Raw genomic sequence first — 139,430 nt, forward strand, 5'->3', positions numbered from 1 at the left:
CTGCACTGGAGGGTGAGGCGTCCCATTTGGGCACCGGTTCTAGTCCCAGCTGCTCCTCTTCCAATCCAGCTCTCTTCTATGGCCTGGGAAAGCAGTAGGAGGTGGCCCAAGTCCTTGGGCCCCTGCACCCGTGTGGGAGACCCAGAAGAAACTCCTGGCTCCTGACTTCAGATCAGCTCAGCTCCAGCCGTTGCAGCCATTTGGGGAGCAAACCAGTGGATGGAAGACCTCTCTCTCTGTCTTTCAAATAAATAAATCTTAAAAAAAAGAAAAAAGAAACTGCACTGGTGGCCTTGAAGACAGAGAAAGGGGCTGTATTTGGCTTCTAGAGGTTGGAAAAGGCAGAAGGAGCCTATGGAATCTAGCCCTGCTGAGACAAGTTTAGCCCAGGGACATCGATTTTGGACTTTGGTTTCTAAACTACAGGATAAATACATTTGTGTTGTTTTAAGCTACTAGATTTATTAAACCAGTACAGGAAATGAATCCAGGCAATGACACGGGGCTAGGTGCAGTCTGCTGTCACCTCTAGGCCTGAAGGACCACCCAGAAGGGTGTGAGTGGTACTGCAAGAAGGAGAGCATGTAGAGTTGGCCCCTTATTAAGAGGATCATGACCTTAAGCCCATATAGACCAAGGCAACCATGTCAAGGAGGCATGAGGACAGTAAATGGCCTGGCCACTAGTTTCCTGGGCTTCCCCAAGTGGCTGAACCCAGAGGAACCTGGAAGGACAGGAAACTGTTACCAAAACCTCACAGCTCAGCAGCTGGAAGACAGAGAGTAGAAACAGAGGGACACACTGAGTATACAGCTAATGGGATTGTGTGCTGCGATGGGTGAGGCGCTCTTGCTGAATCTGAGGAAGACACACGGCTCTACCAGGTCTAGGGTTGACATCACAGTGCAGTAGTTCCCCAACTTTGCTATGCATCAGAATCATGAATGGAACTCAGAGAAGAGCCCCAGCTAAGAGCAACTGACCATAGACTCCCAGAGAAGGACCTCAGGAAGTGAGTGGTCACTGTCACGCTTCCTGCTTGCATTGTTGTTTTTTTTTTTCCAGGCATGGCAGCTTCATGTCTTTATCTTGTATCTTGAGACAGAAGTGCTCTTGAGTCTGAGTCAAAGAGATGGACCATTTGTCTGTAATCCACAAAACAGTGCATCATGTGGACTTGGCATCAGAGTGGGCTCTTGCGACAGGATGATCCCATATAGTCTCTTTAGACTCCACTGTATTTTGAAGTGACCCTAGTTTAACCCAGGCATTCTCAGCAATATTTTTCTGTCACATGTCATTCAGATCCAGCTTTCTGAAAGCAAATGTGGCTTGTAATTGGTTGTCTAATATGTAGAATCATCTTACCCAAAAGCATGATGTCCCTGCAGTGGTCAAGTTCATAAAACTAGAGTTTCTTTGACTCTCCATGGCTTTAGATTTAACTTGTCTATATTGCTCGTGGACTTATTATTATGATTATCATTTTAATGTTGCAGGTCTGAAAAAGTTTGAGCAAAGGCAAAGCATCATTATGTGACAATATAATGTATTGTCCTTTTTGGAGAAATTTTAAAACTGCATAGGGGAACTATGCAAGGACAGGAGTGCCCTGCAGGCTCTGGCTTCATGGGTGATTTGCTCAGGCCTTTGGTTCAAGGGTCCTCTCTGCCTGCTGCGTGGAGTGGATGGGATGGGGCAGGAGTGAATAGGGAGCCCAGGGAGAGGGGCAAATAGAGTTGTGTGTGCTCCAGGGAAGGTCGCGTTGGTTTGCACAGCAAGGGTGGTAGTGGAGAGGGGCAGAAAAGAACACAGGGATTCAGCTGGTAGAATGTGGGAGCAGGAGGGCAGTGGCTGTCTGGGCGGAGTGTCTGATGGACAAGGGGCTACTGACTGACAAGGAAGATTCAGAAGGTAGAACGTCATCCATGGCTGGCTTCCCCAGAGGTCACCTCAAGTCTGTGGATCCTTGTGCTCAAGGTCTCCAAGCAATTCCCTGGAATCATGAAGTTTGCTAAGCATTGTAGATAACTCCTACCTGTCCTTAAGTCTTCAGCTCAGGGCCACCTCCTTCAGGCAGCCCTCCCTAACCAAGCCATCCCACCCTAGCACTCTGCGGAGACAGGGAGAGAGGTGAGCATATCATCAGCACTGTGTACTCAACACATTCATGACTGCTTGTAGGTCATGATTCTTTCTCCATGGCTGGCTATGAGGTTTGAGGCTAACCTTATTCTTCTTGATTTTCCCAACTGGTAGCAAGGTATCTGCTGAACACAGCTTGTAGTTGCCTCAGGTGGGAATCCTGGAGCCCTTCCCGTAACTGCCCTTGGGTTCCTGTACCTGCCCTTGGCTTCCCGTACCTGCCCTTGGCTTCCCGTACGTGCCCTTGGGTTCCCCACTGTGGGAGCACCTGTGGCATGAGAGCACCTGGTCATCAGGACCTTCAGGTATTGTAAGATAAACCTTGCGCCGCACACCGTCTGTACAAAAGCAGACTTAGAAAGATCTAACACATCTACAACTTGCTGACTTTTCCCATGGTTTCCTGCAGAGAATTTAAAGTATTGCCTGAAATACGTAGGATTATGAGAATACATTCTTCATTCCTCCTCCCTTCTCCATCTCCTCGATGACCCCCACAGGGCCTGCCCCAGTGCAGACCCTGTAAGGACCCTCACTGGGGCTGCACCCTCATCCCATGTTGTATTCCTTCCAAGACACCTAAATCTTTGTAAATACACTTTGCACCATGCCCCCACCCACAGCTTGTTACCCCTCACCACAAAATTAGCACTCCTGCCTTGTGTTTCTACTGTACTACAGAGCATGTCTGCCACAAGCCTGGCTCACTGACACCACCCTCCTGAGCCTGCCTCTTGGCTCCAAGTGCTCAGGGCTTTACATGACCTTTTCTTTGTGTACAGAATATTCTCCCCCCTCCCTCTTAGGCAGCCTCTTTCTTATCTTTAGAATTCAGTTTTTGCCATTCACCTCCTCAGGGTTGTCCTGTCACTCCCTTACCCAGTTGTAATGGTCTGCAGTGTACATGTTACCCTTTATATATTGAGTCCTATTGTCTGACCGGCTCCTTGTTGGAGTGCAGGCTCTGCTTCCGATCCAGCTCTCTGTTATGGTCTGGGAAAGCAGTAGAAGATGGCCCAAGTCCTTGGGCCCCTGAACCCATGTGGGAGACCTGGAGGAAGCTCCTGGATCCTGGCTTTGGATCGGCACAGCTCCGGTCATTGCAGGCATTTGAGGAGTGAACCAGTGGATGGAGGATCTCTCTCTGTCTCTCTCTCTCCCTCCCTCTGTCTGTAACTCTGCCTCTCAAATAAATAAATATATCTTTAAAAAAAATCCCAAAAGAATTGTTCATGCACCTCAAGGAAAAAAAATAGAGGCCCTATGGAATAGCAGATACGCCACTGCTTGCAAAACCCATATCCTATATCCTCTTGCCATTTGAATCTCAGCCACTTCACTTCCAATCCAGCTCCATGCTGATGTACCTGGGAGGCAGTGGATGATGGTAAATGAACTTGAGACCCTGTCACCCACATGGGAGACCCGGATGGAGCTCCTGGCCCAGCCCTGGACATTGTGGACATTTGGGGAGTGAACCAGCAAGTGAAAGATTCATGCCCCACCTCCCCCTCTTCAAATAAATAAATTTTAAGAAAGAAAAAGAAATGGATGAGACAAGAGGAGACATGTAAGGATGAAACATTCAATAAATGGATAACATTAAATTATTTAGCTTATCATTGTGGCAGAAAATTCAAAAGTTAATGGAACAAAAACCACAGCTTAAAATCAGGCCCTAATACATATAAAACTTAGAATGTATTTTAAAAATTGCAGATTGGAAGTTAAGAAAGAAAGACTCAGTAAATAACTCTAAAACATTAGGATAATATTTTGAGGGAAAAAAAATCTGGAAGAAAAGCAAGTGAGAGCCTCACATCCCAGCACAGGGTTAATACAGCAGTTAAGACATGGAGTCTGGGTTCAGATCTCTGCTCTGTGGTTTCCTCGCAGGGTTCCCTCCAAGCTTCAGAAGAGGTTAGCAATTCCTAGTGTCACTGTAAAGACTCAGAGACACAATGTCTGAAACAGATCACATGTGCCCGGCTCTTAGGATATGGTAACTATACCTAATTTATAGTTTAAAAAAAAAAAAGACACAAGGCTGGCGCTGTGGCCTAGCGGGTGGAGCCGCCACCTGCAGCTCCAGCATCCCATATGGGCGCCGGTTTGAGTCCTGGCTGCTCCACTTCCTACCCAGCTCCCTGCTAATGTACCTAGGAAAGCAGTAGAAGATGGCCTGAGTCTTTGGGCCTCTGTACCCACCTGGGAGTCCTGGAAGAAGCTCCTGGCTCCTAGCTCGGGATTGACCCAGCTCTGGTCGTTGCAGTCATTTGCAGAGTGAACCAGCAGATGGAAGACCTCTCTCTCTCTCTCTCTCTCTTTCTCTCTCTGCCTCTCTGTAACTCTGCCTTTTAAATAAATAAATAAATCTTTAAAAATAAATAACACTATATACAATCTGGGAGAAATGTACAACTTAATATCAAGAAAAGCAAAAACTTAATCTCCATAAAAAGCCTTGCCCAAAAATGTATATATAGCAGGTTTATTCATACTAACCCTAACTAGAAACAATCCAAATGTCCATCAACTTCTGTATGAATAGCTAGATTGCAGTATGATACAGCCATTCAATATAGTATCTAGTCTCAGAAAATTATCTACTTTATTTGTGTGATTAGATTGAACACAACCAGCTAATTCAGTATTGTCTCCCTAATTTTGTTACTTAAAAAAATTTTTTTTATTTGAAAGAGGGCTAGAGAGACAGGCAGCTCCCATCTGCTGGTTCCTTCTGCAAATGCTCAGAATGGAGGCTGAGCCAAGCCAAACCTGGGAGCTGGGAAGTCAATCCAAGTCTTCTATGTGGGTGACAAGGACCTAAATACTTGATCCATCACCTGGTACCTCTCAGCGTCTGTATTAGCAGCAAGCTGGAGCCAGGACCAGGACTTGAACCAGGCACTCCAATGTGGGATGCAGACTTCTTAACCAGGGCCTTCACTCCATCTCCCTGCTTTAAAGTCTGCAGTCATAATTACCTGTGCAAAGTCTCTTTTGCCATGTCATACACTGTATCCATGGGTTCCCAGGACTAGGGTGTGGTCATCTTTGAAAAGAGAACATTATTCAGCTTGTCACATGCATTGTGTATTAAATTAGAGACTAGTCATGTTCACTGCACAGCCTTGTTGGAGGTGTCTACTTAGTTGAACTGGAATGTGGTTTTTTTTTTGAGTGAAAAACACAGATTTACTCTTAGAGTAATGCATTATGCTAAAGCCTTCACTCTTTTGACCTACAAAAGTAGGTCACGTCTGTGCAGACATGATTTCCCTTGTTTTTCTTATCCTTTCAGACAGCTCCAGTTCAAGGATACCTGCTTGTACTCCACAGGGATCCTCTAAATGATCAGTTACCTGCTATAATCTATTCATTTCCTTGGAAAGATGGTGGTTAAATGCCAAGTGAGTTTATTTTTAAATAGGTACAGAGGATGTCTCACCCAGCCAGGGAAATAGATGCTGCTATTTGTAATTTACCTTGCAGAAGATTAATATACAGAGACCATTTACAAAATGTGCATGTAGGAACTGCAATGCTACACAGCAGTGCACAACAGACAGAAGCATGCCTCTTCTACCTCCAGACATGTCCACACGCCAGTCCTCCGAACCCACAAGTACTTTGCCTTCCATATGGAAAAGTGGGCTTTACAGAAGCTACTCAATTAAGGATTGTGAGATGGGGGGGATTCCCTAGGCTAGTCAGGTGGGCTCATCGCAATCACAAGGGTCCTAACAAGGGAGGCAGGAAGGTCAGAGATGTGATAGCAGAAGCAGGGATCAGAGGGGCCAGAAGATGCTGCTCTGATGGCCTGCAGGGTGGAGGAAGGGCCCACCACCCAGGGACGCAGTTGCCCTGGGAAAACTGCAAGAGGCAGACGGAGTGTCTAGGAGCCAGTCCCACTGAAACTTGACTTCAGCCCAGTGAGACTGATTTTGGACTTTCATCCTCCAGAACTGTAATATAACTTTGTGTTGTGTTAAGCTATCAAGTTTGTGGGATCTGTTACAGGAGCAATAAGGAATGAGTAACTTGCATTAACTTGGGGCTAGTGACAGTACAGCCATTACCACAGTCAGATTTCAAGGGCCCCAGGAAGGGTGTGCTGGTGAAAACCCAAGGAAGGGAGCCGTGGAAAGTCATCGTGAATAGAAGCATGGTCTTAAACCAACACACAGAGCCAGCTCAAGGCAACCTTGTCAGGAAGGAGCCAGGAAATCAACTGCCCTGGCTTCCCCTGTGTCCCGGTGTCCAGTCTACTGGGCTAAGCCAGAGAGTGCTGGAAGGATAGGAACCTGTTTGTGACCAAAATTCTGCAGCTCAGCGAAAGAGAGCAGGGTGGAGGACAGAGAGTAAAATGGAACGACACATGCTATCATAAACCATGGGGTCATGAGACTCTGAGTCAGAGCAAGCCACACGACTCTTCCCTGACGTGTGACATCCAAGTGTGGTGGTTCCCCAGCTTTGCTGGCATCAGAATCATGAGGAACTTGAAAACAGACAGATGTCCAGGCCCCACCCCACAGCAACTGACCAGAAACTTCCAGGGAGGGGAGTCGCCCTCTCAGAAAGTGAACAGTCACCATCACACTGTCCTCCTGCTTTCATTGTCTTTCTAGAAGTTCTTTATCTGGCCTGGCAGCTTCATATTTGTATAAGACACCACAGGTTTAGACTGGGCTCCTGCACTAGACCTAACAGACCTAATCAAGGTGAAGACACTCACGCTGAAGTCCCATGCCACCAAGCCAACTTGTTTATCTGAATTTCCAAGAAGTCAGGAGAGAGATAATGGTCCAGTTTTCGTTGGCATGACAAGCAAGTCCTCTCTGCTTTAACCTCTACAAGGAAAGTACATTTGAAATGACTAGTCTGCTTTATGTTCTGTTTCTGCCTTCCTCTGCCATTTCTTTCTTTCTTTCTTTCTTTCTTTTTTCTTTTTTGACAGGCAGAGTGGATAGTGAGAGAGAGAGAGACAGAGAGAAAGGTCTTCCTTTACCATTGGTTCACCCTCCAATGGCCGCCGCAGACCGTGCACCGCGCTGATCCGAAGCCAGGAGCCAGGTACTTCCTTCCGGTCACCCATGCAGGTGCAGGGCCCAAGACCTTGGGCCATCCTCCACTGCCTTCCCGGGCCACAGCAGAGTCTGGAAGAGGAGCAACTGGGACAGAACCCGGTGTGCCGGCACCGCAGGCAGAGGATTAGCCTAGTGAGCCGCGGCGCTGGCCCCTCTGCCTTTTCTGCTCAGCTTATGGGGACCCACTCATTCTCTTGGATAGCATGTTGTGTTTCCATATTCTAGAACCACAGACAGAAGCCAGTTAAGATCTTGAGATCTGCTTTTTATTTTTCCTTTTGACTGTATCTTCCAGCAGACAAAAGGACCCAAAGGACACTGCTGATGACTCCGCAGGTCCCTTGTGGAACGCAGGGGTGGTGCTGCCGAGCACCTCTGAGGAGCACTCGTGGAGCCCCAGGGTTCCAAGTTCTCTCCGTTCAAATCTTTTGCTTCTTGCACGGAGTCTCCTATCTTTTCTTGTTTTCAAATCCAGAGCTAGCTTGTGCTGTAACTTTTTGGGTTTTGTAGTCACCAGTGAATCACTGGCCAGAGCAGAAGTCACAGCAGAAGCAGAACCAGGCCCTGAAGGGAAGCTTCAGGTATGTGGCCAGGTCAGAGAGTGCAGCAGATGGGCTTTCTGGCTTTGGGGGATTTGCAGGGATTTTGTGTTCCATGCCTTCCTTTCTTTTCTTGAGTGCTCAGGGAAAGGGAACTCACTGGCCTGGTTGTCCAAGGGATCTCAAAGCCAAACCTGATGACTGATAGCATGGGTTGGACACTTAAGAGCTGTTAGACTGCTTGCCACCAAAAATAAGACTCAGGTGTTAGGACAGCTGGTCATGGAAATGGGTTAGTTGACATCAGCTCACCCTCCAGCCGCAGGGAAAACATGTATGCAGTGGGGTACATGGTGAAAGCATTATGTGACCCAACATTATGACATTTCCCTCTGGGGCTTTTATCTCAGCTCCCAGATAACCAAGATTCAACATCAAAATGGGCTCCTTAATTTCTAAAGAATTAAACACTTCACCTTCAGGCTATTCCTAGCAAATACTCAGAAATGGTGAAATCTTTCCACAGATAATCTAGAATTACTATGGTCATTATGTGGACCATTCCCAGTGAACAGCACTGCACACTAAGAAGTGCATTTAAAAATGAGGACTCCCAAACTATCTAAAATGATTTTTAAAAAAAATTTCATTGTCTATTTTTAAAAGATTCAACAGAAGGCAAATGCAAACCTTAATGAATTTTTTAAAATGTTTTGTCTCTACCAGCCTTTGCATTTAGTGACTATCCTGCCTGAAGGTGAGAAGAATACTAGAAAAAGTGGTTTTGGCCCTCAGGTAGAGCAGATTGGCTTCTTTTCTGGAGCTGTCCAAGCACAGAAAATGCTTTATTTGCTCTATTCATTAACGGGCTCCAACTTGAACTCAGTGACCTTGCTAAGAAGGAGAAGCTAAGCTGAGGGGCCGGCGCTGTGGCTCACTTGGTTAATCCTCCACCTGCGGTGCCGGCATCCCATATGGGCACCGGGTTCTAGTCCCAGTTGCTCCTCTTCCAGTCCAGCTCTCTGCTGTGGCCCGGGAGGGCGGTGGAGGATGGCCCAGGTGCTTGGACCCCTGCACCTGCATGGGAGACCAGGAGGAAGCACCTGGCTCCTGGCTTCGGAGCAGCCATTTGTGGGGTGAACCAACAGAAGGAAGACCTTTCTTTCTGTCTCTCTCTCTCTTTCACTGCCTAACTCTATCTATCTATCAAATAAATTAAAAAATTAATTAGAAAAAATAAGCTAAGTTGGAAAGACTAAGTCCATCTGCACAAGTACACATTTCTGACATTTAGTTTGCTATTTTGGAATTTATTAATTACACCCACAAAGGAAAATCACTGGAAAAAATTTTTTAAGATTTTTTATTTGAGAGGCAGAATTACACAGAGAAGGAAAGGCACACAGAGAAAGAGGTCCTCCATCCACTAGTTTACTCCTCAAATGGCTGCAACAGCTGGAGCTGGGCAAATCTGAAGCCAGGAGCCAGGAACTTTTTCCAGGTCTCTCATGTGGGTGCAGGTCCCAAACATTTGGGCCATCTTCCACTGCTTTCCCAGGCCATAGTAGAGAGCTGGATGGGAAGAGGAGCAGCTGGGACTCAAACCGGCATCCATATGGGATGCTGGCACCACAGGTGGAGGCTTACCCTACTACTCCACAGCACCAGGCCCTGGAAATTCAAGCCTCACCTTTGACCATTTTGTCTTAACTGGGCTTCCTCATCCACACTGTGCTTTGTCCAGGCATATAATGGTATTTAGGCCTGAAGTCTAAGTTGTCTACCTTTGAGATGTCAATTTTCTACCTGTTTTTAAGATTGAGCTATTCTTTTAGGAATGCAAATTTAAGGTGGAAAAACTTTAGATGTTAAGGCGCTGTGGCATAGCAGGTAAAGCCACCACCTGCAGTGCTGGCATCCCAGATGGGCACCAGTTCAAGACCTGGCTGCTCCACCTCCAATCCAGCTCTCTGCTATGGCCTGGAAAAACAGTGGAAGATGGGCCAAGTCCTTGGGCCCCTGCATCCACGTGGGAGACCTGGAAGAAGCTCCTGGCTCCTGGCTTCAGATCAGTGCAGCTCCGGATATTGCAGCCACCTGGGGAGTAAACCAGCGGATGGAAGACCTCTCTCTCTGCCTCTCCTTCTCTCTCTATGTAACTCTTGACTTTTAAATAAATAAATAAAATCTTTAAAAAAATAAAATAAAATGCACAGTGATGGGGTTCAAACAAATGTTGACTCCAGCAAAGATTAGTTGGACTAGAGAGATCCCCATCATTCCCACGCCCCACCCTTGCTGGTCCCCAGCATTACAGGGCCCCAAGCCTGTCCACTGTATTTAACCTGTTGGAAGAAATCTAAACAGGCAGGAACTGCAGTGACCAACCTTACTAACAGTTGCCTGAGGCACTCAGGCAAATCAGTCAAGACAGAGATAAGGCAAGAGCTTCCACCAGTGTTCTGTCATAAGAATTCTAGTGATTTTTGTTTATAAATTATTTAGTGAATTTTTAAAAAAATGTTTTAATGAAAGGTTTACAGTAGCAAGCTAAATGCCAGAAAAGTGTATTTTGGAGACTAATTTAGTATTGATAGATGATCTTTTCAACTCAGCTTCTGTTTCAATAAGAAAAGGGCCAGAGTCCCTGGTTTCAACCCTCTTCCCAGTAGAAAGAACATAATGGTAGGGGGGTGAAGAAGAGAGAGACATTCTCTGTCTGGGGTGAATCAGCTCTTACAGAAATACATGATGGCACAAAGTAGGCAAAGCCTCTGCCTAGCGCCGGCATCCCATACAGGTGCCAGTTCTAGTCCTGGCTGCTCCTCTTCCGATCCAGCTCTCTGCTGTGGCCTGGGAAAGCAGTAGGAGGTGGCCCAAGTCCTTGGGCCCCTGCACCCACTTGGGAGACCCAGAAGAAGCTCCTGGCTCCTGACTTCGTCCTGACCCTGCTGCAGCTGTTGCAGCTACTTGGGGAGTGAACTAGTGGATAAAAGATTCTCTCTCTCCCTCTCTCTCCGTACCTCTGACTCTCAAATAAATAAATAAAATCTTTTTAAAAAAAGTGAAAGAAAGAAAAAAAATACATGATGGCTTGTGCTACGGGCTGTCTGAGTGTGGTGAAGTCTCCTGCGATGAAGACTCATCCTTTTGGACTCGGGAACTCCCTCGAAGGGGATTGGTGCCAATTGAGTTCCTTTGGTGGATCTGTCTTTAGCAGATAAGGGGAAGCCAGAAGCCCTCACTCTGCAGTTTACTATTTCTTGAGTGCTTTTAGCCCAAAGTCATTAGTATATCTCAGTCACATATTTTGGGGTGGCATTTCCTGAACTACTTCTAATGGCTAGTTTTATGAAAGGAGCAAGTCAAGAATCATTGTTAAGAACCAGTAAATTAGGAAGGCAGTGGAAGATGGCCCAACTACTGGGGCCTTGCCATACAATAAAAGACCCCAATGGAGTTCAGGGCTTCTGGCTTCGGCATGGCACAGCCCTGGCAGTTTTGGCCAGTTGGGGAATGAACCAAGAGATAGAAGACTTTCTTTCTCTCTCTCTCTCTCTCTCTCTGCCTTAATAAAATAAACAAAATTTTTTAAAAAAGAACCAGTAAATTGGGTGAATACAAATGGGATACAAGTTTCTAAATGAACTTATCATACTTTCAGAAATTTTTTTCAGTAACTTAGAATTTTAAAGTCACATTTAGGGGACCAGCACTATGGCATGGTGGGTTAAACCACTGTCTGCAGTGTCAGCACCCCACACAGACAGCTCTGCTTCCAATCCAGCTCCCTGCTAATGTGCCTGGAAAAGCATCAGAAGATGGCCCAAGTGCTTGGGCCCCTGCATGCATGTGGGAGACCCAGAAGAAGCTCCTGCCTCCTGGCTTTGTCGTGGCCCAGCCCTGGCTGTTGCGGCCATTTGGAGTGAACCAACAAGTGGAAGATCTCTTTCTCCATCTCTCCCTCTCTCTCTGTGTAATCTTTCAAATGAATAAGTAAACAAATAAATCTTTTTTTGAAAAAGTCTTGTTAAAATAAATAATAGAGATTCATAAAAATCTGAGGAATCTCTAAGTAGGTTAAAATACTGACATTAGTTGCTGAATATAAATTTAAAGTGTACGTATGTTGACTCCTTGTTTTAAGATGATATAGTGATGTTAAATATATTTGTGTCTGCTAATAAACATTAAAATTGTGCTTTATGGAAACATTTCTAAAAATTATGAAATGGTGCTCATCTACAAATGCTGATAGAAAACAGTTCAAAACTGCTTACTCCCTAGATTTCCTCTAAAACTTAAGACTGCTAATAGATAAAAATTATAATTAATATAATTAAAACTAGAAATGACAGGGGAAACAACTCCATATGTGGGTAAAGTGAGATGTGTTTTTGCTAAGAGATGCTAACATGAGAAAAGTATTGGAGCAGGCACTGGAGCACACCACTTGGGATGCCTGGGATGCCTGCATTCCATATTGGGGTTCCAGTTCAAGCCCAGCCACTCGGCTTCCTATCCAGCTTCCTTCTGATGCACATCCTGGAAGACAGGAGGTGATGGCCCAAGTACCTGAGCCTTTGCCGCCCATGTGGGAGACCCAGATAGAATTCTGGGCTCTTGGCTTTAGCCTGGCCTAGCCCTGGCTGTTGTGGTCATTTGGGGAGTGAACCAGCAGCTGGAAGATGGATGGCTCTCTTTCTTTGTGCCTTCCAGGTAGATAAATAAATAGAGGTGTTGTTTTTTTTGTTTTTTTTTTTTTTAAGAAAAGCATGTTCTTGTTAAGGGGAAAAAGTATTTTAAGTGGAATGATTGGTGGATAAGCAATGCTAGAGATATAGGAAGGTTGCAGAAGGTTTGCAGAAGATGGATCTTGTATGTTTTGCCTTGTGATTCTTGTGAATTGAAGCAAATATATATATAAAGATTTCATCTATTTATTTGAGAGGCAGAGCCACGGACATAGACAGAGAGAAAGGTCTTCCATACAATCCACTGATTCACTCCCCAAATGGCCACAATGGCTGGGGCTAGGCCAATTGAAGCCAGGAGTCAGGAGCTTCTTCTGGGTCTCCCATGTGGGTGCAGGGGCCCAAGGACTTGGGCCGTTCTCTGCTGCTTTCTCAGACCACAGGCAAAGAGCTGGATCAGAAGAAGAGCAGCCAGGACATGAACTGATGCCCATAAGGAATTCTAACACCGTAGGCAGAGGCTTAGCCTACTATACCACAGCACCAGCCCCTCAAAGCAAATATTTTAATTATGATTATATGACTGTGGTTTGATCGCCCTTCCTCTATTCCAAGCTTTTCTTGTAACACCAAGAAATCACTGAGCCAAGTGGTTGGCTAATGGTAAGGGGCCAACTTTGCACCGGCTGACTGACAGCCCTGTTGGCAACTGTGTGCTGACGTGCAGCTGAGTGAGTTTGGGTCTGAGACTTTTTTCTCCCAGGTTGACATCCAAAAGCTAGGATAATATACCATCTGAGGCAGTAAAGACTTGTGCCTTCAGACTGCTTCCTGAGACACATCTCACTGTGACTCCATTCCTGATGAGAATTCACTCTGAAACGGCATCAGCTACCCCAAAAAGGTCTTTGCCTCATTGCTGATGGCTTCATAGCATGAAGGGAGGTGTTTTCCTGGACCATTTGGAAAATTTCCTCCATGTAAGCGCCATGTTTGGTTCTTTATTAGCATTCTGTACCTGAGTAATCTTATCTGTTTTTACTGTCTTTCCAAATATTCCTTTTGCTTATTTTTGTTTATTTCACTTTTGTGTGGATTTTAATAAACCGATTAACTCAGGAACTATCTTTGTCTTACTTGGCTAGTCATTTGTTTAACTGTAAAAGACCTGCTTCTTTTGGGAAACTTGTAGTCCTTGAGGTTGCCATTGTCATTAGGTTTTGGGGAAACCAGGCTACCCGACTGGTCCAGTGTGTCAAATTGCTGCAGTGAGGGGGTTCCTTTTACTTAATTTTTTTTTTAAGATTTATTCATCTATTTGAAAGAGTTACACAGAGAGGAGAGACAGAGTGGTCTTCCATCTGCTGGTTCACTCCACAGATCACCACAATGGCTAGAGCAGAGCCAAGCCAAAACCAAGAGCCAGAGCTCTATCCAAGTCTCCCAAATGGGTGGCAGGGGCCCAAGAACTTGGGCTACCTTCCACTGCCCTTCCCAGGCCATTAATAGGGAGCTGGATCGGAAGGAGCAGCCAGGACACAAACTGGTGCCCACAAGGGATTTTGGCATTGCAAGTGGCAGTTTAACCTGCTATACCATAACACTGACCCCTACTTAAATTTTTTTAATAAAATTTTTAAAAGATTTATTTACTTGAAAGCAGAATGACAGAGAGAGAAGGATGACAGAGATCTTCCTTCTACTGGTTCACTCCCCAAATGTCTGCAATGGCCAGGGCAGAGCCATGTAAAGCCAAGAGCCAAGAACTCCATCCTGGTCTCCCATATGAATGGTAGGAACCCAAGTTCTTGGGCCATCATCTTCCTCCCATGTGCACTAGCAGGATGCTCGATCAGAAGCAGAGGTGGGACTCAACTCCAGGCACTCCAGTATGAAGGCACCCCAAGCCACGGCTTACCCCACTGCACTTTAAGTTTTATTTGACTAAGCAGAATCCTGTACTCTGTGATCAGACAGTTCTGAGTCTCCTGCATGTATTGTCTATCCTCGGGTAAAGCAGCTGGTGGCAGCAGCTCATCCAGGACTTGAAACCAAGCCCCTGGTCCTAGTACCTTGATGTAGGCTTTTTCAGGCCCAGTCTCTTCTGGCGCTTGCAGTTCCTCTATCTTTACTACGGTGATTACCAGACAACTCCTTACTAAAGACTGACTCACTAAACTAAGGGAGCAGTCCAAGGGTCAGGCAGGGCCTGCAGGACTCTCTCTGCAAGACTCAGAATTATCATCTCTGTGACTAACATCCTACCACTAGACTCTGTTTTGACATGTTTCTCAGGAACCTCAAGCCCTGATCAAGCAGTCTGCTGGCAGCCCCCAGACGGGCTTAGACCCATTTTGTCATCACAGCGTCTTCAGAAGAACACACTAGCCTCCTGTTGCTGATCAATCCAAGAGTGGCCACGAACACTGTAGACCACCCAGAGGCCTGCACATAAGCTGTACCCTAGTGGAACAAGGTATGTCCCAAAGTGCCCAAAATGCAAACTTATCTGCTCTTCTGCTGGCTGTGAGGCATTCTTTGTAAGAAGGCCAAAATCAAATTCATATGTTTGCAGACCCTTGAGCAGTTGCCAGTGGTATAACCATATAGTCAAATAAATGATCCAAATAAACAGAAGATTAAAGGAAAGGACTTATAGTCTAGAACTAGTAACATGAATTACTTGAGGCCTCCAAGCATATGGAAATTGTTGTTTCTCATATTGCCTCTCATCAAGGGGACAACAATATGTCTATTTTTAAGTAATGCAATCAACATCCTTACTAGATCAGCTAAAGTTCCTAAGATAGTCAAGTTCCTAAGATAGATAACGTTTTTTAAAAAAGATTTATTTACTTGTTTGAAAGGCAAAGTGGGGTGGGGAGAAAGAAAAGAAAAAGAAAAAAAGAGATCTTCCACCCATTGGTTCACCTCCCAATGCCCATAACAGCCAAAGCTGGACCAGGCCAAAGCCAGGAGCCAGGAGCCAGGAACTTCATCTGGTCTTTTTTTTTTTTTTTGACAGGCAGAGTGGACAGTGAGAGAGACAGAGAGAAAGGTCTTCCTTTTACTGCTGGTTCACCCTCCAATGGCCACCGTGGCCGGTGCACTGCGGCTGGCACATTGTGCTGATCCGAAGCCAGGAGCCAGGTGCTTCTCCTGGTCTCCCATGGGGTGCAGAGCCCAAGCACTTGGGCCATCCTCCACTGCACTCCCGGGCCACAGCAGGGAGCTGGACTGGAAGAGGGGCAACCGGGACAGAATCCGGCGCCCCGACCGGGACTAGAACCCAGTGTGCCAGTGCCGCAAGGCAGAAGATTAGCCTATTGAGCCACAGTGCCGGCCTTCATCTGGTCTTCTACTTGAGTGGCAGTGGCCCGAGTACCTGGGCCATCTTCCACTGCCTTCCTGATCACATTAGCAAGAAACTAGATTGGAATAGGAGCAGCCAGGATTGCAATTGACACTCCAACTATGGGGTGCTGGTATTGCACTACAGCACAGGCCCCAAACTAACATTTTGAGAAAATTACTAAAGAAATCCACATCCAGACAGAACACAGAGGTATTTGTTGTATATAATTGCCTTAAAGGAATATCACATTATAGGAAATTAAACAGACTATGTCATTGTAAAACTTGCTTGAACATCTATATGAACAAAAAGAATTAACTGATAATGAATGTTCCCTGAGATCTAATCAGATCATTCAGATATGTGATAATAACAAAATTTTATTGCTGCACTATAGTTGATGGCTATTCAGGTTTGGAAATCCCATTTCAAGTTAAGCAATATATCTCTATAAAAGCTGTGGAGTCAAGGGTACGTCATTTTGACATTTCTGCCGTCACTGATTCTGATCAGGGAACACACTTCCTGGCCAAAGCAGGTCAGCAATGGGCCTGATCACAGGACATATCTTGGAGCTTCCATTTCCCTTGTAATATGGTTGCCTCAGCCTCCATTACATGTTTTAGTGGATTAAGTAAGCAACAGGTAACACTGATAGGGACCTGAAAACATGGCATAAGGACCTATGGAAAGCTACCTATTTAACTAAACATAATGGAGACATTTTCAGTTAAAAACATCTATTAGTTTAGATATACTAAGTGACTCCAGCCTTTTCCTCACTGGTAAGCCTTGTAGACAAAAACTTTATACTAAAACCCGTAAGCAGGGTAGGAATGATGACAAAGGAGATATTTTTAACCCAAGCTTTAAGGAATACTCTTTGGGCTGCCATGCAGAAAGAGAAAATAGAAATGATTTAAGAGCTCTGATGCCCTTTTTCTTTTTTTTTTTTTTTTTCTTTTTTTTTTTTTGACAGGCAGAGTTAGACAGAGACAGAGAGAAAGGTCTTCCCTCTGTTGGCTCACCCCCCAAATGGCCGCCACGGCTGGCGCACTGTGCCAATCTGAAGCCAGGAGCCAGGTGCCTCCCCTTGGTCTCCCATGGAGGTGCATGGCCCAAGCACCCGGGCCATCCTCCACCGCCCTCCCGGGCCACAGCAGAGAGCTGGACTGGAAGAGGAGCAACCGGAACAGAATCCAGTGCCCCAACTGGGACTAGAACCCGGGGCGCTGGCACCGCAGGCAGAGGACTAGCCCAGTGAGTCACGGCGCTGGCCTGATGCCCTTTTTCTATAGGATACAATGTATCTGCCTTATGTTCACATCTTATTTAATTACTACAATTCTGACTTCATTCTGTGTGTCCTTACCAATGGTCTGTGTGTCCTTAGCATCAGCTGTTGGTTCACCTCTGCTTGCCCTGACTCCAGCTACCTACACTATCTGCTCACTGTTGCATATTTACAGTTTTACCACCCACACAGCATCACATCTGTGAAATGTTGCCCTATGATATGAACTCTTGTTTTTAGCTTCAGTGAACTCCCTGGTAGGAAAAATAATCAAGAAAGCATGTATAAATGTTTTGCTTGCTTTTCTTTTCGCTTGCACTATATACAATTGCTTTACTCTCTTGGTAATTTTACTGTCTATTTGGCATATCTAGTGATGGAAATTCCAGTCTTCTTCAATAATTCTCTCTAGTGGCACTGAAGCTTCCATATTACATGATCCAGTAGTGCAGGCAGTATCTTCAGTAGCATCATCTAAACCACCACCATTACCAGTGAAGCCATCACCATCTGCATCACCATCTCCACCATCATCATCACTCCAAGGTGTTTCTGATCAAAACTGAGATGACATGATGCTCCCCAGTGGCTCTTCCATCACTTCCTGCCTGGGCTGATTGACTGACTGCTCCAGGAGAAGCACCTGAAGGACAGAGGCAATGACCTGGGACTCTTTTTACAGGTATTTCCTCCATCAAAGAAGATTATTCTTCTTATCTGAGTGGGGAATTCTAGAAAAAAAATCCTGTTTGAATCCCCAGTTCCTACCAGCATTCCAGTTAGCATTGTGCTCCTATGCCTGGACCTTCTCCAATACTTTCTGTTAGAAATGTGGTGCTACTTGGGAGACCAGGAGGAGGCACCTGGCTCCTGGCTTCAGATCGGCATAGCTCCGGCCGTTGCAGCCATTTATTGGCTCCATTTATTATTTATTGCAGCCATTTATTCCATCCGTTGAACCATCGGATGGAAGACCTTTCTCTCTGTCTCTCTCTTTCTCTCCATCTAACTCTACCTGTCAAATAAATAAATAAATAATCTTAAAAAAATAAATAAAGAAAAGAAACGTGATGCTACTAACTCTCTTCTCCTGATTTTCCCCCTTCTAACTTGTTAGAATTTTGGCCTGGTTGTCCCAAGGAAGGTTGTTGGCTTATTCAGAGTATAAATGATGTAGCACGATCTGCTTTTGAGGACCCTTATTTAGAATCTGAGGTAGCTTTCTCTGCCTACAAGGCTTAATCATTTGGCATTGCAACAGAATCTCTATTATACCATGGGCTTTGTTCTTATGGAAAAGGCTCATGACCTAATCACAGGAAAACAAGAAGCTAAACCATACCAAATATGCCAACCAGTAATAAACCAGTTCACTCGTCAGATGCTCTAATGAAATCCATTCCCGGCCGGCGCCGTGGCTCACTAGGCTAATCCTCCGCCTTGCGGCGCCGACACACCAGGTTCTAGTCGCGGTCGGGGCGCCAGATTCTGTCCCAGTTGCCCCTCTTCCAGGCCAGCTCTCTGCTGTGGCCAGGGAGTGCAGTGGAGGATGGCCCAAGTCCTTGGGCCCTGCACCCCATGGGAGACCAGGAGAAGCACCTGGCTCCTGCCTTTGGACCAGTGTGGTACGCCGGCCGCAGCGCGCTGGCCGTGGCGGCCATTGGAGGGTGAACCAACGGCAAAGGAAGACCTTTCTCTCTGTCTCTCTCTCTCTCTGTCCACTTTGCCTGTCAAAAAAAAAAAAAAAAAAAAAAAAAAAGAAAGAAATCCCTTCCCATTCATCCATTCAGATAAATTAAATGTACACTTTATGCAATTTTCTATTTTCTTCCTGCTTTTTCTCTTGATGTTGTGGTGTCAGATGTAACGTTAGGATTGGATGTTGACTGAAAGAAAATTACAGACCAATATCCCTGATGAACATAGACGCAAAAATCCTCAATAAAATTCTGGCCAATAGAATACAACAACACATCAGGAAAATCATCCACCCAGACCAAGTGGGATTCATCCCTGGTATGCAGGGATGGTTCAACATTCGCAAATCAATCAATGTGATTCACCACATTAACAGACTGCAGAAGAAAAACCATATGATTATCTCAATTGATGCAGAGAAAGCATTTGATAAAATTCAACACCCTTTCATGATGAAAACTCTAAGCAAATTGGGTATAGAAGGAACATTCCTCAATATAATCAAAGCAATTTATAAAAAACCCACAGCCAGCATCCTATTGAATGGGGAAAAGTTGGAAGCATTTCCACTGAAATCTGGCACCAGGCAGGGATGCCCACTCTCACCACTGCTATTTAACATAGTTCTGGAAGTTTTAGCCAGAGCCATCAGACAAGAAAAAGAAATCAAAGGAATACAAATCAAGAAGGAAGAAGTCAAACTATCCCTCTTTGCAGACGATATGATTCTGTACTTAGAGGATCCAAAGAACTCTACTAAGAGACTATTGGAACTCATAGAGGAGTTTGGCAAAGTGGCAGGATATAAAATCAATGCACAAAAATCAACAGCCTTTGTATACACAAGCAATGCCATGACTGAGAAAGAGCTGCTAAGATCAATCCCATTCACAATAGCTACAAAAACAATCAAATACCTTGGAATAAACTTAACCAAGGACGTTAAAGATCTCTACGATGAAAATTACAAAACCTTAAAGAAAGAAATAGAAGAGGATACCAAAAAATGGAAAAATCTTCCATGCTCATGGATTGGAAGAATCAACATCATCAAAATGTCCATTCTCCCAAAAGCAATTTATAGATTCAATGCAATCCCAATCAAGATACCAAAGACATTCTTCGCAGATCTAGAAAAAATGATGCTGAAATTCATATGGAGGCACAAGAGACCTCGAATAGCTAAAGCAATCTTGTACAACAAAAACAAAGCCGGAGGCATCACAATACCAGACTTCAGGACATACTACAGGGCAGTTGTAATCAAAACAGCATGGTACTGGTACAGAAACAGATGGATAGACCAATGGAACAGAATTGAAACACCAGAAATCAACCCAAACATCTACAGCCAACTTATATTTGATCAAGGATCTAAAACTAATTCCTGGAGCAAGGACAGTCTATTCAATAAATGGTGCTGGGAAAACTGGATTTCCACGTGCAGAAGCATGAAGCAAGACCCCTACCTTACACCTTACACAAAAATCCACTCAACATGGATTAAAGACCTAAATCTACGACCTGACACCATCAAGTTACTAGAGAACATTGGAGAAACCCTTCAAGATATTGGCACAGGCAAAGAATTTCTGGAAAAGACCCGGGAGGCACAGACAGTCAAAGCCAAAATCAACTATTGGGATTGCATCAAATTGAGAAGTTTCTGTACTGCAAAAGAAACAGTCAGGAGAGTGAAGAGACAACCGACAGAATGGGAAAAAATATTTGCAAACTATGCAACAGATAAAGGGTTAATAACCAGAATCTACAAAGAGATCAAGAAACTCCACAAAAACAAAACCAACAACCCACTTAAGAGATGGGCCAAGGACTTCAATAGACATTTTTCAAAAGAGGAAATCCAAATGGCCAACAGGCACATGAAAAAATGTTCAAGGTCACTAGCAATCAGGGAAATGCAAATCAAAACCACAATGAGGTTTCACCTCACCCCGGTTAGAATGGCTCACATACAGAAATCTACCATCAACAGATGCTGGCGAGGATGTGGGGAAAAAGGGACACTAACCCACTGTTGGTGGGAATGCAAACTGGTCAAGCCACTATGGAAATCAGTCTGGAGATTCCTCAGAAACCTGAAGATAACCCTACCATTCGACCCAGCCATCCCACTCCTTGGAATTTACCCAAAGGAGTTTAAATTGATAAACAAAAAAGCGGTCTGCACCCTAATGTTTATTGCAGCACAATTCACAATAGCCAAGACCTGAAACCAACCTAAATGCCCATCAACGGTAGTCTGGATAAAGAAATTATGGGATATGTATTCTTTAGAGTACTATACCGCAGTAAGAAACAACGAAATCCAGTCATTTGCAACAAAATGGAGGAATCTGGAACACATCATGCTGAGTGAAGTAAGCCAGTCCCAAAGGGACAAATACCATATGTTCTCCCTGATCGGTGACAACTGACTGAACACCAAAAAGGAAACCTCCTGAAGTGAAATGGACACTATGAGAAATGGTGACTTGATCAGCATAGCCCTGACTGCTAATGGACAACTTAATACATTATCCCTCATAGTATTTTTTTTTTGTCTGTTCTACTTAATATGACTGGTTTAATTCTGTAATTATCACACAGTTATTCTTAAGTGTTGAAAATTAACTGAAATGTGATCCCTGTTAAACATAAGAGTGGGAATAAGAGAGGGAAGAGATGTATAATTTGGGGCATGCTCGGGCTGACTTACCCCAATTGGTAGAGTTGGAAACATACCAGGGGATTCCAATTCAATCCCATCAAGGTGGCATGTGCCAATGCCATCTCACTACTCCAAGTGATCAATTTCAGTTCACAATTGATCATAATGAAAGGACTAAGAGTCAAAGGGAGCACAGAAACAAGTCCAGTATCCGCTAACACCAACCGATAGAATAAATAAAGGGGAGAGTGATCCAACATGGGAAGTGAGATACTCAGCAGACTCATAGAATGGCGGATGTCCTAAATAGCACTCTGGCCTCAGAATCAGCCCTAAAGGCACTCGGATCTGGCTGAAAAGCCCATGAGAGTATTTCAGGCATGGAAAGCCAAGACACTCTGGCAAAAAGATCTCTGTGAGTGAGATCCCAGTGGAAAGAACAGGTCTTCAAAGAGGGAGGTGCCTTTCTCTGAAGGGAGGAGAGAACCTCCACTTTGACTATGACCGTGTCTAAACAAGATAAGAGTCGGAGAACTCAAGGGGCTTCCATAGCCTTGGAAACTCATAACTGGTGCATGGGGAGATTACTGATGCCATAAACAGGAGTGTCAATTTGTAAAGTCAACAGCAGGAGTCACTGTGCACTTACTCCTCATGTAGGATCTCTGTCCTTAACGTGCTGTACACTGGGGCTTGATGCTATAACGAGTACTCAAACAGTATATTTCACTTTGTGTTTCTATGGGGGTGCAAACGACTGAAATCTTTACTTAATGTACACTAAACTGATCTTCTGTAAAAAAAAAAAAAAAGAAAGAAATTATCAATTCCCAACTTGACTCTCACTGGGATTAAACACGACAATAGGTCTGATCTGATTTCATCATCATTTAAAAAAAATCATCTATTATTTTTCACTTTATGTTTCTGTGTGGGAGCAAACTGTTGAAATACTTACTTAAGGTATACTAAGCTGATCTTCTGTATATTAAGATAATCGAAAATGAATCTTGATGTGAATGGAAGGGGAGAGGGAGTGGGAAGGGGGAGGGTTGTGGGTGGGAGGGACGGTATGGGGGGGGAGCCATTGTAACACATGAGTCGTACTTTGGAAATTTATATTCATTAAATAAAAGATAAAAAAAAAATAAAAAAAATAAATAAATACACAATAAAAAAAAAAGATTCTCTCTATCATAAATAATCCTGTGATAAACTTCTATGTTCATAAATAATTGTGTAATTATCTAAATATTTTCTAAGGTTATGATCCTACAAATAAAATTCCTGCAATACTAAAAAAAAAAAAAAAGGATTGGATGTTGAAATTTCTGGTTCTGATGTTGCCTCTGACTTAAGGGCATCTCCTAGTGTGGAGAATGATGATACCCCCTAATGCTAAGCCCACACAACCAAATTATTAGATACAGGGGAACTTAGGGCAACTTCATATTGGATTCAAGCACTGGGATGAGAAGTCAGACTAGTTTTCTAATTCCTATGTAAATCAGTGCCTATATTTCTCCTTTTCCCAACTTTTATACTCTTATTTCACCACTATCAGCATCTATCCCTTCTTACCAGAAATGCTCTAAATCTTCTGTACATAAATTTCATTATAAAACTCTTTTAACATCTCATATATGGGGCCAGCGCTGTGGCGCAGTGGGTTAACGCCCTGGCTTGAAGCGCCAGCATCCCATATGGACGCTGGTTCGAGACCTGGCTGTTCCACTTCTGATCCAGCTCTCTGCTATGGCCTGGGAAAGCAGTGGAAGATGGCCCAAGTCCTTGGGCCCCTGCACCCATGTGGGAGACCCAGAAGAAGCTCCGGGCTCCTGGCTTCAGATCAGCGCAGTTCCAGCCATTGTGGCCAATTGGGGAGTGAACCATCAGATGGAAGACCTCTCTCTCTCTCTCTCTGCCTCTTCTCTCTCTGTGTAACTCTGACTTAAAAAAAATCATATAAATTTTCACTGGGTGACATTTCTTGCTTTACAACTAATTAGCCTACTTATGTCACCCCCAATCAGTTTTCTCCAAACAGGCTTTATAATGCTGGAAGACACCGGAACCAAGGAGAAACATCACTTATTTATTTATTTATTTATTTATTTTTGACATGCAGACTGGGCAGTGAGAAAGAGACAGAGAGAAAGGTCTTGCTTTTTTTTCCATTGGTTCACCCCACAATGGCCGCTGTGGCCAGCACGCTGTCCAGATCCGAAGCCAGGAGCCAGGTGCTTCTCCTGGTCTCCCATGCGGGTGCAGGGCCCAAGCACTTGGGCCATTCTCCACTGCCCTCCTGGGCCTCAGCAGAGAGCTGGACTGGAAAAGGAGCAACTGGGACAGAATCCGGCGCCCCCACCGGGACTAGAACCCGGGATGTCAGCACCACATGTGGAGGATTAGCCTATTGAGCTGTGGCGCCGGCCTTTTTTATATATTTATTTTATCTTTATTGGAAAGAGTTACAGAAAGAGGTACACACACACACACACACACACACACACAGAAAGAGATGTCTTCCGTCTGCTGGTTCACTCCCCAAATTGCCCCAACGGCTGGAGCTGAGCCAATCCAAAGCCAGGAGCCAGGAGCCAGGAGCTTCAACCTGGTCTCCCACATGGGTGCAGAGGCCCAAGGACCTTGGCCATCCTCCACTGCTCGCCCAGGCGCATTAGCAGAGAGCTGGATTGGAAGTAGAGCAGCCGGGACTCAAACCGGCACCCATATGGGATGCCGGCACTGCAGGCCAGGCTTTAACCCTCTGTGCCACAGCACTGGCCCCAACAGAAGCATCACTCTGATACCCTGTTAGGACTAAATTGATTTGCCATGTTGCGAGGCATTGCATGGCCTAAATCTCTAGATAGCAGTGTTCTCTAGGTTACTTAGCTTCTGGAGAGCATTGTGACTTCTCAAGTTCTGATGAAGGTTTCTGATGACAGCAATTCAGATGATGATGAGGATGGCAAGGATGTCTGGATGTCGATCTTTATACACTACCTTTCCTAATGTCTCTGCTTCAGGGGTTCCACCTTACCTTTCACCCATGGATATTCTTGGGGAGTTCCTTGTGATGACAGACTCGCCACTTCCATCACCAGTACTTCTCAGTGTTCTCCATTCAGTCTAACACCTACCTGTGCTAGAACTGAATCAGGGGCTTGCGCCATGGTATGGTGGATAAAGCCACCGCCTGCAGTGCTGGCGTCTCATATGGGCACCAGTTCGAGTCCCAGCTGCTCCTCCACTTCCAATCCAGCTCTCTGCTATGACCCGTGAAAGCAGTAAAATTATGGCGCAGGTCCTTGGGCCCCTGCACCCGTGTAGGTATCCTGGAAGAAGCTCGTGGCTCTTGGCTTTGGATCAGCACAGCTCCAGCCATTGAGGCCATCTGGGGAGTGAACCAGCAGATGGAAGACCTCTCTCTAGCTCTCTGCCTCTACCTCTCTGTAACTCTGCTTTTCAAATAAATAAATAAATCTTTAAAAAAAAAAAACATAAGAAAGAACTGAATCAATCCCTCAGGCTACAGGATTCCTTACAATGTTTCATTTTAGCAACTTCATAATTCATGACCATTATTGGTACACCCACGACAAGTCTTTAACACCCACCTATTCTGGAGGTTTGCTGATAAAGGAAAATAATCTACTAAGGCTGAACCTTCTGTGCACCTTTCTCTGTCAGGGCTTGGGAGGCAGAATAGGATTTTTCCTTTATTGATGACTCAGGCTTACATGCCTCCCCAGAGGGATTACCATTATGATGCTTTGGATTCCCCTTGCTCTGCCATCGAGTCTTATGTTTGTACAGCTGTTGTTATTACAGACTTCTATGTTATGTGTCCCTCTAATATCTCTCTTCACACTGCTTAGGTGGTACCTTGTTCCTCTCTCTAAAGAGATGGCAAGATCTCAGGTAGATGTTTACAGCAAGGTGGTCCTGCTAATACTAAAAGATTTCTCTTCCAGGAAAGAGATAATCAACAATTAAACCTTATATGCTTGATACTATCTTTAAAAAAAATAAAAAAATAAAAAACAAAGATTTATTTTACTTATTTGAAAGGCAGCGTTATAGACAGAGAGGGGGAGAGAGAGAGAAAGAGATCTTGTATCTACCGGTTTACTCCCCAAATAGTCACAATCGCACCATGCTGATACCAGGAGCCTGAAACTCCATCTGAGTCTTCCATATGGATGGCAGGGGCCTAGGTAATCCTACATGGGTGGCTTTCCAGGCCTTTTCTGTGAACATTTTTAGTGGTTACTCTCCTATTAGAACCCCCACCGTTGGCCTATGGACTTTGTGCTCAGACTTAAGGGACACTTTTCAACCCTGAAGAGTCTACATAGGCACTGTTCTTACTAAACTTGAAGTCCCTTGTTAGAATTCTTCTCAAGACTGTGCAAAGAGATAACTTTTTATATTTCATCATGGATCACCTCTGGCTGGTCTCTCCCTCCAACCTGCTATATTTTTTTTATTTATTTTTTTATTTTTTGACAGGTAGAGTGGACAATGAGAGAGAGAGACAGAAAGAAAGGTCTTCCTTTGCCGTTGGTTCACCCTCCAATGGCCGCCGCAGCTGGCGCACCACGCTGATCCGAAGGCAGGAGCCAGGTGCTTCTCCTGGTCTCCCATGGGGTGCAGGGCCCTAGCACTTGGGCCATCCTCCACTGCACTCCCTGGCCACAGCAGAGAGCTGGCCTGGAAGAAGGGCAACCGGGACAGAATCCGGCGCCCCAACCGGGACTAGAACCTGGTGTGCCGGCGCCACAAGGCAGAGGATTAGCCTATTGAGCCACGGCACCGGCCGCAACCTGCTATATTTAAACCCTCTGTGGGAACCTAATTTTCTGGATGTTCATACAACACATGTTAATCCTATCATCACGAGACATGTTTTCCACTTTTGTAAATGAGGTTTTACCTTACATTCTGAGTTCCACCACAGAACCAATTTGCTGATCTTCCTGAACTTTCTGTCATGAATCAGGATCGAGAAAAGCCCTCAAGGCCTTGATATCTTTTGGATTTGGGACTATCTGCTTGTATTGGCCTCATCATTACTGCTTTGGACCACAAGGGCTGTAGTCGGCCCTGGTGCTGCTGCAGTATCTGTCATTAGTTGAAACTGGTTTCGGGTATGTTTCTTTAGCTTTTCAGTGATTCTCAAATGGACAACCAAAATTTAACACTGATGCCATTACAACCGTCTTCTCTACATCCCAGGCTTTGATTCAAGTCAACCAGCTCATTATTAAGTTGTCTAACATTTCTAGGCAGCGGGACTTCTGAAAATCTTCCAGGCAGTTCTTCACATTTCCAAATTAATCAGGGGCCAATGAGATCTATTTTCAAGCTTTCGTGCTTAAATCACAATATTTTTTTTAACAGGCAGAGTTAGACAGTGAGAGTGAGAGACAGAAAGGTCTTCCTTTTCCGTTGGTTCACCCCCCAAATGGCTGCTATGGCCGGTGCGCTGTGCCCATCCAAAGCCAGGAGCCAGGTGCTTCCTCCTGGTCTCCCATGGGGTGCAGGGCCCAAGCACTTGGGCCATCCTCCACTGCACTCCTGGGCCACAGCAGAGAGCTGGACTGGAAGAGGAGCAGCCGGGACAGAACCGGTGCCCCAACCAGGACTAGAACCTGGGGTGCCGACGCCGCAGGCGGAGGATTAGCCAAGTGAGCCACAGCGCCAGCCACTTAAATCACAATTTAGGGGTTGGTGCTGTGGCTCAGTAGGTTAATCCTCCACCTGCAGCGCCAGCATCCCACATGGGCCCTGGTTCTAGTCTCCGCTGCTCCTCTTCTGATGCAGCTGATCGGATGCAAGGTGTTCAGTTCATTAAGAGCACTCTGTACTGGAGTTATTTTTTGTCTTAAACCTGTGTCTTCCCTATCTTTTCATGTGGTCCTTTTGCTTACCTTGCTTATTGTGCTTTGATGTGTGTTTTAGTTAACTCGGGAACTATCTTGGCCTTACCTGGCTTGTCATTTGTTCTAATCAACTGCATTCGTCCAGATGTGAGCTTTCATCCTGCAGAGACACTCGCTCAGCTTGGAGACTTTCTCTGAGCTGTGCGCGCTTCCTTTGTTCACTTTCCTCCCACAATTTCTCCCTCTCAGGACTTTCAAAGGACACAGCAAAGTTACCACCATCAGTGACCCTCTTTAGGCAACTAGGACACCGGGCAGTCACCATCTTCTGCTTCCCTCTGTCTCTGCGTCCAAGTCCCCGCTCTACTTAAGAGCCCTAAGGAGGTAGAGCAACGTGAGAGGTTCAGGGCTCTTTGGGCCAGGCTTTTGAATCCACTAACTCTCAGTCACAGCTGGTGTCACCCTCAGATTCGAGTGTCCCAGCCCTTCTCCTCCTCTCCCTCCTTCTCCACTCCCATCTCACGGGTTCTTGGTGGAGCACTTACTTCCCTTTGTGGTAAGATGGTGTTCAGACCGTCTCTTGCCTGTAAGATGTTGAAAGACTTTAGGAGTTGAGGTTTTCCTTGCTTTTCGGAGGAATTCCGCTCTGCCCTGAAAAGAAGATCTGTTCCGATTTCTGTTTAGAGTCATGCAGGAAAGAGTTGGTAGCACTAGAGGATGGTGCAACAGCCTCATGGGCCTGTGTGGCTGGTCCCAGCTTGGTGCTTGCTTTTCCGTGGCCCTCACTCCAGGCTGAGCACTGCTTGGCTCCCTCCCTCTCCCTCTCTCTTCCCTCTGAAGACCACCCGAGCAAAGCACACCAGGATCGCCCAGAGCAACCCAAAGACTCCTGACCCTCCCTCAGCCTCTCACACTTCACCAGCAGAACATCAGAACATCCCACAGCAGCTGTGGAGCAGCAGAGAAGACACTTCAGAGGTGGGCAACAGGCCCTCCGCAGCTCTGTCTCCACCTGCCAGTGGCCGATGGCCATAGCTGGCCTGAGGAACCTTACAGAGCGTTCCTTCTCTAACACAAACAAGTGCCTGGCAACTAGGGCAGACCGCCGGAGGAATGCAGAAGGGGAAGCCAATGGGATTCTAGATAAGTTTCCTGTGCTCTGCTGCAATAAAGTGGTATTATGCTGCAGTGTACTGAAGAAATGGAAAGGCCCTCCTGTGTCCTACAGCTCAGTTCTCTGCAGGCCTTCCCTGGCCCACAGCCAGCCTAGAGTTCACAGCAGGGCCACGCCACACCCTCTTCTCCAGTGTGATCAGGGCGGAGTGGCGGGCCTGTCCCTAGCGAAGCCTATTCTGATTTCACATTTCCTTCTGCTACAGGCAAGCCTGGTTCTGCCTTCCTAGGTCCCAGGGATCGCCCTCCTCTGGGGCTTTCCCTCCCCTGTGTTTGGTCAACGTTGGCAGGCAGGGCCAAGGGCTCAAAGGGCCTACCCGTAGGCACTGTGAGACTGGATTTCAGCTGTAACAAATCAGAATAAATCAAATGTAACTGGCAGGGTCTTAGAATTTCATGACTTTTCTGTGGAGCCACTGGGTTCCTACATCCCCACTCCAACCCGGCCCTAACCTGGTTCACTCCAAGTGCCCTGGATGGAGAAACTCTTTCTGAGGGTGATTCAGGCCCTGCTGTGCTGTTAACCCCTCCCTCGGTTGCCCTGGGAGACTCAGCTTCCTTGATCTTCATTAACCATGTCTCACTCTCCTGTGTCGCTATGGCAGTCTCGGGCTCGGCTCCCCCTGGTCCAAGACTGTATGGCGAATGACTTATCCCCAGAAACTTTACAAAAAAGAAAATGAGGCAGCTGGCCCCTGAGGCCACTCTGGGGCTCCTGAGCAATTCCAGGGCTCTTGCCACACCTGTCCCCCATTTGACCAGGGCTGGCCATGAGGGAAACAGGTGGCTCACGGCACAGGTGATAGTTGACTCTGCTTTGCTTTGCATTACATTTTGTTGTTTTAGAGCAGAAAACTTGCAGGGAAAGAGGATTCACAAATATCCTTGCTTCCTCTAGGCAGTGTGTCCTGTGATTGGTCATACATCGTGACTAACTAAAGACCATAGTTTTATCAGGGTTCCCTCCTTGTGTTGATCAGTTCATTGACTCTGGATGAATGTGTAAAGTTGTGTGTGTTTTATTACAGTGGCATGCAGGAGCCAGTACCCTAAAAATCCCCCACACCACACTTACCCATCCCTTCTTATCTCTCTCTGGACCCGGTAACTTCTCCTTGCTCTGTTGTTTGCTTTATTTGACATCGGTATGAACAACACAGCTTTTATTTGCTGAATGACAACATGGTGGATCATTCTCCATCCAATTACTTTTCATCTGTGTCTTTTAATTTAATGTGGGTATCTGGAAGACAGCATATAGCTAGGATTTGCCTGTGACAAACTGTCTTATTTAAATTCGTGTATTTAGGATGCTGGTGTTTAGACTGATTATTGGTGAATGTCTACCGTATTTCTTACTGTTTTTTTTGTTGTTGTTGTTTTTTGTTTTTTGTTTTTGACAGGCAGAGTGGACAGTGAGAAAGAGAGAGACAGAGAGACAGGTCTTCCTTTGCTGTTGGTTCACCCTCCAATGGCCGCCGCGGCCGGTGCGCTGCAGCCGGTGCACCGCACTGATCCCATGGCAGCAGGAGCCAAGTACTTATCCTGGTCTTCCATGGGGTGCAGGGCCCAAGCACTTGGGCCATCCTCCACTGCACTACTTGGCCACAGCAGAGAGCTGGCCTGGAAGAGGGGCAACCAGGACAGAATCCAGCGCCCCAACCGGGACTAGAACCCGGTGTGTCGGCGCCACAAGGCGGAGGATTAGCCTAGTGAGCCGCGGCGCCGGCCTGTAATTGCCTTTCTATAATTTGCTTTCTGTAATTTCTGGGCCAAAGAGTGCCCATATTAAATATTATCTCTGGGTTTGTCTTTGTGAAGGTGTTTCTGGATGGGACAGGCATATAAATCAATGGACTCAGTGTGACAGATTGCTGCCCTCACTGTAGGTGGACATCATCCACTTGTTGAGGACTTGAATAGAATAAAAGGTAGAAAAGAAGAAATTGACCCCCATGAGTTTCCTGCTTGCTTGCTTGTGCTGTGCCATTGTTCTACTCCTGACTGTGGCCTGGATTGACACCACTGGCTCTCTTTGTTCCTCAGGCCTTTGATCTTGGACTGGAATTTTACCACTATTCCTGGGTCATAAGTTTCCAGCACGCAGATGAAAGATCAGGTAACTTTTTCAGCTCCCATAATCAGGGAGCTGGTTCCTCATAATGAATCTCTTCAAATACACATATCTGTACACACATACACCCACACACCCACACCCACACACACACAATTGGTTCTGCTTATTGGAAGAACCTTAGCACATCTTCATTTATTCATTCTCAAATGCTCTTCCTTTTTCACACAGAGCTGAGTTTCTGTGCTATCTCAGTTTTCTTCATATGGGAGAAATTCTTTTAAGATTTCTTGCAAGGCAGGTCTCCTGGAAACAATTCCCACAAGTTTTGTTTTTATTTTATTTATTTATTTATTTATTTATTTTTGACAGGCAGAGTGGACAGTGAGAGAGAGAGAGACAGAGAGAAAGGTCTTCCTTTTTGCCGTTGGTTCACCCTCCAATGGCCGCCGCAGCCGGCGGGAGCCAGGTACTTATCCTGGTCTCCCATGGGGTGCAGGGCCCAAGCACTTGGGCCATCCTCCACTGCACTCCCTGGCCACAGCAGAGAGCTGGCCTGGAAGAGGGGCAACCGGGACAGAATCCGGCGCCCCGACCGGGACTAGAACCCGGTGTGCCGGTGCCACAAAGCAGAGGATTAGCCTAGTGAGCCGCGGCGCCCGCCCCCTGAGAAAGTCCTTATTTCTTCTACATGTTTGTAAGATAATCTCACCAGATGCAGAACTCCAGCTTGATTTTTTTCCTTCAACACCTTATTATTTCACTTCTTGCTTGAATAATTTATGAGAGCCACTGTAATGCTGACACTCGCTCATCTATAGGTAAGGGATTTTCTTTCCATCAGCATTCTTTCCAGTTTCTCTGTCTTCGATTTTCTGTAATTCGAGTATGACATGCATACTTACAGAATTTCTGGTGCTAATCCTGCCTGGTGTTTTCTGACTTCCTGGATCTGTTATTTGGTGTCTGTCATTGATTTTGCAAAATGATCAGCCATGGCTTCTCTCTTTCTTCTTCTGATATTCCCACTGTAAGTTACACTTTTCATAACTGTCCCATAGTTATTTTTTAAATGGTTAAGATTGTAAATATTTTTTTTTTGACAGGCAGAGCTAGACAGTGAGGGAGAGAGACAGAGAGAAAGGTCTTCCTTCCATTGGTTCACTCCCCAAATGGCCACTACGGCCAGCGCTGCACCAATCTGAAGCCAGGAGCCAGGTGCTTCCTCCTGGTCTCCCATGCAGGTGCAGGCGCCCAAGCACTTGGGCCATCCTCCACTGCCTTCCCAGGCCACAGCAGAGAGCTGGACTGGAAGAGGAGCAACCAGGACTAGAACCAGCGCCCATATGGGATGCCGGCGCCACAGGCAGAGGATTAACCAAGTGAGCCACGGCGCTGGCCCCTGTCCCATAGTTCATACATATTCTATTCTGGTTTTTCTCTTCTGATTTTTAGTATGAAAAGTTTCTTTAGAGATATCTTCAAGTTCACTGACTCTTTTCATCAACCATGTTCAGTCTACCATTGAACCCAACAAAGGCATTTTTTGTTATGCTTTTGCTTTCAAGCATTTTCGCTGAATTCTTTCGTACAGTTTCTCTGTCTGCTGACCCTGCTCATCTGTTGTTTCATGTGGCGCACTCTTTCGATTACAGCCCTCAGCATATTAATCACAGTGATTTTAAGTTCACAGCTCTTAATTCCAAACTCCCTGCTTCTGATATTGCTGTTTCTGATATTGCTCTGTCCTTTCCCAATGTGTGTGTGGTTTATTTTAAAAGATTTATTTATCTAGCCGGCGCCGTGGCTCAATAGGCTAATCCTCCACCTTGCGGCGCCGGCACACCGGGTTCTAGTCCCGGTTGGGGCGCCGGATTCTGTCCCGGTTGCCCCTCTTCCAGGCCAGCTCTCTGCTATGGCCAGGGAGTGCAGTGGAGGATGGCCCAGGTGCTTGGGCCCTGCACCCCATGGGAGACCAGGAAAAGCACCTGGCTCCTGGCTCCTGCCAGGATCAGCGCGGTGCGCCGGCTGCAGCGGCGGCCATTGGAGGGTGAACCAACGGCAAAGGAAGACCTTTCTCTCTCTGTCTCTCTCTCACTGTCCACTCTGCCTGTCAAAAAAATAAAAAAAAAAAAAAAAAAAAAAAAAAAAAAAAAAAAAGATTTATTTATCCAAAAGACAGAGTTACAGAGGGAGGGAGGGAGGAGGGGGAGGGGAGTGGGAGAGAGAGGGAGAGAGAGATCCTTCATCTGCTGGTTCACTCCCCATGTGACCATAATGGCCAGAGCTGGGCTGATCCAAAGCCAGGAGCCAGAAGCTTCATCTGGATCCCCCACGTGGGTGCAAGGGCCTAAGTACACAAAGCTTAACAAGTGCAAAACCTCACACTTCTATTCCTTCACCAGTGTACCATTTCAACAAAATATTTCACAGCACACCACGATAATAATTTAAAAAATACACACCGGGCTGGTACTCTGGTGCAGGTGGTGCAGTTTGGGGGCTGCTGTAGAAAGATCGGCAGTGTGCCGTGTTCCCATCCTACCTCATTACCTTGCAACAGCCCTATGGAGGGGTGAGGTGTGGGTGGAGGGATGCCTTCTCCAGCCCCGTAATTAGGTCTCAGGCTTTAGTGCCCCTGTTTCCCTGGGCTGTTTCAGCCATGCTCTTTCCCCATCCCTCACTGTAGGTGGCATGGGAAGGGCAGCAGGGGCTGGAGTAGCGCATTTCCTTCCCCAGGTTGGTTGGGGTCTGGTAGAGCCCCGTTGCTAGTTTCCCTGTGGACAGGCCAGTGTTAGGGAGGACAGCACACTGCACACATTTCAGCACCCCTGTTTCCCCCTTGCCCTACGGGAAGCAGGAAGGGACTCACTCTCGTCTTCACTCCTTCAGCCCCAGGAGTTTCTGTCTCTTGGGTTTGTCAATGTTGGGTCTCCAGCACTGCCTTGGAGGCCTCCTGCCTGAGGCTGGCTCCATCAGAGATTTCTGCTCCCGGCAAGCTGGGCTGCCCTGGATCTACCTGTCTGTCTGAAGTTTTGAGGGTGGTACTTTTCCCAGTGATCTCAATTTTCTAATGAACTTAGGAAAAGCTGTTGTTTTCAGGGTTTTTTCAATTGTTGCTTTGACACGTTTACATTCAATGGAACTAACATATCAATTTCCTTACATTCTTACCTTTTTTTTTCTGAGAACACTTAAAATGTACTGTCTTAGCAGTATTCAAGAATAACCTTATGGGACCAGTGCTGTAGCACAGTGGGTTAAGTCTGCCTACAGCACTGGCATCCCATGTGGGTGCCGGTTCGAGTCCTCTTCCGATCCAGCCCCTGCTGATGGTCTGTGAAAGCAGTAGAAGATGGCCCAACTCCTTGGGCCCCTGCACCCATGTGGGAGACCCAGAAGAAGCTCCTGACTTCTGGCTTCGGATCAACCAAGCTCCAGCCATTGTGGTCACTGTGAAAGTGAACCAGTATAGAAGACCTCTCTCTCCGTCTCTCCCTCTCTCTCTGCCTCTCAAATAAATAAATCTTTTTTAAAAAGAAGAGAGAGAAAATAATGTTGTTATTAACTACAGTCTCTATATGATACTAGGTCTCTTGAATATATCCCTCCTGTCTGCTCTAATTGAGATTTTTCTGTCCTCTGAATAACATCTTCCAACTACTCTGCCCCTGCCCTGGCAACCACCATTCTACCTTCTGCTTCTAGGAGTTCAACTTTTTTAGACTCCACACACTTATATAAACAAGACCAGGCAATTTTTGTCTTACTGTGCCAGACTGATTTTGTTTAACATGATATTCTCTAGGTTCATCCAAGTTGTCACAAATGGCAGGGTTCTGTTCTTTTTTAAGGCTGAAGAGTATTCTACTGTGTTTCCATACCACATTCTCCATCCATTCATTTGATAATAGATACTTCGGTTGTTCTCATGCCTTGGCTATTGTGAATAATACTGAAATGAACATGGGAGTGCATGTATCTCATTGACACACCAATTTTTAATTCCTTTGGATATATGCCCATTAGTGGGATTGCTAGAGCATATGGTAGGTTTATTTTTAGATATCTGAGGAACCCCCAGGACCCCATATTGTTTTCTGTAATAAATGTACCAACTGGGACAGCACTATGGCAAAGCAATTGAAGCTGCTGCCTGCAGTGCCGGCATCCCATACAGTTGCCAGTTCAAGTCCTAGCTGTTCCACTTCTAGTCCAGCTCCCTGCTGATGCACCTGGGAAGGCAGCAGAGGACAAAGCCCAAGTGCTTAGACCCCCTGCACCCATGAGGAGGACCTAAAGGAAGCTCCCAGCTCCTGGCTTCAGGCCAGCCCAGCTCCTGCCATTGCAGCTGTTAGAGGAGTGAATCAGTGGATGGAAGTTCTCTCTCTCCAACTCTTTCAAATAAATATATAAACCTTTACAAATAAATAAATGTACCAATTTTACATTCTCACCAACAGTGTACAGTGATTCCCTTTTCTTCTCCAGCACTTGTTATCTTTTGTCTTTTTGATAACAGGCACTCCAAGGGCTAGTGTTGTGGGAAGCAGGTTAAGCTGCTGCCTATGATGCCAGCATCCCATATGAGCCCCAGTTTGAGTCCTACTGCTTCACTTCTGATCTAGCTTCTGATCTGCTAATGGCCTGCGAGAGCAGCAGCAGATGGCCCAAGTACTTAGGCCCCTGCCACCCACATGGGAGACCCAGATGGAGTTCCAGGCTCCTGGCTTCATCCTGGCCCAGCCCCAGCCATTGCCACCATTTAAGGAGTAAACCAGCAGATGGAATATCAAGCTCTCTGTCTCTCCTTCTCTCTGTGTAATTCTGCCTTTCAAATAAATATAATAAATCTTTTAAAATAAATAAATAAAATATAATAGCCATTCCAACAAGTGTGAGGTGATGTTTCATTGCGGTTTGAATTTGCATTGCTATGATGATTAAAGATGCTAACTATTTTTTCATGCACTTGTTGGCATTTGCATGTCTTATTTTAAGGGATGTCTACTCAGATTCTTTGCTTACTTCCTTGTGTTGGGGTGATGTATGCTTATGAGCATGGATGTATGTCTGTCTATTGAATGGCTTAAACAATACAAATTTATTGTTACAGTTCTGGAAATTCAAAGTCTGAGATCAAGATGTTGGCAGGATTTGTTACTTGTTTTTAGTTTAGTTTTTATTTATTTGAGAGGGAAAGAGACAGAAAGACACAAACAATCAGGCAGAGAGCTTCTGTCTGCTGGTTTACTCTATAAATGCCTGAAATGGCCAAGACTGGGCCAGGCAAAGGTAGGAGCTGGGAACTCAATCCAGGTAACTCATGCAGGTGGCAGGGGCCCAATTACTAGAATCATTACCCCTGCTTCCCAGGGTCTGCATTAGCAAGAAGCTGAAATTAGGAGTAGAACTAGGGCTTGAATCCAGGCATTTGATGTGGAATGCAGGTATCCCCACAGGCATCAGCACTAGCCAAATGCCCAGCCCTTTTTAAAAGTACTTATTTGTTCATTTGAGAGAGAGAGACAGAGTGTTCCTTCTGAAGGCTGACCCATGCCCTTGTAACCTCTGAGAGTTTCTGGCAGGCCTGGGTGTTGCTGGCCTCTGCTAGGTCACTCTGATCTCTGCCCTAGGTATCACATGGTGTCCTCTCTGTGAGCACATCCAGTATAACCTCCTCTTTTATAAATTAATTCTAAAAATCAACAGATGACAACTGAATATATTTATGGAGTAAGATGTGATATTTCAATCTTAAGTATACAATTATAGAAAGATAATCAGATTAACATATCCATCACCTCATCAACTTCATACCTTTTGTGATAAGAACACTTAAAATCTATTGTTAGTAATTTTGAAATACATAAAAAATTCTTAACTATAGTCACAAAACAGTGCAATATACTAAAACGTTTCTCCTCCAATCTAAATGACATTTTGCACGCTTTGAGTCAACATGCCCCCTTTTCTCAACCCTCTCCACTAACCAACCTGTAGCCTCTGGTAAGCACCTTCTTAGTCCCTGTTCTGATTAAATCGGCTTCTTTTTATTCCACATAGAAGTCAGAGCACACAATACTTCTGTGCCTGGCTTGTTTCACTTAGAGTGATGTCCTCCAGGATCACCTGTTGCAAACGACAGAATTTCCTTCCTTCTGAAGGCTGAGTAGTATTCCATCATGTATTACTTCACACATCTGTAGATGGGCACGTAAGTTGTTTCCAGATCTTGGTGACTGTGAATAGTACTGCAGGGAACACAGAAGTGCAGATACCTCTACGACACACTGATTTCAGTTCCTTGGGATTGCTGGATTATAAGGTAGTTATATTTTTAGCTTTTTGAGGAACCTCCATGCTTTTTCCCACACAGCCTCTGTATGCATTACATTCTTACCAACAGTGTGCAGATTCCCTTTTCTGCACATCCTTGCCAGCCTGTGTTACCTGTTGTCTTTTTGATAATAGCCATTCTGACAAGTATGAGGTGATAGCTCATGGTGGTTTTAATTTGCATTTCCCTGAAGGTTGGAAATGTTAAGCATTTTTTCATGTTGGTCATTTGTACATCTTCTTTCACGTATTCAGGTCCTTTGCCTATTTTTAATTTTTAAGATTAATTTATTTATTTGAAAGTCAGAGTTTCAAAGATAGGGGGAAACACAGAGAGAGAGAGATATCTTCCATCTGCAGATGGCTGCAACGACCAGTGCTGAGCAGGGCCGAAGCCAGGAGCCAGGAGCCAGGAGCTTCATCTGGGTCTCCCACGTGGGTGCAGGGGCCCAAGCACTTGGGCCATGTTCTGCTACTTCTCAGTTGCATTAGCAGGGAACTGGATAAGAAGCGGAACAGCTGCGACTTGAATTGCCACCCATATGGAATGCATTCCTGGTGGCACTTTTACCCGCTATGCCACAACGCCAGCCCTCATAATAGTTCTTTAATAAATACTTCTTTACTTTGGCAATTGGTTGTAATGACATAGGAGCTGATACTTTTTGGTGCTTTATAAAGTTGTACGTAGCCTAATACTTTTTGTTCAACTGGTTAGATATGCTATAGCAGAAAAAACTGAGACGGCAAGTAAAAGAATGTTAGTTATGAATATGTTGCTATAAAGAATTGAACCCTGATTGTAATGCTTTAGTTTTAATCGATCTCCAGCCTCTGCCACCTTAATAAGCTCCATCCTTGGGCAGGGCATGGGGTAATGTATTAGATTCAGATAATATCATCTATTAAACTGATGGCACTTTTAGAAGCAGACCTTATTTCTCGTGTCCTTTTGTACTAGGAGAAATATTAAGTAGGGTAAAACCAACCTGAAGTTTGCTACTGAGCTCAGATCACACAAAGGTGTTAATTGTTGAACAAATGAGCCATTAATAGTTTTACCATTGATAATATTTGCATGTTCAATCCAACATCAAAGTCATAAACACCGGATTTGAACTCTCAAATAGAATTGTACTCTTTCTATTGATCAAATTACTTGCACCAACAGTGATCTTATTATTTTGGTAAGTATAAGTTAAAATTACCTGGAGGGGCTTTTATGCTCCAAGTCACCCCAACCAGGGTCTTTACCCAGCTAAGCAAATGTTATCATTGACAATTGATTAGGCTGAGATTATTTTATGTGAACTAATAACTAAGCACCAAAGCACCTTCTCATCTCATTTTTGTATTCCCACGTCCTCACAGGAGGGTCAGTTTCACTGATTAAAATTCAGAGTTAGGGGTCGGCGCTGTGGCATAGTGAGTAAAGCTACCGCCTACAGTACTGGCATCCCATATGGGCACCAGTTCAAGTCCCAGCTGCTCCACTTCCCATCCAGCTCTCCGCTCAGGCTTGGGAAAGCAGTGGAAGATGGCCCAAGTCCTTGGGCCCCTGTAGCCGCGTGGGAAACCCAGAAAAAGCTCCTGGCTCCTGGCTTCGGATTGGCACAGCTCAGGCCGTTGTGGCCATCTGGGGAGTGAATAAGCGATGGAAGACCTCTCTCTCTCTCTCTCTGTCTCTACCTCTCTCTCTGTGTAACTCTTTCAAGTAAATAAATCTTTAAAAAACATTTCAGAGTTAAATCCTCATGTGATCATTTGTACAAGTTCCTAGTGAGGGAACAAATGATTGTGCTACTTCTGCATGATCAGGATACTGCAGCCATTAATCATACAAGGATGCATCAATTTCAAAAAATTCTGTACCAGAATAAAATCATCTTTTAATTCCATTTTCCCATGAACTTTTTGAAGGACCTTTCTGTGTCACTGGACAGATGATGCCTCTACTACTGGATATGCTGGAGATGATGCTTTTGGCAAACAGGCAAGGTTTGTATTTGCTGAGTCTCTTACTTTTTTTTTTTTTTTTATTTGACAGGTAGAATTATAGACAGTGAGAGAGAGAGACAGAGAGAAAGGTCTTCCTTCCATTGGTTCACTCCCCAAATGGCCACCACGGCCAGCGCTGTGCTGATCTGAAGCCAGGCGCCAGGTGCTTCTCCTGGTCTCCCATGCAGGTGCAGGGGCCCAAGCACTTGGGCCATCCTCCATTGCCTTTCCAGGCCACAGCAGAGAGCTGGACTGGAAGAGGAGCAACCGGGACTAGAACCCGGTTGGGATGCCGGTGCCGCAGGCAGAGGATTAACCAAGTGAGCCACGGTGCCAGCCCCCGAGTCTCTTACTTTTTAAAATCTTCCCTCAAACACATGTCTATGTTGGCTTAATAGTTGTTTTAATGGTTATTTAATTAATTAATTGTTTTTATTTGGTGGTTAACTATCCAGTCTGACATAAACTTATGCAAGGATAGGTTTCTTATTACTTATAGTAACAGCATTTCTTCTAGTTATAAGTATATTTACTCCAGTAAAATATTAGCAGTTTGTTGAAATAACTGGAATTAAGTTATTGTTGTTGAGCTTGAATATCTTCTTAATTGGTGGCTGCTTTTAAGCCAGCTATGGAATTCTGATCATTCACTCTCTGTAAGATCGTTCCCCGCTTATAAAGAGCCCTTCTTCTTTAGATTAGCATTTATTTACATTAAATTATTATTTCTTCAGGTAAATTTGAAATTGAACTGAGAACCTGTTGGATAGTCAGTTCTCACCAGGCCTGGCTGGTGCCTCACCTCTACTCCTGACCTGCTCATTATTGTGCTACACAGATGACTTCATGCTTAAAGCTGTTCATGAGTGGTTCCTCTAGTTCCAGGATTTTGGTCGAAAGTTCACTTTGTAAAAGAAGATGCCGCCCGTTTGTTTCCATCTCACAAGCTACACACTGAAGTAGTGTTTTCATGTTAATGATAGAGCCTACTGTGGTGAATTATTTAGGTGTACTGAAGATGGCAGTATTTAGATTGAATTTGCAAAAGATACTGAAGCTGATGAGGTTTATGGACTACACAGCAGGAGACGCTAGAGGGAGGTGCAACCCTGCCAAGTCCTTTGAGTTCTAAGCTGCTGCTGGTAGCTCCCTGGCAAGCACTTTTTTTCATGAAACTATTAAGTTTATCGCTATAAGCATAGTGAGGTATTTAATCCCAGTTTGGGTCTTAGCTTTCATGTATTCATATTATATCAAAGTCACTTGCATAGCTTATTTTTATTTTAGCAGTAGCTTTTTACAGTTTAAAGTTTCACTCAATTTTTGTATGATTTTTTAAAGATTTATTTATTTGAAAGTCAGAATGACACAGAGGAAGAGACAGAGAGATCTTCCATCTGCAGTTCACTCCCCAAATGGCTGCAATAGCCAGGACTAGACTAGGCCAGAGCCAAGAGCAAGAAGCTTCCTCCAGGGCCCAGCGCTATGGCAATAGTGGGTAAGGCTGCCGCCTGCAATGCTGGCATCCCATATGGACGCTGCTTTGAGTTCCAGCTGCTCCTCTTCCAATCCAGCTCTCTGCTATGGCCTGAGAAAGCAGTGGAGGATGGCCCAGGTCCTTGGGCCCCTACACCCGCGTGGGAGACCCAGAAGAGGCTACTGGCTCCTGGCTTTGGATCAGCACAGCTCTGGCCGTTGTGGCCAACTGGGGAGTAAACCAATGGATGGAAGACCTCTCTCTCTCTGCTTCTCCTTCTCTCTGTGTAAGTCTTTCAAATAAATAAATAAATCTTAAAAAAAAAAAAAAAAGGAGCTTCTTCCAGGTCTCCCACGTGGGTGCAGAGGCCCAAGCACTTGGGCCATCTTCTGCTGGTTTCCCAGGCCATAGCAGAGAGCTGGATTGGAAGTGCAACATCCAGGACTCAAACCAGAGCCCATATGGGATACTGGCACTGCAGACAGCAGCTTAACTCAGTGCACCACAACGCCAGCCCTTTGTATGATCTCAAACATGCTTTATGCCGGTTCTTATTATTAATTTGGGTTAACTGTATAGCCACAGTGACTGACATGAATGTATTAATCCTAGTCATGCCATTTCCCCTGGGGATGTGTTTGAGCGGTCTCAAGAGCTACTTGACAGTGAGCTGCATGTCTTTTGGCCTTTTCTTGATTCAGAGGGTATTCTCACTAGAATGTGGACACTTGCATGTGTCGCTCTACCAAAAATTAATAAAAAGGCCAGGACCAAACCTGTGGATTTATCTAGGCATTTTCAGTGCCGTGCTTTTAGAATGACATTAATTAACTTACATTTAGAGGATTCTGTCTTGAAAATAAACTACTGTTTGTTATTCTAGTATTGAGGCTTCTATAGTAACCTTTGTAAAAAAGGAAGAAAGTCATAGTCCAGAAAGCCTAATGTTTTATAAAATATTTACATTTTAGAATTTGCTTCAGTTAGGAGTTAGGTTGAAACTAGCTTCCAGATGAAGTTATAATCGAATTTGGTGGTTTAAATATAAGCTTTACATTAATAATTGATTATAAGATTTCTTATTTTAGGAGACTGGTGAGAATAAAACATTATGTAAGTATATCAATATATATAAATGTTGATAATACAGCTTGAGATACGGGTATGCAGGAGCCGTGGAGTTGATTATAATTGCAGGAGGAAGTTTTGTACATACACATGTGTATGTATATATATATATATATATACTCTCTCTATATATATTCATGTTGTCTGTTATATCCATCAAGCATGAATTAATTGGCACCTCATGGTATATATTTGAATAAAGAATATTCAGTTAAAGCTCATTAGTCCATCGAGGTGTCTTATTTAAGGGGAGCAATTGGGCAATCTTAGTGATATGTCCCTGAAGCAAAATGCCAGATATAGTTTCAGTAAAGAAACCCCCAGGTTTTATGCCCTGGAACAAGAAGACGGATACTACCTGAGCAGTAGCTGATGTCTCAAAGCTTGGTAGAACACACATAAATATTGAAGGTGATAAGCATGTTGTGGAGAACTGTTTTAAATTAATGCTATATGAGGCTGGCCCTGTGGCACAGCAGGTTAACCCCCCGGCCTGCAGTGCTGTCATCCCATATAGGTACTGGTTCGAGCCAGGCTGCTCCACTTCCAATCCAACTCTCTGCCATAGCCTAGGAAAGCAGTAGAAGATGGCCCAAGTCCTTGGGCCCCTGCACCTGCATGGGAGACCCAGAAGAAACTCTTGGCTCCTGGCTTCAGATCAGCTCAGCTCTGGCTGTTGCAGTCATTTGGGGAGTGAGCCAGAGGATGGAAGATCTCTCTCTCTCTCTCTCTCGCTCTCTCTGGCTCTGTCTTTGTAACTCTTTCAAACAAATAAAATAGATCTTTTAAAAAAATAAATTAATGCTGTATGTACAATTCCATATGTCTAATGGAATATTAAATTTGCATGCATTAGGGCCGGCACCGCGGCTCACTAGGCTAATCCTCCACCTAGCGGCGCTGGCACACCGGGTTTTAGTCCCGGTCGGGGTGCCCGATTCTGTCCCGGTTGCCCCTCTTCCAGGCCAGCTCTCTGCTGTGGCCCGGGAAGGCAGTGGAGGATGGCCCAAGTGCTTGGGCCCTGCACCCCATGGGAGACCAGGAGAAGCACCTGGCTCCTGCCTTCGGATCAGCGTGGTGCGCCAGCTGCAGTGCGCCAGCCATGGTAGCCATTGGAGGGTGAACCAACGACAAAGGAAGACCTTTCTCTCTGTCCCTCTCACTGTCCACTCTGCCTGTCAAAAAATAATAAATAAAAAAAATAAGGGAACAGTTTAAGCAGAATTTCTGCTTCGGGAGCCGAAGTGGAGTCTTTTTTCCTTGATTGCCCTGGAAATAAGTGGTCTCCATTTTTTTGGTTTATAAGACCAAAGTAAGGGGCCGGCATTATGGCATAGTGGGTTAAGCTGCCGCCTGTAACACCACCATTCCATTTGGGCATTGGTTTGAGTCCCAGCTGCTCCACTTCTAATCCAGCTCACTGCTGATGTGCCTGGGAAAGCAGCAGAAGATGGCACAAGTGCTTGGGCCTCTACACTCATGTAGGAGAATCACAGGAAGCTCCTGGCTTCTGGCTTTGGACCAGCCCAGCCTTGGCTGTTGCAGCCATTTAGGGAGTAAAGCAGCAGATGGAAGACCTCGCTCTGTCTCTCCCTCACTCTCTGTAACTCTGCCTTTCAAATAAATAAATAGATCTTTAAAAAAAGACAAAAGTAATATAATATACTCCATCCTCATATAAGAAACTTGTTCTTGATTAGACTGGTATATGGCTTTAATGTGAGAATAATAAGCAGATATATGATAGCTGCCACTTGTCCACTAATAATAAAGGAATGTACCACAAGTTTTTGTCTCATTCATGTAAATGTGAGGAGATCAGCTACTAGAATTTAGATAAAGGACTGGCTCAATTATCAGAGTATTAGGCTTCACCATTTTGACAGCTGAAGCATAGGGATAACAGCTAAAACTAAAATTGAAAATACAGGGCAGGGGCCGTTGCTGTGGCATAGTGGGTAAAGCCGCTGCCTGCAGTGCTGGCATCCCACATGGGCACCGGTTCGATTCCCAGCTGCTCCACTTCCAATCCTGCTCTCTGCTATGGCCTGGGAAAGCAGTAGAAGATAGCCCAAGTCCTGAGGCCCCTGCACCTGTGTGGGAGACCTGGAAGAAGATCCTGGCTCCTGGCTTCGAATCAGCCCAGCTCTGTCTGTTCCAGCCATTTGGGGATTGAACCAGCAGATGGAAGACTTCTCTCTCTCTCCCTCTCTGCCTCTGCCTCTCTGTAAATCTGCTTTTCAAATAAATGAAACTTTTAAAAAAAAGAAAGAAGAAAATATAAGGCTAAGAAGCCTCTTAATACATTTGGGATACAGTGGAATACTTTGTAAACAGATAAAAGGAATTGTTCTGGTTCAAAAAGGGGAAGGATGTTAAGATTTAGTGGAATTTAGTTGTTGGGTCTCCTAAAAGGTCAAAGGAGAACAGAACTAAGGTTCATAGGAGTGGTGGTAAGAAAGGGAACCTGGAATGTCTTTAGTTGTGCAGTGAGCTGAGACAGGATTTTTACCTGAATTGGAGGAGATTCCTGATGGCTGACTGCTTGTGTTTCATGAAAAAACAGAAAGTGAATAATGTCTTGGACTGAAACAATAAATAGTAACACAAAGTGAATAGAATCTTGTAAGGATAGCTTTGTCAACTGAAAAGTCCCCTCACATTCATTCTACTAAATCAGTAACAATGTATGGAGCAGTTGATAATAGATTTGTAATTACTATTGAATCTCAGAAAGATATTTGCCCTTAACGAAATACACAGCCCATGAATGCTGTGGCCACGGCTGCAAATAACAGGATAATCCCAATGTTCCAGGTTTCTAGAAAGCTAGGTGGGCTGTGGTCCCTTGGTTCACGTGTTAAAATAAGCAGATGAACAGTGTGAGTGTTCCATTGGCACAGCAACAGGGGCGGATTCAGCTGCCATTTACTCCTTGGCAGATATGGGTGGGAGGAGAATGTGGTTATTGTATCTGGTGCACAGTGCATGGCCAATGTTAGCCTGTGATGATCTAGAATACTCAATACTAAAAGGAGGCCAAAATCTCATCATGCTGAAATATCTGATGGGGCTGGTAAGACAATGAATGAGTGGTTAATTATCATAATGAGGGATAGGTTTTCCAAATGTTGGTCATCAGGGTTCTTACAGCTGAAATCAAGCAATTATTTTTCATGTCATTAGCCTTGGTTAAATGTCATGTAGTAATTATAACATACACTGTACTGTGTTAAGTATTGTTTTTATTGTGTTATTGGGTTTTCTTCAAAACTTTCACCTGTTTCTGGTGAATAGTTCCCAGACATTTGTTGAGCCAAGAGATAAATTGGTATTAAAGATCAAGTTAATGGGCAGCGCCGTGGCTCACTAGGCTAATCCTCCGCCTGCAACGCCAGCACCCCAGGTTCTAGTCCTGGATGGGGCGCCAGATTCTGTCCCGGTTGCTCCTCTTCCAGTCCAGCTCTCTGCTGTGGCCCAGGAAGGCAGTGGATGATGGCCCAGGTGCTTGGGCCCCTGCACCCGCATGGGAGACCAGGAGGAAATCCTGGCTCCTGGCTTCGGATCAGCGCAATGCCGGCTGTAGCAGCCATTTGGGGGGTGAACCAACGGAAGGAAGACCTTTCTCTCTGTCTCTCTCTCTCTCACTAACTCTGCCTGTCAAAAAAAAAAAAAAGTTAATCATATAGCATTATTTGAGTACTGGTTATACTAGTCACTGTTGAACAGAGAATAATCAGGCACTTGAGGGCAGGATAGATAATATTTGAGAATGAGGTAATTAGAATAGCAATAGGTACCGTTATATGGGTAATGAAAGAGGTGAAGAAATTTTAGTTCTTTTTTTTTCCTCAAGGGGTCTCATATTTACATGTTCCAACATTCTTTGATGAAGGTTTTAAGGAATAGGTGTATTTTGAGTTTTAATTACAATAAGATAAACCATGCTAAGATTATTGAGATGATAGTAATGAATCATGTTGATGTCTTTAACTGTGGTATTTCATTGTGGAAGGGTTGACACTCTCAGTCTTTGAAAAGTAATGCTGCTTAGCTTCACAATGACATTATAACATCGACATAATGTAACACAGTCAGCTTTCAAAATCTTCTAGTGGAAATAGTTCAAGTACAGTGGAGATAAGGCTATGATGAGAGCCACACACTTACAAGCTCTATTACTGAGACTTCTCATATTGAAGCAAAGCCTTCTCACATCATGAAGATTGTTACTAAACTGGCTATTAGTGAAATAAGTGAACCCACCGATGAGACAGTCATTCATGTTGCATAGGTATCAGGGTAATGAGGCTATCATCGGAGCATGACTGACGGTGCAATGAAATGTGGGAAGGCAGTGAGGTTGACATCCACAAATATAAATGTAAAATGGATTTTAGCTCAGGTTGGGGTGCTATCCCCAAAAGAGTGGGAATCATTGTGTAAGTCCTCCTATAAAAGCAAAAACAGTTCCTATAGATAGAACATAGTAGAAATGTGCTACAACATGATAAGTATAATGAACAATGTCTAATGATGAATTGGCTGGAACAATTCCTGTTAGGCTTCCAACAGTAAATAGGAAGGTAAAGCCTATCACTCATTATATGGCTAAATATCATTTAATAATACTGCCATGCAAAGTTGCCAATCAACTAAATACCTTTACTCCTATAGGGATAGAAATAATTATGGTAATTGTTGTACACTATGCTCTGGTACTATTGTCTGTAAGCATGGTGGTGGGCCTAGACTATAAACCCTAGGGGACCAAGAGATATTACAGCTCATACTATTCCTACATATTCAGACGGTTCCTTTTATTCCAGGATAATAAGTTACAATGTGTGAGATTTTTTTGAATCAAGATAAGGTGAAAATATACAAGGGTATTTCAACAAGTTTGTGAGAAAATAGGATTTCTGGCTCTAGCTTTGGCCTGGCAAAGCTTCAGCTGCTACAGATTTTTTTTTTTTATTTGACAGGTAGAGTTATAGACAGTGAGAGAGAGAGAGAGAGAGACAGAGAGACAGAGAGAAAGGTCTTCTTTCCGTTGGTTCACTCCCCAAATGGCTGCTACAGCTGGCACTGCACCGATCCGAAGCCAGGAACCAAGTGCTTCCTCCTGGTCTCCCATGCAGGTGCAGGGGACTTGGTCCATCCTCCACTACCCTCCCGGGCCACAGCAGCGAGCTAGACTGGAAGAGGAGCAGCCAGGACTAGAACCCAACACCCCTATGGGATGCCGGCGCCACAGGCGGAGGATTAACCAAGTGAGCCACAGCGCCGGCCCCTGCTACAGATTTGAAGAGTGAGCCAGTGGATGGAAGATCTCGCCGTCTCTGTCTCATCTCTATCACTCTGCCCTTAAATAAATAATCTTTTTTAAAAAGCTTCCAGGGCTGGCACTGTGGTCTAGTGGGTAAAGCCACTGCCTGCAGTATGGCATGGGCACTGGTTTGAGTCCCGATTGTTCCACTTCCAATCCAGTTCTCTGCTGTGGCCTGAGAAAGCAGTAGAAGATGGCCCAAGTCCTTGGGCCACTGTACCTGCGTGGGAGACCCGGAAGAGGCTCCTGGCTCCTGGCTTTGGATCAGCACAGCTCCAGCTGTTGCAGCCGACTTGGTACTGAACCAACAGATGAGAGACCTCTCTTTCTCTCTGCCTCTGCCTCTCTTTAACTCTGCCCTTCCAATAAATAGATAAATATTTTTTAAAAACTTCCATGATTCTATTTTAAAAGAAAAATAGATAAAGATTGTGCTGTTCATCCTATCTTGCAATTGATGAGCAGGCTAGGATTTGTCATAACCAAGTTAAGTCTTCCTCAACCTCCTACTCAAATTAATAGAACAATTATTAACACTGTGATTATATAAACTGATAGTGATATTTGGCATAAAGTTTCAATTAGTGCTAACTTTTGTCATTTTATAAGATTATACCTGAATTTAGTGATACTTATTCTAAGACTCAGAAGTAGGAGAGGAAAAGTTCAAGTTTTATCATTACTCACATATGACCAACCCACAGCCAACATCATACTCAGCAGTGAGCAGACAGCTTGTCATTATGATGAGGAATAAGACAAGGATGCCCAATCTCGCCACTTTCATTCAACATAAGATTGGAAGTCCTAACCTGAGCAATTACGTAAGAGAAAGAAAGAAAAGTCATCCAAATCAGAAAGGAAGAAGTGAAATTACTCCTGTCTGTAGATGACATGATCTTATAGGAAACCCACCAAGAACTAGTAGAACTGATAAATTTAGTAAAGTTGCAGGTTACAAAACCAGCATACAAACATTAGTGATGTTTCTATACACTAACAACAGAGCTATCTGAAAAAGAAATCAAGAAAACAATTCTATTTGTAATAGCATCAAAAAAATACTTAGGAGTAAATTTATCCAAGGAGGTGAGACATCAGCACATTTAACACTGTGAAGCATTAATGAAAGAGATTGAAGGCAACACAAGCAAACGGAAAAACAAACCATGTTCATCGATTGGAAGAATGAATATTAACATGCACATACAATCCACAGTGATCTACAGCTGCAGAGTAATTCCTATCAGAATTCTAATGGCATGTTTCACAGAAATGGAAGAACAGCCCTAAAAGTCACATGGAACAAAAGACCCGAAATATCCAAAGCAATTTTTATCAAAAAGAACAAAGCTAGAAGCCTTTGATTTCAAAATTATTATAAGGCCATTATAATAAAAACAACATGTTATTTTCATAAAAATAGACACACTAACCAGTGGGGAAAAAATTTAAAGCAGAAATAAACCTAAGTTTATTGAAAGTGTTGAGGGGCCAGTGCTGTGGCATACTGAGTAAAGCCGCCACCTGCACTGCCAGCAGCCCATATGGGCAATGGTTTGAGTCCCGGCTACTCCACTTCTTTTTAATATTTTTTTTTTGACAGGCAGAGTGGACAGTGAGAGAGAGAGACAGAGAGAAAGGTCTTCTTTTGCCGTTGGTTCACCCTCCAATGGCCACCGCGGCCGGCACGCTGCAGCTGGTGCACCGGCTGATCCGATGGCAGGAGCCAGGTACTTATCCTGGTCTCCCATGGGGTGCAGGACCCAAGCACTTGGGCCATCCTCCACTGCACGCCCTGCCACAGCAGAGAGCTGGCCTGGAAGAGAGGCAACCGGGACAGAATCCGGTGCCCTGACCAGGACTAGAACTCGGTGTGCCGGCGCCGCAAGGCGGAGGATTAGCCTAGTGAGCCGCAGCGCTGGCCGGTTGCTTCATTTCTGATCCAGCTCTCTGCTATGGCCTGGGAAAGAGTAGAAGATGGCCCAAGTCTCTGGGCCCCTGAACCCACATGGGAGACCTGGAAGAAAAAGCTCCTGGCTCCTGGCTCCTGGCTTCAGATTGGCCCAGCTCCAGCAGTTGCAGCCATTTGGGGAGTGAATCAGTGGGTGGAAGACCTTTCTCTCTCTCTCTCTCTGCCTCTGTAATTCTGCCTTTCAAATAGAAAAATAAATCTTAAAAAAAGAAAGAAAAAAAGAAAGGAAGGAAGGAAGGAAGGGAGGGAGGGAGGGAGGGAAAGTGTTGACCAACAGCACAGACAACCTCCTATGAGGTAACTCTAGTCATTATTTTATTTCCATCTGCTGGTTCACTCCCCAAATGGCCACACAAACAGGGCTGGGACAGGCTGAAGCCAGGAGCCAAGAACTCCATCTAAGTCTCTTGTATTGGTGGCAGGAACCCAGGTACGTGGGCCATAATCTGCTGCCTTCTCAGGTGCATTAGCAGGAAGCTGGATTGAAAGTAGAGCAGCCAGGACTCCAACTGGCACGCTGGTATGGGAGGCCAGTGTCATGAGGGACAGCTTACCTCACTGAACCACATTCTTCCTCAACTCTGAAGGGACAGGTGTGTCAGGTAAAGTATTCTTGGTTGACGCAATTCTTCCTTCAGCACTGTTTTTGTTTTGTTTTGTTTTGTTTTTGTTTTGATATTTTATTTTATTTTATTCATTTATTTTATAGGTAGAGTTACAGACAGTGAGAGGAAGAGACAGAGAAAAAGGTCTTCCTTTCCGTTGGTTCACTCCCCAAATGGCTGCAACGGCTAGAGCTGCGCTGATCTGAAGCCAGGAGCCAGGAGCTTCTTCCCAGTCTCCCACATGGGTGCAGGGGCCCAAGGACTTAGGCCATCTTCTACTGCTTTCCCAGGCCATAGCAGAGAGCTGGATCAGAAGTGGAGCAGCCGGGACTCAAGCCAGCGCCCATATGGGATGCCGGTGCCACAGGCAGAGGATTAACCTACTGTGCCACAGCACTGGCCCCTCAGCATTTTGAATAGATGGGTATTGCTTACGTTTGTGCTAGAATGTTTGATAGTAAGATGGGTACTGAGATATGTCATGTGCATAGTCACTGGTAAGAAATCTTTCCAAGGAGGTGTATGAATTGGTCACATTAAATAGTCATGGATAAGATGCTCAAATTCCTAGAAATAGAATAGTTTATAGGAAAGCTTTAAGAAAATTAATGGTCCAGATTTCTTGATTCAATGGGGTCATGAAGTACTCCCAGGAAAAAGATAGTAATTAGGGCACTTATTAGGATATTAGTATATTCTTTAAGGAAAATAAGGCTAATGGGCCTGCAGCATATTTGACATTAAAGCCCAATACCAGTTCTGACTCATCTTGTCAGACTGAATGGAGCTTAATTTGTCAATGTTGAAGTAAATCATGTTTTAACTAAAAATCACTATACTTACTCATATATATTCTCGAGTAGTCTGGATAGTGTGAATGATCCATTTATGAAAAGAACTGATATTAAAATTATGATGAAGCCCCTAGCCAGTGCTTTCAAACAGCTTCCAGAGTTCCTTTGGCATTAGGCGGAGAGCTGTGTCCCCGTGGGATAGACCCACTTTGGTGTGTATTACTCCCAGATTTGTGAGCCTGGTGTGCACACCCAAGATGGCACAGAAGCTGGTGGCTGTGAGACCCAAGTGCAGCCCTGTTTATTGCCAGCCGTGACAGCCAAGAGGCTTCCTTGATCACTGTTCCCCTATCCATGGAAAAACAGTAAGGAACCACAGGTCTGCATCCTGGGACTCAACGCTGGGCTGATAAAACCCAACACTGCGCAGATCCTAACAGTCTCCATACCCTGGCCAGCACCTGTGGGTGACACTTCTGGACTTGTCTCCCATGGCAAGTGGAGTTCATGGCCCCATTCATCCCAGCCAGCATCACCGGGGGCCAATGGTGGCAGCACCAGGCTGTGAGTCCATCCATCTCAGCAGCAGACAGACCATGGTGGTGTGGGCTTGGGTCCTATATCCATGCTATGTTGGTCTCAGCGGGCTCTGCGCTCCAGGTCCGCATCATCGGTGCACAGAGAACTGAGTGTCTGGGTGTGCGCTGACCTTAGGAGGAGGCTTGCAGGGATAGGACACTCCTTTTGGATGCCTCCTCAGTTCATTCTGAGTGGCAAACCAACCGCAGGGGACAAACAGGAGTTCAGAGCGTCCTCTGAGTCTAAGGCAGTAACAGCGCTGGAAGAGCAGACTTGCAGCAAACCTCGACTTGGAGCGCCATCTGGTGCTAGAATAGTGGAAGTGTCTACAGGCGCAGAGGAAATAAGCATTCTGTTTAGAATTGCTGTGACAATCACAAACTAAGCCAGAATATGAAACAGGAAAACATAATTAACCCTTCAGTGTGCCAATGTGTTGTATTCATTGGATTATACAATTTACATAGTCTTTATCTTGAATTCCACATTATGTGATATTAACTTCAACTGAAAAATACACTAAGTAAGATTTAACAACAGGATGGGTCAAACAGAAGAGTCAGTGAGCACTGAGACAGGCTGTCTGAAAATACTTAGAATAAAAAAATAAGAAGCCAGAGGAATGGAGAAAGCTCATGAGACTTTAAGATAGCATGAAAAGAACGAATATCCAAGTAATTGGAGTTTAAGGTGGACTTGAAGTGCAAGCATTTGATTTGAGTAAGACCCTGCTTGGGACACCTTGCATCCCACATTGGAGTGCCCGGTTAGAGTTCTGGCTCTGCTTATTTTGATATTAAAATTAATCCAGATTACTGCTAATGGGAAGGCAGCAGTACTTGCTATGGATAGCATTCCTGGCTCTTGGTTTCAGTTTAGCCCAGCCCCAGTAATCAGTTGGTGGAAGATCTGTGTGTATGTCTTTTTTCTCTCTGCCATTCAAATAAAATTTAAAATAAATAAAACTTTAAAAATGGACTTGAGAAAGCCAAAGCAGTGGAAGCATATTCAAAGACAGAATAGAAAATGTCCCCAAACTAGGAAAAGATACAACTATCCAGGTACAGGAAATCCAGAGGTCACTAGTTGTGTTCAATCCAACCAAGTCTATCCTAAGATATGTTATAATCAAGATATCTAAGGTTAAAGATGGAGGCACAGTTCTCAAAGCTGCAAGAGAAAAGAAACATATAATACATAAAGGATCCCAAATTTGCCTGACTTCTCAGCAGCAACTTCACAGACCAGGAGGGAGTGGGCTGAAATTGTCACAGTTACTGGGGAGAAAGTCTCCAGCCAAGAATTCTGTCCCCGGCAAAGCTATTCTTCGGTTGTTTTTGTCTTTTGGGTTTTTTTTAAGGTTTTATTCATTTATTTGACAGGTAGAGTTACAGACAGTGAGAGGGAGAGACAGAGAGAAAGGTCTTCCTTCCATTGGTTCACTCCCCAAATGGCCACCACAGGCAGAGCTGCGCAGATCCGAAGCCAGGAACCAGGTGCTTCTTCCAGTCTCCCACGTGGGTGCAGGGGCCCAAGCACTTGGGCCATCTTCTACTGCTTTCCCAGGCCATAGCAAAGAGCTGGATTGGAAGAGGAAAAGCCGGGACTAGAACCGGCGCCCAAATGGGATGCCGACACTGCAGGCAGAAGATTAACCTACTGCGCCACAGCACCGGCCCCAAAGCTATCCTTTAGACATGAAGGCGAGACATAAGATATTCCCAGACAGCCATAAGCTGAGAGAATTTAACACATTATCTTGTCTTATAAGAAATGTTAAAGCATTTCTTCAAACTGAAAGAAATGCTAATGAGTAAGATTAAAATATCACAAGGTGTAAAACTCACTGATAAAAGTAACTATACAAACAAATTCAGAATGCTCTGATATAGAAAACATGCACAAAACATTTGCATCTTTAGTATGATGAGAAAAAAATCATAACTACATTATTATGTGATAAGACAGGCAATGTAGAAAGACATTAAATGGGACAGCAACATTTCAAAATAAGGGAGGAATGGAGGGCAAAATTAGAGTTCTTTATTAGTATTTTGTTTCTTTTCCTATCTTTATAAACAACATCAAGTTGCCTTCATTTCAAAATAACATAATTTTATAAACTTCCTGGTAACCACAAAGCAAAAATCTATAATAGACTTCCCAAAAATAATAAGCACTGGGTTCTAGTCCCGGTTGCTCCTCTTCCAGTCCAGCTCTCTGCTGTGGCCCGGGAGGGCAGTGGAGGATGGCCCCGGTGCTTGGGTCCTGCACCCCATGGGAGACCAGGAGGAAGCTCCTGGCTCCTGGCTTCGGATCGGCGCAGCACCAGCCATAGGGGCCATTTGGGAAGTGAACCAATGGAAGGAAGACCTTTCTCTCTGTCTCTCTCACTGTCTAACTCTATCTGTCAAATAAATTAAAAAAAGAATTTGTTTCTTATACACAGTCTTATTTGTGGCATAATGTTATTCAGAATATTATAATCCTTTCATTTCTGTGTGGTTGTTAATGATGGCCCTTTAGTATCTGATTTTAGTAAATTCTGTTTTCTGTTTTTTCTATGAAGACTATCAATTTTCAGGATCTTAAACAGAAAATTTCCGGTTTTATCAATTTTTGGTTTATAGCTTATTGACACCTTTCTAAGCTCTATTATTTTTTTTTAACTTTTATTTAATGAATATGAATTTCCAAAGTACAGTCTAAGCTCTATTATTTCCTTTCTTTGGCTTGTTTGACTTAGTTTGTGCTTCTTCTTCTTTTTTTTTCTTTTTTTTTTTTTTTTTTTTTTTTTTTACTTTCTTAAGGCATAAACTTAAGTTGTTAATTTGAGACATTTCTTCTCATACACTCTACATAATGAATGCTACGAACTTCCTTATGAGTGTTGCTTCAGGTATATCATATAAATACTGATAGTCTTTTTCCCATTTTTATTTACTTCAAAGTACTTTTGAACTTCCCTTCTGATTTTTCTGGCTCATACATTAATCATACATGGGTCACTTACTTTCCAAAAACTTGTGGATATCCCAGATGTGTTCTGCTGTTGATACCTCTTCATTCCATTGTCATTGGAAAGAATATTTTTAATCATTCCACTCCCATGAAATTTTTATTACCTACTATGGTTTATCCTGGAGAATTTTCAAGTGCTATCGAAAAGAATGTGTGTTCCACAGTCATTAAGTGTTCTATATGTGCCACTAAAGTTGATTCGGTCAACAGTGCTGTCTAATTCTTCCTTAACCTTGCTGGACTTTCTTATCTCTGCTTTTCAAATAAATAAATACATCTTTTTAAAAAAAATTTTTTAAAAACACTTCATCCTGTTCTCCCACACAGGTACAGGGCCTGTAGGTACAAACACTTGGGCCACCTTCTGCTGCTTTCCCAGGTGCATTAGCCGGAGGCTGGATTGAAGTAGATCAGGGGCTGGCGCTGTGGCGTAGTGGGTAAAGCCGCTGCCTACAGTGCCAGATATGGGCTCCAGTTTGAGACCCAGCTGCTCCATTTCTGATCCAGCTCTCTGCTGTGGCCTGGGAAGGCAGTGGAAGATGGTCCAAGTCCTTATGCCCCTGTACCCAAGTGGGAGACCCGGAAGAATCTCCTGGCTCCTGGCTTTGGATCAGCACAGCTCTGGCCGTTGTAGCCATCTGGGGAATGAACCAGCAGATGGAAGATCTCTCTCTCTCTCTGCCTCTGCCTCTCTGTAACCCTGCCTTTCAACCAAATAAATAAATCTTTAAAAAAAATAGAGTAGCCAGAACTCAAACCAGTGCCCATACCAGATGCCAGTGTTACAGCGTTGCCACTATGCCACAATGCCAGACCCAAGATATCTGGATTGTGTAAAAATTAAGCCCGTATATTTGGGTTCTCTGTAGATGGAGATTTACCTCAAGGAAGAGATGAATTTTGAGTACAAGGCTGACTTCATGAAGGGCATCATTCTCCTGAACTTTCTAAAAAGATTTTGTATGCTACCTGTATGAAGACAGATGTCTAGTAAGTGCCACCTTCAACCCCTGCTCAGATGGACCCAGAGTGAGCTCAAGATCAAGGTAAAGAAATTCCTTCACATAGATTGATTTATCAGGCATACAGGAAGCCCAAAGTTACTACTGAAGGAGAAAGATATGTAACTTACCTCTGAAAGAAAATGCTAGCCAGCGCCGCGACTCACTAGGCTAATCCTCCACCTTGCGGCGCCGGCACACCGGGTTCTAGTCCCGGTCGGGGCGCCGGATTCTGTCCCGGTTGCTCCTCTTCCAGGCCAGCTCTCTGCTGTGGCCAGGGAGTGCAGTGGAGGATGGCCCAGGTGCTTGGGCCCTGCACCCCATGGGAGACCAGGAGAAGCACCTGGCTCCTGCCAGCGGATCAGTGCGGTCCGCCAGCCGCAGAGCGCCAGCCGCAGTGGCCATTGGAGGGTGAACCAACGGCAAAAGGAAGACCTTTCTCTCTGTCTCTCTCTCTCACTGTCCACTCTGCCTGTCAAAAAAAAAAAAAAGAAAGAAAGAAAGAAAATGCTTACTCTTCAGGATTACTTTGTACAACCTCCCTTAATGATGCCAACATAAGAATAAAAAGCCAACTATGGGACTGCATTGTGGCACAGCAGGTCAAGCTGCCAACTATGATGACAGCATTCCAAATGAACTCTAGTTCAAGTCCCAGCTGCTCCACTTCTGCTTCAGCTCCCTGCTAACGCACCTAGGAAACAACGGAAGATGGCCCAAGTGCCCGGGCTTCTACCACCCATTGGGAGACCTGGATGGAGTTCTATTCTCCTGGCTTCAGCCTAGCCCAGCCCTGGCCATTGTGACCATTTGGGAAGTGAACCAGCAGATGGAAGAGTTCCCTCTGTGTGTGTGTGTGTGTGTGTGTATAACTCTTTCAAATAAAAATATACATATTTTGTTTTAATCCAGCTATACCTGAAGAGAGAATTATAAAGTTTTATCTGGAAATAAAAAATCAAAACACAAAATAAAATATCAAAACACCAAAGGAACTCAAGATCTTGATCAATAGTACAAGCAGAAACTAGATAGTATATATAAAAGTGTACCCTTAAGATATACCAGGAAGGATCAAACTATGTTTGCATGGGGCCAAATATATCAGTATGAGCATACTCACTAAGACCTTAGGAGCAGTTCATGGTGCATTTCATACGTATGAAATAACATATATTTTACAAGTGAGATCTAACAAATACTTCTTAAAATCAATTATTTCTGATGGGTAGCCATCTTTTATGGTGATATGAATGGATCTGTGGTGGCTGCTCTTTGATTAGCAAGTCCATTGAAATGAGGTGGATAGCACCCTAGGGGAGTGTCTCTTGAGAAGGGGAGGCTGGCTCTCTTTGATGAAATTCCTCATAACTCAGTCACAAGTATATACTCTGAGTTATTCCCCAAGCATTCCTGAGACCTGTGCCCATCTACCGACTGCATCTCCTTCGAAGTGGGTCTACAACGTATGGTGGCCTCTTTGGACGTGTCAGCTGCTGGAATTCCGATCCTGGTAGGGGTGGTTCTGAAACGTGTGGTACAAAGACACTTCCCCAGGGCAGAATTTAAGAAGTTACATCGGGTTATTCACTTTGAAGACATACATATCTGTAGTTCACATTTATATGGATTCATATAGCTCATAGTCCAATAGCTCATATAGTCCAATAGCTCAATAACTTGATTGGTAGCTAGGATCTAGAAAAGAGTAAGACTGGAAAATTGGCAACAAAAGGGTTGGTATAGATATTTTGAATAGAATTCTAGGAATAGGTATAGAGTGGTGTTTAAAGATGCTTAACAGAGGATAGGACATTAGAGGGAAGAAAACAAGTGCAGTTTGGGTAATTTACTCCTTTGTCTCTTTGCAGTAAGCTGTGAATTAGCTATTAACGCCTATGGTCACAACTCCTGTGAGACTGACATTTTCCTGCCAGGTTCTAGTGATAGTCTCTAGGATGCTTCAACAACACTCTCCACGTTTCCATGGCCCCATGACTCACCTCTAGTATCCTGTAGTCTCTCTCTCTCTCTCTCTCTCTCTTTTTTTTTTAATTATTTGACAGGCAGAGTTAGACAGTGAGAGAGAGAGAGACAGACAGAGAGAAAGGTCTTCCTTCCATTGGTTCACCCCCAAATGGCCGCTACAGCCGGCGTTGCGCCAATCCAAAGCCAGGAGCCAGGTGCTTCCTCCTGGTCTCCCATGTGAGTGCAGGGGCCCAAGCACTTGGGCCATCCTCCACTGCCCTCCCGGGACACAGCAGAGAGCTGGACTGGAAGAGGAGCAACCAGGACTAGAACCCGACGCCCATATGGGATGCTGGCGCCACAGGCGGAGAATTAACTAAGTGAGCCACAGTGCCAGCCATCCTGTAGTCTCTTGTCTGCATTACAGCTGGGGTCATGGATGTAGGGAAAATTATCTCCTAGAGGAGATTTTCATTTTACTATCCCAGCATCTAGAAAGATGTCTATTCACAGCGGGTTTTCCACAAACGTTTCAGGAAATAACACACCTACTGACTACTTCCCATTAGTGATTTTCTGCTAAAGTCTATTATGACTAATTTAATATAGTTCAATCAGCATTTTGTCCTTTTATTTGTAACTCATTAAAGAACTAAAAAGAATCATAAACAGAAGCAAAAAGTAAGCAAAGAGTATCATTATGAGCAGGGACATCAAAGATAATTAACATTAAAATGTGTTAAAACAATAAGAGGGGGGCCGGCACTGTGGCGCAGCAGGTTAAAACCCCAGCCTGAAGCACCAGCGTCCCATATGGGCACTGGTTCTAGCTCTGGCTGCTCCACTTCCAATCCAGCTCTCTGCTATGGCCTGGGGTAGCAGTAGAAGATGGCCCAAGTCCTTGGGCCCCTGCACGTATGTGGGAGACCCGGAAGAAATTCCTGGCTCCTGGCTTCGGATTGGCACAGCTCCAGCCGCTGAGGCCATCTGGGGAGTGAACCAGTGGATGGAAGACCTTTCTCTCTGTCTCTACCTCTCGATGTAACTCTTTCAAATAAATAAAAAATAAATTTTAAAAAATAAGAGAATTCAGCAAGAAGCAATGTCACCATAAAAACAGCAACTCTATAGGCGCACACCTGCAGCCATGACCCTCCTTAGGAACCCATCCCTGGCTTTGGGGGACACCAGGCACCTGGCTCTCCAGTCAGTGGATCAAGTGGCTACAAAGGGATAGGTTGAAAACACATAAATTTATAAAGTAAATTGAAGGTTCTATCATTTCAGTCCTAAAACCTTCAGTAACCGTGACTTTTTTAAAAAATCAATTTTCCTACATAACTCCAAGGGTTCTTTTGCACTTCACAAAAATAACGGAAATTTTCCTTTTCAACACCCAATATATATATATTCAGTCTACCCAATTGTCTCCAAAAGCCTTGCGGTATAAATGCTGTTATTTCGAGGGCCACGCTCTGCATTCTGGCAGCGGAGTTCAAATTTAACTCTTAACTTGCTGCGACTCCTGCAGAGTCTTGTCTATCACACTTTTGAGAACTTCACCCTGGGTCCCGCCGCGGCGGTGGCGGTCACAATACAGCACAGACAGCGCCCACAGCGCATGGTCATGTTGCACCCCAGCGTGCGGCGCACCCACGCTCACAGCGCACCCCACCACACAACGCATCCACAGCGCAGGGCGCACCCCAGCACACAACACAGCCCAGCACAAGGCGCACCCACAGCATGCACGGCCCAACCACAGCGCGCGGCGCGGCGCAGCACAGCCCAGAGCACACCCATAGCCCGCGCAGAGAACCACAGTGCGCAGCGCGGCGCGGCGCAGCACAGCCCAGGGCACACCCACGGCGCGCACAGAGAACCACAGCGCGCGGCGCGGCGCAGCACAGCACAGCCCAGGGCGCACCCACAGCGCGCACAGAGAACCACAGCGCGCGGCGCGGCGCAGCACAGCCCAGGGCACACCCACAGCGCGCACAGAGAACCACAGCGCACCAGAGCGCGCACGGCCCAACCGCAGCCCGTGGCGCGGCGCAGCACAGCACAAGGCGCGCCATCAGCGCACCACAGCCCACGCACTCCACGCCTTAGCAGCGGCGGGACCTCCGCCACCGTCACAGCCCCTTCTCGCCCCTTGATGGTCCTCCCTTGGCTCACACCGCGGCCAGTGGATGGAGCGAAGAACAGATGGCTGATTCCAAGGACGCTTTCGCCCTAGTCGATTAAAGATGGTCGTGACACCATCACAACAGAGGAACTTGGAGCTGTCGTGAGGTCACGGGGTCAGAACCCAACAGAAGCTGAACTGCAGGCTAGGATCGCCGAAGCGGCACCAGTGACCTCCCAGAATTCTTGACTAGGATGGCCAGAAAGACGAAAACTAGCAAAGAGGAGACGCATTCCCGAGTCTAGGACAGGAATGGAAGCGGTTGTATCGGCGCAGCAGACACTACAATGGTCAGAGACGCAGATGTGGACGGAGAGGGACGCGTCAACCATGAGCCCGTGCAGACAGTGACTACAAAATGAACACCTGCTTTCAACTCCCTTGCCCCTCTAAAAGAATCAAACCGAATCTTTTACTTGAGTCGGGGGGGGGGGGGCTCATTCATTCTCTTTCTATATAGCAAAAGTGAATTTCGGGCCGGGGCTGTGGCGCAGCGGGTTAACGCCCTGGCCTGAAGCACTGGCATCCCATATTGGCGCCGGTTCGAGTCCCGGCTACTCCACTTCCAATACCGCTCTCTGCTATGGCCTGGGAAAGCAGTAGAAGATGGCCCACGTCCTTGGGCCCCTGCACTCGCGTGAGAGACCTGGGAGAAGCTCCTGGCTCCTGGCTTCAGATCAGCACAGCTCCGGCCTTTGCAGCCAGTTGGGGAGTGAACTTCTCTCTCTGCCTCTCCTTCTCTCTCTGTGGAACTCTGACTTTCAAATAAATGAATAAACCTTAAAAAAAAAAAAGTGAATTTCAGAAGTACCTCTCTCCACACACACACACACACACACACAATCCGCATGTTTTGGGTGGCAGTCCTGTGCCCGGAAGATCAAGCTACACGGCCGAATGCACTATAAATACTCGATTACCTCAATGACAAGGACGCACTTAGTGGACTCCCTCGGGTTCCATTTGCTGGTTAGTAACACGCTGCGTGGGCTGACCTGTCAGGTATGCAGCTTGAAGATCTGAGCACTCGGGCGTCTGTATTAAAACCAAACAAATGAAAAAGAAATTCGACACTCACTCCGACGGGTCATAGTTCAGTTTGTTAGGGTGAACTGTCCTAGCTGGTGGTCTGCAAAACGCACTGCGCAGGGCTCACCTCGGGGCCAGGCCCCCAGCAGGGTGGTCCCGGCGCTCGGGCCCACGTGCGCCAGAGCGCGACGGCTGCCTCCATCACACACAGTCCTAACAAGAAGCCTTCACCACCCAAGTCTTTGGGCTGCTTTTGAAACCTTTCTGGAGCATGACTTTGGCGCCGGCAGAATGGGCTGCGGCCGTGAACTCCCGAACTCCTGCACGACCATCAGCATGGCCGCCTAACACTACACCATCCTGGGCCCGAGCTGGTCAGGCCTCCGCCAGCTGCGCCGCCATCCCTTGTGGACGCAGGTTTGAGCTCCCGCTGCTCCACTTCCCATCCGGCTCCCCGCTGGGAGTGAACCGCCGGACGGAACCTCTGAAACTCTGCCTTTCAAATAAGTGAAATAAAAAATAGTGAAACTACAATTTACGTCCATTCCAAAAATTGTAAATGCCAGTCTCTATTTTTTCCCCCCAATAAAAAGACCATTAGCTAAAAAAAAAAAAAAAAAAAAAAAAAAAAAAAGTACTTCGTCCTCGGGCATGGAAATGGCTGGACTCGCCGCAAGAGTGGTCGCAGAGGCTGACGGGAAATGTAGTCTTGAAGCGGTGGGGTAAACCGCGCTGCACTCTGGGAAGGGGGCTCCGGACGTTTTCTGCGCATGTGCAGCTGCTGCCCCGCCTCCCCGCTGGCGTCCTGGGATCCCGGGAAGCGGTTTGACAACCTCGGGGTCAGGTCGGAAAGTAGAGGGGGTGCACCTGGGGTGACAGCGCTGGGGACCGGGCGGGAGGAACGCTCTCGCGCCCTGGAGGGGAAGCGGGAAATTGCTGCGGTTCCCTTCTCGCCCCCGGACCCTTCGCTGGGGCGGGGGGAGTCGGGGCCGGCAGAGGCCGGTGTTTAGGGACCGAGCGCCGCAGTCCCGTGGAGCGCGCAGGTGGGGCTGAGCTCCGGGCGGACGTGGGTGTGCGAGGCCCGTGAGCCCGGCCCCTGAGGCAGGAGGGAAAAGCCCACTTATAACCGTGCCGGCAGGCGCGGGCGGTGGGTCTGCCGCGAGACCCCGAGGTCTGGACTCGGGTGAAGTCCCAGCTCTGTCACCCGCGAGCAGCGCCGAGAGGAGCCTGGGCAAGAGTCTGCTTTCTCCTCGGAGGATGAGCCTGCTCCGCGGCGCTGTTTGGAAACTGAGGTTTAAGTCATCACCTGCGAAGCAAAGGGCGAAGCGCAGGTTCTTGATCCCTGAGTGACGTGCCGAGGCCACAGGCTGGCCGAGAGGGAGCTCTGACTCGAGGGCAGGTGTGCCAGCGATGCCGCCTTCACGGCACCACGCAGGGATGCGAAGGGAAGTGCACGGAGATGGGCCCGCGGGTGTCCCCTCACAGCCTGTGGGTCCCCCTTCTGCACTCGTCAGGCTGTCTGTACGTGTGATAGAACGAATTCCAAAAGTCGGGTCTTTGCCCTTAAAGGGAGCCTGATTCTCAGGTCCAGGGACGAGCTCTTTGAAATCAAGTAATCCCGAGGGTGATGAGGAGGTCGCTGGAGCAGGACCCCACTGAGCTCAGGCCTCTCTCCAGAGCTGCAAAGCAGACACAGAAAAGCCCGGGAAAGAGCAGGTCCTAGTTTCGCGTGGTCAGAAGCAGTTCCTGATGCTCCTGCCTAGAGTGAGCCAGACTGGGGACAACCGCAACTCACGCCAGACCGTGTGGCAGTGAGAGGCTGGCCATCTTTGAGACGAGCAAAGTGAGCTGGCCAGGCCAGGCCAGGCACAGCTGCCCGGGAGAGGACACTTCACTGTGGAGCTTGGTCAGGGAGAGGGTGGAAATTCTGTCTTAGCTTTTCCCTTGTTCTTCTCCACGTTCCACAGACGCTGGGCTACTCTCACACACGTCCGTCACCATGTGTGACACTAACGACACGATCCCGGCTGCACAGGATTCCAGAATGATGGTTCCCAAAGGGTTTTCCGAAGTTATCTACTTCGGGCTGCTTTGAAAGCTTCAAAGACTTTGGGCGTGACTTGGGTTCAGCGACTTTCCAGGGATGCTTGGTTTGTGACAGAACCAGGAGGAAGACGCCGTGGTTCATCCTCTCGTAGGTGAGTCTCCAAGAGCACCTTTGAAGGAGGGCCTTTGGAGGGAAGCGTTTGGTGTAGTGGTTAAGACGCTGTTTGGGATACCTGCAATCCCATATTGGAGTCCGAGGGTTCAAGTCCCGGCTTCGCCTCTGATTCCAGCTTCTTGCAGATACACACTCTGAGAGGCAGAGTGGCTGCCTGAGGATAATGATAATGGTAAATGATTGTGGTTCAAGTACCTGTGCCCCCACCACCCATGTGGGAAACCTAGATTCAATTCCAGGCTCCTGGCTTCAGCCTAGCCCAGCCCCTGCTATTGCAGGCTTTTGGGGAATAAGCCAGGGAATGGAAGACCTCTCTCTCTCTCTCTCTCTCTCTCTCTCTCTCTCCCCCCCCCACCTCCCTTACTCCTTCCCTCCCCCTCTCTTCCTTTCAAATAAAATATGATATTAGAAAACTGAGAAAAAGCGACTTTTGAGAAATATATCCAGTTGTAGCTGATCTGTACTAGGCTTTCTGTGAATTGTCTGTACCAGGGGACAAACATTATTACCAAGAAAAATGAATAGGTGACACACACAGAGTATTTTTCTGCCAAGCCAACTTTAATCAAAGAATAGCGTCTTATCCTTTGGTGAATTTTAATTCAACTAATCTCCTGAGGTCTTTATTTCTCTGTGTTAGAAGAACATGAGCATTTTTGTTAAATCAGTTGAGAAAAGTTTATATTTCAATAAAATAAGCAGCAAGTTTAACCCCCAGGATCATTTCAGGCTGGCACAGGGACAGGTGATGCCACCTTGCACCTGATCGTTTAATGTCTTTCCAAGGCCAAAAAGGGGCCTCCCTAGAGGCCTCTCCCAGCCGGTTGCTGAGATTCAGAGTGTTTTATCAGGGAGCAGTGAGGCAGGCAGATCTCATAACCCCGTCCTCTTTCTTTGTCCCCAGCTGAGCCTTCACGGTTCTCTGCAGCGTCCCAAAAGCCACAGATGATGAACACATCTCAGGTGAGCTCTACTTATCCCTCACTTTGTGTTGTAATGGATTTATGAGGTTTAGAAGGACTCGTGCATTACATGTGAAAGGGGAAATGGACCAGGTCAAGTTTTCCTGACTCCCTAGAAGGAAGATAGTCACAGCTTTCCCATGAACTCTGATTCGTGCTCTTAGCGCTTGGTAGATAACCTTTGTCCAGGTAAACAGGTTCCCTAAAGTTACCAGGTCACTAAGATTTCAAGTTAGCCATGAATGTGCATTGAATTATATTGACTAACTTTTGTTTATCCATCAGAATAGAGCTATGGCTATTTCCTTTAATCTGTAACTATTCTGGATAAGGTAAATGATTTTTTAATGTTGAATCCCCATGTAGACCTCAGTTGCTAATAAGTGTAGTAAATTGCTTCTTACATATTTCCCTAGGATGTTTGCTTATCCTTTACTTAGGATTCTTATTTCTGTATTCACAAGTTAGACTAGGCTATACCCATTTTCCTGTCCAACTATGATATCATATATGATGGTTACAATCTCATAAAAGGAAAGGGGGTACTTTTTTTCTCCTCTTTTCTAAATTTACAAAAATTAGAAAATTGTGTTATATGTAAATTATGTGATGCTTATAAACTTGGGCCTTCTGAGAATTTTTATGTGACAATTTTGATTTTAATCAATTTACTTTTTTTTTTATTTGACAGGTAGAGTTATAGACTGAGAGAGAGAGAGACAGAAAGGTCTTCCTTCCGTTGGTTCACTACCCAAATGGCCACTACGGCCGGCGCTGCACCGATCCAAAGCCAGGAGCCAGGTGCTTCTTCCTGGTCTCCCATGCAGGTGCAGGGTCCAAGCACTTGGGCCATCCTCCACTGCCCTCCTGGGCCACGGCAGAGAGCTGGACCGGAAGAGGAGCAACCGGGACAGAATCCGGCATCCATACGGAATACCAGCACTGCAGGTGGAGGATTAACCAAGTGAGCCACGGTGCTGGCCCCTCTAATCAATTTGCTAACCAACTTAATTACCATAAGCCTACATTGAATTATATTTTTCATTATATTATTTGTTCGTATTTTTGTAGAAAAATATTTTTATTCTTAAATGTGTTTTTATGAACTTCGTAATATTTTCTTAGGATCTCAAAATTATTACTGCTTTTGCAACATCAAAAACTCCTTTTCTGGGTCATGTGTTTGCCCTAGCAGTTAAGATGCTCATTAAGACACCCACCTCCCACCCTGGAGTGTCTTGTTTCAATTCCCAACTCCGGCTTCTGATACAAGATTCCTGCTCGACAGTATTCCCCAGTTGTTCTTATATAATACTGCCTTAACCTGCAACTCCAGAATTTGTTCAAATTTTCCAGCCTTGTGGGATGTTTCCCTCACTTCCTCTTTTGTCATACATTTATAGTATGTTGTGTCTTTTTTTTTTTTTTTAAACCTAAGTGCATTTTTGGAGGCAGGAGATACAGTGTGTGTGCTCAGTCTATTATCCAGAACCAAAAGAAGCATTTTGCTTGCAGTTCTCTCTTCTCGTAAGCTAATCTCTCTGGTTTCTCTCTTTTTTTTTTTTTTTTTTAGATTTTATTTATTTATTTGAGAAGTAGAGTTAAAGATAGTGAGAGGGAGAAGCAAAGAGAAAGGTCTTCCATCTGCTGGTTTACTCCCCAAATGGCTGCAACAGCTGGAACTGTTGGGAACTCTGGGTCTCCTACCAAGTGAAGGGGCCCAAGCGCCTGGGCTATCCTCTACCGCTTTCCCAGGCCATAGCAGAGAGCTGAATCAGAAGAGAAGCAGCTGGGACTAGAACCAGCGCCCATATGGGATGCCAGCGCCACAGACAGAAGATTAACCTACTGCGCCACAGCACTGGCCCCTCTGGTTTCTCTTTCTCTTAGAAATGTTTTCTGAGCTTTCATGTCCTATTCTTCTTTGGCTTATCTGTTAGTATTGCTATTCTCTTGAATTCAGTATTTGATCCTTTTCTCTCTTCAGTTTCTGTACCCTTTCTGAGCCAGCTCCTTCTCTCTGATGAATTCAGTTACCATCTTAATGACTACTGTTTCTTAGATCCTTATTTTCATTTTATACCTCCCTTTGTTCCAAAATCATGTGACCGAAAGTGGACAGATAAGTGTATCTGTGCAAGAGTACCTCCAAAAACTATCAGAAAAATAGCATTCAAAGATAGTTTTTTGGGTGTAAAATTTTTTTGGAAATGCGTGCATAGTTCCTTCATACCATTTCCATGAATTTTTCAAGACCCCTTTGTGTGTTCTGCAGGCATTTTGAGCCTTGTTCAACCTTTTGCTCTTATCATATTTTCAGTTTCTGTGTGTGGTATCAGTATCTACCTAGTTGTCCACACAGTGTCATGTGTAGCTGCCCCAGAAAACAATAACGGATCTTGTTTTCTAGAGATGACCTTCTCACTCTTTATTTCTGTTGCTTTTCCTTAACACAGATCATGTCTTAAATTGGGTCTTTTGTTTTGCTGCTTAAGTCCACATTTCATGTAGTGCAATGATTCCTAACTTGGGGTGATTATGCTTCCCAGAAGTTATCTGATAATGTTTTTGAGATATTTTGTTGAAACTAGCTTTGAGTGGTAGGAAGACAGGGGTACCACTAAGTATATTAAAATGCTCAAGATTGTTGTCATGAAAAAGCATTATCTGGTCTACAAAGTCAGTAGTGCCAAGTTTAAGAAACCATGTTCTAGAGTCTTCCTCCTGTGTAAGTCTGACTGGGTGACATGGTTCCCATTGCCCCAACACAGATCTCTAGGTTGGAGTGTGTGCTGTACAGAGTGCTCAGGGTATTTCAGTGGTGTATGGAAAATCTATTTAAAATAATTTTACCTAACAGTGAGGCACATTAAGTGACAATGTATGGTTGTAATCTAAAAACAAATACAGGGGCCAGAATTGTGGCATGCGGGCTAAGCCGCTGCCTGCAATACCAGCATCCAATATGAGTGTGGGTTCGAGTCCCAGCTGTTCCACTTCCCATCCAGCTCCTACTGATGTATCCGGGAAAGCAGTGGAAAATGGCCCAAGGGCTTGGGCCCCTGTCACTCATGTGGGAAACCTCAGTAGAATTCCAGGCTCCTGGCTTTGGCCTGCCCTGGCACCAGCCATTGAGGCCACTTAGGGACTGAACCGTGGATGGAAGATCTCTCTCTCTCTCCCTCTCTCCATCAGTCTGCCTTTCAAATAAATAAATCTTTAAAAAAATACAAATAAGAGCCGGCGCCGTGGCTCAATAGGCTAATCCTCCACCTTGCGGCGCCGGCACACCGGGTTCTAGTCCCGGTCGGGGCGCCGGATTCTGTCCCGGTTGCCCCTCTTCCAGGCCAGCTCTCTGCTATGGCCAGGGAGTGCAGTGGAGGATGGCCCAGGTGCTTGGGCCCTGCACCCGCAAGGGAGACCAGGAAAAGCACCTGGATCCTGGCTTCTGCCATCGGATCAGCGCGGTGCGCCGGCTGCAGCGGCGGCCATTGGAGGGTGAACCAACGGCAAAGGAAGACCTTTCTCTCTCTGTCTCTCTCTCTCACTGTCCACTCTGCCTGTCAAAAAAAAAAAAAAAATACAAATAAGTCAAAGCATAAGAATGCTATTTGTGCTAATTATGCATTCCCAAAGTATAAGAGCAAGGGCTATGAGAGGCAACCTTTAAAGCATTTTGTTTCGGACTCTCCACTGTGAACATAATAAGAGTTTGTTTCCAAAAATAGTTTTCTGCTGCTGAGTAGAAGCTGTCAGGCTGATGAGAAATGTGCTGTTCCAGGCATCAGTGTCATTCAAGGACGTGAGTGTGGAGTTCACCCTGGAGGAGTGGCAGCACGTGAGCCCTGCTCAGAGGACCTTGTACAGAGACGTGATGCTGGAGAACTACAGCCACCTCGTCTCACTGGGTGAGCAAACCTTACCATGCGATTCCCTCTGTACCAAAGTTCATTTTTTTTTTCCTTTTTTAAATGTCAATCACTTCAGTTGAAGAGGTTCAACAGAAAATTGAACTCAGCGCCTTTCAGCCTACTAGTCAGTGGGTTTTGAAAAACCTTGTATTCAGTTGATTACCACCAACAAAATCAAGATTTGGAATATTTCTGTCACCCCAAAAAGATTCCTGGCAGCCCCTTGCAGTGAGGTCCCTGCTCCCGCCACCCTTTACCCTCTCACCCCACCATTGATTTGCTTCCTATCACAGTAATCGTGCCTCTTCTCAAATTTCATACAAATGGGATCATAAACCATATACTCTTTTGGCTGCTTTTACTTAGAAAGTGCTGCTGAGATACATGTATGTGTTTGTTTATATCAGTAGTCCAGTCTTTTTATGCTGAATACTGCTTCTTTGTTTGCATATACCATTATTTGTTATTCTTTATCACCTAATGGATCTATAGGTTCTTTCTAGTTTGTGGCTATTATAAATAAAGATGCTATGAACGTTCACTTACAAATCTTTGTGTCAACATATTTTCATTTCTTTTGCATAAATACCTAGGAGTGGACTTGCTAGATCTTTTAGTATATTTATATGTAACTTTATAAAGAAACTGCCAGATGTTTTCAAGCTGGCAAAACTGTTGTTTATGCTCATAAGTAATATCTGTGTTCTTGTTGTCAGTATTTGGTAAGTCTTATTTTAACCATTCTGCTTAGTATCTGGTTATATATTCTTGGGTTGTTTTTTTTTTTTTAAAGATTTATTTATTGGGCCGGTGCCGCGGCTCACTAGGCTAATCCTCCGCCTAGCGGCGCCGGCACACCAGGTTCTAGTCCCGATCGGGGCGCCGGATTCTGTCCCGGTTGCCCCTCTTCCAGGCCAGCTCTCTGCTGTGGCCAGGGAGTGCAGTGGAGGATGGCCCAAGTGCTTGGGCCCTGCACCCCATGGAAGACCAGGAGAAGCACCTGGCTCCTGCCATCGGATCAGCGCGGTGCGCCGGCCGCAGCACGCCGGCCGCGGCGGCCATTGGAGGGTGAACCAACGGCAAAGGAAGACCTTTCTCTCTGTCTCTTTCTCTCACTGTCCACTCTGCCTGTCAAAAAAAAAAAAAAAAAAAAAAAAGATTGATTTATTTGAAAGGCAGAGTGACAGGGAATGAGAGACAGAGAGGGACATTTTCTAACTACTGATCACCCCTAAATAACTGCAACAGCCAAGGCTGGGTTGGGTCAGAGCCAGGAGCCAGGAATTCTATCCAGGTCTCCCACATGAGTGGGCCAGCATCCACTGCTTTTCCAGACACATAGCAGGAAGCTGGATCAGAAGCAGAGCAGCCAGGACCTGAACCAACATCCATATGAAATGCCAGTGTTACAAACAGCAGCTTAACCCACTGTGCCACAATGCTGGCCCTTCTTGTCGGCTTTTAATCTAGTTTACTAGCAATGTTGAATTCCTTCCCATGTATTTTTTTTAATAGATTTTATTTATTTATTTGAAAAGTAGAGTTACAGACAGTGAGAGGAAGAGATAGAGAGAAAGGTCTTCCATCCACTGGTTGACTCCCCAAATGGCTGCAACGGCCAGAGCTGAGCTGATCTGGAGCCAGGACCTTCTTCCAGGTCTCCCAGGTGGGTGCAGGGCCCCAAGCACTTGGGCCATCTTCTACTGCTTTCCCAGGCCATAGCAGAGAGCTGGATCGGAAGAGAAGCAGCCAGGGCTAGAACTGGTGCCCATATGGGATGCTGGTGCTGCAGTTGGAGAATTAACCTACTGTACCACAGCATTGGCCCCTTTTCTGGTGTATTTTTAAAAATTTTTTAGTTATTTTATTTACGTGAAAGGCAGAGAGTTAGGAGTCTCCCATCCGCTGGTTCACTCCCCAAATGTCCACAACTGGATCCACCCCAATGCAGGAACCAAGAACTCAGTCTAAGTCCCCATCTGGGTGGCAGGGATCCAGCTGCTTGAGCCTTCACTGCTGCATCCCAGGGGACACAACAGCAGGAAGCTGGAATTGGAGGTGGAGCCAGGACTCCAACTCAGCTCTGCCAAACAGATGAGGGTCTCTGAAGTAGCATCTTAGCTACTGTGCCAAATGCTAACCCCTGATGTGTGTTTTAGCCATTTATCACTCTTTAGTAAAATGTCTAATCAAACCTTTAGCCATTTTTGTTTAGTTTTTTTTCTGTTATTATTGAATTAAAATTCATACCTGTCTTATATTTTGCAAACTCTATCCATCTGGCATAGAGACAACAATTTTACAAATATTTTGTTTGAAAACATTTTAGGAGTGGGCATCTGGTGCAGCAGTTAGGATGCCACGTAGGATTCCCATATTCGAGTGCCTGGGTTCACGTCCAAGCTCTACTTCCAATTCCACTTCCTCTTAATGGGAAGCCTGGGAGGCAGCAGGTGATGGCTCAAGTGTTTGAACCTCTGTGACCTACTTGAGAGCCCTAGATTGAGTTTCAGGCTCCTGACCTCGGCCTGTCCTAGCCCCTGGCTGTTGCAAGTGTTCTGAGGCATGAACCAGCAAATGGGAAGTCTCCCTCTGTCTGTGTCTGTCTCTGTCTCTCTTTCAAATATAAATAAATAAATAAATGTTAAAGTTATAGATTGACATAATTATACAAGTTTATGGAGTATAGTGTAATACTTCAATACATGTATACATTGTGTATTGATCAAGTAATAAGCATATCTGTCGCCTCATTTATCATTTCTTTGTGGTAAAACATTCAAAAATTCTTTCTTCTAGGTATTTTGAGGCATATAGTACATTATTATTGACATATTCACCCTGCTGTATAGAACTCCAGACCTTACTCCTCTTATCTAACTGTGACTTTGTATTTGTTGACCAGCCTCACCCCATCCCTACTTCAACCTCACCAACCTTGTAACTTTAAATCTCTACTCTCTACTTCTATGAGACAGATGTCTTTAGATTCCACCTGTAAATGAGATCCTGTAGTATTTGTATTTCTGTACCTAGCTTATTTCACTTAAGATAAGCTACTCCAAGTCCATCCACACTGTTGCAAGTGATATATATTTTTTATATATATAATGTTTATATATATATAAATATCTTTTATCACATATATAAGTGATATATATATATATATGCTTTTATGGCTCAGTAATGACCCATTGTGTATATATACCACATTTTCCTTATTCATTCATCTGTTGATGAACACTTAGGCTGATTTCCTATATTAGTTGTTGTGAATAATGCTGCAATAAACAAGGGTATTTAGATAGCTCTTCAAGATACTAGCTTCATTTCCTTTGGGCAATACTCAGTAGGATAACTGAATCTTATGATAGTTCTATCTTTGATTTTTTAAAGATGTGTTTATTTATTTAAAAGCAGAGTTACAGAGAGGCAGAGGCAGAGAGAGAGGTCTTCCATCTGCTGATTCACTCCCCAAATGTCCACAATGGCCGGAGCTGGGCCTATCCGAAGCCAGGAGCCAGAAGCTTCTTCTGGGTCCCCACTCAGGTGTAGGGACCAAGGACTTGGGCCATCTTCTGCTGCTTTCCCAGGCCACAGCAGAAAGCTGGATTGGAAGTGGAACAGCTGGGACTTGAACCATCGCCCACATGGGATGCCGGCACTGCAGGAGGCAGTTTTACCTGCTCTGCCAAGGCACTGGCCCCTATCTTTAATTTTTTGAGGAACCTCTATACTGCTCTCCATAATAACTGCACTAATTTATATTCTCTGCGGTAGTGAATAATTGTTCCCTTTTCTACACATCTTCCCCAACACTTGGTGTTTTCTGTATTTTTGATAGAAGTCATTCTAACTGAAATGTGGTGATATCTCATTTTTTTATTTGCATTTCACTAGTGGGTAATGAAAATGAGCACTGTTTAGTACCTATTATTCACTTTTATGTCTTGTTTTGAGAAATCTTTATTCAAGTCATTTGCCCATTTTTTAAATCAGTTTTTTTGTTTTTTATTTTGTTTTTGCTGATGAGATGTTTGAATTCTTTTATATATATCCTGGACATTAACCCCTTATCAGATGTATGGGTTGCAAATATTTTTCTCATTTCAGTATGTTGTCTCTTCATTCTCTTGATTGTTTCCTTTGCTAGTCAGAAGCTTTTCAGGTTGACATAATCCAGTTTGTCTTTCTTTTGAGATCTTATAAAAAAAAATCCTTACCCAGTGCAAAGCCATGAAGCACATGAAGCATTTCACCTGTTTGCTTCTTTTAGTTTTATAGTTCAGCATCATATTTAAGTCTTTAGTCTGGTTTGAGTTGGTTCTTGTGTATAGGGAGAGATGTGGACATCCGATTTTCCCAGAGTTATGTATTGAAAAAGACTGTCCTTCCCCAAGTGTTCTTGTCACCTTTGTGAAAAATCAGTTGGCTATAGATGTGTGGATTTATTTCTGGGCCTTCCTTGCCATTGATCTAGGTGTCTGTTTTTATGTCGGTAGCATGCTGTTTTCTATACTATTGCATTACAGTGTATTTTGAGATCAGGTATTGTGATGCTTCCATCTCCCCACCCACCCCAACCCCCAGGATTACTTTAGCTATTCAGGGTCTCCTCTGATTCTGTACATATTTACGGATTTTTTTCCCTACAACTGTGAAAAAAGTAATCGGCTTAATGATAGGAATTTCACTGAATCTGCAGATTGCTGTGGGTAATTTGGACATTTTAATAATATTAATTCTTCCAGGCTATGAATATGGGATGTCTTCCCAGGTATTTGTGTCCTCTCCAGTTTCTTTCATCAGTGTTTTATAGTTTTTAGCATAGTTTGACCTCCTTGTTTAAATTATTCCTAGGAATTTCATTGTTTTGAAGCTATTGTAAAAGGTATTCCTTTCTTGATCTTTTTTAGATAGTTCACCATGGCCTATAGAAATACCCTGATTTTTTTATGCTGATTTTGTATCCTGAAATTTATGATTTCTTTAAATTTTTTTTAGATTCTTTTGGTGGGATCTTCGGGTTTTCTATAAATTAGATCATCTTGTCTGTGACATGACAATTTTATTTTTCCTTTCCAATTCGGATGTTATCTTTCCCTTGCCTAACTGTTCTCACTAAGACTTGCAGTACTATGTCAAGAGGAAGAGGTGAAAGTGGGCATCTGTGTCTTCCAGATTTCAGAGAAGAGCTTTCTGCCTCTCTCCAGTCAGCATGCTGGCAGTCATCTTGTCATACATAGCCTTGATTGTGTTGAGGTACATCCCTTCTATACCTAATTTGTTGAGGGATTTTTATCATTTTGAATGTCAAATGATTATGTGGTTGTTGTCCTTGATTCTGTTAATGTGTTTGATCACATTTATTGATTTGCATATGTTGAACCATCCTTGCATCCCTGAGATGAATCCTGCTTGATCATCATGAATGATCTTTTAAATGTGCCATTGAATTTGGTTTGCTAATATTTCTTTCAGAATTTGCACATCTGTGTTCACTAGGGACATTAGCCTATAGTTTTCTTTAAAAAAAAAAATTTATTTGTTTGTTTGAAAGAGATCTTCAGTCTACTGGTTCACTCACCAGATGGGCACAATGGCTAGCACTGAGCTAGGCCAAAGCCAGTAGCTTCTTGTAGATCTCCCACTTAGGTGGCAGGGGTCCAGGAACCTGAGCCCTGCTGCTTTTCCCAGGCCATTAGCAGGGAGCTAGATTGGAAATGGAGCAGCCGGGACTCAAACCAGCATTCACATGGGATGCTGGTGTCACAGGCAATGGCATAGCATGCTCCACAACGTCAGCCCCAAGAGCCTTCACATTTTTGAGGCATGTGTTTATTACTACAAACTTTACCCCTTAGTACAGTTTTTGCTGTGTCCCTGAGATTTTTATGTGTTGTGTTCTCATTTTAGATTATCTTGAGAAACCATTTTATTTCTTCATTAATTCCTTCAGTAACATGTTGCTTAATTTCTTTGTATTAGCAGAGTTTCCACCATTCTACCTGTTGCTGATTTCTAGTTTCATTCCATTGTGATCAGAAATTTACTTGATATGATTTTGATTTTTAAAAATTTGTTGGGACTTATTTTGTAGTCCAATTTATGATCAGGAGAATGTTCAATGTGCTGTTGAAGAATGTGTATTCTTCAGCTGTTGGCTAGAATGTTTTATAATTATCTGTTAGATCTGTTTGACCTAAAGTGCAGTTTAACTTTGATTTTCTGGCTCTATGGTCTACCCAATGCTGAAAGTGCAGTGTTCTACAGATGGGAATTTGAATTTTTTGTTATAATGTTGTTCAAATCTTCCATATATTTTTATGTGTTTGTTCGATCAGTTATTGAGAAATGAGCTATACGTGTGACTTCGGTTATTTCAGTTTCATCAGGATTTGCTATTTTGAAATAGGGTTGCAGGAAGGAGAGACATTTTAAAATGCCATATCCTTTGGATGAATTATTCCCTTTCTTATTATGTAGTAGGTCTCTCTATCTCAAACAGTATTGTCTTGACTGTTGGTTTTGTCATATGTCATTTCTTACTCTGTTGCTAGTAATTAATTTTTTTTATAAAAAATGTTTTTAAGCTTATTTTTTTAAGATTGATTTGAAAGGCAGAGTTACAGAGAGGCAGAGAGAGAGCGATCTCCCATCTCCTGGTTCACTCCCCAAATGGCCACAACAGCCGGAGCTGGGCCGATCTGAAGCCAGGAGCCAAGAGTTGCTTCCAGGTCTCCCACATGGGTATAATGGCCCAAGCACTTGGGCCATCTTCCGCTGCTCCCCCAGGTGCATTAACAGGGAGCTGAATCAGAAGTGGAGCATCCAGGACTTGAATCAAAACCTATATGGGATGCCAGCATCACATTTTAAATATTTTGGGTCCTTTCTGGAATGTAGTTAAATTATTTAGAATTAGATTAGTCTTTTCAGGGTTTACTCTAAGATTTGTTATGTTGGATTCAGAGCTCACTTTAGTGTAGAACGAATTTGGCCTCCAGTCTAATAAGGCAATAAACATCTGATTGTTCTGGCTAATTGGTCATGAATCAGGAGGTTTTCTGCTGTGAATGTGATGGCATAAGCTTCCTACTTTTGTACCTGCTTTGGTGGCTTCCTTGCCTACTCTTTTTCACTGGTTTTTCCCTCCAGCTGTGAGTGGTTTTCTTTTCTTTTTTTAAGATTGATTTACTGGGGCCGGCACTGTGGCACAGTGGGTTAGCACCCTGACCTGAAGCACCGGCATCCCACATGGGCGCTGGTTCTAGTCCCAGCTGCTCCTCTTCTGATCCAGCTCTCTGCTGTGGCCTGGGATAGCAGCAGAAGATGGCCCAAGGCCTTGGGCCCCTGAACCCGTGTGGGAGACCCGGAAGAAGCTCCTGGCTTCAGATCGGCAGAGCTTCAGTCATTGCAGCCAATCGGGGAGTGAATCATCGGTTGGAAGACCTCTCTCTCTCTCTGCTTCTCCTCTCTCTGTGTAACTCTGACTTTCAAATAAACAAACAAATCTTAGAAAAAGAAAAAAATTATTGATTGATTGATTGATTTGATAGGCAGAGATACAGAAAGAGAGAGAGAGAGAGAGATCTTCCATCCGGTGGTTGACTCTAAGTGCTGCAATGGCCAGGGTTGGATCAGGTGGAAGCCAGGAGCCAGGAGCTTCTTCTGGGCCTCCCACATGAGTGCAGGGCTCCAAGTACTTGGGCCATCTTCTACTGCTTTCTCAGACGCATCAGCAAGGAACTTGAGGGGAAGTGGAGCAACCAGGTCTCAAACCATATGGGATGCTAGTGTTTCAAGCAGTAGCTTACCTGCTCCGCCTACGCCAGGCCCAAGTGGTTTTCTTATGTGTGTGCACAATTCGCACACAGGAAACCCTGCTGCAGATCTCCAGAACGCTTTATAAGTACAGCTCTTCCTTCTCTGATATTTTATCTCACAAATTCTAGTGTCCAACTTCTCTACACATATAATTCCATTGTTTCAACTCACTGAATCTGTCAGCCTGCTGTTTTGATGTTTTGTTTTGAGGATTTTGGGGTTTTTTTCTTGTTGTTATTGATGATGATGTTATTTTTCTATGGGTTGGAAAATCTCTCAGCAGTAACCTTATTTGTTATGAGCTTACCTCCTTTGTTTCTCCATTCTCAAGGATCTCTGTCTGCACTACCTGTTGTCTAAAGTCTAAATAACATTTCATATATTTTTTTGGAGTTTTTTAAGGAGTAAATCAGTTTTTATTATGACCACTTATGGAAGTCCTCATGAAATCTCTTGTTTGAAACCCAAGACATATGTTTTAGAATGTAATGTTATTTAGGCTTGCAATCCAAGGAGATTACTATAGGCATAAGAAAATGGTTTTTGTTGTCACTTCCCCCAAAAAAGACACAGTGAACAAACACCCTCAGTGTTTTGCTTCTGAAACTGTACCTTCTTTCACATTCAGAAACAGCAAAACCTATGCAGATAACTCAAGTCCTAAATTGCTTCCAATTTACAGGGTATTGCTTTACAAAACCAGGACTTATCTTCATATTGGAACAAGGAGAAGATCCATGGTTGTTAGATAAAGAATTTCTAAGCAGGAGCTCCCCAGGTAAGTTACTGAATACTGTCAGAAAATTCACTCGTTCACTAGGAGGACTCACAAGACTTCGGGATATTAATGGCTCACATCAAACAGAAAGGATACAGAGCAAAATCAACCAAGCCAAAAAATGGGGTGAAGGCCAGGGAAATCAGGTACAAGCTTCTAAGAGTTCAAAGGGAGACACTTGGTTTCCCCAGCAGTGAATAGTGACATATATGCTTGTTGCCCACCCAGAGAGGCTGTGAGAGATTAGATACCAGGGTTCTCTTGTGGGCTGCTCATCTAGCATGTGCCTTCCATCTAGCATGTACCAAAATGCCACTTGGAAATACTTTATTACTGGGAAACTAAAACAGAAATTAAGAAATCAAATACATAGTAGGGCATAATAATTTGAGGGAGCTTCAAAAAGTTCATGGAAAGCAGAATTAAAAGATACATTTATTTGGTGCAAAGCTGTTTTGAGGGATTGGCATTGTGGCATAACAGGTTAAGCTGCTGCCTGTGACACCAGCATCCCGTACGGGTGCTGGTTCGAGTCCTGACTACTCAACTTCTGATTCAGTTTCCTGCTAATATGCGGAAGATGGCCCAAGTACTTGGGCTTCTGCACACATGTGGAAGATCCAGAAGAAGCTCCTGGCTTTGGCCTGACCCAGCCCTGGCCATTGTGGCCATTTGGTGAGTGAGCCAGCAGATGGAAGACTTCTCTTTTTGTCTCTCCTTCTCAAATAAATAATTAATTTTTAAAAAAAGTTAAAACTATAAAACTCTTAGACTAAAACAGGCAGATAAATCTTCATGACCTTGAACAAAACTTAAAATAGATAAAATGGATTTTATCAAAGTTTAAAAAATAAATTTGAAGTCCATGCTGGTTTTTTTTAGAATGCACATTTTTCCATGAACTTTTTGGCAAGCCCCCTCACCTGTGTCCATTCATGAGAACTGTTAAGCATTACATAGTACTTTTAATTTTCTCATTTTTAGAAGACTTTCAACCTGATGAATTGTCAGAGAAGAGCCCAGAAAACCAAGACAAATATTTGTGGCCACTTTTATTCACCAACAAATCCTTGACTACAAGTCAAGAAATTTCATGTAATCTGGACATGAACCATTTTACTGCAAGGATGACTCCCTGTAAATGTGGTGCTGCAGGGGCTACTTACCTGGGTGCCAGCCCACTGTCCCCACAAAGCCTCTGCTCAAGAGAAGAGGCTCATGAGCTTAACTTATGTGAGAAATGGCTTCTCAATATTAAGAACTGCAGAACTAATACTTGCGGGAAAGGTTTTGTTTATAATAAAAATATAAAAGCCCTTAGTCTTAAAGAACAAGTTATCCAGCATCAGAAAATTCAGAACTTGGGACAAGCTTTTAAATATAATGAAAGCGGAAAAGATTTCTTTGGAAAAACTGTCCTCATTACATCTCAAAGTGCCCACCGAAAAGTGAAATCTTATAAATTGAATAAACCTGGGGAAAACCAATGTGCTAAATCAACCTTTATTGTCTCTCAGAGTATTCATCCAGAGAAGAGTCACTGTGAATTTAATGAAAATGGAAATAGTTTCAATAGGACCACTCAAAAAACTGACACAAAAGGGAAATCTACCAGCCAAAAGTCACACATTGGAGATCATGAGAGAATTCATACAGAGGTGAAACACGGTGCATATGGGAAAAAGCTTAACCATAATTCTGCACTCCTGCTCTGTCAGGGAACTCACACATCAGATCAATCCTCTGATGATAGCACACGTACAGAGACATCCACCTATCAGCCCACTTTCAGTGTACATCAGAGAACTAACGTAAGAGCAAAACCCAATGAATGTAATGAATATGGAAACTGCTGCTCTTTGAATTCCTGCGTAATTCATACTCAGAAAAGTCCCCCAGGAGAGAAACCTTACGAATGTCATGAATGTGGGAAAGCTTTCAGTGAGAAGTCGCGCCTAAGGAAGCATCAGAGAACCCACACAGGGGAGAAGCCGTATAAATGTGAAGGATGTGAGAAAGCTTTCAGTGCCAAGTCGGGCCTACGGATACATCAGAGAACTCACACAGGGGAGAAACCCTTTGAATGTAATGACTGTGGGAAGTCCTTCAACTATAAGTCAATACTTATAGTACATCAGAGAACTCACACAGGGGAGAAACCCTTTGAATGTAACGACTGTGGGAAGTCTTTCAGCCACATGTCAGGCCTAAGGAATCATCGAAGGACTCACACAGGGGAAAGACCATATAAATGTGATGAGTGTGGGAAAGCTTTCAAACTGAAGTCAGGCCTAAGAAAACACCATAGAACACATACAGGGGAGAAGCCCTATAAGTGTAGCCAGTGTGGAAAAGCTTTTGGTCAGAAATCACAACTCAGAGGACATCATAGAATTCACACTGGGGAAAAACCCTATAAATGTAATCATTGTGGGGAAGCTTTCAGTCAGAAATCAAACCTCAGAGTGCATCACAGAACTCATACTGGGGAGAAACCCTATAAGTGTGATGAGTGTGGAAAAACTTTCAGACAGAAATCAAACCTCAGAGGACATCAGAGAACTCACACAGGGGAAAAACCCTACGAATGTAGTGACTGTGGGAAAGCTTTCAGTGAGAAGTCAGTCCTAAGAAAACATCAGAGAACTCACACAGGGGAGAAACCTTACCATTGTAATCAGTGTGGGGAAGCTTTTAGTCAGAAATCAAATCTCAGAGTCCATCAGAGAACTCACACAGGGGAGAAACCTTATAAATGTGATAAATGTGTAAAAACTTTCAGCCAGAAATCAAGCCTTAGAGAACATCAGAAGTCCCACACAGAGAATTAACTGTATGAATGTAAAGAGTATGGGGAAGCTCTAGCAATGGATATCAAGCCTTTCGATATGTAAAAGAGCACACAGGAGAACTCCTAAGAATATATTAAACAATAAAATCCCTCTGCAAATATCAAACATCAGAGAACTTAAACAAAAAAAGAAATTCTTGAAATACATCTTCTATTGCCAGTGTTTCAGCCAGAGTGCAAGTCTCATTGGATATCAGAGAATTCAACCAGGAAACACCAGAAAGTAAGGAATGTAGGAAATATTCTGGAGGCCAGCGCCATGGCTCACTTGGTTAATCCTCCGCCTGTGGTGCCATCATCCCATATGGGCGCCGGTTTCTAGTCCCGGCTGCCCCTCTTCCAGTGCAGCTCTCTGCTGTGGCCCAGGAGGGCAGTGGAGGATGGCCCAAGTGCTTGGGCCCTGCACCCCATGGGAGACCAGGAGAAGCACCTGGCTCCTGCCTTCAGATCAGCATAGCTCCGGCTGTAGCGACTATTTAAGGGGTGAACCAATGGAAGGAAGACCTTTCTATGTCTCTCTCTCTCTCTCACTGTCTAACTCTATCTGTCAAGTAAATTTTTAAAAAAGGAAATATTCTGAATTGAATCCTCAGGAGATGCTTTTGGGAAGGCTCTGAGAAAGTAATAAAAATGTGAAACTTTTATGTAAGGAATCAAAACATTATCAGGGAAATGGCACAAGAAAACATAAAATGTGTTACAACTTTAGCCACAGAGCAGCTTTCTCTATGTAGCATAAAATTCATAGAGGGCAGAGACTTCATTGTATATCAGGACAGAAAATAAATGAAGGTTGGCCGGCACCGCAGCTCACTAGGCCAATCCTCCGCCTGCAGCACCGGCACCCCAGGGTTCTAGTCCCGGTTGCTCCTCTTCCAGTCCAGCTCTCTGCTGTGGCCCAGGAAGGCAGTGGAGAATGGCCCAAGTGCTTGGGCCCCTGTACCCACATGGGAGACCAGGAGGAAGCGCCTGGCTCCTGGCTTCAGACAGCGTGCCGGCCGTAGCGGCCATTTCGGGGGTGAACCAATGGAAGGAAGACTTTTGTCTCTCTCTCTCTCACTGTCTAACTCTGCCTGTCCAAAAAAAAAAAAAAAAAAAGATAAAGGAGGTAGACAATCCTACCATAAGTTAACTCATAGCTTGGCTTGCAAGTGGTAGTCCCCATTTGTCATAAAATGACTATAAAAATATTTACCAATCACCATTTCCTTTTCTACCCCATGCAACATCTAGTCTAAATCTCTTAACCACACTGTCATCCAAATGGGGTCATATTGTTACCCTCTAGTGAAATATGGAGATTAATTTCAGATAATTGTCATATATCCTTCAAATTTTCAGTCTTTTCACCTGTCCCTCAAGTATTTGAGATTACTTCCAGGAATTACTTCCAATGAAGATGGAAGAAAATATGATAAAGAAACAGGATCAAATAATGAGTCTGGAATGGAATTTTCTATTTCCATATACACAGTTGGATTTTTTGTGGCAAGGAAATAAACTTGTTCTCTGCTGAACTTCAGCAGGTTTGGGTATTCTTGATACATAAAGTCACCAAGCTTTACTTAGTAAAACCTATGAATATGAATTCTGTGGCTATCTAAACCCAGTCTGTATCACAAAAGTCACACCAAAACCTTTGATAACACCCTGAAAGGCCATAGCTTTCATCCACAGCTCTTATCAGTCAGGTAAATATTACCAGAAGAAATTCAGTATTTTAATGCAAGGAGGAAGTCCCTTATAAAAAACTCATTAAATATCTGATGGCTGAGTTTTGAATGTGTGAACGTTTCAACAGATCATCGTACTTTATCTCTCAAAGATAAAGGGAAAATACCAATTTGAAAAAGGTAAGTAATCACCTTTAGATATTTTATATAAAATGTCATTTCATATTTAATATGAAAACATTTAATGAAATATTTGATTCATAGTCACTAGAATAAAATACTTGAATAAATTACATAAACTAGACAACAACATTGGATGTATGTGAATGTTTTCTAAATTGCCTGTCGTATGGATATTTGCATGCCACTTACCAGACATTCTACACGTGTATTTGACCTCAATATCACTGTAATAGATGATACTATTCTGACATCAGCTGCATTTTGCCACATGTATACTAATAACAAATAAACCTTTTACAGGAAATATCAAAGTTCAGAGTGCCATACCACATTCCCTTTCTCCAGGTACCTTCTGACATGTGTATATAGGAAAGGTATTTTTCATTGAACTGCTCCTTTTCAAAGAAGCCAGTGTTTCTGTAGACTTGTGTGTTATCTTAAGGTCATCAGTACATGTAAAACAGACATATATGATGTCTTCAACATCACTGATTCTTTCCTCAGAAATGTTGAGGAAATATTGAGTATACTAATGACCACTTGGAAGGCATTATTCATTTACGCTACTATCATTTTTATTCCTAGCGTTTTAATTCCATTATAGTTCCCAACTCTGACCTTGTATGTTCCCTTTCTTGTTAGTCATTTTCTTCAGCATTTGGCATTCTCTGTCTCACTTAGGTAACTGCTTTGGTCCTTGTGGCTTGCAGCCACCAAGCTCCTCAGATTTTGGGTTATTGTTTTGCCCTGTGAATACTAACATATCATGTATTCAAGAAAAACTGTGGAAGTCTACCCAGCTGGTTTCTTATTTTAGGGATGGGGCAATGCTTTTTATTGCTGTCTTATCTCTGAGCTGTAACTGAAAGTTGTCGGTTGATTTTTAACAAATGTTCCAGGGTAATTTGATGGAGAAAAGATTATTATTTTTAATATGGCACTAAAATTACTGAATATTCATTTTTTAAGATTTATTTTTTTTATTTTTTTTTTTTTTTTGACAGGCAGAGTGGACAGTGAGAGAGAGACAGAGAGAAAGGTCTTCCTTTGCCGTTGGTTCACCCTCCAATGGCCGCCGCGGCCGGCGCGCTGCGGCCGGCGCACCGCACTGATCCGATGGCAGGAGCCAGGAGCCAGGTGCTTTTCCTGGTCTCCCATGGGGTGCAGGGCCCAAGCACCTGGGCCATCCTCCACTGCACTCCCTGGCCACAGCAGAGGGCTGGCCTGGAAGAGGGGCAACCGGGACAGAATCCGGCGCCCCGACCGGGACTAGAACCCGGTGTGCCGGCGCCGCTAGGCGGAGGATTAGCCTAGTGAGCCGCGGCGCCGGCCTTAAGATTTATTCTTTTTTTAAAAGATGTATTTTATTTATTTGAGGGACAGTTTCAGACAGAGGGAGAGACAGAGAGAAAAGTCTTCCATCCTCTGGTTCACTCCCCTAATGGCTGTAATGATTGGAGCTGAGCTAATCTGAAGTCAGAAGCCAGGAGCTTCTTTGGGTCTCCCATGTGGGTGCAGGGGCCCAACCACTTGGGCCATCTTCCACTGCTTTCCCAGGCCATAGCAAAGAGCTGGATCAGAAGTGGAGCAGCTGAGACTTCAACCAGTGCCCATAGCAGATGCCAGTGCTGCAGGCAGAGGCTTAACCCACTACACCACAGTGACAGCCCTATTTATTTATTTGAAAATCAGAGTTACAGCGGGGAAGGGGTGGAGACAGATCTTCCATCTGCTGGCTCACTTCCCAGATGGCTGCAGCAGCCAGGGCTGGACCAGACCAAAACCAGAAGCCAGGATCTTCATCTGCGTCTCCCACTTGGGTGGCAGGGGCCCATGCACTTCTGCCATCTTCCACTGCTTTTCACAGGCATTATCAGGGGACTGGATTAGAAGTGAAACAGCTGGAACACAAACCACACCCATATGGGGTGCCAACCTCGAATGTAGTGGCTCAACCTGCTATGCCACAATACCAACCCCATATGAACAAAATAGCTAAAACTGAAAACTAAAGACACAAATTATACTCTGAGATATGAAGAGCTCTTTAAGATAGAACACAGAGTTTGAAACATTAAAGCAAAAAAATAAATTGGGATTAAGATTTAAAGCCTCTACTTTTATGAGAGCTTATGAAAATTAAAAATAGATTTGAAGAAAATCTGGGTGCATCTTACAAAGGGTTTGCATCTTCAATTTGTAAGGAATGTTAAACAACTTTGTTAAAGTGTGGGAAAACAGAAAACATAAATGCAGATGTTTCACAAAAGAAACTATATAGAAAAGATGTTCAAAGCTTTAGTAAGCAAGGAAATCCAAATTAAAGCTGTAATGTGATAGTATTATAAATCAATTTGACAGTTCCTTTTAAGGTAATGATACCTTCAAACAGCACTTCAGTTCTAGGTGTTTATGCCATAGAAACAGAGAACTGTACAAAAATGTTCATATAATCTTTATATGTAACCCCAAATTATAAAGAATCCAGTGGTATTACCTTACAGTGGAATACCACTTGGTAATAAAAGAAATTATTAATGCATATAACAACATTGGTAAATCTCAATAAAATTATGCCAATCCAATCATAAGAGAATAGAGCTGTATTCTGTTTATATGAAGTTCTAGGAAAAAAATGGTAATTCAAAAAATAATGGCAAAAAATGCACCAAAATAATTTATCTTTTAATTCCATCTTTCCGTGAGCTTTTTTTTTTTTTTAAGATTTATTATTTATTTATTTGAAAGTCAGAGTTACACAGAGAGATGAGAGGCAGAGAGAGACAGGTCTTCCATCCGCTGGTTCACTCCCCATATGGTCACAACAGCCAGAGCTGCGCCAATCCAAAACCAGGAGTCAGTCACAACAGCCAGAGCTGTGGCGATCTGAAGCCAGGAGCCAGGAGCATATTCCAGGTCTCCTATGTGGGTGCAGGGGCCCAAGGACTTGGGCCATCTTCTGCTACTTTCTCAGGCATATTAGCAGAGAGCTAGATAGGAAGTAGAGCAGCTGGGGTCTGAACTGGTGCCCATATACGATGCTGGTACTGCAGACAGTGGCTTACCCTGCTGTGCCACGGCACCAGCCCCTCCATGAACTTTTTGAAGCACCCTCATATCTAAGCCACAGGAATAGAAAGCAAACCACTGGTTGCTTAGGGGAGGAAGTAAGATTCGCTGAGTAGAATGAGAGAAGAGACTATTTTAATGTGATAAACTATTCTATATCTCAATTTTGGTAGTGTTTATAAAGCTGTAGAAATTTTCAAGACTCATCAAGATGTATTGAGCCTATGTCTCCCTTATACTATATAAATTAAACATCAGTACAACTGATTTTTTTTTTTTTTTTTTTTTTTTTTATTTTTGATAGGCAGAGTGGACAGTGAGAGAGAGAGAGACAGAGAGAAAGGTCTTCCTTTGCCGTTGGTTCACCCTCCAATGGCCGCCGCTGCAGCCGGCGCACCGCGCTGATCCGATGGCAGGAGCCAGGATCCAGGTGCTTTTCCTGGTCTCCCATGGGGTGCAGGGCCCAAGCACCTGGGCCATCCTCCACTGCACTCCCTGGCCAGAGCAGAGAGCTGGCCTGGAAGAGGGGCAACCGGGACAGAATCCGGCGCCCCGACCGGGACTAGAACCCGGTATGCCGGCGCCGCAAGGTGGAGGATTAGCCTATTGAGCCACGGCGCCGGCTCAGTACAACTGATTTTTAAAATCATAAAAGTGAATCTGGGATCTTTAGTGCTTTAGGGGATCTAGCAGATTCCGAATCTACCAAATGGCTTATCATCTTCACTATTTAGGTATCTCTTCCCTCCCTCCCCTCTTCCCTGCCCAATGTGCCTGAGTGAGCGACCTTGGGCAGGTCAGTTCTCCTTCATGTGCCTTAGTTTCTTTATTGGTTGGGAAAGTTTTCACCTTTTTTTATTTTTTTAAAGATTTATTTACTTATTTGAAAGTCAGAGTTACACAAAGAGAGGAGAGACAGAGAGAAAGACAGGTCTTCCATCTGATGGTTCACTCTCCAAATGGCCACAATGGCCAGAGCTGCGCCAATCCAAAGCCAGGAGCCAGGAGCTTCTTCCGGGTCTCCCACGTGGGTGCAGGGGCCCAAGGACTTGGGCCATCCTCCACTGCTTTTCCAAGCCATAGCAGAGTGCTGGTTTGGAAGTGGAGCATCTGGGTCTTGAACTGGCACCCATATGGGATGCCAGTTCTTCAGGCCAGGGTGTTAACTCGCTGTGCCACAGCGCCGGTTCCCACCTTTTTTTTTTTTTTTTTTTTTTTTTGACAGGCAGAGTGGACAGTGAGAGAGAGAGACAGAAAGGTCTTCCTTTTGCCGTTGGTTCACCCTCCAATGGCCGCCGCGGCCGGCGCACTGCGGCCGGCACACCGCGCTGATCCAATGGCAGGAGCCAGGAGCCAGGTGCTTTTCCTGGTCTCCCATGGGGTGCAGGGCCCAAGCACCTGGGCCATCCTCCACTGCACTCCCTGGCCACAGCAGAGAGCTGGCCTGGAAGAGGGGCAACCGGGACAGAATCCGGCGCCCCAACCGGGACTAGAACCCGGTGTGCTGGCGCCGCTAGGCGGAGGATTAGCCTAGTGAGCCGCGGCGCCGGCCCACCTTTTATTTCTTTAAATAAGCTTTTGTCCTTTTCTCTCTCCTCATTCTATAATTTCCATAATGTATATATTGATATGCTTAGTGGTGTAAAAATCTTTTAGAATATTTTGGTTTTTACTTTTTTTCTTTCATTCTTTTTTCCTTTTCTCTCCCTCTTCCTCTGAATGCATACTTTCAAAAGATTTGCCTTCAAGTTCACAATTTCTTTTTTCTGCTTAATTGAGTCTGCTGTTGAGGCTCCCCAGTGCATGTTCACTGTATTCCTCCACTCCAGTATTTCTGTTTGGATCTGTTTTTAGTTTCTAACTTTGTTGAATTTTTCATTTTATTCATGAACTGTTTCCCTGATTTTGTTCAATTGCCCATCTACATTCTCTTGTATACCACAGAGCTTCCTTAAGACAATGATTAGTTTCTTTTCAGATAATTTGTAGATCTCTATTTCTTTGAGGACTGTTACTGATGTCCTGTTTTCTTATTGGTGTTTTGTTTTGTTTTATGCTTCCATGTCCTTGTCTCGATGTTCTCACATCTGATCAAGCAGCCACCATTTCCTCACGTTACAGATTAACTTCCATAGGGGAAGATTTTCACCTGCAAGTGACTCCGAGGGTGATTTTGGGGTTGAACATGGCAGGTGTGTTTCTGGGTTGGTGCAGTGAAGTGGTCTCCCTACAACTCCATCAGATGAGGTCAAGAGCAGGGAAGACTGCAGGGAGCCTGGTGTTTTAGGCTCAGAAGTTTGTGATGAAGGCAGCAGCAGCATGAGCTGTTGGATCCTTGGTGGAAGAACTATTGGAATCCTCCTGTATTCATTTTTCCCTTGCTAGGGAGCCTTACCTAAGAGGTGCTAAGGTCTTGGTGCCAAGTCTGATATATCCTAGAGGTAGTCCTGGGTTTTTGGACTCTAGGATGTGTGCCATTTAAAGCAGAGTCCAGGCGTGGACTCAGAAGCCTGAGGAATTACTGTAGCATCTGGGACCCACGATAATGGTACAGTCACCAAGGCACGGATTTGATGCAGATTGCCCACAGAGTCAGGATCTGACCTCTACAGTGTCCCCTAGGAGCTTGGGCCCAAGAAGAAGAGGGGTTACTGTGACTTTGACCCTGGAGGGCAGAATGTAGCAGCAGCCTGGCCCAGGAGTAAAGAAGTACCCTGGAAGGTTGGGACCCAGGCACAGCAGCCGTACACATTACAGGAATATAAAGGCTCAGTGGCAACTCAGGCTCCAAGGGACAAGGCACTGCTCACTGGTGATCCAAACACTGGGGTAGTGGGACACAGAACACTGCGGTAACCCAGGCTCTTAAAGACTGAAGCAGCAGCATGGAGCAAGGAATGGCAGGGTGCAACTATGGCTTGTTATGCCCGCAGTCCGTGGTCCCCCGAAAATCACACCACCAGACACCGAAGTTGAAGCCAATTAGCAGGGTCGTTTTTATTACGAGTTCGAACCTGGCCTCTCAGTGCCTCCAGGAGAGGACACCCCCGAGAAGCCCCAAGCCCAATTCTTACAGAGCTTTTATTATCATGAACAAGCAGGCTTTAGGGGAATGCTATAGATCAAGTTGACACTTCTGATAAGTCCCAACATTGACACCTGCCGCGGACTCCAGGGTAGGGGCTGATTATCTCAAGCTTTATACCTCCCTTTTACATTCCTGGACCTGGGTCAGGGTTGGGTCACATTTGGCCAGGTGGAGGGAAGGGGGAGTGTAATCAACTTAATGTAGTTACTGGATTACTTAGCTCAACATCTAACATAATACATATATAAAGTCAAAGACACTTAGCATTGCTTATTATTACTACTAGTTGCCTAATAAGCTAATGCGATTACACTTTAGGTTACATTAAAATAATGATAATATTTTCTAGCACTATTATAATGGATAATAAGGGCATAGTAAAAGCTGGTTGTGCAGGTGTCTTCTCAAGCTCAGGACCTAGGAGATGGGATGCAACATCCCATCCATCCACTGGTTCACTCCCCAGATGGCCACAATGGATGATCCTGGGGAAGGCAGGACACCGCAGCAGTTTGGCCTTGAGTAGCAAAGGGCAGCACAGTGGTGACTTCACACCCTGGGAGGCAGATGTCACAGTGATGCCTCTGATATTCAGGGAAAGAGGTACCTCAACAACTTCCCAGGGAGGCATCTCACAGTGCAGTTACAGGTCTGGTTCCTGGAAGCAGGACACTATACCAGTTCAACCCCAGGAGGCATGACTGCACAGTTCAGCTGAGGCTGCAGTTGGAGTTATTCTGTTATTCTGGCCCCTGGAGGTACGGCTGCACAGCTTAGACACATCTCTCTTTCCCATAGGCAGGGTGCTAAGTCATCCCAGGCCACAAGGGTGCACCATTAGCTAGGATCTGGGGACATGAAATAGCTCTGTTGTAGCTTGGCAACTTGGTTCGGAGAGGATTTGTTGCTGAGTAGCCTTGGCCCCAGGTGGTAGCTTGTAACAGCAGCAACAAGGCTCCAGGGGTAGAGGGCTACAATGGCTTCTTAGTCCCCAGAAGTAGTGCAAAGAGCTAAATGGTTCCAGTTCCAAGATGGTGTAGCACCATGGCACCTCAGCCATGGAGATGAATACAATATTAGTTTCTTCTATGGGAAGAGCAAGAGCACAGCTGTGTGGACTACAGGTCATTCCCAAAGCAGGGCACGGTATCAGTGAGGACTTAAGGTAACTAGTAGAGATGAGGGTTGCTGGGGTTCTCCAGCTTACATTTTCCTGTAACAGGAGAGTCTGTCCTGGCTCTGAGATTGTAGAAATTCTACTTGGTGTGACTGTAGTCATTTTTTAAGGATTTTTTTAAAGATTTATTATTTATTTGAAAGTCAGTGTTACAGAAAGAGGTCAGTCTTCCATCCACTGGTTAACTCCCCAAATGGCCACAATGACTAGGGCTGGGCCAGGCTGAAACCAGCAGCCAGAAGCTTCTTCCAGGTCTCCCATGTGGGTACAAGGGCTATTTTCCACTGCTGTCCTAGGCACATTAGCAAGGAGCTGGATTAGAAGTGGAACAGCCAGGACTCAAGCCTTTGTCTCAGTGATTTCCATTTTCCTGTTTCCAATTCAGTGAAAATTCTGCCTGCTCAAATCTGCACTTGAATAATTCTAGAAAAAATTTCATTTCACTTACTATACTATTTAGCTACCAAATTTGTTTCCCAGGGCTGGTGCTGTGGTGTAGCGGGTAAAGCCACTGCCTGCACTGCCAGCATCCCCTATGGGCTCCAGTTCAAGTCCCGGCTGCTCCTCTTCCAATCTAGCTCTCTGCTATGGCCTGGGAAAGCAGTGGAAGATGGCCCAGGTCCTTGGGCCACCCACGTGGAAGACCCAGAAGAAGCTCCTGGCTCCTGGCTCCTGGCTTCAGATTGGCTCAGCTCTGGCCTTACAGCCATCTGGGGAGTGAACCAGCAGATGGAAGACCTCTCTCTCTGTCTCTGCCTCTCAACTAAATAAATAAATATTTAAAAAAATGTATTTCCCTTTTCATGTATTTTTTGCACTGAAACAAACATCTTTTAATTCCATTTTCTATGAACTTTTTGAAGTACCCTTGTATTTAAATAAGAAAACTATGTACCTATTAAAATAATAAAAATGCAAATGTTATATTTGAAAATGCTAATATATTGGCTTAAATTTTTTGATTTAAAAATTATAAATGAGTACAGATTCAGAAAAAAAAGTTGAGGTTTTATGCCAGACTATAGACTAAAATACAAACCTGAAAAGAAGGCATCCTATAGGAAATTTATACTCAAAATGCAGATGTGCTTTTCTTTTAAAATCTTTGTTATATTCAGATCCCGTCAGCATTGTCTGAACAGCCTTCTTGTGGGAAAAGATGGAAATGGATCATTGCCTGTTGGGACATTGCTCATCATTCTGTAAAATCAAAATATTTTCCACTAGTACTGGCATGTTTTGCTTACTAGAAAATAAAATCACAATATATGGATGGTAAACATTCTCATATATGTTTACTTGTTAACTACTTCTGAGAATCAATCCTACTTTGGTAAATTGAATACTTCAGTTCACTGTAAGACTTTAGCAAAACGGAAGACTATCTGCAATTTATTTTTATGTGAGGAAAGTATTAGATAAATGTGGAAAGAAATTTAAGCTTGAAGTTATTTAGAAGTGATATATGACTTTTAACAAGTAGTCTTATCAATGTAGAGTTAAAGAAAAGTCAGGTATATATATCATATTACATTAGTGAAAATTTTCTTTAAAAAATGTCCATGCTGATTTAGTCTTCCTTTCCCAATTATAAATAGATGTCTCTATAACACTTTAGGAGTTTAAACAACCAGCTTTTACAAAGCTCTCCCTTGGGTATGGCAGCCTCAAATAAATAAATAAATCTTTTAAAAAAAAAAAAGTTACTAGGGTATGGGCAGGACTTTGTAGTATAAAATACTGGGTGGTTTCCAAGGTGTTTTTCCAAGGATGCTACATTCCTCATTCTTTTCCAAAGAAACTTTAGTTTCTCTCTCTCTCTCTCTCTCTCTCTCTCTCTCTCTCTCTCTCTCTCTCCCCTGTAGATGGAAATAAGGGCTGGTGTTGCAGCATAGTGGATAAACCTTGGGCCTCTGCACCCCTATGGGGGACTCCGAAGAAGCTCCAGGCTCCTGCTTTCGGATCAGCTCAGCTCTGGCCATTGCAGCCATTTAGGGAGTGAAACCAGTGGATGGAAGACCTCTCTCTCTCTCTCTCTCTCTCTCTCTCTCTCTCTCTGCTTCTGCCTCTGCCTCTCCGTGGCTCTGCCTTCCAAATAAATAAATAAATAAATAAATCCTTTTTAAATTTTTTTTTTAAAATAAAGGGCTTAGACTTTCAGTTTTATCGTGGAGATGTAGAGAACTGAGAATGTCGTTCCCACACTTAGAAGAAACAAGCACCTGGAGAGAGAAAGAGAACTTGAGCATTTGCTTACCTATGGCAGTTGCTACCAGGATGACATTTAAACCTGCGAGATGCAATACTGAAAACTAAGCAGGGGCTACTCTGAGACTGGAAGCACAGACGTGGGGAGTAAGGGTTGCCCCTTCTGTCAGGTTTTCTTACCAGGTACCAAAAGAGACTATTAGCATCTTTAGAAACCTTCCCTCAGGTGCAAGTGTCATTGTCAAGCCTGTATCCAGACCAGCTCCTCTAACTGCCCTGGGAAACAGAAGTCAAAATATTCAGGAGGAAGTGTAAGAAAGCTGCAGCGTTAGGGCTCTGGTGGGGCTGACTGCAGCTGACTTAGTACAGGGAACAACGAAACAACAAAGCTTTCCTCCCAGTGAAGAAGCAGAAATATGTGCCCAGGCTGAGCACTGTAGTTAGAGGAGAGGAAAAGCAATCGTGAACACCACACACCTGAGACCCAAGTTCACAGTGCATGCCAGAAGGAGGCTTACTCTGAACATCAAAGAACACCCACATCCCCATACTCACAGTCCTGACAAGGATCCCATTGAAACCACAGTGGAAGGGCTGGCATTGTGGCACACTGACGCTGCCACCTGTGATGCCGACATCCCAAGTGAGCTCTGGTTCAAGTCCTGGCTGCTCTACTTCTGATCCAGCTCCCTGCTAACATGCCTGGGAAAGCAGTAGAAGATGGCCCAAGTACTTGGGCCCCTGCCACCCATGTGGAGACCCTTGATGCAGTCCTAGGCTCCTGGCTTCTACCTGGTACAGCCCCAGCTATTGTGGCCATTTGGGGAGTGAACCAGTGGATGGATGATCCTGTCTGTCTCTCCAGCTCTCTGTAATTCTACCCTTCAAATAAATAAGCATTTTTTTAAAGATTTATTTCTTTACTTGAAAATCAGAGTTACACAAAGAGAGGAAAGGCAGAGAGAAAGAGAGAGAGAGTCTTCCATCTGCTGGTTCACTCCCCAGGTGGCCGCAACAGCTGGAGCTGAGCTTCTCCGAAGCCAGGAGCCAAGAGCTTCTTCCAGGTCTCCCACACGGGTGCAGGGGCCCAAGACTTGGGCCGTCTTCTACTGCTTTCCCAAGCCATAGCAGAGAGCTGGATCGGAAGTGGAGCAGCCGGGACTCAAACCGGCTAAGAATTAAAAAATAAAATAAAATTACAGTGGATATGAATAGAAGAGCAATTGTAAGATGTAGATTCTGCCAGGGGGAAGGAAAGGAAGCCTAGAGGCCAACTGAGGACAAATACCAAGCAATTCTGGCAACTTATCCCTCATCCTAACCACAAATCATTGCTCACTTTGGCAGCACATAATACTAAAATTGAAAAGATACAGAGATTAGCATGGCCCTGGAGCAAGGATGACACACAAATTTGTGAAGCTTTCCATATTTAAAAAATAAAAATAAATAAATAAAAAACAAAACTATAGGCAACCACTAAAAAGTGTAAAACCAATAATTAGATAAAATAGAATAATAATGGTTCAGCTAAAAACAATGAAGATTGTTAGGACCTATTAGGCCAATAGAACCCATTATGTCACCAAGGTCTAAAACCCCCAAACCCGATAAAGCTGGGTACATATATAAAGGTTAATAGCAGGTCTGTTGATTGGGAAAGCCCCTCACCTGGACAGTCCAAATTGCTGTGACAAGACATATAAATACAGAACTTTACCAACTGGCCCTTCTGCAGCAGGACCCCTCCCAGAAAACTATGTAAATAGGCTCCTGCCCATTGCAGAGGCAGAGTGGGGGTGGCCTCAACATTCATTTCAGCCTCCCTGCCCACTCTCAGCCTACAATCTTATCCCAAACCCCCTCAATGCAGTCCTTTCTACAATAAAAAGTCTTCTGCTTTAACCCGTGGTCTCTGTGTCTCTTCAAGCCCTAAAACCCTACAATCTAACAGGTAAAAAAGGAAAGGAAAAGACAAAGAATAAATAGGAAATAGCAAGATGACATATTTTACTTCAAGGATATTAATCAATACAAATGTGAATATTCTAAATATATTTGGGAAAAGGCAATTATATTAAATTTGAAAAAAAAAAAAAACACTGTGTTCTAAATGAAACCCACTTGAAATATAAAGCCTTAGCTAGGTTAAAGTAAAAGAATGGAGAAAATAAGCCACAAGATACCAACAAAAGAAAAGTTAGAATAGGGGCTGGTGCTGTGGTGTAGCAGGTAAAGCTGCCGCCTGCAGTGCCAGCATCCCATATGGGCGCTGGTTCGAGTCACGGCTCCTCCACTTCCGATCCAGCTCTCTGCTATGGCCTGGGAAAGCAGTAGAAGATGACCCAAGTGCTTGGGCCCCTGGACCCGTATGGGAGACCTGGAGGAAGCTCCTGGCTTCTGGCTTCAGATCAGCTCAGCACCAGCCATTGCAGCCAATTAGGGAGTGAACCAGCAGATGGAAGATGAAAGACACACTCTCTCTCTCTCTCTTCTCCACTGTGTAACTCTGACTTCAAATAAATAAATAAACCTAAGAAAAAAAAAGCTAGAATAGACATTTATTTCAAGCCAAAGATGACTTCAGACAAGGGAATATTGTTGGGTATAAAAAGGGATATTACATAATGATAAGGTAGTTAACTATCCAAGAAAATGCCCCAATCCAAAAATGTACACAAGGGTACTTCAGAAAGATTTATGGGGAAATGGGATTAAAAGGTAAATTTAGTTGCGAGCAAAAACCTTGAAATCCATACATAGCTTTTTTTCACAATACCCATTTTCAAGGAATTTCTTGAAGATCCCTCCCATGCATCTAGCCAAAGAATTTCCTACATAATATGCCATAAATGAGTAGATCCGAAAGTAGTAATAGATAAACCCACAACTACAGTAATTGAAAGGACTAGTTGACAGAAAATTAATAAGAATATATAGAACTTGCACTCTGATATCATAAAATTAAAACCAAAAATTGTGAAACTGTTAAAAAAAATGGGAAGGATTACAATTAGAATATCTCTAGTAAGTCTTACTTATCAGACTTACCAGTCTAATAAGAAATATAAAAAGGTGACACAAATGACCAATTTCAAAAATGAAAGAGGGACCACCACTGCTAACCTCAAAACATTAAAAGAAGAATAAACACTGACAACTCCATACCCATAAAGTTAACAGCTTAGATAAAATGAACCAAGTCCTTGAAAATGGATGGACTACCAAAACGTTTTGAAGAAATGAATAACCCAAATAGTCCTATACTCATACTGTTAACAAAATTAAATTTGCAGTAAAAAACCTTACAAAAGGAAAAAACTTCCAGACCCAGGTAGTTTTACTGGTAAATTTTTCCAGACATTTAATGAAGGTGTAATACCAACCCAATACATCTGATTTATTCATTGAGTCAACATTACCCTGTACCAAAAGCAGTCAAAAACAGTTATGGAAAACTGTAAACCAATATCTACCAAAAATATACATGCAAAAATCTTCAATAATATATTAGAAAATCTGATTCCACTTGCACCGTACTCAGCTTCTCATTTGTAAACTCTTCAGTATATTTTCTGTATGCTGCATTTTTAGGCATTTGTTCAAGAACATCAAGAACCTTCCTGTTTAGTATTCTTAGCCTCACATGTGGACTAAAACATACAGCCAACCCCAAAAGGTCACTGGCCTCCTTCAGCAAACCCACCATGACTGCCTCAAACAGATATTTTTATGCCCAAGTTCACAGCATCATTATTCACAATAGCCAAAGGTAGAAACAACCCAAATACCTGTTGACAGGTGAGGGGGTTAAACAAATTGTTTTATACATAACATATATAATTGTATATATAATTATGTATATATAACTATATAATTATGCATATATAATTATTTATATATAATAGTTATAATGGAATATTATTCAGACTTGAAACAATGAAACTCTGATAAATGATATAACATAGATGACTCTTGAGGACATTGTAAGTGAAATAAGTTAGACCTAAAAGACAGCTACTGTGTGATTCTACTCAAAGTGCCTAGAAAAGCCAAAGTCACAGAAAAAGTAAGTGGAAGAATGCTTAGAAAGGAGCTGGGTGGACGGAACTGTAGGAATGGGCAATTGCTTAGTGGCCACAGCTTTTCTAGTAGATGGTGAAAGGTCCTGGAGAAGGATGGTGCTGATGGCTGAACAATAAGGTGGACATACTTACTGTCACTGAATTGCATACTTTAAATGCTTGAAATAGTCACGTTTTATGTTTTCTGTATTTTCCTACAAAATCATTTTTATTCAGCGAAGTAATTCACAGTATCAACAGATTAAATTGAAAGAGTCATATGGGGGCCAGCATTGTGATGGAGCAGGTAAAACCACCACCTTTAATCCCAGCATCCCATATGGACATGGGTTCGAGGCCTGTCTGCTCCACATCTGATTCGGCTCCCTGCTAATGGCCTGGGGAAAGCAGTGGAAGACAGCCCAAATGTTTGGGCCCCTGCCACGCATGTTGTTAGACCCAGATGAAGCTCCTAAATCCTGACTTCTGCCTAGCCAGTGTGGCCATATGGGGAGTGAACCAGCAAATGGAAGCTCTCTGTCTCTCCTTCCCTGTAACTGTGTTTTTCTAAGAAATCAATCTTTTTTTAAAATGAAGCAGCCATATGATCATATCAGTAGATGTGAGGGAAGTAATTGACACAATTCAACATATAGTCATTATAAAAACTCCTAGCAAGGGGCCAGCGCTGTGGTGTAGTGGGCTAAGCCACTGTCTGCATGCTGGCATCCCATATGGACGTCAGTTCAAGTCCAGCTGCTCCTCTTCCAATCCAGCTCTCTGTTATGGCCTGGGAAAGCAGTAGAAGATAGCTAAGTGCTTGGGCCCCTACACCCACGTAGGAGACCAGGAAGAAGCTCCCGGCTCCTGGCTTCAGATCAGCACAGCTGAGCTGTTGCAGCCATCTGGGGAATGAACCTGCGGATGGAAGACCTCTCTCTCTGACTCTCCCTCTCCCTTTCTGTAACTGTGCCTCTCAAATAAATAAATATTTTTTAAATCTACTTACAATTTAAAAAGAAAGGAAGGAAAAAGGGAGGGAGAGGGAGAGGAAGAAAGACCCATACACAAATCTCAAAATTTGTGCAGTGTTTGTGTGCTGAAAACTACAAAACACAGACAAAAGAAATCAAAGAACCCATATAGTAGAATACATACTATTTCAGTTGATTTTAAGATTCAGTATACTTCAGATACCAATCCTCCCAAATCTTAGCAATCCATTTTATTAATATCCACATACTAGTCCTAAAATTCACATTGAAAAGCAAAGGAACTAGGATAGCCAAAATGATGTGAAAGGGGGAAACGAAAATTTGAGGATTTGCACTGAGATTTCAGAGTTTTCTATAGAGCAGGGGGCCTGCATTGTGGCATAGCAGGTTAGGCTGCCGCCTGCGACATGAGCATCCTGTATAAGCATCAGTTAAAATATATGAATATCAAAAAACACCTAGAAAGCAACGCTGATTGGAATTTTGTCAAATAAATTTTAGTGTTGTCATCAATATCTAATTAGTTATTTCACTATCACAATAAAGTCTTATACTATAAATTACACTACCTTATTGGTAGCATTAATCCCATTTTTTCCTTGTTAAATCAAAACTTAATCTCTTTTTATCACTGTCAAACTAACCCACCTTATGAAATATCAACCAAGAAAAATATGCTTTTGTGTTTATTAGTAAAAAGTGTCATAAAATATTGTGCTTAGAGTTTCCAAGTTTTTGATTTCAGAAGTGTACACACTTAGGCTTTAAGCAGGTGCACCTCTGTAGGAGATGCATACCTTGTATCGTAATCGTTTGATTTGGGATGCTATGGACTTTTAGGTATTGTTTATTTGCTTTTTCAGTTTTTTCCCCAAGAGGTAAACTTTGAGGATCACAGGTACTATTCTTTTATGGTAACAATGCACTCCATTTTTAGTGTTTGTTTTTACTCACAAGAGCTGCTGACATATATATTTCTTTACTTTTCTCGATAGATCTGAGTTTAAAAGCACACTTAGGAAGACAGTCCAAATGCTTCCCTTTATACAATTTTAAAAATTTCAAACACACAGAAATGCGCAAAAAAATTTCCATAGCTGAAGTCGAAATTCCTAACGTTTTGCTGTGTTTCCCTGTTGCAACTGTTACTTTGAAATCTTAAACACATTAATACACACTTCTAAAAAGTAATCTTCATAACCCCAATGTTTCCACGATTGGCAGAACTCACGACGTGTCCTGTCCATACGCACTGCTCCCCAAATGTTCCCCAAGGCTTTCGCAGGGACAAATCAAAGACCGAACCGTAAATGTGCTGTTACGTCATACGAGAGCCCACCCTGTTAATGAATAGTCAGTAACTCCCTGACCAGCCCAAAACGAACAGCAAGGCGAGAGGCCGCGGTGCGCTGTGGGAAATGTAGTCTTGACGTGCACGGATTTTCGCTCAGCATCCTGGGAACGCATGAGCCCCGCGTTCTCCTGCGCATGTGCGCTCGGCCCCGCCTCCCTGATTCCGCCCTCTTACAGTTTGGGGCGGAGGATTCGCACCTGAGGTGAGGACTCCGGGTGGCTGGGGCTCCCTGCGGACCGCGGACCATCTCAGGGGGTTGGGCTTGTGTCCTTGGGGCGGGAACGCCCCCTCCTCTGACAGGACCCGGAGCCCCGGGCCAGGCCTGGGTTTCCCACCTAACCAGAGACTCGTAGAGGCGGGCTCTTGGGCGCTGATGGCCTCGCTCCGTTTGGAAGGTGCCCGGTAGGGGCTAAGTTATGGGGGCGGGCCTTAGATATCCCTTACCCGAGGCCGCGGACTCATGCGCCTTTGTGGTGGTAGCCGTGGATCCGCCACGGAGGGCGCGGGGCCCCGCGGGGGCATGCTGAGGCCCCCAGCTCGGGCGCCGGGAGGAGGCGGTTGCTTGCTGACTCTGCCGCTTGGGCATAGCTGAGAGTTGTCATCCGACAGTGAGGACGTCAGTAGAGAGTATTTCGTGCGTTGCCACTTGTGGAAGCAGTAGCCAGGTACTATAAATGAGCAGTCCATGAATGGCCACTCCCGTTGTGTTTGGAAGACATGCTTCGTTCCGTTCCTTTGATTCAGACAAGCACCATATTTATGTGTCTGTCTTACCATTGTGAGAGAAGAACGGGGGGTAAGATGATAGTTCTATAGTATGGAAGGGCTAGGATGCGAACACGGAGAAGCTTTACTCTGAAAATCAAGCCATTTCTGATATCCTGCCTACCTAACTCCTCCTTGCAGACTTCGCCACACACAAGGTAAGTGACTTGGCCCCGCGTCCGAAGGACTGTCTGCAGTCCGTGTGTTCCGAATCTCAGCTCTGTGGCAGGTGTATTAGTTCTGTAAGACCGAGGCGCCGAGCTCATCTGCAGCTGTCTTCAGCAGACACAGTCTGATATTTTAGGACAGGTCTGTCCAAAACAGAGCCAAAGTGGGCCACATTTGTTTCAAATGCTCTAGCAGCCAGCCACAAGAAAGACTAAAATAAAAATGAAATTATTTCAAGGACGTATTCTGGTTTTCAGTGTATTCAGAATGGTATTTCAACACATGACACCAGCCAGATTTCAGGTGCTCAGCTGTCAGATGTGACTAGCGGGCACGGTAATGGACGGCAGTTTACCGATTCCAGAAGAATCAGGTTTAAGGCCTTTTGTCAGTGGTGCTTTTGCTCCCCTGAACTTTGGAAATGTCTGGAAACATTTTTGGTTCTCACACTTGGAAGAAAAAAGATACACTAGTGTCTAAGGAGTGTTTGGGAATGTTCCTAGACATCCTAGGATGCACATGGCAGCCCCGAACATTAAAAAAAAAAAAAAAATCCAGTTCAAAATGTCACCAGGGGTGAGGTAGAGAATTCCACTTTCCATGACAGTTTCAAATTGAATTTGTTTCCCAGGCCTAAATCCCATCTTCTCTGGAGCGAAACAGCTCCTTTTCTGGCAGGAAGAGGGGGAGCCCCAGGGCAGGAGTCCTCCCTGGAAGAATAACCTCTTATAGAGACCTGCCAGGAGCTTCAGAACACAGGAAGAACCAGAAAGAGACCGGGTCCTGACTTGCTTCGCCTGAAGTAATTCTTACTCCCCTTGTCCAGACGGAGCCAGACTTGATGATGTCGCCACATCCAGAAGCCATCCCAGACTGTGTGGCGGTGGACCAGCTTGCGAAAGGTGAGTGAGGCTTGAGAGGATGGGTGACTGCGTGCTGAGGCGTCCTCTTTACTGCACATGTAGAATCACAGAATGATAGTACAGGAGCATATTTCTGTTTCTCACTCTCGAAACCTTAAAGCAGTACTGATTCTGAGATGAATGATGTGTCCATGGTCCCCAGGACAGAGCGAGAGCAGAGCACACTGCTGTTCATGCTGTCACATGAGGGGCACCCTAAGTCTTTTTGAGACACTGCGCCAACTTAGAACACAAGAATAGAAAACATTCTGTCTCTAAGATATCATCTTTTTCAGTTTTCTGTTGATTTTCCTGTTGGTATAAATAATATAGATTATTGAGATGGGTGCTCTGTTCTAATTTTTTCATTATTAGAGAAGACCTATATTTACATAAATAATGAAAAATAATTTATAATCACCAATGAAAACACCAAGATTATATCCATGTGATACATGTTGAAGGTATTTCAAAAACTGAATTGAAATTCTGAGTTTATTTTAATGCAAAAAAATTTTAATCATGCATATTTTTCTCAAAATATGCATTTTTCATGTGTTAAGAAAAAGATTGCACAAAAACAAATTTTGCACTAAAATTAATTCATGTCCTTACTTACATTTTCCACAAACTTTTTGAAGTACCCTAGGATTAGAAATGCATATATCTAGGAGATATTGTCTCCTCATGGTGCTTCCTACCCCTCCGCTAGGCTCAAAGAAACATTTTTCAATGGGGAGACCATTTCCCCAGCTGGTAATATGAGATTTTAGGCAGGTAAATAGAGTGGCTGTCCATACCTCTCATGACTTTTTCCTTACCCCTAGCTTGTCCTTCACAGTTCTCCACATTCTTATCTAAACAGAAGAAAATGAAGGTATCTCAGGTGAGTTACTAACACCTTTTTTTTTTTTTTAACCATGGACTTTTATAAGTGTTTAAGGGTCCATAACATACTATGGAAAAGTAGAAATACAAATAGAAAAGAAGGAAGACTTAGAAAAGCATTGTGGAAACACATGAAATTTGTATAACTTGAATAAAATTTGAAAAAATACAAAAGCATTGTGAATAGCACAGCAGAGCTGGGATGTGGGAAGATGCAGGTCCTTAGAGATCACAGATTTTCCAACATGGTGCTGCATTTGTCACTCTCACCTTTCTGAAAGCCATGGCAGATGGTCAGATACACAGTATCATTTAAATTTGCATTTTTAAAAAAAGCTTAAACCGGGGCCGGCACTGTGGTTCACTTGGTTAATCTTCCACCTGCGGCGCCGGCATCCCATATGGGCGCCGGGTTCTAGTGCCGGTTGCCCCTCTTCCAGGCCAGCTCTCTGCTGTGGCCAGGGAGTGCAGTGGAGGATGGCCCAAGTGCTTGGTCCCTGCACCTGCATGGGAGACCAGGAGAAGCACCTGGCTCCTGGCTTTGGATCGGTGCACTGCCGGCCGTGGCAGCCATTCGGGGGACGAACCAACGGAAGGAAGACCTTTCTCTCTGTCTCTTTCTCTCTCACTATCTAACTCTGCCTGTCAAATAAAAAAAAGAAAAGAAAAAGCTTAAACCAAATTGAGTCCTTGTGGAATATAAACTGATTGAATTCAGGAAAAATAACTGTTGGTCTTAATGTGACAGAAACTATTTCGAATAACAGCCCTGAATTAAATACAGTACAATGATTCCACTTTTTCACACTGAAAGTAGAGGTCTAAGTTCCAAGTTTTTCAGGTAACTAAACAGAGAATCGAGTAGACAGTTTGTGAAAGCAAGAACAGATTGGCTGATTGAGAGTAGAAAAGGATCATGTCAGTTCTTGTGACAGGGACCTTCCTGAAATAAAGGAGGAAAGGGCCTGTCCTAGGATGGGATGCAGCCCCTTCCTTCTGCTTGTAACTATTTCTCTACCTGCCTGTCAGCACAGATTGATGGTGCCAGCGATGCTGGACAGCGTACAGCTCGGGGGGGGGGGGGGGGGGGGGGCAGGAAATAGTAGGTGTGCTAAGGAAAACAAGTTAAATATTATCAACACTATGTATGCATGCACAATCTCTTATCTATAGCTGCCAAGTAGCATTAGAATATCCAAAGGTGCCGGCGCCACGGCTCAATAGGCTAATCCTCCGCCTTGCGGCGCCGGCACACCAGGTTCTAGTCCCGGTCAGGGCGCCGGATTCTGTCCCAGTTGCCCCTCTTCCAGGCCAGCTCTCTGCTGTGGCCAGGGAGTGCAGTGGAGGATGGCCCAAGTGCTTGGGCCCTGCACCCCATGGGAGACCAGGATAAGTACCTGGCTCCTGCCATTGGATCAGCGCAGTTTGTCGGCCGCAGCACACCGGCCACGGCGGCCATTGGAGGGTGAACCAACAGCAAAAGGAAGACCTTTCTCTCTGTCTCTCTCTCTCTCACTGTCCACTCTGCCTGTCAAAAAAAAAAAAAAAAAAGGAATATCCAAAGGTATGTATGTAGCCATATAAAGGAGACAAAGAAGCTAAAAAGGTATATATTAAAAAAAAAATGCTTTTCTTTGTTCAGGGCTTATAAATCCAGCTGAGCTTTATCCCGGCATAATAAAGACTGCTTCCTGTTAAAGGCCTTGGTGTCTCACCTCTCTGTTCACAGATCCCCACTACATTCTGAAGACTGGATGGGGTTTTTCTTGCAGAGCATGTGGGTTACTGCATTTTAGAGAAGACTAAACAAGGCAGTTGTCATAATCCAGTTTCTGTTGCTGAAACAGTATCTGAGACTGGGTAATTCATACAGAAAGGTTTGTCTGGCTCATGGTTCTGGAAGTCCATCAGATCCTACTCAGCTTCTGTGGAAGGCCTCAGGTAGGAGAGCAGTGGGCATGTGTTCAAGAGAGTGAGCAGCAGTGTCACACTTAACTTTATGACAACTAATTCCTCTCCCACGTTCTACATTAATCCCTTCTAGAGGGTGGGGCCCCTGTGACCTCATCACCTCTTAAATGTTCCACCACCTTTTAATACTTTTGTTGGAAACCAGATCTCTAACATGAATTTTGGTGTGGACAACCCACATCTAAATCATCACAGCATATAAGATACAATTAGAATCTTTGCCCATTACAATTTGGACTTCCTCTTAGGAAATAAAATGAGGATAAAGATAGGTATTACATGTATTTTGCTTTGCAAAATGTAGGCTAGGTATATTAGGCCTGACATAATAAAGTACCACAGACTGAGTGGTTTAGCATATTTTTTTTTCTTTTTTCATTTGTTTGAAAGAGTTACAGAGAGACAGAGGCAGAGATCTTCCATCCGCTGGTTCACTCCCCAGATGCTAGCAACAGCTAGAGCTGGGCCAAACCGAAGCCAGGAACCATGAGCTTCTTCCAGGTCCTGCACATGGGTGCAGGGGCCCAAGGATGAACCATCTTTTTTTTTTTTTTTTAAGATTTATTTATTTATTTATTTATTTGAAAGAGTTACACAGAGAGAGGAGAGGCAGAGAGAGGTCTTCCATCCGATGGTTCACTCCCCAGTTGGCCGCAACGGCCGGAGCTGCGACGATGCGAAGCCAGGAGCCAGGAGCTTCTTCCAGGTCTCCTACACGGGTGCAGAGGCCCAAGGACTTGGGCCATCTTCTACTGCTTTCCCAGGCCATTGCAGAGAGCTGGATCCGAAAAGGAGCAGCCAGGACTAGAACCCGCGCCCCTATGGGATGCCTGCACTTCAGGCCAGGGTGTTAACCCACTGCACCACAACTCTGCCTTAGGATGGACTATCTTCTATCACTTTCCCAGGCCATAGCAGAGAACTGGATCAGAAATGGAGCAGCCAGGACTCAAACCAGCACCCGTGTGGGATGCAGGTGGTGGCTTTACCTGCTGCACCACAGTGCTGGCCCCAGACTGAGTGGTTTAAACAATAGAAGTTTATCTCTCACCTCTTTGGAGGCTAGAAATTCAAGATCAAGATGTCAGCCTATTAGTTTCCTTCAAGGATCTGTTCCAGGCCTCTTTGACTTACAGATGTCATTGTTCTCTCTATCGTCACATCATCTTTCCTCTATAAGGGTCCGTGTTCAAATTTCCTCCTATTATAAGGGACAGAGAGAAATGTTTTAAATTTTATATTATTTGAGAAAGACAGATCTTCCATCCACTGGTTCAGTCTCAAGATGCTCACATCAGCTGGGGCTATGCCAGATCAAAATCAGAAGTCAGAAATCCAACCCCCTGGCCAGTCTGTGGCGTAGCCTGTAAAGCGCTGCCTGCAGTGCCCTGTCACATATGGGTACCACTTTGTGTCCTGGCTGCCCCACTTCTGATCCAGCTCCCAGCTAGCACCTGGGAAAGCAACAGAAGATGACCTAAGTGCTTGTGCCCTTGCACCCATGTGAGAGATCCAAAAGAAGCTCCTGGCTCCTGGCTTCAGACCAGCCCAGCTCTGGCCATTGTGGCCATTTGGGGAGTGAACCAGTAGATAGAAGATTCTCTCTCTCTCTCTCTCTCTCTCTCCTTCAAATAAATTAATTAATCTTAAAAAAAAAGAAATTTAGCCGGCGCCGTGGCTCAATAGGCTAATCCTCCACCTTGCGGCGCCAGCACACCGGGTTCTAGTCCCGGTTGGGGCGCCGGATTCTGTCCCGGTTGCCCCTCTTCCAGGCCAGCTCTCTGCTATGGCCAGGGAGTGCAGTGGAGGATGGCCCAGGTGCTTGGGCCCTGCACCCCATGGGAGACCAGGAAAAGCACCTGGATCCTGGCTCCTGCCATCGGATCAGCGCGGTGCGCCGGCTGCAGCGGCGGCCATTGGAGGGTGAACCAACGGCAAAGGAAGACCTTTCTCTCCCTGTCTCTCTCTCTCACTGTCCACTCTGCCTGTCAAAAATAAAAATAAAAATTAAAAAAAAAAAAAAAAAGAAATTTTATCCAGGCAGGTCTCCCACATAGGTGACAAGAGACCTAAGTACTTGAGCCATCATCTGTTGCCTGCTAGGGTATGCGTTAGCAGGAAGGGGGAATCAGAAGCAGAGCCAGGACTTAAGCTCTGGCACTCCAGTATGGGATGCAGATATTGCAAGCAATGTCTTAACTGTGCCAAGATGCCCACCCCAAGAAATCTTTGAAACAGAAAGAAATGAAGAAATGGTATAATAAATATGTTCCTACCATCCTAGATTACCAGTTTTTTTTTTCTTTTTATATGTTTAGTTGTTTAACTGACATGCAGATTTAATAGAAGTAAGGTATGCTTTTACCTGGATGGACTTCTACCTGTGTGTACTGGTAACTTAGCAGCCACGTTAAGAAGGAGAATGTCTCCCCCATCCATGAAATTCCCTTCCTTCCAGTTCCCAGGTCATTGACATTGCTCCTGCTCTACAGGAACGAGCACGTTAGGGAAAAAAAGGATAAACTCAGTTTTGAACATCATATAAATGGAATCATGCAGCATGTACTGTTTGTCAAGCCTTACCCTTAGGGAGGTCCGCTCTCTTCTGTACATAGCAAATTTTAGATTCATCATTGTTGCTGTGTGTTTCAATATTTCCATTTTACCACTGAGCAGTATTCCAATATATGAATATACTGTAATTTACTTCCTCATTCTCCCCCTGGCAGTAAGTTTTTTCAATCAGAGGGATGTTATGAATAAGCTTCTATGAATGTTGCTTTGTTTTTTTTTTTGTTTTTTTAAAGATTTATTTATTTATTTGAAAGAGTTACACAGAGAGAGAAGGAGAGGAAGAGAGAGAGATCTTCCATCTGCTGGTTCACTCCCCAATTGGCCACAATGGCTGGAGCTGAGCTGATCCAAAGCCAGGAGCCTGGAGTTCCTTTCAAGTCTCCCACGGAGGTACAGGGGCCCAAATACTTGGGCCATCTTCTACTTCTTTCCCAGGCCACAGCAGGGAGCTGGATCAGAAGTGGAGCACCCAGGACACCAACTGACGCCCATATGGAATGCTGGCACTGCAGGTGGTGGCTTTACCCGCCACGCCACAATGTTGGCCTGAATGTTGCTTTGTGTCACATTTGGTATGTTCTCATCACTCTTGTGTGGACAAAGCTAGAAATGGGATGGCTGCTTGACATAATAAATATGTTCAGCTTTAACGGGTGCTACAAATAGTTTACCAAAGTAGTTATCAGTGTACATACCCACCAGTATTTTGGTGGTAACATTTGTCACCAGTAGACTTCCTCTCAATAGTCTTTTTTTTTTTTTTTTTTTTTAAGATTTACTTATTTAGTTGAGAGGCAGAGTTACAGACAGACAGAAAGGTCTTCCATCCACTTGTTCATTCCCCAAATGACTACAGTGGTCGGAGCTGGACCAGGAACCTGGAGCTTCTTCCAGGTCTCCCAGGTAGGAGCAGGGGCCCAAGCACTCAGGCCATACTCTGCTGCTTTCCCAGGAGCATTAGCAGGGATCTGGATCGGAAATGGAGCAGCCAAACTCAAACCACCACCCATATGGGATGCCAAGGCAAAAGGCGGAGGCTTGACCCTCTATGCTGTGGCCCCATCTTACTAGTCTTTGATTTTAGCTCTTCTGGTCATTCTGTAGTTGTCTCATAGAAATTTCTTTCTTTTTTTTTTTTTTTTTTTTTCGGACAGGCAGAGTGGACAGTGAGAGAGAGAGAGACAGAGAGAAAGGTCTTCCTTTTTGCAGTTGGTTCACCCTCCAATGGCTGTCACAGCCAGTGCGCTGTGGCCGGCACACCGTGCTGATCCGATGGCAGGAGCCAGGTGCTTCTCCTGGTCTCCCATGGGGTGCAGGGCCCAAGTACTCGGGCCATCCTCCACTGCACTCCCTGGCCACAGCAGAGAGCTGGCCTGGAAGAGGGGCAACCGGGACAGAATCCGGCGCCCCGAAGGGGACTAGAACCCGGTGTGCCGGCGTCGCAAGGCGGAGGATTAGCCGAGTGAACCGTGGTGCCGGCCATCATAGAAATTTCTAATTTGCTTTTCTGTGATAAGATAATGAGCACCATTATTTGTGCTTTGTTGCTTTGGATATCCTTTGGATATCCTTTCCTTTTGTGTAAAGAATGTATTAATTCTTGGGTTTTAAGTTGGATTGTTTCTTTCTTGTTATTGATTAGTAAGGATTCTTTCAACATTAGCCATACTAGTTCTTTTTCACATTAATGTATTGCTGATGTTCTTGGATTCTTTTATTTGCCCAATCATTGTTTTTTAGAGAATTATTTAATTGAAAGGAAGTTACATGGCAGGGGGGAAGGTGTGGGAAGAGAGATCTACTTGCTGGTTCACTCCCCACATGACCATGACAGCCAGGGCTGTCAAAAACCTTTGAATAGAGGTGGGCATTTTGGTGGAGCAGGTTAAGCTGCCACCGGCAATGCCAGCATCCCAAATAGGAACTGGTTCAAGTCCTGGCTGCTCCACTTCCAATCCAGCTCCTTGCTAATGTACCTGGGAAAGCAATGGAAGATGACCCAAGTACTTAGGACTCTGCATTCATGTGGGATACCTGGAAGAAGCTTCTGGCCCCTGGCTTTGGCCTGGCCCAGCCCTAGCTGTTGAAGCCATTTGGGGAGTGAGCCAGCAGATAGAAAATCTCTATTGTCTCTTCTTCTCTCCCTGTAACTCTGTCTTTCAAATAAATAAATGAATCTTTAAAAAAAAAATCTTTGAATAAATCTAATGAAAAATGTCAAAGACTTCACCTCTAATCTGAGAAACTTCCCAGCAGAATTTTCAGTGGAAACATAAAGTTTCTATAAAATTCAAAGGCCCTTAAACATTCAATTATTGTATAACTTAAAGGCCTGCTATATTTCATGACTTACTATAAAGCATAATATTTAGGAAAGTAAAGTACAAGCAAAAAGCTAAAATAGATGAAAAGCATACACAATGCACACACACACACACACACACACACTTAATTGTAAACAGAGACCACTACAAAAACTCAGTGGACAGAGAATGGTCTTTTCAACAATGGCATGAGAGTAACAGAGCATCCATGAAAATAGGAGTCCTGACACTCACCTTTTACCATTCACAAAAGCTAATTCCAAGTGGATGAGGCTAAACTAATCAAATTTCTGTCACAGTGTAGGGCATTATCATTATGATCTTGAAACATGATTTATTAAATTTAAGAAATATTTATTTATTTATTTGACAGGTAGAGTTACAGACAGTGAGAGAGAAAATGATTGAAAATGAATAGGCCAGGCCATTCTGGTGGCCCAGTGAGTTATGCTGGCCCCCAATGAATTCTAAGTGTAAGATTTTTCCTACATGCTATTTGTTAGAATAAGGAACTTCCACTGCTGTTTTTAATGTCTTAAGAGTTTTTATTACATATACATACTAAATTTTGCCAACTGCTTTTCCTGTATATAGTGAGATAATCATATAATTTTATTCCTTTATTCTGTTAAAGGGTAAATTATATTGACAGACTTATTAGTGTCTTACCAATCATATATTCCTGGGATAATTCCCACCTGGTGATGCAATGTCATCCCTTTAGTATATTTCTGGATTTAGTTGGTTGATACTTCTATTAATATTTTTGTATCTACATTGATAAAGAAATATTGACCTGTACATTTCCTGTTATATAATATCTTGTCACATTTTGACATCAACATTATGTTCTCATAAAATGAGTGAGAAAACAATTACTTATTTTCTGTTCTATGAAAGAGTTTAAGATTTCATGAGGTAATGGAATCTTTTTTTTTTATTTTTTTTTTTTTTTTTTTTTTTTTTTTTTATTTTTTTGACAGGCAGAGTGGACAGTGAGAGAGAGACAGAGAGAAAGGTCTTCCTTTTGCCGTTGGTTCACCCTCCAATGGCCGCCGCTGCAGCCGGCGCACCGCGCTGATCCGATGGCAGGAGCCAGGATCCAGGTGCTTTTCCTGGTCTCCCATGGGGTGCAGGGCCCAAGCACCTGGGCCATCCTCCACTGCACTCCCTGGCCACAGCAGAGAGCTGGCCTGGAAGAGGGGCAACCGGGACAGAATCCGGCACCCCGACCGGGACTAGAACCCGGTGTGCCGGCGCCGCAAGGTGGAGGATTAGCCTATTGAGCTACGGCGCCGGCCTAGAGGTAATGGAATCTTAGAGAGTATCTTGTAGTTATTTTTTACTTGTGAATTAAATTTCTTTAATTTCTAGTGTTGTGATTCTTGTAACAGTTTTATGGAAATATAATTCATATCCCATGTAATTTGCACATTTTAAGTGTACAATTCAGGGCCGGTATCATGACACAGTGGGTTATGACACTGGCATCTTATATGAGCACTAGTTGGAGTCCTGGCTGCTCTGCTTCCTGTCCAGCTTGCTGCTAATATGCTTGAGAAAGCAGCAGAAGGTGGCCTAAGTGCCTGAGCCCCTGCTTTCTAGAGGGGAGACCTGGGGAGAGTTCCAAGCTCCTGGCTTTGGTCTGACCCAGCTCTGGCCATTGCAGCCTTTTGGGGAATGAACTGGTAGATGGAAGATTGATTCATTTTCTCCCTCTCCTTCCCTCTCTCTCTCTCTCTAATAAGTAAAATTAATCTTTACAGAAAAGTATACAATTCATTTCTTAATATGTTCATAGAATTGTACAGTCATTGCCACAATTTTAGAATATTCTCAGGGCTGGTGCCGTGGCGCACTAGGTTAATCCTCCACCTGCAGCGCCGGCACCCCGTATGGGCGCTGGTTCTAGTCCCAGTTGCTCCTCTTCCAGTCCAGTTCTCTGCTGTGGCCCCGGGAAGGCAGTGGAGGATGGCCCAAGTCCTTGGGCCCTGCACCCACATGGGAGACCAGGAGGAAGCACCTGGCTCCTGGCTTCGGATCGGCGTAGCTCCGGCTGCTGTGGCCATTTTGGGGGGTGAACCAACGGGAGGAATACCTTTCTCTTTGTCTCTCTCTCTCATTGTCTGTAACTCTACCTGTCAAATAAATAAATAAAAATATTTTTAAAAAAGAATATTCTCATCACTTCAAAAAGAAACTCTATTTCATTATCTATCACCCACCTATCCCAACATTGCTGACCCAAGTCCTGATCAACTGCTTAACTACATTCTGTCTCTATAAATTTGCCTATTCAAAGTTCATCCATGTTACAGTATGCACCTGTACATCATTCCTTTTTATAGCTCAATAAAACTCCATTTTTATGAACAATCCTATCAACTGATAAAGGTTTGGGTGGTGGTTTTTATTTTTTAACATTTATTTATGTATGTATGTACTTGAAAGAGTTACAGAGAAAGAGGTCTCCCATCCACTAGTTCAGGAGCTTCATCCAGATCTCCCACATGCGTGGCAGGGGCCTGAATGCTAGGGCCATCTTTTACTGCTTTCCCAGTCACGTTAGCATGGAGGTTGATCAGAAGTGGAGCAACTGGGACTCAAACCAGTGCCCCTATAGAATGTCAGTGCCGCAGGCGGCGGCTTACCCTATTATGCCACAGTTTCCTTCTATTCTATTTCTATTATGCTGTTTTTATTCTGAAAGGGTGTTGGATTTTGTCAAATGCTTTTTCTGAATCAGTTAAGATGATCATTTGGTTTCTTTAATTCTATTAATGTTATATATTACATTGATTGATCTTCTCTTTGCATGCGATCCTTCATTCCTGGAATAAATTGTACTCTGTTATGGTATATACAGATGCTCTTCAACGTAGGATGGGATTATATCCTAAAAAACCCATTGGAAATCAATATATCTCTATCATTTTAAGATGAAAGTAAATTCAGTACATTTAATTTACCAAACATCATAGTTTTGCCTAGTGTACCTTAAACATACTCAGAACACTTCTTATACCCTGTGCAAAATCATCAAATACATCTATTTTATAATAAACTGTGGTTTCAATTGAGTGTGTATCATTTTCAAACCATTATGAATTTCAAAAATCATGTGTCAAAACATCATAAATTGGGAACTTCCATCTTTTTTTTAAAGGTTTATTTATTTATTTGAAAGGCAGAGTTAGAGAGAGACAGACAGTTCTTACTGGTTCACTCCCCAAATGGCCACAATGGCTGGAGCTGGGGCAGTCCGGAACCAGGAGCCAGGAGCTTCTTTCGAGTCTCCCATGTGGGTGCAGGGGCCCAAGCACTTGGACCATCCTCCACTGCTTTCCCAGGCACATCAGCGGGGAGCTGGATGGGAAATGAAGCAGCTGTAACTTGAACCAGCGCCCATATGGGATGCTGGCGTCAAAGGCAGTGGCTTTACCCACTGTATCTCAGCGCTGGCCCCTGCCATCCTTTGCGTATGCTGCTAGATTTAGCTTGGTAGTACTTGTTGAGGACTTTTCACCTGTATTGATCTATAGTGTGTGTGTGTGTGTGTGTGTGATATTTCTTTGTCTTGTTTTAATTCAAAATAGCGTGTAGATTGAATTAGGGGGTGTGCCCTCTTCTGTTTTTAGAATATTTAGAGAAAGATTGGAGGTCATTCTTCTTTATTTATTTATTTATTTATTTATTTTTTGACAGGCAGAGTGGACAGTGAGAGAGAGAGAGACAGAGAGAAAGGTCTTCCTTTTGCTGTTGGTTCACCCTCCAATGGCCACCATGGCTGGCGTGCTGCGACCGGCGCATCGCGCTAATCCAATGGCGGGAGCCAGGTGCTTATCCTGGTCTCCCATGGGGTGCAGGGCCCAAGTACTTGGGCCATCCTCCACTGCACTCCCGGGCCACAGCAGAGAGCTGGCCTGGAAAAGGGGCAACCGGGACAGAATCCGGCGCCCCAACTGGGACTAGAACCGGTGTGCCGGCGCCGCAAGGCGGAGGATTAGCCTAGTGAGCCATGGCGCCGGCAGGTCATTCTTCTTTGAATGTTAGAATTCATCAATGATGCCAGCTGCTGTTGGGCATTCTTCTTGGGAGGATTTTGATTATTGACTCTCTTTCATCTAGGTTATCTAATTTGTTGGTGTAAAACTCTACACTGTATTCTCTTGTCCCTTTTATTTCTGTATGGTTAATAGAATTGTCCCCATCTTCATTTAGTTCTTTAAGGTATATGGTTAGGTTATTCTGAGATTTCCTTTTTAAAAGAAAAAAAAAGATTTATTTATTTACTTGAAAGTCAGAGTTATACAATGAGAGAAGGAGAGGCAGAGAGAGAGAGAGAGAGAGGTCTTCCATCCGCTGGTTCACTCCCCAGTTGGCTGCAATGGCCAGAGCTGAGCTTCTGCGAAGCCAGGAGCCAGGAGCTTCTTCCGGGTCTCCCACGTGGGACTTGGGGCATCTTCTACTGCTTTCCCAGGCCATAGCAGAGAGCTGGATGGGAAGTGGAGCAGCCAGGACTCGACCCGGTGCCCATATGGGCTGCCAGCACTGCAGACCAGGGCTTTAACCCTCTGCGCCATAGCACTGGCCCTGAGATTTCCTTTTTTAAATAGGTGTTTCAGCAATACATTTCACTCTAAGCACTGTTCTAACTACATTCCCTAAATTTCAGTACTTTGCACGTTCATTTTCAGTAGTCTCAATGTATTTCCAATTTCTCTTTTGATTCTCCTTTGATCCTGTGTGGCCCCATGGACTCAACACACTCACCTTAGCTGACTTCCTGTTCTTGTATGGAGTCTGGTAGCCTCTGTATCACTAAGCAAATGAGCATGTCCTAATTCTCTGTGCGGGTACTCTTCTCTCATCTGACGATACAAAAAAAGACATTAATTTTCAATTTTCCAAGCTTTCTTCTTGTAAAAATGTTAGTATTGCTCTTTTCAGGTCCCTATTTCACTGTGCTAACATCCAGAGGTACATTATATATTGTTACTTTTTCCAATTGGGTGAGATATAATGTGTTTCCTTATATCTTTAATATGCAAAGTACATCAGAAAATGACTTTATACAGAGCTTACCAAATATGTTAGCATGATTATTGATGCCATTTAAGCCAACTAAATCAGTGGTCAGAAAACTTTTCTGGTAAATGTGAAATCAATGGATCTATAGCTAGAGCAGAGATCATACAGAAGCAATAAATATGGCTGTGTTCCAATAAAATTTTGCTTATTAAAAAGTTACTGCAGGGGCCAGCACCTGCAGTGCCGGTGTCCCATATGGTCACTGGTTTGAGTCCCAACTGCTCCACTTCCGATCCAGCTTTCTGCTATGGCCTGGGAAGGCGGTGGATGATGGCCCAAGTCCTTGGGCCCCTGCACCCTTGTGCAAAGACCTGGAGGAAGCTCCTGGCTCCTGGCTCCTGCCTTTGGATCGGCTCAGCTCTGGCTGTTGTGGCCAGTTGGGGAGTGGACCAGCGATGGGGGACCTCTCTCTCTCTGCCTCTCCTTCTCTCTCTGTGTAACTCTGACTTTCAAATAAATAATTAGTCTTAAAAAAAAAAAAAAGGATGCGGCATCAGGCCAGCGCTGTGGCATAGTGGGTAAAGCTGCTGCCTGCAGAGCAAGGATCCCATATGGGTGCTGGTTCAAGTCCCGGCTGCCCCACTTCTGATCCAGCTCTCTACTGTGGCCTGGGAAAGCAGTAGAAGATGGCCCAAGCCCTTGGGCTGCTGCACCTGCATGGGAGACCCAAAAGAAGCTCCCGGCTCCTAGCTTTGGATCAGCCCAACTCCAGCCATTGTGGCCATTTGAGGAGTGAACCAGCGAATGGAAGATCTTTCTCTCTCTGTGTCTCTGTGTCTGTCTCTCCCTCTCTGTAACTCTGCTTTTCAAAGAAATAAATCTTTAAAAAAAAAAAAAAAAAAAAAAAAAAAAAAAAAAAAAAGATACTGCAGGGCCAGCGCTGTGGTGTAGCAGGTAAAGCCACCACCTGCAGTGCCAGCATCCCATATGGGTGCCAGTTCGAGTCCCAGTGCTCCACATCTGATCCATCTCCTTGCTAATTGCCTGGGAAAGCAACAAAAGATTTCCCAAGTCTTTGGGCCTCTGCACCCAATATGGAAGACCTGGAAGAGCTCCAGACTCCTGACTTTGGATCCACCCAGCTCTGGCTGTTGCAGTCATTTGGGGAGTAAACCAGCAATGGAAGACCTCTCTGTCTCTGCCTTTGCCTCTTTGTAACTCTGTCTTTCAAATAAATAAATCTTTAAAAAAAAATGGGTGCTGCTATTGAGGACGAGTTGTGACAGAGTGAGCGAAGCTGCCTCCTACAATGCAGGCACCATATATAAGAGCACTGCTTCAAGTCCTGGCTGCCTCACCTCCCATCCAGCTCCCTGCTAATGTGCCTGGGAAAGCAGCAGAGGGCGGAACAAGTACTTGAGCCCTGCTGCCTGTGTGGGAGACCTGGAAGAAACTCTGGACAACTATCTTAGCCTGAAACAGCTCCAGCCATTGCAGCCATCTGGGGAGTGAACCAGCAGGTTGAAGCTTATCTCTCTCTGTGTCTCTGCCTCTCTTGGAGTGAGCCAGCAGATGGAAGGATATCTAGCTTTCACTCTAACACTCTACTCTTCAAATAAATAAATAAATAAATATTTTTAAAGATACTGATTTGTTTCATTTTCCTTTACAAAAAAACAATGAGGGGCTGGCTCCTGCCTTTGGGTCGGCACAGCTCTAGCCATTGCAGCCAGCTGGGGAGTGGACCAGTGATGGAGGACCTCTCTCTCTCTCTCTCTGCCTCTCCTCTCTCTGTGTAACTCTGACTTTCAAATAAATAAATAAATCTTTTTTTTAAAAAAAGATGCATACTTATTATTGATTCATAAAAAGAATCCTAATCCTAACCCTTTCTGATTGTATTTAGAAGCTAAGCTATGAGATTAGTTTTTAAAATGTCTATTGAAAGGATCATTTTATTCTTTTTTTTTTTTTTTTTTTTGATAGAGTTAAGACAGAGAGAGAGACAGAGAGAAAGGTCTTCCCTCTGTTGGCTCACCCCCTAAATGGCTGCTATGGCCATAGCTACGCCAATCCAAAGCCAGGAGCCAGGTGCTTCCTCCTGGTCTCCCATGCAGGTGCAGGGGCTCAAGCACCTGGGCCATGCTCCACTGCCCTCCCGGGCCACAGCAGAGAGCTGGACCAGAAGAGGAGCAACCGGGACCAGAACCCAGCACCCATATGGGATGCTGGCACCACAGGCGGAGGATTAACCAAGTGAGCCACGGCGCTGGGCCCAGGATCATTTTATTCTTATACATTATTTCTCATTTTCTCTCATGGTTCTTTTTTATCATAAATTAATGTTTTTGATATTAATATAACCGGTTATATATTTCCATTCTTTTACCTTCAGCTTAGCTATATCCCTGTATGTGAAATATGTCTTCCATGTTATTCTCATGTTATCAGTCTTGTAGTTGGATTGTTTAGTCAAGAGTTGGCAACATTTTTTTTGTAACAAATCAGGCAGTAAATATTTTCAGATTTGACAGTTGTAACATGTTTGAGAGAATTTCTCAGTACTGTTATTTCAACATAAAAGCAGCTGTAGGCAATGCAAAATGATTGCATATTCCAAGGAAACTTTATTCATTAAAAAATCAGCAAGCCAGATTTGGCCCACAAGCCATAATTTACTGATGACTAGAGTATACCCAAAATAGTCTGTTGGATGCAGAATAAGAACTATAACAAGTTTTTTAGGAAAAATAAGAATTTTTTAAAAAGTTTTACTGATATATCTATTGCTAGTACATATATATAACTCATAAATACATATAACATTAATTATCCTATCCACATTTTTACTAATTGAGCATCAAAGTATATGGTAATATTAGATCCAAAATAGACATCCTTTGTATCTGTTTTAAGCTCTTTTTAATAAACATGACAAGTATTGTTTTCATGGGCAGTTTCTGTGTCATGTGATTGTGAAGCCCTCAGATTGAACCGAAATGTGCTGTTCCAGGCATCAGTGTCATTCAAGGACGTGAGTGTGGAGTTCACCCCGGAGGAGTGGCAGCACGTGAGCCCTGCTCAGAGGACCCTGTACAGAGACGTGATGCTGGAGAACTACAGCCACCTCGTCTCACTGGGTGAGCTCGTGAGCCTGACTTGCCCACGTAACTCCGTATAGAAAGCATTCCGTTTTTAATGCACAGGAAGTTAACGTTTGATGTTATTTAGGCTTTTCCTTCAAGAGTCTGAAGTGATGACCTTTTCAGGGCTAGCAAGAATGTGTCACCAACGCTCAGTGACGAATGCACCCGAGGCCTTCAGGGCGCTGTTCCTGATGCGTTTTCTTCCACTCTCGCGGACCAAAAGCCCATCTGTCAGGCCTTAGTCCTCATTTGTTCCCTATTTCCAGGTTACTGCATTTTCAAACCAGAGGTGATCTTCAAATTGGAGCAAGGAGAAGAGGCGTGGTTCTCAGAGGGGGACTTCTCAAGCCAGGATCTCCCAGGTGAGTTATTGGCCACTAGCAGACCCAGTTTTGTAGTGGTAGTTAGACTCTTGAAGATCGGTTTAGATGTGTACACCTTTGTATTGCAATACTTTTCTTAGAAAGCCCAGTGACAGAAAAAGCACTGGTCAAAGGTAACAATTAATAAACCTCACTCCAATAAAATTAACAACTTTGGGGGGTCAGGGCTGTTGAGGGGGGTGGGTATTTAGCACCGCAGTTAAGATACCATTTGGGGGGGCTGGCGCTGTGGCTCACTTGGCTAATCCTCCACTGTGGCGCCGGCATCCCATATGGGCTCTGGGTTCTGGTCCTGGTTGCTCCTCTTCCAGTCCAGCTCTCTGCTGTGGCCTGGGAAGGCAGTGGAGGATGGCCCAGGTGCTTGGGTGCCTGCACCTGCATGGGAGACCAGGAAGAAGCACCTGGCTCCTGGCTTCGGGTTGGTACAGCACCAACTGTGGTGGCCATTTGGGGGTGAACCAACGGAAGGAAGACCTTTCTCTCTGTCTCTCTCTCACTATCTATAACTCTACCTGTCAAATAAAAAAAAAAAAAAATACCATTTGGGACTCCTGCGTCCCATATCTCAGTGCCCAAGTTCAAGGTCCAGCTCTGCTCCTGGTTCTAGCTTCCTGATATATGCACCATGGGAGGCAGCAGGTGATGGCTTCAATAGCTGAGTTCCCAGATCCTGACTTTGGCCTGGCTCAACCCCAGCTCTTGTGACCATGTAGGGAGTAAACCAGGACATGGGAGATCTCTACCTGTCTCTATATCTCTGCGTTGCAAATAAATTAGCTAAAAAAATTTTTTGTTTTAATTTAAAACTTTGTTGATAGGAGATAATGATGAAAGGATGAAAAGACCAGCCACAGAGTAGCAAAATATTTATTTGGTACTAGTAACCTAGAAAGGCTAAACTTCCAGAAAATATAAAGAACTTCCACAAGGCAATGTGAGAGATAGGCAATCTAACTGAAAACTGCAGAAAAGATTTTGACCATGAACACTCAAAATGGCCAGTAAATCTTTAAAAATGTGTTCAATCTCATTTTTTTTTTTTTATTTATTTGAGAGGTGAAGTTACACACAGTGAGAGGGAGAGACAGAGAGAAAAGTCTTCCTTCAGCTGGTTCATCCCCTAAATGGCCACAGTGGCCGGAGTTGGGCCGATCCAAAGCCAGGAGCTAGGAGCTTCTTACGGTCTCCCATGCAGGTACAGGGGTCCAAGTGCTTAGGCCATCTTCTACTGCTTTCTCAGGCCATAGTAGAGAGCTGGACCGGAAGAGGAACAGCTGGGACTAGAACAAATGTTCATATGGGATGCCAGTGCTGCAGGGAGTAGATTAACCTACTGCACCACAGAGCCAGCTTCCTCTCATTATTTTTAGATGGAGCACAAAAATAAAATATTAAGTGAGGTGTAACGTGGAATAATAGATAGTATGTAAGAATAACAGATCTGGCAATTCCAGGTTCTAGTGTGGATGTGGAATATTAGATACGCTTATCCAGTAATTGGCAGTAAAACCACTGTGAAATCAGAAGGGTGTTGTCTAATCAAGATAAAGGTTTGTATACATGGTAGTCAAGTAATCCCTCTCCTAACAGTTTACCTTACAACAAAATGGTGTTCTCTAGAATGTATAAGAGAACATTAACTGCAATAATGTTTATATTTGCCAACTACTGAGCTTATCAGCAGTAGAATGGAGAAAAGTTATAGCCTTAAGAGAGAATTATACAGGCCGACGCCGCGGCTCACTAGGCTAATCCTCCGCCTAGCAGCGCCGGCACACCAGATTCTAGTCCCGGTCGGGGCGCCGGATTCTGTCCCGGTTGCCCCTCTTCCAGGCCAGCTCTCTGCTGTGGCCAGGGAGTGCAGTGGAGGATGGCCCAGGTGCTTGGGCCCTGCACCCCATGGGAGACCAGGAAAAGCACCTGGCTCCTGGCTCCTGCCATCGGATCAGCACGGTGCGCCGGCCGCAGCGCGCTGGCCGCGGTGGCCATTGGAGGGTGAACCAACGGTAAAGGAAGACCTTTCTCTCTGTCTCTCTCTCTCACTGTCCACTCTGCCTGTCAAAAAAAAAAAAAAAAAAAAAAAGAGAGAGAATTATACAGCCACATAAGAACTTGTACAAGTGATTACAATTATAGCACTAAGGAAAAGGAACATACACACACACACGTGCACACACACACACATACACATATATATGATTATACTTCTATAAAGGTCAAAAAGAGGCAAAACTCAACTATATGTTTAGGAATTTACATATTGGTGGTAAATCTGTAATGAAAGTCAAGGAAATAATTACATAAATATCAGGAGACCAGTAACTCTTGAGCATGAAGAACAGGCACAGATAAATAGGGATTTTCATACAACCACTTGTGTTCTGTTTCTTGAAATGGTTTCTTTTTTTTTTTTTTTTTTTTTTTTTTTTATTTATCTATTTATTTGAAAGTCAGAGTTACACAGAGAGAGGAGAGGCAGAGGAAAGGTCTTCCTTCCGTTGGTTCACTCCCCAGATGGCTACAACTGCCCGAGCTGCGCCGATCTGAAGCCAGGAGCTTCTTCTGGGTCTCCCACGTGGGTGCAAGAACCCAAGGACTTGGGCCATCTTATACTGCTTTCCCAGACCCCAGCAGAGAGCTGGATTGGAAGAGGAGCAGGCAGGACTAGAACCGGCACCCATATGGGATACTGGTTTTTCAGGCCAGGGCGTTAACCTGCTGCACTACAGCACCAGCCCCGAAATGCTTTCTAATTCCATGAGTGTTCATTCATTTCTGTTAACTTGCATCTAAAAACTTTTTATGCAGATATATATTGTTGTATGCTTAACCAAATATTGAGAGTCAATGGAGGGGCTGGTATTGTGGCACAGGAGGATAAGCCACCTCCTACGATATAGGCATCCCATATGGGTGCCAGTTCAAGTTCCAGCTACTCCACTTCCAATCCAGTTCCCGGCTAATGCACCTGGGAAAGCAGTAGAAAATGGCCCAAGTTCTTGGGCCCCTGAATGCCAGTAGGAGACCCGAATGAAGCTCCTGTTTCCTGGCTTTGGCCTGGCCTAGCCATTGTGAACATTTGGGGAGTGAACCAGCAAATGGAAGATTTCTCTTTCTCTCTGTAACTCTGCCTTTCAAATAAATCATAAGGTTTAAAAAAAAAAAAAAAAAGCCAAAGGTGAAGTGGTGTGTGATATTTTCAATATAACTTATCAAAAATAGACATTTAGAAGACATAAGGAATGAATCAGACCCTTTATAAATGCCACCTTTACAGTAAGAACTTCCATGATGCCACTTTTAAATTTATACTGCTCATTTCAGATTGAAATACGGAACACAGGGTGGGCTGATTAGGTTCACTTTTTTTTTTTTTTTGAGATTTTTTTTTTTAATTTATTTGAAAAAGAAAGTTACAGAGAGGAAGAGGCAGAGAGAAAGAGAAGTCTCCATCTGCTAATTCACTGCCCAAATGACTACAACAGCCAGGGCTGTGCCAGGCCAAAGCCAAGAGCCAGGAGCTTCCTCCAGGTCTCCCACACTGGTGCAGAGGCCCAAGCACTTGAGCCATCTTCTGCTGCTTTTCCAGGCACAGTAGCAGGGAACTGGATTGGTAGTAGAGCATCCCAGACTCAGAACCAGTGCCCATATGGGACACTGGCACTGCAGGCAGAGGCTTAACCCACTATACCATAGCACTGGCCCCTAGGTTCACTTATTTTTCAGCTGTAATAGAATATATCAAAGATAGGGCCGGCGCCACGGTTCACTAGGCTAATCCTCCGCCTAGCGGCGCCGGCACACCAGGTTCTAGTCCCGGTCGGGGCGCCGGATTCTGTCCCGGTTGCCCCTCTTCCAGGCCAGCTCTCTGCTGTGGCCAGGGAGTGCAGTGGAGGATGGCCCAGGTACTTGGGCCCTGCACCCCATGGGAGACCAGGAAAAGCACCTGGCTCCTGGCTCCTGCCATCGGATCAGCGCGGTGCGCCGGCCGCAGCGCGCCGGCCGCGGCGGCCATTGGAGGGTGAACAAACGGCAAAGGAGGACCTTTCTCTCTGTCTCTCTCTCTCACTGTCCACTCTGTCAAAAAATAAAAAAAAATAAAATAAAATAAAATAAAAAGAATATATCAAAGATAGGACAGCCAGAATGGAGCAGTGTATCTCAGTTGTAATAATGTATTTTATTTTCATCAGCACTTGTATTTCCGTGGATCATAGTTGTAAGGATGAAAAGTGGAGGTACAGATTTCTTCATTTAATCATTGAGGAAGTTGGTGTTTTTATAAAATTAAGTTGCTGTTTTATAATTGATGGAATTGAAGGGTATCAATTAGAAGAACATAGGCAATTGAATATTTTACCAGATAGTCTAGAAAATATCAGACTTTGACTCTACTTTGCTTTTTGTGTTAGGTATGTTTCATGAGTGCTGTTCTCTCCTAATTTTTCTTGTTACTCTAAAGTTTACAGTCTTCAATGTATTCACTCATTTCTCTCATTTTGTTGCTCCTTGAAATAACCATCCCTATAAAGCTCTAATTTTTATTTCCTTTTCTTTCTTGTCCACTCAATTGGGAAAAATCTTACTTTTCACCATGGCAACTACAGATATATATTTATAACCAGTTTCCAAGTAGGGGGGTCAAAGACATACATATTCGTATGTACGTAAGTGAATTATTTAAACTTAATAAACCAAAGAATGAAGTGCAATATAAGCTATATTTTAAGCCCTACTACAGATAAAAGGTTCATGAGATATTTTCAATTTTTCTCAGTTTTAGAAGACTACAATGATGATGACCTGACCAAGAATGAGAAAATCGGGCATGAAAACTGGCGGAAAATAGAGGTCATCAGCAATAAAACATCGACAAGAGAAGAAGAGGAAGCTTTGGGCAAACCATTTAATCTGAGCACAGCTTCTATTTCTTCAGCAAAAATGTCCTGCAAATGTGACTCATGGCAAGTGAATTTGCAAAATACTTCTGAATTTGTCATTAATAATAGAAACTATTTAAGAAAAAAAGCAGATTATCCTAATATATGTGAGAATTTACCTTTTAAAATTAAGTGTGACAGAACACAAACTAGAGAGAAATTTTATGAATATAATAAAAATATGAAAGCCCTCAGTTATAAGAAAAACCTTCCGGAGCATCAAACTTTTCAAACATTGGAACAAGTTTTTGAGTGTAATGAAATTAGAAAGTCTTTATGTGGCAGGACTGACTGCATTGCTCGTAAGAGTTTTCACACAGAAGAAAAATCCTGTAAAGATGCTGAATTTGGGAAAAACTGTGATAACGCAACTGTCATTGACCACCAAAGAACTGGCACAGGGGGAAAACACTCTCATCTTAACCAGTATGGGAAATCCTTCTTTGAAAAATCAGCTATGGAAAAATACAATGAATTTAAGACTGTTCTACATTATGAATGTAATACACATGAGAATAATTTCAACAGGAAGTCATTCCTTCCTCAACCACAGAGAACTATCACAGAAGATACTCCATTAATATGTAATGACAGAACACAAACCAGGGATAAGTCCTTTCAGTGTCATGAAAATAAGAAATCCTGGCAGGTACCGACTCACAAAACGCGCCAGAGAACTCACTCTGCGATAAAGCCCTATAACTGTAATGAATGTGGGAAGTCCTTCTTTCAGAAAGGACACCTCGTTCAGCATCAGAGAACTCACACAGGAGAGAAACCATTTGAATGTCATGATTGTGGAAAAACTTTCTCCCAGAAATCACACCTCAGTACACATCACAGAATTCACACAGCAGAGAAACCCTATAAATGTAATGAATGTGGGAAAACATTTGTCCAAAAATCAACGCTCAGGGGGCATCAGCGGATTCACACAGGAGAAAAGCCCTATGAATGTAGTGAATGTGGGAAAACTTTTGTTCAAAAGTCAACCCTCAGAGATCATCATAGAATTCACACAGGGGAGAAATCTTTTCAATGTAATGAGTGTGGAAAAACTTTTGGCCAGAAGTCAAACCTAAGAATACATCAAAGAACTCATAGTGGAGAGAAAACTTATCAATGTAATACATGTGAAAAGTCCTTTTGGCGAAAAGACCATCTCATTCAACATCAGAAAACTCACACAGGAGAGAAACCATTTAAATGTAATGAATGTGGGAAAACTTTTGCCCGGACATCAACCCTGAGAGTGCACCAGAGAATTCACACTGGAGAAAAACCATTTAAATGTAATGAATGTGGGAAAAAATTTGTCCGGAAAGCAATCCTTAGTGACCACCAGAGAATTCATACTGGGGAGAAACCCTTCCAGTGTAATAAATGTGGGAAAACTTTTGGCCAGAAGTCAAACCTCAGAATACATCAGAGAACTCACAGTGGAGAGAAATCTTATGAATGTAATGAATATGGGGAATTGTACGAGAAGTCAACTGTATACCAGAGAATTCAAGGAGGGTTAACACCCTAATGATGTAATGATGTGGAAAATCTTTCTGACAAAGGGACAACCCCATTTGACTCAGAATACTGTTGGGGAAAACTAGTTAAATTAGTGACTATTAAGTAAATAGTCTAAGAAGTCAACCCCCACAGTGCTTCAGAGATTTCACACAGGAAAAAAAAATCATTTGAACCTAAAAATAGGAAGAATTTGTCAAAAAGGCAAACCCTCAGAGTACATCTGAGTTTTCACACAGACTCCTGTTTCTTTCAAAGGAGTATGGAAAGTCCTAAATAAAGTCACACCCCATTAGATAACTTACACACCACACAACATGATAATGTATTCACCAGTAACAACTTTATTTTTTTTAGCACTTATCTAGTCTTAATTTCCCACTCTCCCTTTTGTGAAAATGGGGCTTTGTGACTAGGTAATGGAATGTGCGTACCTATGATGTATGTCACATCCCAAACTGACAAATAAAAGATTACCAGGAACCTATCAGAATAAAATGTATATGACTTTCGTAACAATCTTGGGTGGCGTGCCTTCATGTGGCACATGACAAGATAAAGGAAACTTTATCAGTTGAACATTTTGTGAGCAAAAATTAAGCTTATATTCTGTCGGTCTTGTACACGTTCAGATCTGTTTGTTTTCACACATAATTTCATATCCCTTTGCAAGGAAAGCAGAAAACTCTTGTCTCGACTTATGTAAGCCAGAGGACACAAACCTAATCAGAAGGTTAGAGTCAGAGTCCATCAAAGATCATTCGAGAAACCATATGAAAGACATCTTTCAATGTAATGAAATAAACAGCACCACCTGATACAGGACATATATCAACCTAAATGCTGGGCGTTTGGTTTTGGCTGATGGTGAGCAGCTGCCATGCAGCTTGGAGTGCCTTGTTTAGTAACATGAAGTCACTGCTTCCTCACCTCTTGACAACTCTGTATCCCAACCAAAGCTCTTTTAAGGAGAAAGAGGTTTCCCTGTCTCCAGTGGAGACTGAGAAGGAGGCTGTTGGCACATAAGTATTCTGGAGACCTTCGGGGAAGGAAAACACTCAAATTTGTATGGCTGTATTGCATCTAGTGCCCAAGTTAGCACCTTACCAGTTCCTTTGTGGGTAGAGGATGCCTAAATTTAGCTAATGGGGTTCAGAGAAGGAAAACTGTAACTCCATGGATGAGGCCTTTGGGACCAGTAGGATGTACTGTGATTACTCCTACATGTTAAACTACAGTAGGAATTAGTATTATATGTGCTGTACTTCCTCTGTGTTGCAGGGCATGCTTTCCATCAGGAAAACTTGCATGCGAATGTTGGCACCAGACAAGGCTTGGCTCAGGATGAAGCTAGGAGCCAGGAATCACATCTGGGTCTCCCACATGGTTGGCAGGTACTCAAATACTTGAGACGTTATCTGCTGCTTTGCAGGATGAATTACAAGGAAGCTAAATCAGAAGTGGAGTAGCTAGGACTTAAATTGGCACTCGGATATGGAATAGAGGGGCCCCAAGGGGTGGCTTAACCTACTGTACCATAATGCCTGCTCCTAATCATTTTTTATAAGCATTATTGGAGTGTGTGGAACATTTTTCCCCCTCCTTTGGTTTTGTTTTGCTTCACTTCCACACAAAGACTTCCTAAGTACCAATTCAAGTAACTTAATAAAATGACGAAAAATGGTAAAATCAGATTCCCAAGATCAACTAAATGAACAGGCAAAGAAATTCTAGAATTCATCCCAATAATCCATCTTATAGTAGTTACACTCACTCTTACTTTTCACATCATCCTAACATTTCAAAGAGAAAATTTTATTTTGTCACATTGAAGAATCTAGTCCTTTATATTTCTCACCCCAAAGGGTATAACACCTGCATCTGACCTTCTGCCTCCATGTTTGTCTTTCTTGATACCTTTTCTCTTGTATTAAAAGTCTTAGAAGCCCAACAGAAATAATATATTCTACATTTCTAATGGAAATTTTGTATAATGGGAAAAAAAAAAAACAATTATTTTCTTATAGTCTCATTGCAGTCTCCAAGTACCATTAGCCTGTGTTGCTCCCTGATTTTTTTATTGATCTTCCAGTTTTCTAAGGAACACTGACAAAACAATATGATTAGATTAATCTTCAGCTCACTGATCTTGGTACATAATTAATAAACTAAAAAACTAGGTGATCTGGCTTCTTGTGGAAAGAAATCTGAAAACAGTTATTACAGCTTGATAAATTTGACTGTTTGCAAGTTTGGCATCAGGAGTATTGGGACTAAATGAGTATGTCCTATCCTCATTCGGTTTCTTATCCACAACATGTCAGTCTCCAATGAACAAATTCTTAATTCAGTCCTTCAAATGGCAGAAGTGATGAGGCTACATTTTTAAGAAATATTTTTTGGAAATCTGAAGTATTGAGATGCCAGTCTCTAACTTAGCTTCAGCATACTTCATCAATAAAATTTAGTCCTCTCCTGTATGGTATTCAGGTGTACTAAATTAAATTCCCCAACTCAATGCATCAATCTCTCAATCCTCATTAGAACCAGCTACTGGCCGTCATGATGCAGTGGGTTAAGCGCCACTGGCTACAGCAGTGGTATCCCATATCAGAGTGCTGGTTCTATGGTGGAAAGGAAGGGAGGGATCACAACAATTACATTTGAAAGCTACAAATTATAATAGCAAGCCACTTTGGTAGCTCTTAGTAGACCTCAACATACCATTTTTTTTAAATATGACTTTTTTCACTTTAAAAAATTATTTGTTTTTAATTTGAAAGGGAGACAAAAGTCTTCCAACCACTGGTTCACTCCCCAAATGTTCAAACAGCCACTGCTGGGTGAGGCCAAAGCCAGGAGCCAGGAACTCCGTGGGGGTCTCCCACATAGTTGGAAGGGACTCAAATACTTGAGGCTGCCTCAAGGGTGCACATTAGTAGGAAGTAGAACCAGTATTTGAACCCAAGCTCCCCAATATGGGATGCAGGCATTACAACAGTGTGTTAACTGTTGGGCCAAATATCCGCCCCCTACCACCACTTTCAATAATGGGTAAAACAACTAGACGGAAGATCAAACAGGGAATAGTTTTAATTACATTGTAAACCAGTTAGCATCTATATAGAACATTCTACCCAACAACAGCAGAGGAAGCATGGTTCTCAATCAAGTTGCACATGAAATATTCTCTAAGAGAGATATTTGTTAGGCCACATCACAACTCTAAATGAATTTTAAAAGTACTCTATCACAATTATAATGAATACAGAGGTCAATAAGAACAATAATTCATAAATATGTGAAAATTAAGAAATATGTGAAAATTAAGAAATAAATTTTTTAAAAAAATCACAACGAACACTAGAGAATACTTTTATTCTATCAAATTTATTTTTATTTTAAAGGCAGAAAGAGGTATCTTCCATCTGCTGGTTCACTCTCCAAATGCTTACAACAGCCAAGACTGACCAGGTCAAAGCCTGGAGACAGAAATCCGATCCAGGTCTCCCTTGTGAACGGCAGAGGCCCAAGCACTTCAGCCATCACCTGCTTCCTCCAAGGACGTGTGTGAGTGGGAGGCTGACACTGAAGTGGAGCTGTGGCTCAGACTCGGGGACTGCAGTATGAATGTGGGCATCCCAGGTGGTGTCAACCACAGCACCCAGTGTCTATCCCAGAAAGCACTCCAAGAATGAAGATAACACACTGCCATATATGGATGTAGCTAAAGCAGTGCATGGAAGGAAATTCAGCAAAACAGACAGTTGGTTCTTTGAAAAAGCCAGCAGAACTTAGAAACCTTTAAGTTAGCACTAAGGAAAAAAAACTCAAATTATTAAAATCAGAAATAAAAGTAGGAACATTCATACTTCCCAATTTCAAAATTTAAAACATGGAGCTGGTACTGTGGATCATTAGGTTAAAGCCCTAGCCTAGAGTGCTGGCATCCCATATGGATGCCAGTTGGAGTGCTGGCTGCTGCACTTCTGATCCAGCTCTCTGCTGATGTGCCTGGAAAAGCAGTAGAGGATGGCGCAAGTGCTTGGGCCCCTGCATCCACGTGAAAGGCCCAGAAGAAGCTCCTGGCTCCTGGCTTCAGCTTGGTTCTGTCCTGGCTGTTGCGATCATCTGGGGAGTGAACCAACAGAAGGAAGATCTCTCTTTTTCTCTGTTTCTCTTCTTCTCTCTCTTTGAACTTTGCCTTTCAAATAAATAAATCTTAAAATGTATATATACAAAGCTATAGTAATCAAAACTATATGTTGTTGGCATAAGGCTAGACATACAGATCCATGAAATAGATTTGAGAAGTCAAAAATAACCCCGTACATGTAGTTCAACTGATTTTTGTCGCTGGTGTCAGGAACACCCAATGGGGAATGAAGAGTCTCTTCAATGTTGTGCTGGGACAACTCTACATCCACGTGGAAAAAAGTGAGGATATCAGACCAATAATATAAATGTTAAAACTACAAAACTCTTAGAAATAAGCATAGAAGTGAATTTTTGACCATGGGTTTGGCAATTATTTTTTAGATTTGGCACCAAGAATATAGTAACAACAAGTTGCTATAAATTAGACTTCATAAACATTAAAACATTTGTGCGAAAAAGAACAGCATCAAGAAAGCAGAGGGGCGGGCATTTTCCACCTTAGTTAAGATGCTGTGGGATTTCCACATCGCATCCCAGAGCACCTGGGCTCAAGTCCCAGTTCTGCTCCCAGTTCTAGCTTCATGCTATTGTGCTCTCTGTGCAGCAGCAGGTTTGTTTTGTTTGTTTGTTTGTTTTTTAATAAAGAAGAAAGAAAACCCAAAAAAAAGGAGGAAAGTTTTGTGAATCATACATCTGATAGGAATCTAATATCCAAAATAAAGGATTTGTATACCTCAACAACAAAACATGCAATCCAATTCAAAAATGAGCAATGACTTGAATGGACATTTCTCCAAACAAAATATACTGATGGTCTACAAGTACATCAAAAGGTCCTCAATAACATCAGTCATTAGCAAAATGCAAATAATTACATCGTGATATATCTCACACCGAGATACCTGCAATTAGAAACAATTTTCACCAAGATGGTGCTGAAGGTGAAGAAGGAAGCTCCTGCCCCTCCTAAGACTGAAGCTAATGTAAAAGTTCTGAAGACCAAGATGACAGTGCTAAAAGGTATCCATAGCCACAAAAATAGATCCACAGATCATCCACTCCCAGTGACCCAAGATGTTATGGCTCTGGAGCCAGCTTAAATACCCTTGGAGAGTACCCACTGGAGAAAGAAGTTTGACTACTATGCCATTGACAAGTTGCCGCTGCCCACAGAATGAAAAGTAGACAACAGGGGCTAGCGCTGTGGCTCAGTGGGTTAACACCGTGGCCTGCAGTGCCACCATCCCATATGGGTGCCGGTTCAAGACCCAGCTGCTCCACTTCCGATCCAGATCTCTGCTATGGCCTGGGAAAGCAGTAGAAGATGGCCCAAGTCCTTGGGCCCCTGCACCCGCGTGGGAGACCTGGAAGAAGCTCCTGGCTCCTGGCTTCGGATCAGCACAGCTCCGGCCATTGCGGCCATCTGGAGAGTAAACCATCGGATGGAAGACCTCTCTCTCTCTGCTTACCACAGTCTAAATGACTGGACTCTCATTCACTCTCAGGAGGGGTGCCCATCTGCTCTGATGGATGCCTTACCCCATTAAACCTTGCTACTTTATCTCATATCTAAATTTTCTCTTGCATGAAGATAAAACCTCTGTTTCAGCCATATCCAATAGTATGCTTAGCCAAGGAAAAAGCACAAGAACAGTGGTAATGTTGTGTCCGAATTTCCCAATCAATGCACAAGGCACAATCGTGCATGCAAAAGCAGAGGTTTATTTGTTACCAGCGGGCTGGGACCCCCTACCCGCACACAGCCATTTAGCAGTGCACAGGCAAAAGGCCCTCTCATTTGCTTAAGAGAGGTTTTTATAGCCTCACACTTACAAGGGTGCAGGGCATCTCCTGCATAGGTTACCTTCTTACTCTCTACATGGCAAGGTACTGGGGCCTAACATGTTCATTGGTTCATTTAAACGTATAGGCTATATGCGTTATGTGGTGGGAAGGCCACACAAAGGGGATGGCACCGGGAGGCACTGGCGGGAAGCACTGGGCCATAGATTCCAGGGAAGCTGGTGGGGAGCAGGAGGTCATACATTCCAGGAGAGCTTACTTTCTTTGTTCTCAAGGACCCGACCTGCCTCCTTCCTGGTCCAGAATGAGGCCTGTCATGGCCTTACGGCTGGCAAGCGAGCAAGCCAGAGTGAGAAACCCACATTTAGCAAGCTAGGGACTCTATCCCTACAGTAAGTCCTGAGCAACTTCGCCCTGAAGAATGCTCCATGCCTAGCCTTCTTCTTTCTTTTCCCCTGCCTTGTCTAGTGGCTGCCAAAGTCTCTGCCAATACTTCACGGAGACAGCCTTGCCCACTCTCTTTTAACCCAGCCACCCTGGCATCTCCTCTGTTTTTCGGCCAAAATCTCTTTGCCACACTCACACAGGAGGAATGTTTTACCAGAGACCTAGGCCAACTTACTCTCCCAAACTCTACCTGGGCCCTCCTGACCCTGGCCTGCCTGATCTGCACAGGGTCTGTTCACTACCCGCTCTCCTTCATCTCAAATGTTGGGAAGTTCACCAGCCAAGGTCCAGCACCTGGTCTCAGTAGGCCCTCCCTACTAAAGGATGCCCTGTGTCTCATTTGCCCTACTTCCTTGGACACCATTTAAAAAAACAGTGATGGGGCCAGTGCTGTGGCATAACGAGTTAAAGGCACCCCATATTGGCACCAGTTTGATTCCCGGCTGCTCCATTTCTGATCCAGCTCCCTGCTAATGCTCCTGGGAAAGAAGTGAGCGATTGCCCAAGTGCTTGGGCCCCTACACCCATGTGGGAGACCCGGAGGAAGCTCCTGGCTCCTGACTTCGGATTGGTTCAACTCCGACTGTTGTGGCCACTTGGGTAGTGAACCAGCAGGTGGAAGACCTCTCTTTCTGTCTCTACCTTTTTCTGTAACCCTGTCTTTCAAACAAATTAAAAAAATCTTTTTTTTTTTAACTTGACAGAGCTATAGACAGTGAGAGAGACAGAGAGAAAGGTCTTCCTTCCATTGGTTCACTCCCCAAATGGCCGCTACGGCCAGAGCTGCGCCGATCCGAAACCAGGAGCCAGGTGCTTCTTCCTGGTCTCCCAAGCAGGTGCAGGAGCCCAAACATTTGGGCCATCATCCACTGCCCTCCCAGACCACAGCAGAGAGCTGGACTGGAAGAGGAGCAACCAGGACTAGAACCAGTTCCCATATGGGATGCCGGCGCCACAGGCAGAGGATTAACCAAGTGAGCCATGGCGCTGGCCCTAAAAAAATCTTAAAAAAAAAAAAAAAAGACACACTGACAAGAACTGATCACAACAGGGTTTGTTTTAACCTGGTGTTTTTCCCACCAACCTTCAGAGCCATGCTTTCTAACCGCTGACACAGAAAGTCCACTTTTTCTCAGTTGTTAAACTATAATAGTTTTCTGGGGCCAGCACTGTGGCACTGAGAAGACACCTGCACAACCAGCTTTTACTATGTCCTTATTATCCATTATAATAGTGCTAGAAAATATTATCGTTATTTTAATGTAACCTAAAGTGTAATCACATTAGCTTGTTAGGCAACTAGTAGTAATAATAAGCAATGCTAAGTGTCTTTGAACTAAGTAATCCAGTAACTACATTAAGTTGATTACCCTATCCTACACTCCCCCTTCCCTCCACCTGGCCAGATGTGACCCTACCCTGACCCAGGTCCAGGAGTGTAAAAAGGAGGTTTAAAGCTTGAGATAACTATACCCTACCCTGGAGTCCAGACAGGTGTCTCCAGACTTATCAGAAGTGTCAACTTGATCTATAGCATTCCCCTAAAGCCTGCTTGTACATGATAATAAAAGCTCTGTAAGAATTGGGCTCTGGCCTGCACTTCAGCTCACTAGGCTAATCCTCCACCTTGTGGCAATGGCACACCGGGTTTTAGTCCCGGTCGGGGCACCTGGCTCCTGCCATCAGATCAGCATGGTGCGCCGGCCACAGCGGCCATTGGAGGGTGAACCAACGGCAAAAGGAAGACCTTTCTCTCTGTCTCTCTCTCACTGTCCACTCTGCCTGTCAAAAATTTTAAAAATTAAAAATAAAAAAAAAGAAGAATTGGGCTCGGGGCTTCTTGGGGGCTTCCTCTCCTAGAGGTACAGAGAGGCCCGGGTTCGAACTCGTAATAAAAACGCCCCTGCTAATTGGCTTCAACTTCGGCCTCTGGTGGTGTGATTTTTGGGGGACCACGGACTGCAGGCATAACAGCGCAGTGGGTAAAGCCATCGCCTGAAGCGCCGGCATCCCAAATGGGCGCTGGTTTGAGTCCCAGATACTCCACTTCTGATCCAGCCTCTGCTATGGCCTGGGAAAGCAGTAGAGGATGGCCCAAGTCCTTGGGCCTGTGTGGCAGACCTGGAAGAAGCTCCTGGCTTCGGATCGGTGCAGCTCTGACCGTTGTGGCCATCTGGGGAGTGAACTCGCAAGTGTAGATGAGTGGGGTAGGTTCTTGTCTTCATGCAAGGAAGAATTCAGATGTGAGACAGAGAGCAGTGATAAGCAAGGTAGCAAAGTTTAATGGAGTAGGGCACCCATCAGCACATATGGGACAGAATCTGAGAGAAGGTGCCTCCTCAGACTGGGAAAAGCAAGGTTATGTGGTTTAATGGAGAAAATACACATGGCAGGCCAGGCGGGTGGCTCAGGAAAGAGCTGAGAGCTGAGAGTGCCTCCTGTAAGGGAGAATCCAGTTCTCTCTGCCATTTCACCACCCCCCCCCCCTTTCTTCTCCAGGACAAAGAGCTGCCGAGTGTAAATTAGGTGAAATTCCTCCCAAGAATTCACTACTCAGGGCTATCAGACCAGGAGCCCACCTGGAGCCCACCTGTGGTGCCTGCCTTGGAGGAAGGAGGTAAAGGTTTTATTGCTCAATGTTATCAGGCCAGGCAACCCATTTGGTGCTGAGCAGACAGGATTGTCCTGGGGTGCTTCCCTGGGGGGGAGGGTAGAGGAAGGCTGAGACCACCAGGAAAGTTACTGGGGTCTGGGCCACACTTTGTAATGTAAAACAGTGGGCTGCTTCCAAGGTGACCTTCTACTGATGTTTTGTTTTCCTTCGCCCCTCCCACCTCCCCCACATAGGCTAATTTGTAACTTCCTCCCTCACAAACCATACATACTTCCTAAGAGGCTATAAACTGTTCAGTTGTTATTGTAATCATGACTAGTTTAAATCCTTTGTCATCCACAATGTGATTCCCAAAAATACTTACGCCTGTTAGCAAAGCACTGTTAGTACTATGCCTAAGTGTCTAGTTTTCTAGGCTACAGATTTTTTTCCTGAAACTCCTAGGGTTCACAACACCTTGGTAAAGTAATTTAATTTCTCCAGTGTTCAAAAAACTGTTTAATGTTTTTAAAATTCAAAAATTGCTTTAAAGTAACTACGCATGCTCTTTTAAGTTTTTTTTTTTTTCTTAATTTAAAGGCCTTGAGGACTATTTAGGATATGAACTGAAGGAACTGGGTGGCAGGAAAGAAAATTGGAGAGAGCTATAAGCATGAGAATGTATTCTTGGTGAAGGAAAATTGAATGAATGTTTGGATAGAAAAAAATTTTTGATAGAGGAATTGAAGGAATAAGCATGTTGTAGAAGGTTTGTGGAGCTGGCGCCGTGGCTCACTAGGCTAATCCTCCGCCTAGCGGCGCCAGCACACGGGTTCTAGTCCCAGTCGGGGCACCGGATTCTGTCCCAGTTGCCCCTCTTCCAGGCCAGCTCTCTGCTGTGGCCAGGGAGTGCAGTGGAGGATGGCCCAAGTGCTTGGGCCCTGCACCCCATGGGAGACCAGGATAAGTACCTGGCTCCTGCCATCGGATCAGCACGGTGTGCCGGCCGCAGCACGCCGGCTGCGGCGGCCATTGGAGGGTGAACCAACGGCAAAGGAAGACCTTTCTCTCTCTCTCTCACTGTCCACTCTGCCTGTCAAAAAATAAATAAATAAATAAATAAAATAATAAAAAAAAAAGGTTTGTGGAAGTTGAAGGCTATGCGAGATTAGTTTGGATGAGATTAGATGGAAATTATTTTCAAGTTAGCTCTTCTCTTAAAAGACAGCAGGATTACCTGATTCTCTACCTCTTTGTTTCATGATGTATTTAACAGTCGGTTAGAATCTATTAGGCTACTGAGGTCTGATAGAACCCATTAGGTCACTGGGCCTGCACCCCCAGGCTCAATGAAACTGGGTGCAGATAGCTAATGTGATGGAACAAGGATGTAAACCTTACCCATCCTCACTCACGGCCCAAAAAATAGATGAACATTAGAATGTATTCCTTGCCCTTGAATGTCAATTGGGTCTCACACCCTATTGCCTTCATGCCCCACCCCCCATGGCCACCTGAAAGACCAGTTCCAGGAATTCGCCTCCTCCTGCTGCTCCCTACCCCCACCCTCAGCCCCAGCCCTCCTAAAATCTAAAAAGGCCCGGCCTCTGGGGATTGGGGCCTTTGCCACGTGTTCCATACGCTCAACCCCTCACTTCCGTCCCCTCAAAGATAAAGTCTTTTCTTCTTAACCGGCTTCCTCCCTGCCTTTGAACTGGAAAATCCTAAAACCTAACACTTTAAGCAAATGCATTCCTAGGAAATTGAAAATTTGCATAACAGTTTCCTGTGTGTACTTTCATGCATTATAGGACACTGAACGATGTTCTTGCTTTGTCTTGTTATGCCCAGTTCAGTTGTCCCCAAAGACCACCAAGGAGCCGATATTGGAGGTCCAGGCCTGGATTCTCAATCAACGACGACACAGGGGGTCTGGATTGAGAGTCCCGACCCTTCAGTTAACAGGGTTTTCAGAGACATTCTATACATCATGGTACCATTTAGCAAATCATCTCATCCCGCGGGAAATTCAAAGGACATCTCTTAGAACTGATTAGTGCATCCAGTGGCGGGAACGCACCTACTAAAGGTGGTTGGATGGCTTTGGGGTTGATGCCTTTTGAATTGATTGGCCGAAGCACAGGGTCCGAGCTGCTGGGGTGTACGTGCCGAACTGCAGGGTCTCAGGAAGCTATCAATCACCTTATCTGCCCTGAGAAGACACCAGGAACTCTAGGTATATCTCTGTTATCTGCTAATCGCTAGGAGAGTTTATCGCAAGGGGAGTTCATTTATTTACTTTTAGGAGCTTCTGGCTTAGGGTTCAGGGCTTGGTCAGGTCCAAGTTCCTAGATGGAGGCCTAATTTAAAATAGTTACACCTTGATCCAAGCTCAGGTCTCACAGTCTTTCCTTTTTTTCCAAAAGAAATACTCTGAGGATTACAGATATTTTTTTTTTATGTTAACGGACTCCATTTTCTAGTATTATTTATACTTCACAGCCTTATTTACAAGAGCTGTTGACACGCAAACTCCAGTAAAACACACTACAGAAATGACTGTCCAAATTGCTCCCTGTCTGAACTTACAAAACTTTCAAACAGATAAAGAGGTAGAAAATAGTAAAAGGTACACTCTTCTATGGTAAAGGTAGTTTTGCTATGTTTGCCCTTTTTGACAATGACTTTTTAAAAAAATATTTATTTGGAGCAGCCGGGCTTGAACCGGCGCCCATATGGGATGCCAGCATTGCAGGCGGCGGCGGCTTTACCCACTACGTCTCAGCACCGGCCCCACAATTCTTTTAAAACATAAACATTTCACCATGACTTTAACAGTAGGTGAAACTGTCTACATAAGCCCAATGTTGTCACATTCAACAAAATTCGTAGTAACTTTAATATTGTTACTACGAGTATCCAGTTTATATACAAATTTCCCTGATTTTTCCCAATGGTTTTCTGTAATCAGGAACACGGCATTTGCTATTATAGCGTAGAGTTTAACCTATTACTAGGGCTGGGGCCCTGACAGAAACTGGGACTCAGACGTCAGCATACACTGTTACTAACACGCCATAACACCTTTACTCTTTCCACACGAAGATAAATACAAAAAACATGGCGACCGGGCGCCAAGCGTTATGGGAAATGTAGTCTTTCATGGAATGGGTTTTCGCGCAGCATTTCGGGAGCAGAGAGCCCGCTCTTCCCTCAGCGCGAGTGCACTCCGCCCCACCTGCTCAGTCCTGCTGTGCAGCTGCAGAGTTAAGAGCTGGGTGAGTACTCTGAGCCACGTGGCGTTGGCGCGGTGTGCAGACCTACCTAGGGTATTGCGCTGGGGAACCTCCTGCCCAGACAGGACCCTCACCACCGCGCCTTGGCCGGGCCTGGACGTGTGCCTGAGAGAGGCTGACTGAGAGGGAGCCCTGAGGGGTGAGTTCGGATGGGGGGACCTTTGTGCGGCACCTGCAGCCGGACGTGGGGACATCTCTTTCCAGCGTCCGGACGGGAATACGGGTGTGTGAACCGACTGCTGGCCCCGCCGCCACGCGCACCTGACCGTGAGTGTGTGTGTGCAGGAATCGGAGTGACCGTGTCACTTGGGCGTGCGTAAGCCAGGTTTCTCCTCTGAAGAGTGAGGAGGCGAGGGGCCGGCGCTGTGGTGGAGCAGGCTAAGCCTCCGGCTTCACCAGCGCCACTGCGTCCCGTATGGGCGCCGGTTCGGACCCCAGCTGCTCCACTTCCGAACCAGCTCCCTGCTGCTGCGCCTGCGAATGCAGTGGGAGATGGTTCGAGTGCTCGGGCCCCTGTTCCCACGTGGGAGACCTGGAAGGAGCTCCTGGCTTCGGATCGGCCTAGCTCCGGCCATTGAGGTCATTTGGGGGTGAACCAGTGGGTGGAAGACCTTTCTCTTCCTCGTCTCTGCCGGAGCTAGGGTGCAAATACGAATAGGCTTTACGCACTGAATCAGGCGGCTCTCAGACCCTGCGTCCCTGAGACTCCTGGCAGCCTTCATACAGCTGAATGATTTGCCCTCGGGTCTTCAGGACCACGTGCAGTCACAGTGGACAGAATCCTGCTGTGTGGCGGGTGTATTTGTTCTGGGGTTCAGAGACCTCGGGTCAGGGGCAACTTAAAAGATTTTTACGATTTGATTCTTTGAGAGGTAGAGTTACAGGGAGAGGCAGAGAGGTCTTCCATCCACTGGTTCACTCCCCAGTTGGCTGCAACTTTCGGAGCTGTGCCTATCTGAAGCCAGGAGCTCCTTCCTGGTCTCCCACGTGGGTGCAGGGGCCCAAGCACCTGGGCCATCTTCTACTGCTTCCCTAGGCTACAAGCAGAGAGCTGGATCGGAAGTGGAGCAGCCGGTGGCTTTACTCATTACATCACAGCACCGGCCCCAATACATTTTTTTTAAAAAAGTAGAGCAGGGGACAGGTGTCATGGCGCAGTAGGTTAATCCTCTGCCTGCAGTGCCAGCGTCCCATATGGGTGCAGATTTCATTCCTGGCTGCTCCACTTCCAATCCAGCTCTCTGCTGTGGCCTGGGAAAGCAGTAGAAGATGGCCCAAGTGCTTGGGCCCCTGCATCCACATGGGAGACCCGGAAGAAGCTCCTGGATCAGCACAGCTCTGGCCGTTGTGGCCATCTGGGGAGTGAACCAAAGGAGGAAAGACCTTTCTATCTCTCCCTCTCACTTTCTGTAACTCTACCCCTCAAATAAATAAAGCCTTTAAAAAGAAAAAAAGAAAGAAGTAGAGCAGTAGAGACAAACTGGCACCCATATCGGATTTCAGCATTGCAGGCAACAGCCTAACCTGTTCTACCACAACATGTTCCAACTTAAAGGCTTACTTTATTTTATTTGAAAGACTTACAGAAAGGTAGAGACGGGGAGTGGGGGTGTCTTCCATCTGCTGGTTCACTCCCCAAATGGCCGCAGCAGTCAGAGAGCTGGGCCTATCCAAAGCCAGGAGCTTCTTCCAGGTCTCCCGTGAGGGTGCAGGGGCCCAAGGACCTGGGCGCCATCCTCAGCTGCTTTCCCAGGCACATCAGCAGGATTAAAGTCCCAAAGAATCCATTTAAGAATCAGGTTTAAGGCCCTGTGTCATTTTTTTCACCCAAGGTGGTTTTTCTGCCATGGGACTTTGGAAATGTACTTTTTTTTTTTTAGTTTATTTAATTGAATAAACAGAAAAGAGAAGCAAACAGAGGTCTTCCATCTGATGGTTCACTCCCCAGTTGGCTGCCAACAGTAGGAGCTGCGCCTATCTGAAGCCAGGAATCAGGAGCTTCTTCTGGGTCTCCCACATGGGTGCAGGAGCCCAAGGACTTGGGTCATCTTCTACTGCTTTCCCGGGCCATAGCAGAGAGCTGCATCAGAAGTGGAGCAGCCAGGACTCAAACTGGTGCCTACATGGGATGCTGACACTGTAGGCGGCGGCTTTACCCACTATGCCACAGCACCGGCCCCGGAAATGTACTTTTGATGGGTTTTGTCTTGCCTTGTAACTGAATGTCAAGCTGATTGTCATGTTTTTTTCTACCCCAATATTTTGCTTTAAAAACCCCACTACCACCAGTCTCTTTGGGTTTTGCTTTTTTTTTATTTTACAGGTAGAGTTACAGACAGTGAGAAAGGTCATCCTTCTGTTCTTTCATTCCCCAAATGGCTGCTATGGCCATCCTGCGCCAATCTGAAGGCAGGAGCTTCTTCCTGGTCTCCCATGGGGGTACAGAGGCCCAAGCACTTGGGCCATCCTCCACTGCCCTCCCGGGCCACAGCAGAGAGCTGGAGTGGCAGAGGAGCAACCAGGACTAGAACCCGGTGCCCATATGGGATGCCGGCACTGCAGGTGGAGGATTGACCAGGCAAGCCACGGCGCAGGCCCCATGGGTTTTGCCTTTCTTGGAGCCCCCATCCCCATGCAGGTCACCTTGGCTGGGGGTCTCTGACTTAAATAAATCTTGCTCTTAATACGTCTTGCTTTCTCTACCCCGTCTGCCTGGAAATTCCTCTTCCATGCGAGACAAAGAACTGAGGTAGTCTTTGCTCTGCTGCTGCTTCACCGTATCACTAGTATCCGGCAGCACTTGGAAATCTTTGTAGACGTCCTGCCACGCACAGGGCAGCCCGCCACAGCAAAGAATGATCCAGTTCACAATGTCAGTAAGTGCTAAGGTAGGGAACACCGCTTCCCATCAAAGTTTCAACTAAAATGAATTTATTTCCCAGATCTAATCCTAGCTTCTCTGGAGTAAAACGGCCCCTCTTCTGGCAGGAAGAGGGGAGTCCCACCTGGAAGATCACCCTCTGACAGAGACCTACTGCCAGGAGCTTCAGAACACGGGCGGACCCAGAGGAGAGCAGGTCCTGACTTGCTCCACCTAAAAGTAATTCTCATCTCCTCTTGTCCAGGCAGAGCCAGACTTGACGATGTCACCAGAGCCACAGGCCTCTCTTAACCATGCGGACCTCCTGATTCTGAGGCAAAGTTCAAGAGGTGCGCTGGGGTTAAGAGGGAGGGTGACCGTCCGGCCGTGCAGGAAAAGCCCCACTTCCTGGAGGGCTTCTCTCCATGGTCTCTAGAGAAGGCATAACCAGCCAGAGTTCAGGAAATTCTCTCCAGTCCTCCTTGTGTAGCCCCGTGTGTGGCCCACGGTCTGAGCCACTCTTGCGCCATTATAAGGCACAGATTTGTATTTCTGTCTCATGTACCCCTAACACCAGAGCCTGGGCTGATTTGTCCATAACTGAAAAAACTGCACCAAGTTAGAGTACCAGACGTGAAATTATTCTTTCGAAATCGTTTGTCTTTCCTCAGTTTCCTGTGGATTTTCTGTTGGTGTAAATGATTTTTGAATATTGACAGGTGTGTTCCCTTGTAATGTTTTGGAAATTAGTTTAAGAGGGTATGCAGGAAGTGTTGACTTGTCAGATGAGGTGTTAAGCAGGTTGATACAGGTGCCGCGTGCCCCTCTCCTGACTTTTTCTTTGCCCCCAGCTTGTCCTTCGCAGTTCTCCATAGTCTTCTACAAACACAAGCATTGGCTGTTGAACATGCAAGGGGTAAGTTATTTATGAACACTTTTTTCTTGGACTTTATAGAGCTTTAAGAATCTGTGCTATCAAGGAAAGCTAGAAATAGAAATGGGTCAGAATCTTCTGGGAAGATAATAGACAAAGATGTGAATGGCAGTTACAGATTACCCAATTTTCATTCCTAACCTTCTGACCCATGGCGCATAGACAACACTTGATGGGAAACCTGAACCCAGTAGATTTCCTTGTGGAGTATGAATTCCTTGAAGTTGGGAAACAGGGATTTTTAAGAATTATGTGTTGGCCTTTGCATAAGTGATAAAATATATTTCCTGTAAAAGCCCCAAAGTATGTTGGCTCCACGTTTTCCTCAGTGGATGGTGTAGTGCCATAGCAGAGCTTTTGTTAAGAGTCCTCAGGTAACAGGGACAGACCTTGAGGTAGACAGTTTGTGAGAGAAAGTGGGGATTGGTGATGAGGCTGAGACGATGGGAGGTGGAGAGTGGAAAAGGACCGGGTCAGTCCTGAAGAATGGGTGTGGTGAATGCAAGGCCCGTGTCATGGTCCATTTTCTGTTGCTGTCACAAAATACTTGCGACTAATTTATAAAGAAAAGAGGTTTATTTAGCTTCATGGTTCCACAAGTCCCAAGAGCATGGCACTGGCATCTGCTCAGCTTTTGGTAAGGGCCTCGCAGTGGAAGGGCAGCAGGTTCATGGAGAGGTGGGCATGTGGGCAAGAGTAGGAGGAGGTGGTGCCAGGCTCGCTGCATAACTGCCCGCTCCTCAACGACCACACAACCCATTCTCAAGGGAGCTGCATTAATCTCTTCATGACCTGACAACCTGAAAGGTTCCACCTCCACACCTTTGCATTAGGAGTTCTGGTAAGAACAGCCCATATTAGCGTAGAAGGTCCAGTAAAAATCTTTGCCAGTTATTTGGACCTCATCTTAGGGGTGATGGGATGGGGATATAGATAAATGTTAGGACAAACCAAGAACATATTAGAAATAAAATATCACAGAGACGAGACTGGCAGTTTAAACATCAGTAATTTAAATATTTAAATAGCGTGTTTAATATTTAAATATGAACAATCAGTTTAAATAGCTTAAAAGTTATTTTCCCATTTTTCTGGAGGCTGAAAATCTGGCATCATCAAGGAACCAGCAAAGGAACCGGCGTTATGGTTAAGCCACCTTTGGAAAAGCAGCAAGTGCTTGGACCCCTGCCACCCACATGGAGACCCACACGGAATTCCAGGCTCCTGGCCCAGCCCTGGCTGTTGCAGCTATTTGGAGAGTGGATGGAAGATCTTTTCCTCTGTCACTCTACCTTTGAAGCAAATAAAATAAATCTTTAATTTAAAAAAGATGCCAGCATGTTGGTTACTTCTGAGAGTGCTGAGGGAAGACTGTGTTGTCTGTGGCTTGTCTGTCTGCTCCCTGTGTCTTCACATTTGTGCTGTATGTGTCTAGATGCAAATTCCTTTTCTTACAAGGAATTGAGAAAAGTTTCAAATAATGTTTTTGGGGGCTGGCATTGTGGCATAGTAGGTGAAGGCACTGCCCGGGGCACCAGCACCCCATATAGGTGTCAGCTCCACTTCCAATATCCAGCTCCCTGCTAAAAGTCCTTAAATTTTTTCTTATATATTCTTTTCCCTTTTTTTAATTTAGTTTAACTGAGGTACAGTTTTTTTGTTTTTTTGTTTTTTTTTTTTTTGACAGGCAGAGTGGACAGTGAGAGAGAGAGAGACAGAGAGAAAGGTCTTCCTTTGCCGTTGGTTCACCCTCCAATGGCCGCCGCTGCAGCCGGCGCACCGCGCTGATCCGATGGCAGGAGCCAGGAGCCAGGTGCTTTTCCTGGTCTCCCATGGGGTGCAGGGCCCAAGCACCTGGGCCATCCTCCACTGCACTCCCTGGCCACAGCAGAGGGCTGGCCTGGAAGAGGGGCGACCCGGACAGAATCCGGAGCCCCTACCGGGACTAGAACCCGGTGTGCCGGCGCCGCTAGGCGGAGGATTAGCCTAGTGAGCCGCGGCGCCGGCCACTGAGGTACAGTTTTAATGCCAGTTAATCACATTCTTAATGGTGTGACTGGATGGGCTTTTACATATGTACTCATAATAACTCAATAATAATGGTCTCTATCATATTCAGAACATTCTGGCAACGTTGAAATTTTTATCCAGTTCCCATTTCATAACCACTGTTTCCCTCTACAAGGGAGTCCACAGCTCTGACCTCACAGGTGAGAAAAGTATAACCCTTGAACATCATAAATGGAGTGACAGCGTGTACTCTTTCAAGGGAGGGGATGTGTGCCCTGGGCATAGTATCCGGACTCC

At 44.5% G+C, this 139,430-nt stretch overlaps 2 protein-coding genes and 1 non-coding gene across 14 annotated transcripts; all 3 read left to right on the top strand.

Moving 5' to 3' along the window:
- Positions 1–60,827: 60,827 nt before the first annotated feature.
- ZNF510 (zinc finger protein 510) lies at positions 60,828–121,548 on the top strand. Of its 12 annotated transcripts, XM_070049516.1 has the most exons (9): positions 60,828–60,902; positions 62,026–62,256; positions 63,184–63,242; positions 67,023–67,149; positions 98,179–98,254; positions 99,082–99,140; positions 114,056–114,182; positions 114,455–114,550; positions 119,349–121,548. In XM_070049516.1, exons 5-9 carry the CDS (start codon positions 98,194–98,196, stop codon positions 121,040–121,042), a joined length of 2,037 nt encoding a protein of 678 aa, XP_069905617.1. In that variant the 5' UTR covers positions 60,828–60,902; positions 62,026–62,256; positions 63,184–63,242; positions 67,023–67,149; positions 98,179–98,193; the 3' UTR covers positions 121,043–121,548. The 12 variants fall into 12 exon arrangements, with proteins under 12 accessions (XP_069905617.1, XP_069905661.1, XP_069905634.1 ...); XM_070049533.1 differs by lacking the exons at positions 60,828–60,902; positions 62,026–62,256; positions 63,184–63,242; positions 67,023–67,149 and adding exons at positions 95,654–96,621; positions 103,942–104,077 and having other exon boundaries at positions 97,984–98,254; XM_070049540.1 differs by lacking the exons at positions 60,828–60,902; positions 62,026–62,256; positions 63,184–63,242; positions 67,023–67,149 and adding exons at positions 95,654–96,621; positions 103,942–104,077.
- Positions 62,026–92,106, top strand: ZNF782 (zinc finger protein 782). The gene is made up of 5 exons (XM_051818454.2): positions 62,026–62,256; positions 63,184–63,242; positions 67,023–67,149; positions 75,662–75,757; positions 76,742–92,106. The coding sequence occupies exons 2-5, from the start codon at positions 63,225–63,227 to the stop codon at positions 78,586–78,588; spliced, it is 2,088 nt and encodes a 695-aa protein (XP_051674414.1). The 5' UTR covers positions 62,026–62,256; positions 63,184–63,224; the 3' UTR covers positions 78,589–92,106.
- Positions 91,338–91,442, top strand: LOC127485067 (U6 spliceosomal RNA). The gene has a single exon (XR_007912270.1). It is a non-coding gene; the product is annotated as a U6 spliceosomal RNA (small nuclear RNA).
- Positions 121,549–139,430: the final 17,882 nt, after the last annotated feature.

The sequence above is a fragment of the Oryctolagus cuniculus genome, chromosome 1 (genome assembly GCF_964237555.1).
Source record: "Oryctolagus cuniculus chromosome 1, mOryCun1.1, whole genome shotgun sequence".
Classification (NCBI taxonomy): domain Eukaryota; kingdom Metazoa; phylum Chordata; class Mammalia; order Lagomorpha; family Leporidae; genus Oryctolagus; species Oryctolagus cuniculus.

What these genes read in the sequence shown, in the direction of transcription:
- ZNF782 (XM_051818454.2), top strand. An exon ending in CAGCCACCTCGTCTCACTGG is followed by an intron (nt 67,150 to 75,661) that starts GTGAGCAAACCT and finishes TCCAATTTACAG; the next exon opens with GGTATTGCTTTACAAAACCA. An exon ending in TCTAAGCAGGAGCTCCCCAG is followed by an intron (nt 75,758 to 76,741) that starts GTAAGTTACTGA and finishes TCTCATTTTTAG; the next exon opens with AAGACTTTCAACCTGATGAA.
- ZNF510 (XM_070049516.1), top strand. Translation starts at nt 98,194, where the DNA reads ATGATGTCGCCACATCCAGAAGCCATCCCAGACTGTGTGGCGGTGGAC. An exon ending in GGTGGACCAGCTTGCGAAAG is followed by an intron (nt 98,255 to 99,081) that starts GTGAGTGAGGCT and finishes CCTTACCCCTAG; the next exon opens with CTTGTCCTTCACAGTTCTCC. An exon ending in CTCAAGCCAGGATCTCCCAG is followed by an intron (nt 114,551 to 119,348) that starts GTGAGTTATTGG and finishes AATTTTTCTCAG; the next exon opens with TTTTAGAAGACTACAATGAT.